Source organism: Arachis ipaensis, chromosome B5 (assembly GCF_059453495.1).
Source record: "Arachis ipaensis isolate K30076 ecotype BB chromosome B5, ASM5945349v1, whole genome shotgun sequence".
NCBI lineage: Eukaryota > Viridiplantae > Streptophyta > Magnoliopsida > Fabales > Fabaceae > Arachis > Arachis ipaensis.
Window position 1 is genome coordinate 5,830,663 of NC_142440.1, and position 144,179 is coordinate 5,974,841.

The following is a 144,179-nucleotide window of genomic DNA, read 5'->3' on the forward strand; positions in this document are numbered from 1 at the left end:
AGATTGCTAAACTTATTGGTGAATTAATTCCTTTCATATATGTAGATTTGATTAAGACTTGTATAGTACTAATATGAATCCATCCAATTTTAGATCTTTTTTGTTGATCCTTAATTTTCTCAATCTGTTTACTCAATTCTTCATTATTTATCAAAGCTATTTCAAGTTCTCCATTGGCAGATTTTATTTTTATAGGAGCTTCAAGTTGAATTTTTCCATAGTATATTATATTTTTTCTATTAAAAACTTCTTTTAAAAGATTTTGTTTATTGAAATTTTCATTCGATTTGAGGTTTAATTCTGTTTTTAGAACAGCCTGCTTTTCATTATCTAATAAAGCAGTTAATCTATAATAATCAGATTCTTCTGTTAATTCTAAACTTTCTAAATAATTCATAATTGAAAGACTAGAATGAAGATGTACCTTTCTGGAGAAAAACTTCCTTTATTTAGTATATTTTACATAAGGGGTTTTTATCTCCAGAGGGGAGATTGTAGATACTAACTCCAGAGGGGAGTTTAGAACTATTTTTCCCTTAAGGGAATTTTTCTTCAGACTATAGAATCGCCTCGGCTGCTTCCTCCTTGCTCTCCTAGCATATGAGTACTCTTAGCCTCCTGCTTTCTATTTTCTGATGCCTTCTACAATTGCTTAAGCAACCTATTTATAATGGTTGGGTCTGATGGACAATTCCCATCCTTACCCTTCTTATGACGTCATTGCTTACGTCATTGTTTATTATCTTGCACCAGCTACATTGTTGGTGCTCTATGACCTAAGCGCTTACGTCACTATGCAATAATGTTGAGAGATGCTTCAGATGTGCTGTCTTCCTCTTTCATTATGTGACCTTCAGATACGTTGTCTTCTTCCTTTATCATGTGGGTTGATTCCGTTTTATTATTGCTTTCTTCAGATAACTCTGAGACGCATAGCTGGCACTTGTGGTCTTCTCTGTCTTTTATCAAATAGCAGAGATTCCTCTTTATCCCTTCAGGGAGCTTTTCTAAGAGTCTAGATAAGTTGTAGAATGCTGATTCAAATTCCACTAAGAGTCTCATCTCTCTTTCTTCAATTTCATTCCTTTTACTAGACACAAGCAAAGTATTTCTGCTTTTATAATTAATTCTTGTGTGAGATTCCCTTGTTATCTTTTGAGTTCTTTCGAAGACCCTTGCTAGTGTGCTGGCTAGCCTTCCTTCATGACTGTAGATTGTTAAATCTTGAACTTGATCAATTGGTTGAAAATTTCCTGGGAAGACGGACATGAATATTACTTGGTGTGCTGGAACCAAGCATTCTTCTTCTTCATTAAAAATAGGTTGACTGTTCGTAAATTTTAGGGATATATCCCTTGGATTTACGTTGTCAATCATATTTTTAAATCTCTTCACTGCATCAACGAATCCTGCAGGAAACTCACTAATAATTTTTAGATCATTAAAAATTAAAATTGTATCAATTAATCCATACTGGAAAAACTGATAGGTGTCCGATGGGGATGCATCTGGAAATATAACCAGCTTTGTTAGCTGTTCTTTGGCAATAGGATAATATCCCAAAATTGCTCTTTTTTCTTCAGTCCAGTTCAGGACTATATTAAGGGTTTCTCTGAGATTTGATCTACAGACCCTTTTCTTTTCTTTGATTTCAGCCCTTGTAGGAATGTTTCTTATTATCCCTGTTCTCTAGGTTTGAATTGGAGCTTTATCTGCTCTTTTTAGGGTTTGCTCTGGATGAAGAGCTTCATATTCCCTGAAAGATTCCTTTGCTTCTTCCAGTGTTAAAAACCCTCCTTTATGAATTATCCTTGATTGATGTGTAAATGGTGCTGCTTTTTCCCAGGCATCATATACTCCTTTCATGGGGCCATTATAAATTACATAATATTTTTTATCTTGGGTGGATTTTTTGATAATTTCAGCAATTGTTTTATTTTCTGGAATTTTTTCTTCACCTGATTTGTCCACCACGCTTAGCTGGCTGAGCTCTGATGGTTTTGGTTGTTGTGTTGATTTCATTGCTTCGATGGCCTTCTTGAGGGATTGGATCTGTGTCCTTATTTGCTGACAATGCTTGCATTTTTCGAGTTCTTGTTCGTATTTCTGAATTTCTTGATCTAATGCGTTGTAGACGAACTCCATTCTCTTGTTAATGTATCTGCAATAACATTTTTGTCACCCTTAATATATTCAATTTTTATTGGATATTGTAACAAAAATAATTGCCATCTTACCAATCGTCCATGATTATAATCAACTTTTAAATTATATCGTATGAAACCTGTTAGGTAGCTTGAATCTGTCCTTAATGTAAATTCTCTGGGTAGTAAATCAATTTTCCATTTCTTAAGAGATTTAATTGCTGCTAGAGTTTCCTTTTCATGAGTGGTATATCTCTATTCTGTTGGAGTAAAAGTCCCTGAAATATACCTGCAAAGTAATTCCTTTGGGGAATTTTTAGAATCTAGTGATTCTTTTCCTTGCTCCAAACTTTTTATAGCTTTCTTAGCTTTTAGACATCCTGACCAGGTTATGTCTGAAGCATCTGTTTCTACTATTAAGTAGTCATTTTCTTCTGGAATATAAAGTTCTGGAAGTTTTTTACATAATTCTTTAATCTTTTAAATTTGCATACTATCTTTTTCATCCCATTTCCATTCTTTTTTAGTACTTATTTTTGGAAATAAGCTTTTAGTGTATTCTGTTATATTCTTTAAGAATCCTTGATCAGAAATATAATTTATACACCCTAAAAATCTTTGTAATTGTTTTCTATCTTCTATTTTATTAGGAAATAAATTTACCTTTTCTAGGACATTTGGCTGAAGTTTTAGCTTTCCTTGAGTGGATAGAATTAATCCAAGAAACTCTATTTCTTGTTTTGCCATTCTTGCTTTCTTTTTGCTAAGAACTAATCCTTTTTCTTTACATCTTTCTAAAACTATTAATAATTTTTGAAGATGATCTTCTCTATCCTGTTTTGTAAAAATTAGTATATCATCAATGTACACTAAAACAAATTCATTTAACTCTTTTAGATTTTCTTCCATAAATCTTTGATAAATACCTGGAGCTTGTTTTAATCCGAATGGCAATACATTCCATTCATAGAGCAACATACTTGTTGATTCTTTTGTTGGACAAGTAAAAGCAGTTAATTTCTTTGTTTCTTCGTCTAAGCGAAGTTGCCAATATCCTGATTTTGCATCAAGAGATGAAAACCAAGTTGCTCCTTTGATTTTTTCTAAAATAGAATCTTTTCTTGGAAGTTTATGAGCATCACCAATAGTTGCTTCATTCATCTTCTTATAGTTAATAACCATTCTTCGTTTTCCCCTTTTAATTTCATTATTGTTTTCGACATAAAAGGCTGGAGCCGCATGAGGACTTTTACTTAATCTTATAATTCCTTTTTCCAAAAGATCTCTACATTCTAATGAAAACTCTTCTCTATCTCTTGCGGAATAAGGGATTTTATTTGGAACATTTATCTCTTTTGTCGGATCTTTTAATTTAATGCTTACTAATTCGTTATTTGTATTTTTAATATCTAAAGGATTTTCAGCACAAATTTCATCCAAAAGTTCTTCTATCTTTATTTCAAGATTATTTTTTGGGATATTTATTTGAAAGTATAAATTTAAATAACATGTCTCTAATATAGAAAATATTTTAAATTTTAAGATCTTATCTATAGTAGTAGTCGGTATTTTTATACGTTTTGATTTTTGATTTATTGAAGAATCGTGTGGAGCTTTTAAAACTATATATGTTAGTTCTTGAATGAATGGATGATATAGTTTTAAAAAGTTATTTCCTATGATAAAATCCATTCCAGAATCTAACATGTATATAGATGGAACAATGAACCTATAATTTTGAATAAAAATTTCAACCATCTCTGCTTTTTGGTCAATTTTATGTATTGATTTGTCAGCTATTCTAACTCTTAATGGTTTCTTTAATTTTTTCCAATCAAGCTTTATATTTGAACTAGCAAAGCATTGTGTTGCTCCAGAATCTATGAAAGCATTTATAAATTTTTCTGTTATTTTTATAGTAATAAATGTAGTATTATTACTCAGTCTCTGAGTCTGTTTCCGAGACATATTCAAAAATATAGTCTAAGTTATCATCAGATTCTTCTAAAGGTTCCATGAAACAAGACTTAGCAATTTCTATTTGTTTAGTAAGATCCTTTTTATCCTTCTTTTTCGGACATTCATTTGCATAGTGTCCTTCTTCTTGGCAATACCAACACTTACAATTTTCTTTTTTATTTGGGCAATAATCACTTTTTTGTTTCTTATTTTTAGTGTTATTTCTTTTTCTAAAATACCTCTTTTTTCTCCAGTTTGGATAGTATTTTCTTTTTCTAAATTGATATTTTCTTTTTCTTTGAAAATTTTTATTAAGACCATATTTTTTAGGTATCTCTTCATTATCCTGACAGCAAATTCTAATTATATTTGCAAATCTTTTTTGAGTTGCTTCTTGCATACAATGTTCTCTTATTTCCTCTCTTATTGCAGAGGTTGCTCCACCAAAATTATTTTCAATTGTTCCTCTATTTATTTCTCTTATAAATCTTCCCATAATAAATTCGTTAGCAGGATATGGAAGTTTTGTTATATACATACTAAGATAATGATTTTTATCTTCTTCTTTTAATTTGTAATAATGTATTCTATATTCACATATATAAGACTCCACATTACATAGATCATATATGTGAATGTTAGCTAAATGGTTTTTTGCTTCTTGATATTCTTTATTATAGACTTCTTGTTTATGATCTATAATATTTTTTCCAAAAAATTCTTTATATAGAATCATCATTATATATAATATCTTATCATAAGCTGTTATTTTTGTTGCTAATTCTTCTATTATTTGGTTTTCTATTGATGTCATATAATCTCTTATAGCTCCTTTAGTATGAAACCCTATGTAGTTCCAAATGTCTCTTCCAGATAATTCATTAAGTTTTGGATTAGTAAAGGCTTCTAATAAGAAGGAATTCAACCAGTTTTCGAAAATTTCTTTTTCATTCGTTTTACAGTCTAAATCGAGCATTCTTTCTCCTTCCATTTCCTGGATTTTAGGAACGTATTTTGATGGTATTTTTGTATATTTTGAATCTTTATTTATAAACTCTTTTTTAAAAGCATAATTATCAAAACCTGTTTCCCATTTAAATTGAGATTGATTATCCCTAGATGTTCCAGCTTCATTTTTTACTTATATTGGAATTGCTGGTTCTTCGTCACTTGAATAATCTAGGATGTGTTCTTCATTTTCTATATTTTCAGAATTTACTATTTCTTCTTCTATCTGAAATCCCTGTTCCATAATATTATTTTCTTGAGCCATTTTTAATTGTTTAAAAAGCATTGTAACTTCTTCTAATTTTTCTTCAATATTCATAATTTTAGTGGTGGTTTTACTTTTAAATCTGTTATGTTGATTATATTTTGAAATTTTTCTTCTTTTGGATTTTCTTTTTCCTTATTTCTTTGAAATTTTATGGATACTAGTATTTCTTCAAGCATATCTACTATAGAATTTAATTGTGGGTTAAAAGTATGATAAAGATGTGGGGAATCATTTCCATGATAACATTTCTTAGAAATTCCGTGTGAAAAATAAGTTTTTTTAGGTTTTTGAAGTCCTTCAATAAAGCTTATAGTAAAATAAAGATTTTGAGAAAAATCATTTTGTATTGATTTTAAGAATTCGGTGTCATTACAGTTAACATTAGTTAAAATCATTAATTTTTTATCTATTAATTTTGATAACTTAATTATTTCTTCTCTTAAATCTTCTAATTTACTTTTTTCCATTAGGTAACGCTTTTCTTTGTGAAGAGCTACGGTTTTAAGTGAAAAGTGTGACTTTAAAAAGTGTGGTTTAAGTAAGCAAATCTTTAAATCTGTACAGATTTAGATCTGTACCATATAATTTTCTTTGCAAAAAATGTGTCAATTTTCTTATATTGTGCGAAAAACAAAGATTCTGCAAACATGTAAATCACTCCAAATTCTATTTTATCGAATTACACCAAAATTAATCCCATTTTAAAATTAATTTTACGTTCAACTAACATTAATTTTGTTTAAAATATGAACGCTTTAAAATATATAAATTCTGATGATCCAGGGACGGCTTGTGAGGAATCAGGCAAGGATAAAGCATGCAATAAGGGGATTTTACAAGGAACTGTACCGGCAGGAGTATGTACCAAGGATTGGGATTCGGGATGGGTTGGTGCCGCAAATTGATACAGTTGAGTCAGCAGCCTTGGAGGTTCTACCGTCTGCAGAGGAAATTAAGGAGGCAGTTTGGGATTGTGAATCATCGAAGGCCCCAGGTAGCGATTGCTACAATATGAATTTTATCAAGAAATGTTGGGAAGAGATTGGTCAGGAGTTCACGGCGGCAGTAATGGATTTCTTTCAAAGGGCAACGTTACCATCAGATGTGAATATCACATGGGTGACGCTGGCCCCAAAATTCTTGGGTGCTAAGGAAATTAAGGATTTTAGGCCGATTAGTTTGGTGGGATGCGTGTACAAGGTGATTTCGAAGGTGATGGTGAGAAGAATGAGGTCAGTTATGCCGGGTTTGGTGGGTGAGACTCAGACTGCATTTGTGAAAGGTAGAAAAATACATGATGGTGCTCTCATAGCTTGTGAGACAGTTCATTGGCTCAAGGCAAGGAGAAGAAAGGCGGTCATTATTAAGCTAGATTTCCATAAAGCGTATGATAGAGTCAGATGGAGCTTCGTGGATATAGTGCTACAGAAAATGGGTTTTGGACCGCGCTGGAGAAATTGGGTGAAGGAGTGTGTCAGTACGGCCACGATGTCTGTTCTGGTGAATGGGTCACCTTCTAAGCCGTTCAACATGGAAAGAGGTCTCAGACAAGGGGATCCCCTCTCGCCATTTCTGTTCGTATTGGTGGTCGACGTGTTGAATCGGATGGTAGGAGAAGCGGTAAGGAATGGGCGCATTGAACCGCTGCTAGTAGGAGGTGAGCATATTGAATTGTCGCACTTGCAATTTGCTGATGATACGATTCTGTTTTGCCCCCCAGTGACAGAGACAATAGTCAATTATAGGAGACTGTTGCGGTGTTTTGAGTTGATGTCGGGGTTGAGCATTAATTTTAAGAAGTCAAGTTTGATCTCGGTAAATTGTGAGCAGGAATGGGTAGATAGTGCCTGTGGTTTGTTGGGTTGTAAGCAAGCGGTCTTACCTGTAAGGTATCTCGGGATCTCATTGGGTGCGAATCCTCGGTTGGCAAAGACTTGGAAACCGGTAATTGACAAGGTGGAAGAAAAACTCAGCCTCTGGAAAGCGAAGGTCCTCACCAAAGCGGGTAAGCTTGTTCTTATTAGATCAGTATTGAATAGCCTTCCTATATACTACCTCAGTCTATACAAGATGCCAAAGGCCGTTGCAGATAAGCTGATTGCATTGCAAAGGAGATTCATGTGGTGTAAGGGGGATGGTACTGACGGTATTCCATTAGTTAAGTGGGAGTTGGTTCAGGCACCACGAAAGGCTGAGGGTCTGGGGGTTGGAGATGCGGTACTCAGGAACACAGCGCTTTTATTTAAGTGGTGGTGGAGATTTTCTAAAGAGGAGTGTCCCTTATGGAAAAGGATTGTCTGCTCGTGCAACAACCTGAAGCCTGATGTAATGCTAGTAAGCCAGAAGCTACCAGATAAAGGAGGGCCCTAGAAGGACATATGTAATCTTAATTTAAAAGATCAGAGGATAAAAGACAAAATACTTACTGGCCTGGCAATGGAGGTAGGAAATGGGAGGAATATCTTGTTTTGGGAAGATAACTGGCTGCAAGGGGGCCCCTTGAAGGTGGCTTTTCCAAGATTATTTTCTGTTTCGAATCAGCAGGATTCGATGATAGGGGATTGTGGTTTTTGGGATGGACTTGAGTGGATTTGGAATTTTCAGTGGCGGAGAGAGTTGTTCCAATGGGAGCTGGAGCTTGTCCATCAACTTCATGAGTGGCTGAGGCCAGTGAAGCTGTCAGATGGTAAAGAAGACACGTTGGTTTGGAAGTTTGATAGTAAAGGGATTTTTTCTACTAAGTCGGTGCTGCAGGTCCTACAATCGGAGACTCTGTCAGATGAGATAACGAGCTACAGTTTCACAAGCTCAGTGTGGCGAGGGATGGTACCGCCAAGAATTGAGTTGTTTGGGTGGTTTGTGCTCATTGGTAGAGTGAATACTAAAGAGAGATTGAGTAGATTAGGCGTTATTAGACTTAATGATACTCTCTGTGTACTATGCAAGAGGGAGATAGAGTCGGTGGAGCATTTGTTTCTTCTCTGTGAGTTCACATGGCAGGTGTGGTGCAGGTGGTTGAGGACTTTTGGGGAGGTTTGGTCTATGCCTGGAACCATAAGGGAACTGTTTGAGAGGTGGACTGGTCGGCATAAGCGGAAACAAGAGCAGAAGAAATGGTTGCCGGGGTTCTTTGCAGTTATTTGGAATATTTGGGTGGAACGCAATGCTAGGATTTTTCAGAATCAGGAAACAGTGGTGGACTGTGTACTAAGAAAGACTTTGCTGAGCTACAACGAATGGACTGAGAGTGTATCCTTGGGTGGTTGATGGAGTTGCCGGAAGATATAGGGATTTTATGTTTTTACGAAGTTCTTGTTGTTCTTTTGCTGCTCCACATTAGTGTGTTGAGCTTATTTTGATTCAAAAAAAATAAATTCAGGTTGGCTTATGATGATAGCCCAACATGAAAACGGCAAGACGAAAGAATTTATAATAAATAAAATCCAGAAAATTAAATTAAAGGAGAGATATTCTAAGCCACTATATTAATATGCAGTAAAAAATTATTTACTAATAAAATATAAAATATATATTAAAATTTTAAAATACATGAAAAATATTTAAAATAACACATGTAAAATATACATAAATACATAATTATAAATTTTGTGGTTAATTTTGTATATATATAATAATTTTATATTTAAATTAGTTTAAAGTTGAATAATTTAATTTTAAATAAAATAAGAAACAACATTTTAAATAATTTAATTTCTCATATATATTTTTAAAAATTAAAAATTAATATACTTTTGTTAAAAATATTGAAAATTTTTTATTTTATTAAAAATTTATTTGTGTATAATAAAAGTAACACTTAAACTAAATTGGATTGATCTAGTAGTTAGCTTACTAATAAGCTTAAGTAGGGCTGGCAATGGTTAGAGTAGAGTAGGATTTGGATCCTATCCTACCTCTACCAGCGGGTAGAGGGTAGTAGTGAGGCGGGTTTTTGTCCTACCCGACTCCGCCCCGCCCTCCTTGCACTCCACTACTACCCGCCCCACCTCTACCGCGGTAGTAGGCTACTCTACCATAACCCGTCCCCACGGATATCCGTTCCGTCCCTACCCGCCCTTATAAAAATTAAATGACATTTTAATTTTTATACATTCATATATAAATTAAGATAAAAACTTAAAATTCATAACTAAATTAAAATACAAACATAAGATTTATATAATGTCAAATAACTTGAAATTAAAAAAAGTTCATACAATATCGAATAACTAAATTAAAATACAAACATAAAGAAATTACATCATTAAAATATAAAAAAGTTTTCAATCCTTATTTTTTATCACTTTCCACATCTTCATCGTCGTTAAAGATTTGAAGGTCAAGATTCAAACCTAAAAATTAAAAGAAATAGCAATTAATAAATTAATTACTATTATGTAAAAAATTAACATAAATGAAATATTAAGTAATATATCACCTTTATTCCCTAAAGCTGCCTACAACCAATTTGGCCACAGATCAAAGTTTCAATTATTCTTTTTTTGAGCTTTTCGCGATGGGGAGAAATTACACGACCACTTGTACTAAAAGCAGATTCAGAAGCAACAGTGGATACCGGAATGGCATATATATCCTTGGCTATTTTTGCCAAAACTTTAAATTTCATTTGATTGTTCTTTCACCATTTTAAAACATTAAAGTTAGGATCATTTGGAGGATGAATTTTCTCCTCAAGATAATGATCAAATTCAACATTTACATATGAACTCCTTGTCATTTTTCTTCTTTTAAGATACACCATATATTCATCACCCCCAAATATGCTTATATTTTCACTTTCATAACTTCTTTTGTACCAACACGTGACACATCAGAACTCATTTTTTTTATTGTATTCATTAACCAACTCAGTACACAACTGATGAATTCTGTCAACTTGCTTGGAACATTCTATTGGATCTGGATACATTTTTTCAAATTAAAACTCGACCCCAACCATCTTGTACCTAAGATCTAAAACAGCAACAATACCCATAATGCCATGAATCTCATCCCAATACTTCTCAAATTTCTTCTTCATGCTAGAAGCCATATTAGCAATTAAATAATTACTAGAAAGTTGCCATTCATTCAATGAGACTTTTATTTTACATACCAAAGTAAAGTAAAGATTGGAAGTCAGAAATTTAGAACCAGAAAACAGTTGAGTAACATCATAAAATAACTTCAATCTATCACATATTTCCTTGGCAAGTTCCCACTCCTCATTACTTGGCACAGTTTTATATTGGAGTTCCTTCTGCCTTAACCTAGGAAAGACAGCTTTATACAACAATGCAGTTTCTAACATCAAATAAATTGAGTTCCACCTGGTCGGACAATCAAGAACCAATTTCTTAGTAAATGAAATCGCTGTTTTAGCACACCAACTCACAAAAATTTCGTTCATTTTCTACGTTACAGTCCAATACAATACACTACTACGAATCTTTTCAATACTTTCCTTAACTATACTCAAACCATTCTTCACAATCAAATTCAATATCTGAGCACAACAACGCATATGCAACAATTTACCCCCCAACATCAAAAATGAAGAATCTAAACGCCCCAACAGTTCATCTATTATAGCATTATTAGTAGAACAATTATCCAATATAACAGTAGACAGTTTTCTATCAACGTTCCATTCTAACAATATTTTCATCAATGTTTGAGTAAGAACTTCACTTGTATGGGGACAAAGAACATAACAAAAGTTGAAAAATAAAACAAACATGCATGCATTTTAGATTAACGAACCTCAACATACAAAAACAATGCAATGTATAAAAGTTTATGAAGTTTTTGAAGTACATCAATAGGCGCATTTGCAACTTCCACGAACTATTGATATAGTGAGCTGTGACAATCATGTAACCTTTTTTTTTATTGGAAGTCCACATGTCGCTAGTTATTGCAACTCTACTATCATTTTCATCCAGTTGAAGAGTTAACTTCAGCTTCTCATCCCAAACATCTTCAAGACGTCTTTCCTAACTGTGTTGCGACTAGACATTTTAAATGTTGGTTGCATTGATGCAAACACTCACCTCAGTCCATGGTAGTCCACACAACTCAAAGGATACTCATGCAGGATAATCATTTCGGCGACACACTTTCTTGTCTTTGAAGGGTCAAACACAAAGCCATCTTCATTTACTTTTTGCACTTGTGCTTGCTTTGGTAGTGATTCAACAATTGATGATTGCCTTGAGTTCGCCACTTTTATTCTCTTACAATATCGGTCCACATGGTTTCTCAATGACTTGGTACCATTTTTCAAATTTGCATTAAGCACACTCTTGCAAAATTTGCATTTTGCCTTCCATTCACCGTCAACTTTTAAACGATCAAAATACTCCCAATAAGCACTCTTAACATTAGCCTTATTGTCACCTTCAACAGGAGTTGATCCTTCTGAATTTGAGGCATTATTATCCGTTGCTTGTGGAGTTTCTGAAGTTAGATTAGCATTACTCTAAACTTCAATTTCATTATCGGTAGGTGCAATATTATTGCTTTGTGTGTCTTCTCTAGTATTACTAGCCATAAAATTATCTTAACAAACCTACATTGAAAACACAAAACATATAAACTAGAGATATATACTTGTGGAGGATAATAAAGAGATCAAATAACTAGAGAGCATAAATTAAATATAATGGTCCTCTTTTGTATTGATTAAAATAAAACTCATTTTATATATATATATATATATATATATATACTAGTACTCAATGACAGTTACAAATTCTTTTCCACAATTCAATAAACCAGAACAACAGTAAAGACAAAATCATAATAAAGGAAAAATCATATAAAGTAACAAATGCTAGTATCTATAAAGAAATTTATGTCTTGCACATAGAAAGCTTACAGGATCATATGATAATATTGTATAAAGAAGATCATCATATAAATTACTTAAGAAAGCTACTAATTGAAGCATGATGAGAGAAATGCAGTAGTTTCAGTCATGTAACAAAAGTCATACTTCTCAGTTTCTCAATCTTGTATAATTAGTTAATCAAATTTGTTGTATCGTTAAAATGAATAATCAGTTACTCAAATTTTAATAATATGGTCCACTAAATACAAACTCAAGAAAGAATATGATCCACTAAAATAAATAATCAGTTAATCAAATTTTAATAAAAAGTCAATCCAACACAACACAGTTTCTTCTACATGTATGCATTCATTTAGTGAAACGGAATAAGAACAGAAATCAAAGCTACTTTTCTTTTTCTTATTATCTCTCAAAAAGATCTAAAACAGAACAGAAATTACCTGACAAAACACAAAATTTCAATCACAACAAGAGGAAACAATAAAAAAAAAATACAAAACAAAATTTAATATAAAAAATTGTGATAAATGAACAATCTCCCATCAAACTCTAACAAAAACTATGATGATCATGATAAAAAAAATGGAAACCATATAATTGAAGCTACTTGATCAAGCAAAAATAAATAATCAAACTTAAAATTAAAAATAAATAAAAAATAACTAAAGATCGGTATATATGTGAATTGAAGAACAAATCGATCAAGAACTTCCAAGAAAAAATGGAGAGAGTATAATGTCAAAGAAAGGGGATATTCAGATTCAAATATTTAGTGGTCTTTTTATAGAGATGTCTTCCTTTGATTTAAATAAACTCTTTGTTTGTTTTTTCATTTGACAAGCATCATAAGTGATGTCTTTGTCAAATTTTATCAAAGGAAGACCTCTCACTAATCCTTTCTTGACAAGCTTATTTATTTGAAACATACTAGTATGGCCCAATATCTTGTGCCATAGCCACTTTTAAGATTTTTTAGAGTGAAAACAAGCAACATTTTGATCCTTTAGTTCATCAAGAGTAAGTCCATATACATTATCACAATGCTTAGCAATGAACAATACATCATTAGTCTTTTCATTCACAATACAGCACTCCAATCTTTTGAAAGTCACCAAATAACCCAAATCACACAAATGACTTATACTCAAAAGATTATGCCTTAAACCATTAACCAAAAAGACATCATCAATGAAAGTAGAGTGATCATTATCTACTTTTTCAACAGCAACAATTTTACATTTTCCATCATCTCCAAAGGTCACAAAATCTACATCATATTTGTTTAGTTTGATAAAGAAAGTTGACCTTCCAGTCATGTGCCTAGAACACCCACTATCCAAGTACCACATATCTTTCTTTTTTTTTTTGGATGCTAGGCAAATCTGCATATGATTTCAATCGACCTTAAGTATCCAAATTAATTTGGATCCTTTAAAGTTAATCCACCTTGATTGCCCAAGTGCATTAAGGTCACAAATAACATTGTAAATTTAATTTCCTACTTTTCTTTTTTCAATGAAGTATTGTAAGTAAGAGTGACCAGTTTTCTTACAATTAAAGTAATAATTTTCTGAAATATGTTGCTGAAATTGATTTTTATTTCGATGCTAGAAATGATTAAAATGTTGAGTTTTTCTGATTTTTGAAGGATAAGCATTTCTCTTGACAAAATAATTTTTGTGGTTGCTTTTCCTTTTTGTAAATGCATCTAAACTAGAATTTTTAAACTCATGTGGGCTTCTCAATTGTGAAGTTCTTTTGAAAAATTGTGCATTTTTTAAAGCAACTTCATTTTTTGAGATATAGCCTAGACCCGACTTGTTTGATGCAGGTCCAGTCCTTGAAGAAGATGATGCAGTTTCATCAAAATAATATTTTCTAAATTCCTCTTCATAGGAGGGAACATGTCCAGACCAGATTTATTCATGATGGATTTTGTTTTTGAAGAAGAGGCTATAAATTTTGTTGAAAGGTTATCAAAAACTGCATTATCTTTTGTCACATATCTTAACCTAGATTTTTCAAACAATGGTCATTAATTTGCAAGTAATTTATCCAAGTTGCTAGAACTTTGAGTAAATTTTGCTAAATCATTGTTCAATCTTTTAATTATTTCATTTAATCTTTCATTTTTAGCAATAAGCTCTTGAGAAGGATCCACAATGTGCTTTCCTTTTAGTTTCTCAAGTTCAGATTTCAAAAATCTATTTTCTTCAATAATGTCCAAAGCACATTCAGATTCCTTCACCTTCTCTTTCAAAAAATCATTTTCATCTTTCAACATTTCTTTTTCAGATTTACATTTATTGTATTTTTCCAGCAATTTTGCAAAATTTAGTGTGAGATCATCAATTATGACATGTAAATCATCTATGGGCAAATCATAGTAATGTACCTCATCAAGTTGATCTTCACCAACCATGAAGCAGATTTGAGCTTCGCATTCTGAGTCCTCTTCCTCATCCAAATCATTTTCAAGATCTTCCCAAGATGCCATGAGCACTCTCTTCTTTTTTTTCTTTCATTTGTCCTCCTTTTTGAGTTTTGGATAGTTGTACTTGAGATGCCTAGCCTCCTTGCAATAGTGACAAATCACTTTACTCATGTCCTTCATGTACTCCTTTGAGCTTGAACCTTTGTACTTGTCTTTGTTTCTCATTAGCCTTCTAAGTCTCCTAGTAAAAAACACAAGTTCATCATTTGAAAAATCGTCAGTAGACTCACTTTCTTTTGATTCAACTCTTGACTTAAGAGCTATTCCCTTTTTCTTTGAGTCTTGGTTTGTGTGTGTGGTTTCATATGCAATAAGTTTTCCTCTTAGCTCATCATAGGTTATGGGACTTAGGTTGTTACTCTTGGCTAGGACAGTGGTTTTTGTTTTCCATTCCTTTGTGAGGCTTCTAAGGACTTTTCTCACTAGGGTTTGTTCTGTGTGAGTTAAACCCATAGCATCAAGGCTATTTATTATGATTGAGAATCTCTCAAATATTTCATCAATATTTTCTCCATCCTTCATGTTGAACATCTCATACTCTTTTCGCAGCATATCAATCATTGTTTCTTTGACTTGCTTGGTACCTTCGTGTGTAACCTAGAGTTTCTCCCAGATTTCTTTGACTGTCTTGCATCTTGACACTTTTCAATACTCCTCAAAGCTGATAGCATAGTATAGAAGGTTGATAGCTTTAGCGTTCAGCTCCACTTTCTTCTTGTCATCTTCATTCCATTCAGTTTCTTCTTTTGGAGTCACCACTCCATCAGCACTTATTTTTGTTGGAATTTTGAGGTCGCTTACAACAATCTTTCATATGTTGTAATCAATGGATTGGATGAAGATTCGCATCCTCTCTTTCTAGTAGGTATAGTTCTTCCCGTTGAAGAAGGGAGGCCTGTTGTTTGACTAACCTTCTATTAGAGTGTAGGCAACTGTGGCTGTGCTCAAATTGTTCGTCATTGGACCTTTGCTCCAAGCAGTGAAGCTTGATTTTTGAGACCTTGGCTCTAGATACTAATTGAAGGTTGTAGACGGTTTAGAGAAGGGGGGTTTATTCTATGACATTCTTTTACTTTAATGAAATAAGCCTTTACTTATAAGTTTTCACTTTGATTCTGTTTGAACTGTGCATCGGAAACTTTATGAGACAATTTCGTTTTGTCTTATAAATATAAAAAAATAGAACCTAAAGAAAGAGAAGAAGAATGACACCAGCATGTATTCTAGTTCAGTTGCCTTGTGCAATGCAATCTATATCCAGTCTCCACCACAACAGTGGTGGAATTTTCACTATAGTTAAAGTATTGCATACACCAATTTCATCGGATTGACACAATCCTTTTCCTCTCAAGTTCTATCCTAACTTGACTTGGTTATACTAATACCTAACTCTCCACTCTAAGTGCTAACCCAACTTAAAAAGAGGTACATCACAGGTACAAGACACAAGACATAATAACCAACCTAAAGAAATCTAAAATCACTCTAGACTTTTCTCTCAAGTGTTTCACTCAGTCTTTTTATCACTCATAGGCTTTTTCTTGATTTCTCACATTCAGCCTTTTTCACTCAAGAAATTACAGAAATATATACATTAAAAATGATATTACAATCTATAAAATATGAAGGAGATTGATGCTTCAACAGCCTCTGTTGCTACGAGTTGAACCGGGTTGAGCAAACATTGATCAAGTTCTTCATCTTGGCAAAATGCTTCTTTCTCTAGATAGCACTGTCCAAAACGTTGAACCTTCTTAGGAAGCTCTCAAATTAAAACCTCACTCTCATTCTTTTTCTCTTTGCTTTCAGAAAGAAGCAGGTTTTTCTTTTGTATCTTTTTTCATGTTGCTGAGTTGTTCTCTTCCAAGTCAACTCCTCGAGTTGTGTGCTTCACCAACTTACCATTTCACTATTTTCAATTAATCCCTAAATTAGGAATTTTAAATCTGAACTTTTTTGCTTGACTGAAAGCCTCAGGTTAGCAGTGAAAAATTTGTTCAATGGTAAACCCAGATCTGAACCCTTGAGCTACAACTTTGTCCCTAAGTAACAATTTTGGCCTTTGATTCACAACAGTGATTATCAGAAATTATTTTATCTATTTATCCCAAATTGGAGTAGCAGAGAGTTGGAGAATGAGTGAAGAAAGTAAATTGCATGCAAATGGAAATAAATCACTTTTAGCTTCTGACTTAGCTTGAAATAGTTTGTTTTGAGTGATTAGACCTTTGCCTTTTGGATTAAGCTTTCTCTTTCTTTTCTCTGAGTTTGACCGAAGCATATGTGAAGAGTTTGGAAGGCATCAGTTTGAGTGAAGTACCTTGGCCTTGGATTTTGTTCACTTACCTTTCAGCTAATGAGATTCCTTTGTTATTTTTTATTTGGGCTTTGTTTGTAAATGTTACCCACAAGAATAGATTCAGTTTCTTTATTCCATTTTGGGCTGCTGCTTTGTTTACTAATTGTGGCCTGCATCACTTAGTCAAGTATGGTCAATACTAATTAGGTAGTTAACCCTAATAAAATAATGTTTGTCATCATCAATTAATTTAGTTAATTTCTTAACTCAACAGGGCGAGTTTGCCCTGACCCCGACCCCGCCCCGCCCTCGATCGAAACCCGCCCCGCTCCGGGTCGGGTTTAAACCCGCCTCCGGCCGGGTTGAGGTGGAGCGGGTACCCGTGGGTTTGGGTGCTCCTGCCATCCCTAACTGCGGGTTGAAATTTTTATTAAAACTCTACCCTATCCTACCCGCCGATTGAGAATCTCTCAACCTTAACTCTACCCGCACCTTAAAGTTCTAAACCCTACCCTACCCGCAGAAATATCAAATTTTTCAAAACAAATATAAAATTCAATCATTCTAAATTTCATACATATTAATAAAATAAAAAATAAAAAACTAAATTTAAATTAAAATTAAAAATAATAAAATTTTAAAAAAATCTAACATAAAACTATAAATATATATATTATAAATATACAAATAATTTAAATTACTAAATTAATTAATTAATTTAATAGTTATTTATTTATGGTAAATTATTATATGAAGGAGATTGTGAATTTAACCCTTATCTCTTTTATTATATATTTAATTTTTATAAAATGTGTATTATACTAAAGACATACTCCGATCGAATGGATTAGACGCCAGTCCTATGCTTAACTGCTTAAATAAATGTTGGGGAATAAAAAAAAAAATAGCGCTTATAATAAATTTGAGAGCAGAGGGGTGAGTAGAGTAGAGAAAGGAAATTAGCACCAGAAAAGGTCCCGACAAGGCTTACGTCAAAGTCGAAAACGGTGGACCTAAGTTTCAGCAACTCTGTCAAAGTCGTTGACCAACTGATCTATGTCGTGGGCCCCATACCCGCATAATCAATTTCTCTTATTTCATTTACTTTCTCTAATTTTATGTACAATTTTTATACAGTAAGAATGTCGTTCAACAGTAGTATTATGTTATCACAAGAAGACACTCAAAAAAAAGAAAATTTATGTTATCACAAGTCTCTCTCCAACTCTATCTCGTTTTCATAGTTGAATTAAATCTACTTAACTTAGTTTTTATCTAGACATATTTTATATTTAACTATATTATTTTTTAATAGATTTTATATATTCATTTATGAGCATGAAGGATGTGTTATCATAGTTTTTGGAATATTTATCAGTATGAAACATATTTTAACTCTTAAACTAATTTTTAAGTTGAGTTAGATTTATTAAATTTTAATATGCATTATTATTCCTACAAAATTTGTGCTCCAAATTAGTGAATTAAACATTCTTTTTTATTTATCTACACACCACGCCTTTTATAATGTAAATAATAAGAATAAAAATGATACTATAGGATTTTTTTTATTAAATTTTCTAAATACATTTAGTAAATAATAATTTAAAGTAATTCATTTTCTAATCTAAATATTACAATTAAAAAATTTAGCTAACTGTTCTTATAGTACTAATCATTGTTCTTTTTAAGAAATATATATTTATTAGTTGTTACTCGTTGTTTTGTTCTTGAATAAGGATAACCTTTTTACTGAATTAAATAACTGAGAATCATAATGAGTAGAATTAAATAATTTTGTAAAACATATTTAAACTAAGTATGTTATTTTATTGTTTTATATATTTAACTAATATGTATATTAAGGATAAAAATTAAGATTACTTCTAGTATTAAACTTTAAAATTCTTTTACTTCATTAAAATATAATAAAAATATTAAGAATTTATATGTTATTTATTTTTTTAATGGATAATTTTAATATGTATTTTTAAGATATGTAATTTTAGAATACATAGTAATTAATCGGTTATCTCTTAGAGCATCTTCAATGTATAATTTTAATTTTATTTTATTTTGAATTCTATAAAATGCTACATAAATATTTGTAGAATTATATATCATAAAACTTAATTATTTAAAATTTAATATAAAATTTATCACTCTAATACTTAATCTCATTTTAATAATAATATTACAATATACATAATAATGTTACAATATTTATTTAGTGAAAATTTAATAGATTATATAAATAATAATATTTTATTAATTTTTTTAAAATAATATAATATTTTTTTATTAATATTAATATTATTTTAAAAATAATATTTAATATAAATTGTAATTTTAAATTATTTTAATTATTATAAAAATAAAAAATATATCTAAAATTGATCCGATTGGAGTTGCTATTAGGTTCATGGAGTTTTGAAGTTGCGTAGAGGAGCTGGCATCATTGTCTGCGGGGAGACCACAGATAAAGAAGAAATGCAAGCAATAGTCCAAAAATTATCCAAATTTAAATATCTTTTCTAAAAATAGATTAGGTAAAGACAAGTAATAACTAATAAGCAAAATATGAATTGAAATTTGGTTTCCCTTGGGTCAATGTCACTGATGCCTTCAGACTTCAAGTCTTCAACCATGCGGGAGATTAGATATGGCCGTATTTGGTTCTCACAATTGGATAAAACATTGAGAATAATATATAAAAAATAATTATATAAAAATGAATTATAAAAATTTAATTTATTTTTTATTTAAAAATTAAAAAAAATGAATAATAAAAAATATAATTATAAAATATTAATACAAATAATAATAAAAAAATTGTACCTTTATTAATATTTTTAAATAAAATATTTTTATCTATTAAATATAATTTTATATTTTTATATTCTTATTTCAATATCCTAATTTCGTTAATAACTGCCCTTTTAATTTCTTTCGAGGGAAAAAAAAAGGAAAGAAAACTGGTTTACTGCTCAATTAAGCACAAATATGAATTAATTTATGAAAAAATTTAGTGGACTATCAACTTTATTAAATTTTGATCAATATGTAATTAGCAAAAAAAAAGTGAGTAATTTTACGCTATTGAATAAAATTTTACACCATTAAAAATATTATTGATGACGACTTGATGGCTACAAATCACAAAAATTGCTGGTTCGTAACACTCTTCTTAATTTATTATGGATGAAATATGTATTAATTATTTGAGAGTTTATATGAAAGGAACAAAAAGGATTGGGGTTCACAGCAGTCGCGTGACATTAGACACTGTTCGTCGTTTAGCATCTGCCTTTTTCTTCAACCAACAAACTCTTTGACTTGCAGAGAGACACGGGAACACACAGGTTTTGGTTTTAAAATTTCATGCTGCTTTCCGCTGTAACAATTCCTACTAACTAAGCTTTTGTTTAATTTAATCTAATTCTGCCTTAAAATAATTCGTTTTATATCGTATAAATAATATCATCAAAAGGAAAAATTAATTTGGGTGATGAGATCATATATTCTATATGACTGTAATCTTTACTAAGAAGAGTTAAGAATTTTCTAATAATAATATTGATAATAATAAATTTTTCATTCAAGTCATATGTATCCTTATGGTTCGAATGTTGCGTAGGACACGCCTAAAGAAAACATATGTTTTTAAATATTTGGGTGAAATATGTTTTTTGTTTTAAATATTTATAATTTTTTTTAAAAAAAATGCTTCTAACGTTTATATTATTTGCATTGTGATTTTCTGAGAATATGCAAGATTTAAATTCCTTTATTTCACGCATCGTTATTGTTTGGTTTTGGATTAAAGAACTCAATTATTTACTAGTAACTAGTTATTTATAAAATCTTAATATGTTAATATACTACATACACTTATCTTTTGAAAAATATTTTATGGGTGTAAAAAATATTCGTTATAAATAATTAAATAAGTTTTGACAAAAAAAAAAGAAATAATTATATTTGCTTAACAAAGTTGAGAAGTGTATTTACCATTTAAGTAAACAAAATTTTGAAGGAAATCTAAAACATTGAATGAATATGTGAAATAGGCTTTTATTGCAAATTGCAATTTTTTTTTGGTTGTCCACAATATCCCCCAATCCGACAGGTTAAGAACTAATCCGTTGCGGATTTGAGTTCTATTTAAGGGTCTATCACTGGCCTTATTTACTGTATATACAAGATGGAATTCAAACTTCCGACACTTGCTTAAACGGACGAGTGAATTAACCACTCGACGAACCAAGTTGATTAGTAGCGTATTCAAGTACTGTGCCAGTTAGTTATATTTTTCAAGTTCGCCAAGGGTCCCACTCGTTTGAAAAAACATGTTTAATCAATTTGATGGTTAGTAGCACTCAATTGTGCTATTGTTATTACATGTTTAATGATTCCTTAATTATAGAGTATGTACGATAAGTTTTGAAGTTCCACTTCAAGACAATTTAATTTGTCTTCATTCATGATCTAGCCTGGATGTGTAGCAACTTTTTTTTTTAAAGAACATATATTTTAATAAATATTTAATTTTGATACATCAAAATTTAAAATTTTTTATATAATTATTTAATTAGGTTCATTCGTTTAAATAAATTTTTAAAACAATGTGTTTAAAAATTTGTTATTTTTATTAATGTACCAATATATATCTAAATATATGTAAAAATATTTTATATTGTCCTAGCATAAAAATTAAATTCATTGCAATAAAACCAAATTACATGCAAAGTTGACTTCAACCTAAGGTTGAAATAAAATTAGATAAATGAGGTTTGTATTATTTTTATTATACACCTCTTTTTTTGTAGACTTTTTTGTTAATATATAAAAAATATTTTTTATTTTTTTTCTTTTTATTAATTACTTTCAATACAAAAAATGAAAAGCATACCAAAAAAAAAAAATGCATACACACATGGTGCATATAATATTCATTTAAGAACATCGTCCTTAGGTAGTTTATAGTTTGTTTTTAGCTATTAAAAGATATAAAAATAATTTAAGGATATCAAAGATAACATTATTTACAAAAGCTATAAAATATTAAAAGTTTAATAATATCAAATATATTAAAGATTATTTTGTTATGAATATTGATTAATTATTGAAGATTTGAAGACCTACTAAAAGATTATAAAAAATTAAACTCAACGTATCTTCTTAATTTATTACTTTTGTCAATATCTCAATAGACATTAAGTAAAACCTTTAATGCATGAAAAGATAGAATACATATATTTTAAAATTTTGTAGTGGTGTCTATTATTTTAAATGAATTTACAGTATGAAAAGAGATTAATTAGTATGTTCAATATACAAGAATGTTAAAAGAAAAGAACATGTTAAATTACTTAAATTTATTATCTTTTCAAAAATAAAATTTAGATTTCCAAATGAGAACAAAAAAGTCTCTATTGTTGATATCCCACGTTTCATAGTGAAATAAAACGATATGCCACTTAAAAAAAAGGTTTTTTTTTTTTTTTTTGTGACAAAAAAAATGGTTAAAACATCATGTGTATATTAATTTAGTTTTTGAAAGAATAAATTATTAAGAAATACAACAATGACAAATTGATCATTCATTTGATTAAATACAATGTGTTATAAAAATATTTATATCGTGTTATTATTAACTAATAGAAAGACTAATCTAACTTCTAATATAATTTTCATGGCGTGATTGGCCAAATATAATATAGTTAATTTTCTATTTTATAAAATATGTTATTTAAGGTTAGTTTGTTTTTGAGAACAGAATAGGATAAGACACTGAGAATAGGATATGATAAGATATCAATGTTTGGTGATAAATTAAAACAAATTATGAAAATCTATTTATTTTTATTTTTTTCATTCAAAAAATTTGAGATGAAAAATATAATAATAAAAAAATATAATTATGAAAAATTAACAAAAATAATGAAAAAAAGAATGAAAAATAAGTTGTGTCCCTTGTTAGTGTTCCTGTGTTCTTCCTCTCAGCTTGTTAGTGTTCCTGTGTTCTTCTTCTCAGGATGAACACAAAATATACTAATTCAGTGTCTCTGGACACACTGTTTCTGTCCATGTCTCTTATGTCAAACATGATTTTGTGTCTCAGTATCTATGTTTCAATGTTTTGTCTCTATAAACAAACACAGTCTAATTTTTTAATATATTTATTAAGAAAAGTCTAATTAATTATTGTTAGAGTATTCAAATTAAACCTAATTTATAAATACAAGAAAGGAAACAAAATAATTATTAATAGAATAAAGGAATTAAACAAAGTAAAAAATGCAGAAGAGAAATCATGATAAAGGCATAAATGAATGTCAAAATTTAATAGGATAAATTCAGGAAAAAGAAAAAGAAAAAAAAAAAAAAGAAGAAACAGAGTGGATTTTAGAAAGAGGCCAGCTCATGAGCTCATGTAACCGTCAACTCGGACCGTGACAAACAACTGCTCACAACAGACAACACAACAAATATATACTACTACTTTTTTTTTGTTTTTTCATTTCAAACCAACGCAAGAAAATTACCCCTCTCAACTAAATATTTTTATAACAATCCCGCTAGAAAAGGATCTAGCTAATAACAAGTGTTTTTGAACTCCATTTCATATTAATTAATTAAATTTTACTTTTAATAATATAAAATTATTAATTATTAATTAAAAATTATTTATCTGTATTTTTTCTTTTTATAAATACCAGCACCTGCATTATTATTTCAATTAATTAATAAATAAATAGAAGGGGGGAAATAAGAAAAAAAATTGAACAAGTCCTTTCTTTTGCTCCTCCTGCTTACTTTCTTTGGTTTCCTCTCTCTCTCTCTCTCTCTCTTTCTCTCTCTCTGTGACTAGTTTGTTTGTGTGGGTTGGGGAGGGATTTTCTGGGAAAATCGGTGGGTAGAATCTTCTGCGCCGCCAAACACTCCCTTCCCTCCCCCTCAACGCTTCAACTAAACTCAACTCAAATGTCATGGGAAGAACCTCCTCACTCTGCAACCTCTTCTCTTGCTTCGCACCACCCACCACCAACGACCACCACCAACAACCACCCGAGCTCGCATTCCAAGAAACCGAACCACTAGACGAAACCCTAGGTCACTCATTCTGCTACGTCAGATCCTCAAATCGCTTCGTCTCTTCTCCCACTCACTCACCCTCTCATTCCGATCGCTTCCTCTCTTCCCCTTCCGCCTCCCTCCGCTTCTCCCCAACCCACACCGAACCCGTATTCAAGTCCATTTCCGGTGCCTCCGTTAGCGCCAACAGCTCCGCTCCCAAAACCGTTCTCCAATTTGACGCTGATGCCGCAGCTGGTTTCCCTCCCAGGGGCAGTATCGTAAATGGATTCGAAGCCACGTCGTCGTTTAGCGCACTCCCGCTTCAGCCAGCTCCCAGAGGCAATGGTGAGCCTTCTGGAAGGGCTTTCTTCCTCTCCGGTCCAATCGAGAGCGGAGCTATGTCCGGTCCACTTGACGCCGGCGCCGCCGCGGAAGGGGGAGGACCCGCCTCCGGCGCCGGTGTTCCTTTTTCGGCGCCGCTGGGCGGGTTGTACGCCAAGAAGAAGCGGAAGAAGGGGATCCCCGGGCTTAGGAAGGCGTTCCACCGGAGAAGCCTCTCGGAGATGAAGCGGCCTTGGGTGGTGCCCGTGCTGAACTTCGTCGGGAGGAAGGAAGATCCGCCGGAGACTGAAGGAGGGAGCGGGGCTGCAGCGGCGGAGGTGGGGAAGGGCGAGAGCAATGTGCAGTGGGCGCTGGGGAAGGCAGGGGAGGATCGCGTGCACGTGGTGGTGTCGGAGGAGCAGGGTTGGTTGTTCGTGGGGATCTACGACGGCTTCAACGGCCCCGACGCGCCGGAGTTCTTAATGGGTCACCTCTACCGTGCTGTTCACAGTGAGCTTCAGGGGTTGTTTTGGGAAGTCGAAGAAGAAGAAAAAGCAGTGGAAACTAACCCCTCGAGTGAACCTGCATCTGCACCTGCAGCTGAATCGTCAATGGCTGCTGAAGAAGATTTCAAGGACGATGGAGGGTCAGCAAAGAGAGTGACATTTCAGGTGGAGGGAACGGAGAGCAGGCGGCGCAGGCTGTGGGAGCTTCTTGCGGAGGATGCTGCTGAAGATGGGCTTGATCTTTCGGGTTCGGACAGGTTTGCATTTTCTGTTGATGATGCACTCAGCGTGAGCAAGGAGGGCTCATCAGGTAGTAGAAGGTGGATGGTGTTGTCAAAATTGAAGCATGGATTGTCAAAGCACAAGGAGGGCCGTGGGGGGAAGTTGTTACCTTGGAACTTGGCTACGGAAGATAAGGAGAAGGTTGAGGTGGAAACCCGGGCAGAAGAGAAATCTCATGGTGGGGATGGCACTGGCAATGGCAATGGTGGTGGTAGAAGACGGAAAGTGGGTCCAGTGGATCATGATCTGGTTTTGAGGGCATTGTCTCGGGCACTTGAGATGACAGAACTTGCATATTTGGATATGACGGATAAGGTTATCGATACAAATCCGGAGCTTGCTCTAATGGGGTCTTGCCTTCTAGTTGCTTTGATGAGGGGCGAGGATGTGTATGTGATGAACGTGGGTGATAGCAGGGCCATTGTTGCTCAGTATGAGCCCATAGAAGTTGGTTGTAGCAAAGAATCCGGAAGTCATGGGGATGTTGGGTCAGGTGCAGAGAGCATTACAGAGGAGTCTTCATTAGGCCAAGGTGAACGTGCCATCAGGTCGGGGAAGGAGGGTCCTGCTCAGGAAATGAGGTTGGTGGCATTGCAATTGTCCACTGACCACAGCACGAGTGTTGAAGAGGCAAGTTGATTATTCAGCTTTTCATCTCCTTTTAGCTAATTGGATCAATTTCTTTTCAAATGATTGAGTTGTGATGTGGTGGAAACTGGAAACTTCTTTGTTATTTCCTTTTTGTTAGCTGCGTTCTTATGTTCCTATTTCCCTTTTCGGCACATGTTTAATGTCAAACAATTTTGTCTTAGAACTAGTGGAGATTTCATACTGTTGCTTTTTCTGAATTTCCCAATCTTCTTAGTTGACTTGCTATTGCCTTATATAATTTCCTCAGTTTTTAAGGTGTTAAATGCTTATTGACCTTGAAGAGTCTAAATTTTGAATTTTTCACATTCTTTCTTCATTTGTCTCCCTGTCCTAGTGTATTAATTTGTTTCTTTGATTAACAAAAATAGTTCTTTGACATCATTGATCGTTCCTTTGTTTTGTATACTATATATGCCCCATCTTTTGGATCTTTACAAGACAACTTTGGTATCATTGCTTTCTTCGTTAACTTCTGTCAAGTTTGTTTTTCTATGTGTCAGATTATGGACAAGTTTGATGAGTCACATTTATAAGTCCTATTAAGCTTGTTTTCTTTTTCTTCTGTTGTATTGCAATCTATTATATCAGTTGTCTAAAAGCTTCGCCTTATTGTTTTTGCAGGAAATCATTAGGATCAAGAATGAACATCCTGATGATAGCCACTGTATTGTAAATGATAGAGTGAAAGGCCGTCTTAAGGTCACCAGAGCATTCGGGGCAGGATTTTTGAAACAGGTGTCTTTAAAATTGCTTCATCGTAGTAATACTTCATTCTTACAATAAGCTTGTGAATAATGTTGCAGAGAAAATTAATGATAGGGTGGACTGATTAGTTAAAATGGAAATTGATACATAAATTATTAACAGAAACTATGATTTTAATACTCTGCTCTAAACTTTTATTTATATGCTGTACTTTGAGAACTTGTACATATAAAAATCTGTCATCGGCCTTCCAGATTTTAGATGTTAGTACTTCTTAGTGAAGATCAGTCCTTGGTTTTAGAGTATGCCAAACTTAAATTCTAGCCATGGAAAATAGTTTTACATATATTTTCACTTTGTTAGTGCTTATGTGCTGCTATACATGATCATGTTGAATATAATATTACTTTTTTTTTCACCACATCTCTGCTCTTGGCTTGGCTGCATAGACTTATTTAATAACTTTAGTAAATGGATTCTTACGCGATGGTATGATTTTACATGTTCCTGCAGCCAAAATTCAATGATGCAGTACTAGAAATGTTTCGAAATGAATATATTGGAACTGCTCCATATGTATCCTGCTGCCCTTCATTACGTCATCATAGATTATGCCCTAGAGATCAGTTCTTGATCCTCTCATCTGATGGGTTATATCAATATCTAAGCAATCAAGAAGTGGTTTCTCAAGTGGAGAGCTTCATGGAAAAGTTTCCTGATGGAGATCCTGCCCAACATTTGATTGAGGAGCTGCTTGTCCGTGCAGCCAAAAAGGCTGGTAAACAAGCCTTTTCGAATCTTTCTTTTACTTTTGCAGTCTTGTTGAACATGTCCAATATGTTGAATTACCAAATATGGTGAATCGATAATTTATCTGTTTACTTATTTATTTCAAAATAATTTTATCTGTTTACAATATATGGAGCAAGAAGGTTTATAATTAAAAGTTTCTGATTTTCTCTTCAACTTCTTTTGCTACTGTATCCTTTTCTTTTAGCTTACGCCGAAAAGCTTTGTGTCATTCTTTATTATGCTATCTTCGTTTCTTTCGTATACCAATTAGTTAACATACTGCCGAGCCATTTTTCACCAAACTTGTGTTGCAGCCCGTGGTATTAAATCCACAGCTCTATCTTTTGTGCCAACAATGAAAAATTGTTTCTCCTTGCTGCATCAATAACCAAATCATAAGTTTCTGATAAAAAGCGAGCAGTTCTTGTAAGATCTAGAATATGAATACCGTTACGTTTTTTTGGATATATAAGATGCCATTATGGGATTCCATTTTCTAGCCTATGTATTTCAACTTGCATCCTTGTGCTGCAGCAACTGCATATACTTTTGTAGATCCATAAACTGTTACTCATTTCCCCTGATATATATACCTTCTTTTGTCACAATGCTATCACTTGGGACTATTGTGGAGTTTCATAGCATCTATGTGCATTCTTTGAACTTGAATGGTTTGTTTGATTCTCTTATTTAGAGAAAACACTTTTTTGTTACACTTCTTTTATGCTAGTTGATCTGTTTGTATTCAAATGCCTGGCAGTGAGGAAAAGGTAATAGAACAAAAGGGATTGAAATGAGAATATTATGAGTTTAATGTGTATAATATATTTTTGGTGCTTCTCCACCGCCATTAACCTGCAACTTGCGTTCAGATTTGATAATGTATCTTCCTATTTGTTACAGGAATGGATTTTCATGAGTTGCTGGATATCCCTCAAGGAGATCGGAGGAAGTACCATGATGATGTTACTGTTATGGTGATATCACTCGAAGGAAGAATCTGGAAGTCATCAGGGAAGTACCCGTGAGGCCTTGCTCAAATTGCTGTTGGCTGTACATATGTGATTGGAGAGCATATCACCCAAGGGTGCGAAAGTGTCAGCAATGAAGCTTCACAACTGATCCACCTTTCGTGGGTCTTCGGTGTTCATATGGATGTTACTCCATATAGAGTTACAGACTGAGGAATTTCACTTATCAATGGCAAGAGGTTAGTCAGCACCCAAAAAGAAAGAATGGTCAAGAATTGGGAGATGCAAATGCAAATTGGTAAAAGCTCAAGAACAGGCATAGGAGATGGGTTTTTGTTAAGTTCCTTTAGGCGGAAGAGCAAAGTATAGCCTTTTTATAAATTGTTTCTCAAATCCAATCTGTAGTTTTTTTCTTTTCCCCGTTTGTAGATGAAAAGTGATAGAAGTTTTGGATACCGTAGGCTCGTTCCATTCATTTTTTGTTTTTGTTCTTGTCCTTTTTCGTTCTCTGGCAGAGAGCCAAGAGAATGTGGGTGTACATTGGTGGGGATACAAATGTACTGATTGAACTTTTAGTAGTCCCTAGTCGGAAAGGAACTTGTGTAATTGAGGGTGGATTTCCACCTTTGCGGATTAACATTCATCTGAATTAGAGATCTCAATCAAGTCATGTACAATATCATCTGCTCCTTGTGAAAACTAAACGTGGTATCAGATTTAAACATCAATATGATATATCCACATATGATTCCTCGTCATTTGTCTTTCAAAGTAGGTGGATAATGAAGGCATTTTGATTCAGACTTCAGACCAATTTTCAGATAATATTATATCTATCTATTCTTATTATATAAAAATTGTTGGTTGTGTTTTTTTACATTGTGTTTAAGCTATATTTCTCTTTTTAATGATGCCATGTCAACAATTTTTACATAATTAATACTATTCTACTACTCTTTCGAATAAGTTTAATTTTATCACTTTTTTTGTTAGATATATTTATGTATATCATGATTATAAAATTAATTCATCATACTAGTACAATGATGTGACTACATTTTTCATTATTGGTACCTTCGTTGATTAATAAATACTAGTTTGTAATTAGCTGGTAACTACGACGAATTCCAACTAATAAAGGTATCCTTAATGAAACCGATACATAACATGTCTTCACCAAGAAACGTTACTACAGACAAAACAGCTCACTGCCTCCAATCAATCCACCATCTTCTTCTTGTTTAAGTTGAATGTTCAAACTTCAAAGCATATTCAATATATCTATATCTATCTATCTGTTGCATAGTAGTAGTGGCAGTAGTATAATTGAGATAGTGGTTAAGGTGGTGGTGGTGGTGGCTTGGTTGGTGGGGAAGAATAAATGCCCGAGCAAGAGAAACTCAAACTGGTCCCTACTCAAAACAACTCAGGAACAGGACAACTTAGAGGTGCTGGTGGTAGTAACTGAGAAGTGAGAACTCAAGCTCAAACACACATATAGGACAGGATACAGAATAATAGTTGAGGTTTCCACTTTCCATTATAGAAAGGGCATCATTTGCATATGAATAAGGGTGAGTGAGTGCCACTCTAATGCACGTCGATGAGTCTTCACCCTTCAGTTGGTGGCTAGAAGAAGGTTCTCTCAATTTATATTTCACAACACAATCCAACACTATTTATTACTACTAAAAGAAACAAGAGAAGAGAGGAGTGAAGAGTGAAGACCCCTTATTTATTAATTCCCTCTCACCTGCTTCCCTTTCCAGCAAAGCTACAGCCACCATCCTCCATTTACTCCCTCTCCCATTCCTCCTTGCCTTCCATTCCCTCTCTCTCCACTTCAAGCTCACATTTTTTTCCCACCATTTCCACCCCACAAACATCAAATCATACAAATCGAACAAGGGATTAAAAGGGTTACTTTATTAGTCTACAGAACATTCCAAGTAATCATTTTTATTTTCTTCTTTTTTTCTCTTTCTTCTCCAAGCTCGGTCCCCTTTATTGAGGATGCTCCCGGTTGGTGATGATGATGCCGATGTTCATGTTCTTCGTTTCCCATTGGTTCAACAGTTGCAAAGACTCAAACTTTGCAGCTGAGAGGAAACAACAACCTCAACCTCCACCGCAATTTGGTTCCAACAGTGATAATAATGCCTAACGGGTAATAACATTCCCACCGACGACGCCTCTGTTTCGAGAGCATCAGAAAACACCGCCAAATTCACTTCTCTCATGCTCTGTTATGCTCCATTCGCTGCTTGGTTTCTTGTGTAACGGTATCACCAGCTACTGAGAAAGAGATTCTGCAACAATTCAAGGGCAACATCACAGAGGACCCTTTCAACAGCTTGAGTTCATGGATTTCCATCCCTTGCCAAGGATCATTCTTTGGAACACTAGCTTGGCTGGAGTGTTGTCTGGTTTGAAGAGGTTGACGACATTGACATTTTGGGAACCGCTTCAATGGAAGATCAATTTCAGCTCTAAGATGTGACTTGTGAGGGAGAGGAAAAAAATTGGGTTAGATCCATCTATACAGATGGTAAGCCTTAACCGAGTGTGTATAACAGGAAAGCCCGAAAGCTGTTCCCGTCCCTGTCAGGGGAGATGCCAACCATCTCTCCTTTTCACGAACACAACCATTTAAGTATGATCTACTTTATAAATGTGAAACGCTTTACTCTTCTATCCGAGGTAGGACTAAAAGACAGCAAAAGAGTTACTTGAAGTTTCCACTTCTTACCTATTTAATTGCTTGGACACTTCCACTCTAACTTCCAATTTGCAAAAAGGGAACCGGTTATGCATGGTGATCAACATTTTAATTTTGAATTTGGATGTTTTTTTTTGTTTTATTTTTTTAGTGTGCCATGAAAGTACAAATAACTATGCTAAGAAAATGTCAGCAATCTTTCTTTTTATTTATTATTTTTCTTGGTTATGTGTAACTTCATCCGCTTCTAAAATTTATTAGTAAAAACTGTTACCAAACTTTTTGCCTTTGAAGATTAATATGTTTATTAAGTCAGAGAAACTACTACAATTATGAAAAATCTCATAATCTTACATTATTTAACAAATGCATTTACCATTAAGAAAACAAATACAACTATAAATTAGTTATACATAATGATACAGGATGCACCAAATGTTATTGATTCAATACACAGTAAACTTTTCATTCTTTCTTAACCAATGGGAGTCCAGAACCATCACAAGTAATGGACCTTTGCTTTGGTTTCGATTCAGAATTTTATGATCATTTTGGCGATGGATCTAGTAAACTTTTAATCTGACTTCGTACTCTCTCTCTGATGGAAGGGTAAGGCAACTTCTCTATCACCTCTCCTCCAAAGGCAAATATTAGAACTCTTCTAGCTGACTTTGGGTCGATGCCACGTGCTCTGAAATACAGGAGTTGGCTTTCTTCTAGATCACTTATCGCAGCTCCATGGGAGCACTTGACATCATCAGCCACAATTTGGAGATTTGGTTTTACATTTATGCTAGCACGAGGCTCGAGGAGAAGGCTTCTTGTTAACTGTCCAGCATCTGTCTGCTGAGCATACCTACAATAGAACAGTATACCGTTGACACAGAGTGACTCATCTGATAAAGTACAAGACATTTGTAAAACAAATGCATCTATATTAGCTAAATTAATAATATAAGAAATGGCTTAATCTCATTAGACCGTACTGATGAAACACTCCACAATCCACAATTCCACTTTAGGGAAAAGAAAACTCATTAACATATTAGCATAAGACTGGAAATCAAAGATTGAATATTTATTGGTCAAGAGAATTACCTGTTAACCTTGATATTGCCATCAAAAACTGCTTGTCCCTTTGAATGTGCCACAATGCATTTATGAAGTTGACGGGAATAGCCCCGGGGGTGGTCCAAGACCAGACTACTATGCAGATCCTGTGTCTGATCACCAACAGACAAGTGCAAGGTTGATAACTCAGTCACCGTGTCTGGGCCAAGCTGTTGTATATGAAGATTGTGCCTCCCCAATTTTCCTCCCGTGCTTATCTCTGTAAGCTCATATGTACTAGATGATTCCTGCAAACAATCAACAAAAAATCACAAACTGTTCATCACATTTCTTCAATGTACCACTGTTATAACCTCTCAGGAGAAAAGAGCGTTCGTTGAAGTTGTTAGATTATAAAGGCAACAGAAATACTTTATAGGTAGCGCTTAAGTATCATGATCTTCACTAATATTTGTGACTGAAAACAAGGTTTCAACTACAAGAAATGCTCTTTTTGAACAGCAGGTCCTTTAAGATCGCGTCAATGCCCAGCATCCTAACTCTCTGCTTCCTAAACAAGTTCAACAGACACGTCAATTTTTGGGTTGCGCAGAAAACCCAGCTCATTTATGAGCTAGGCATCACATTAATTGGATTCAATCAAATCTAAACACCAATAAGTTCTTCCTCAATTCCTCACAGCATATCTGGCTTAAACAAGTTACTACCTATAGCTATACATGTATATCATGATGCTAGCAAAGTTGAACAACCCACATTAGGTTCCACATACTATGTACTGGTAAGTAGAATGGCGTGACCTATTGGAGAAACAGCACAAAGCCACACTTGCCACTACCATTTTCTATTTAATCTATCTATTGTCCTGCAATTTCGGTGATTAAAAGTCATAAGGCAGTTCCTTTTTGGTCAAGAAAAGAAAGGCTACTATTTGGTACAAGTGGCATGCTTCTACAAGAAGGAATTTTCCCAAATAATCAATCAATTAATGGTACATATTCCAATAGAAGCTATGCTATAGAATCAATCAACACAATGATAAGAGCGAGGATGTTGACCTGGCGAATAGAGGTCCACTTGATATGTGCAGAACTCGATGATTGGTTTTGAATATAAGAATGAGTAAGCTTAGCACCTTCTCCGACCACCGCCTCCAAAGCGGAGTTTGTCCAATAACAGTCATTGCCTTCTTCCGCAGCCGAAAATTCCTCGATGATACCCACTTCGGCGCCCTTCTCCACCACCACCACCACTCTCGGATTCGACATTCGCATCGTCTTCGAGCCCTCCGCACCTCCCTCGACGGCCAAGTACCTCAAATAGATGGGAGTATCCACGCGGCATCCTTCCGGCACGTACACCACCGTGGCGTCGGGAGCACCGACACCGTTGATTGACCAGAATAGATCGCCGGCGTCGAAAGCGCACATGAGCTCCGTTACGCGGTCAATTATGGGGGTGGATGCGAGAGCGGACAGAGTGCCTACGTAGACGCCTTGTGGAAGCTGGGAGGAGTTGGAGAGGGGCGTGACGGGGTGGCCGTCGGCGATGTTGAGTGAGAGGAAGGAGGTGGAGTCGGCGGCGGGGAGAGTGGTGGTGGGAGGGTGTTGAGAAACGGGGAGGATGTTGGAGTAGCGGAGGAAGGAGAGATCGGTGAACCTGAAAGGCTCGTCTCTGCGGGAAGGCCATGGTGTTGAGAGGAGTGATTCGGAGGAAGCTTCTCGAAGCTTCTGGAGAGGGGCTGTTGATGATGGTAGAGAGTCTTCGAGGGTTTCTGCGAGTTCTAAAACGAAGGGATCTGAGGTTACGATGGCTTTTGATTGGAGTGACAATCTGTTGGGTTTGGTTCTCACGAATTTGTGAGAATTGAAGGAAGGATTCAAAGGTGTTGGGGTGAAGGCTACAGTACTCATTATCTCTCTCTCTCTGCTTCCTTCAATCTCTTCACTCCTTTCTTCTCTCTCTGTGAGTGCCTGAGAGACACAACACAACTGAGCGAGTTCACTATTTTTGGCAATTGGGCTTTTCTTGGGCCTAACACAACTTGGGCTTTTCACACATCCCGACAAGATGTCTGCGCGCCAACTACGTCCTACGTTTCAACTTTCAACCACCTGCGTGCTGACGTCCCATGAATCTATGTCGGAATCATGTCCCCTCACTCCATATTCCATTCTCTTGCCACATTCAAATGTGTTTCACGCTCATATGCATCAACATCTCATCTACCCTTCAATTGCTTCATACTTCCTACCTACCGTATTAGTATTTTCGTTTGTCATGCCACTATTTCACATACCATATCAGCACTTAATAACATAAACTAATAATAAAAACTAAAATAAATCATTTTTAAATTTTATTTTACTGCCATTAAAATAAATAAGGATATTAAATATGTTCACTATTTATTTTTTTACTGTAAATTTACTTGGTAAGTATAGCACGCATGGTTATCTAAATTTGGCCGTCTATGATTCTTTTTCGGTATTTTAAAGTAACATTTTTAAAGTTGGACAGATGCAACATTTAGAAAGAAAGAGCTTAAGAAGTGATTAATATGTTTCTTTGCAGTAGCATAGAACATTATCCATGTACCAGTAAAAGATTCGGCAGCTACTGGGACACCTGCAGAAACTCCAAGTTGAGGAATTACTCGAAATACTATCAAGATATCAGTATCTTTCATTTTATATTTTGTGAAGGGAAGAGTTCCATTTATTATTTTAACCGATATATCGATACTGAAAAATCTTTTTTCCTTTTTTGTCTTAATTTGTGATCTGAACTAGTCGTATAGTCTGGTTGAAAACAATAAAAAGATTTTTTAGAATAAAAAAAAATGTGTAAAAAAAATCATCAACATGTCACTTTTTAGTTTCAAAAAGTGAAGATGTGAATATTCCTTTTGTTGTTGATGATAATGTTAAAAGAAACTAAAAATATCAGAAAATAATCAAAATAATAATGATTCTAATATATAATAGAAACTAAAAAATTTTGCAAGCCTTCTTATAATTAACCACCTACTTGTAATTGTTGTGGGCTTTCATGTCTCTATTGGGAAAACAGTTTTTTTCTAAAAGCACTAAAGCCAATGGCATCATAATGCAGACAAATTATGTATACATGCACCTCATTATTCCTCCCATAGTTCCATATCTTCCATCTTCCATTGATAGGGTTGATCATTCTCCCCTAAGGTATGGTGTCAACATGATTAAAGAGAGGACTTCAATCTATGCGTATTCTCCGCCGCCGCATACTTGTTACTTTACTAGTTGAGTCATTTTATCTTCGACATGCATTTTATTATAAATATGAACTTAATTTTGTGATATAGAGTATATATAACTGTACTTGGTTATCACTAACATCAATTATCGATCTAAAGTCTAATCCCCACTTAGCACAAGTTAAGTGACCAAATTGGAAGTTGACTTTTTTTTTTAATAACCTCTGAATGCTACTACTGTATAATGCACTTGAGTGTAGTATGAGAATGTTGAAGAATGGTTGTGCATTGCTGTGAACTTGCACCGAGAGTCAAGAGACAAAGAAACCGAAAGGAGCAGACAACCAACAACATCGGATAAGCTAATAAGGTTCATTGTCTTCATGTTTTTGTCCACTTCATTCCCCAATGGAAATCTTTTATTTTCTCCATTTTCCACCTCACAACCCAACAACCCAAATTCACCCTTGTCATGTGCATACCAAATAAGAAATAAAGAAAATATGTACATAAAATGCTATCCCTTTATTTTTTGATTTTTCACGGAATTCCCAATCTAACCTGCCAAAGATGAATTCGTCGCGAATTAGAGCTCTATTTAAAAGTTTGTCGTTGACCAATGAATTATTGTATGTGCAGTGAAATTCAAACTCTAACACTTATTTAAACAAATTAGTGAATTAACACCAGACCGACCCAAATTGGTTAATGTTGTTTCTTTATTGTATATATGATGATATATATTCTTTTTATTGCGAAGGAGAATTTCCGTTCCCACCTAGTGACTACAAATCCGAAAAATGAAGTCAATGAAATCTCTACAATGTTCATACGTAATCAATCAAAAGTTTAAATTTCTGTAATAAACACTAAAACAGATAATCTCAACTACTGCTAAGTTCTTTATTTCTTTAGCCATCTATTTGACACTATAGATATCTATAAATTTATTGGTTCGATAATATTCTACCCACATAATAATCTTTGCAGATTTATTAATATATGATATCATCTATATAAAAGTAAAAAGATAAGGATAAGAAAATAAGATATTATAAAAGAGAGGATTAACGTTGGAATAAATGGAGTGTGACACAAGGCAGAAAAAAATTGCTGATAAAGTTGTAGATGTGTGTATAACTGTATATATATATATATATAAGCCACTTGTGTTTAAATAGACCAAACTAGCAATACCGTTTCCTATGCACAATGTGAACCCAAAATTCAGTTGGATTAATTAAAATGTAAAAAAGAAAGAAAGGGAGAATAAGAATCACATCAAAACTCAAAACAGAAAAACAAAGGCTCACAGCATTGGCAAGAGGAACACACTTAATTATTTTACTCCTTTTGCCTTTTTTTCACATCTAAAAAAGGAATAGTCCCACTTGATTGCTGCTTTGTCTAATATAACTTGTTAGCCACATCAGCATAGAAAATAGACCAATGTATAAAATATAAATGAAACCAACAAGTTTTTAAATGGTCCAATAATGAGAAAATTAACTTTTATTCTGCCCCTAGATGGCTGGGTCGCTCTGCTTTTCTTTGTTTTTTTTTTTCCATGTCACAATGTTGAAAAAGCAAAAGCTTTTGTTCTTGTGTCTTTGATTTCTTTGCTAATAAATGTAAAGAGCAAAATGCTTAACCACTTAACCTACAATTTTGTAATGTGATTGTATATAGTTTAGTTTTTTCTTTTCTTTTCTTTGTTTTTAAAAAGAAAGTAGATATTACAGATATTAACCATGGACCATTATTCATGCAAGATTAATATAGAAAGAGCTCAAAAGAAAACTAAAAGGTCTTGCATATTTAAGAAAGAAAAATGTCACAAATATTCTCATTCTCAATCCCAAATTTGAAACTCTGCATAACCTCAAATGTTATAAAATCCAATGCAAATACCCATGATAGTATGATACCTTTTACAAAAATTTCACAAGGAGTAGGGTCAGATTTTATTTATTTAATTTATTTTAGTATTTTTTTTTAAATTAAAAAAAAAAGTTGATTGTGGAGTGGTAAGAATATGGCAGAAAGGACAAAGTTGAAAGCATAATAAAACTGACGTCAAAGCAAGCTTTAATTTTTAACTTTTCTTTGTGCTTTCTTGGTCATACACTCATATCTACGCAAGACAATTCCACTAATTACCGCGTATTTTGGTTCAGCATCCACTCCATAGTCCCTACAAGTTGGTCCCAGCAATGGCAGTTTAAAAAATGGAGCCAGATTGCTTTTAACAATCTACATGTGAATTTTGAAGTGAGAATATAAAAGAGCCTCTCTGAAAGTTTTTTATGAGACTTGGACCCTCACCCTCTTTGATGACACAATCACATGAATTAAAGTGTTCAATCCGACACAATATGATGTGGATTTAACTTGATGTTCAGGGTCTTGGTCGCATCATCCATCCATTTAGGTACCCTATTCCTGTTTTTTTACATGTTCACACAAAATTGAAAATTCTTTGCTTTCTCGCCAAAATTGTCTTGCAAAGTTTGTGCTGAGATTTGGGAATTGAAATGTAGTCAACAGTCACCAATAATTTGAACCGCCAAAAATATATGGACTTATATATATATATGAACAGAACTAGAAAACTAAAACTTTATAGGTGTGAACGGGGCTAATGAAGTGGTTGGTGGGGCCATTTGCTTTGGAATTTTGGGTGCACTTGAGACAAGCAATCTCAATTCTCAAACTTTCGGTGTGTTGTGTGCAATAATCTTTAACTGTTAATCCCTTCTCCCAACTGTTATATATAGCACACCATCTCTGGCTTCTTTTACTCTACTCTACTCTACTCTCTACTCTCTACTCTCCACTCTCTTCCTTATTTCTATCAATTTTTTTTCTGTTTCCAACTCAATTTCACATTCTCCATACAAAGTAACTACATTACTATTTAATTTAGTTCATCTTAACTTCTGGGGCTTTCAAAAGCTTCCAACTTTTTTGGAAAATCTTTCCTACTCAAATTTTGGACTTGTGCCCATTTTTCTTTTGTGAAAGTTGGTATTTGGGTTACACTGATTTGAACATCTGGTTACTTACACCTCAGTTTGGTTCATTTTTTCTTAACGGGGATTAATATCAAAGGGGTGTTGGTGGGGGAAGGGTGTGATAGCTTCATAAGAGACCTCAAATTTCTTTTTAAGACCATGATTCTGGCACACAACGGGTGCCTTCTGTTGAATTCTCGCCTTATTCTTCACAAAGAATATATCATAGACAAAAGTTTCTACTTTTGGATCTTTCAGATTTTTAATAGCTATAGTCTTGGTACCTAACAGGAAAATTCTATATCCTTCACCAACATTCTTGAAAATACTATCTTTTTTGTTGTGTTAAATTGAGACCGGAAGAGACTAGAAAACTGCATATACCTTTGGTTCCTTGTTTCTCAATTATACACTTTCCATTCTGTAAGTGAGAATGGGAGGGGCATCACTGCCTCCGGGTTTTCGTTTCCACCCTACTGATGAAGAACTGATAGGATACTACCTGAAAAGAAAAGTTGAGGAGCTTGAAATTGAACTTGAAGTTATCCCTGTGATTGATTTGTACAAGTTTGATCCTTGGGAGTTGCCGGGTAATCTTAATCATTTACTTAAACACAAGAAAGATTTTCATCTATGCTAGTGTGAACATACAGCTATAAAAATACTAGAAAGCAGTGTTTTGTATGTTTACTTTACTTCAGTGGTTAATAATTATTGCTGAAGCACTAACTTTTCAGCTTTACTTTAGTGTTAAAAATCAATGGAATCAAAAGAAAAAACAATGATTTCGTTTCTAAGAGGCCTAATTTGAATTGCAGAGAAGTCATTCTTACCCAAAAGAGACTTGGAATGGTTCTTCTTTTGTCCAAGGGATCGAAAGTATCCGAATGGATCAAGAACAAACAGAGCTACCAAAGCAGGATATTGGAAAGCCACTGGAAAAGACAAAAAGGTTGTGTGCCAATCTAGTCCATCAACATCAATCATGAAAGCCACCGGATATCGCAAGACCCTTGTTTTCTATCGGGGAAGAGCCCCTTTAGGCGACCGAACGGATTGGGTTATGCACGAGTATCGCCTCTGTGATGATCTTGGCCAAGACTCACCAAGTTTTCAGGTATATATTTGGTTCTAGTCTTTCATATGTTAATGCTTTGCTTTGGATTGGATTGGCCTTAAAGATTTAGTTCCTTTTGTAGGGTGCTTATGCTTTGTGCCGGGTTATTAAGAAGAATGACAAGGCCAGTGATTACAAGGGTAAAAGAGGTGTCAGCAGTTCCAAGAATGAGAATGAGACCTCAATGAGATTGTCATCCTCTAAGGAGCACTTGAGCATCTCTGCTGATGTTTCTTCTCAAGCAAGTCAGCTATGCAGCGAGAGTCGTTATTCGAGCCCTATAGCTTCTCCTTGTGCATACAATGTGGCTGCAACGGCTGTGTTTGAGCCACCTTCTGTGGACACTAATCCTTCAACCTTCTTGGTCTCCCCTGATATGATTCTTGATTCTTCAAAGGTAGTGTGTTTTGTAGCAAAAGAAGGAACACTTGATTGAATAGCTATGTATTAGGGAATAAGTTCATGACATTTTTGCTTAAATTGCAGGACTTTGCTCAAACACAAGATGCTATTTCAGAATTCCTTCCGCATCATGAATTGCTAAGTACAATGACACCATGGCAATCATTGGAACATACAGAAATTTCATCCAGTTCATCCTACTCAAATTTCAATGGGGAGATAGAATTCTCTGATGAACTTGGCCTAATTGGCCGAATGTCGCGTTACTCAGGACAAGTAGACATGTTAGACTTCTATGGAAATGAGGAAGTGCTGTATGAATATGAAGGATATGACCAGATCAATTCAATCAGAGATCCAAGACAATTCTGAAGTGAAAAGGAAATATATGGGAATGAAAGTAAGGGAGATCTTGATGATGGAGGGATCTCTGAGGCAACGCCTTTTAATGTGTGTCTTGGAGTGAAAAATAATGAGTACAAGCTCCTTCTTCTGCACAAATGCTCTTAGCTATGTTTATCATTTTATGCAGTTGTGTAAGATGCTCGGGTGACATCACATTTTTTAAATTGCACTCGGTGTTTGGTCTTAAATTCATTCACCTTATGTAATGAAGGAGAATTTCTTATGTTTCTTATATTCATTCACCTTTCTTTACATACTAACTTAGTAACTTACATGAATTGAAATGCATGCTTAACCATTTGCTTTTCCTCCAATGCTTGCCTAATTTGTTATGAGGCATGAATCATTCTTTTTATATTAAATCTTCATTAAGGTAAGTTAGAGTTGAACTGTATTCTCCACCCTACTCCAAAAGCAAAGAAATCAGAATGTTTGGCTTTGAAAAGTTCCAAATTATATGCAGACAAACTAAAATAGGTAGATTGAGCATATGAACAAAATCAAACTCCTGTTTCTCCTTTATGTCACAAGAGCCGTCATGTATGCTTATCACTGCATAGTTTTTATTTGAAAATAAAGCTTGGGGATGAGTTTTACTTTTAGAGTTGACAAGACATTCCAATCTTTAGTTGCTTTGAGAAGCATCCAACAAGCTTTCTAGTGGCCAACTCTTTTAACTCTTAGTGGGAAATGATCATTAAAATCTTGTTGAGTTTTCCAACAAATTTTTGTTATAAAAAACAAATTCATCCATAAAAAGTTTCACCTTATTTTCACCTTATCATTTATGAAGAGAAAAGGCAGTGCTACAGTGCAAGCAAACAAAAGACAAAAGATTGAATATCATTACTAAGATTTGACTAATCAGTTTAAGATGAGAAATTCTGTGATATTACTTTATCTTTAGATCAGTGCAGTCTCCTGTGGTGCTATCATTGTTTTCACTTTGGGTGCTATCTTAGTTTGAAATTTGATATAACCTTATGCTTTTACGCTTTGACCCTCTTGAACTTCCTGTTCAATCCCCCCATTGAATTCACTGCATCCTCACCAAGCAGAGAAAATGCAAATCTATAAATATTAGGGTGTCACATGGGAAGCAAAAAGGAAAAGAGGTTAAGCCTACACCGAATAAGCTAATTAGAAATAGTCAAATGTGAATCATGCATTCTTAGCTACACATTTTCTTACAACACTTGACTAGTTTAACATTACACATAGATCTAAAATCTGAAGCCAGATAGAGCATGGAGAACAAGAATCTAAACCTAGCATGATAAGAGATGAAAGACGGGTTGAATTTTCATGATCATTCTGGTTTCTGTTCACTACCAATATCAGGGACTAAATTGAGTATTAACTCGTGTCGAAATGGATTAATCCATTCTTTTGGTTAGCAATTTCCAAACACTAACCAAGATTTTAGGGTATGTATTCTTCTGATTCTGTTGGAAGAGTTTTGGCCAAACAAGAACAAAGAAGATTGAATCATGGACAAATAATGCATGACCTTTTGGATTGCTTTCCTAAAGCAGTAACAACTGTCAAACTATAAACTGTAACAAATTGAAAACAATCTCTTGTTACAATCTTTGGCATCTACCACCCTGTAATTCCCAACCAAAAAGTGTATTATATATGTGACATGTTCCTCACTAAGCAGACATCTTTGATAGAAAAACTTGTCTAACCGCTATGCTCCACTTGTAGAGTTGAAAACGAAATGAGTGAAAAGCAATCTCAATGGAAGTTATTTTATTGACACTGCTATTTGATATGTTGATCAATTTCTTGTTGAATGTGAGAGGGACTTTATTTGTATTGGTTGCTAATGAAAAATGAAGAAAAGATTATAGATACGGCCAAAACTTTCAACCATGAGAGAAAGTGGCCCTCTGATATATATAAAAAATCAGAAAAATTATTCCCTTGTTAGCTTGTTCTCTGATTTTGATATGCTTGCAGCACAATTTGGTGACTATTTGCAATTAAATCCTTAGATTGGTAATGTCTTATAATAATAACAGGTAAGATTCTCATTTTGGTGAGCAATCCAGGTTACAATGGAAGTCAAAAGCTTAGACAGAACACAAATACTAGTCTACTACCCTTTTGACATCATGCATCTTATAACCTGAATTATATTATGATTAAGGGAATGTTTATATTAATAAGTTTCTACTAAGAGTACATTAAAAATTGAAAACATACTCAAACATAATATATAAGAATTAAGATCATGCATCACCATGTGAAGGCAAATGGTTCTGCATCACATCGACTCGGGGTTCCTCACAAGTCACAACAATGTTATCATCAGGCCTGAAGTCTTTGAAGCATGCTAACCTGCCCAGTTCCTCAATTTCCTCAATGACAAGGTCTAGTTTGGCCACCATTTCCACAAGCAAAGATGCAAAAGCAGCAAAAGGGAGAGCCTCAGAGAACTCAAGGCTAGTGATAGCAATCTTACTCAACTGTGGTCTCAAGGACTTTCCTTCTGTTTCCTTTGAATGTTCATTGCAACCCCTTTTTGTTTTCCATTCCAACAATGCAGAAGAGTCCGTCTTAACGCTCGATAAGGAGAATCCAGATGTCTTTCCCTGTCTTTCTTGGCCAACTTGTGCTGCAGCTATCTTGAGCATGCTGTTACCATGGTTGTGCTTGTTCTTGGAGCCCAAGAAAAGGCGTGGCTGGGATTTTATGGCGGTGTTAAGGTCCTGCAGGGCTTCATGGAGATGATCAGAGAGTATTTCCGGAGAGATATGGCGCCGGTGCCTTATGCTGTTAGCAAGTTCTATCAGTGCTTTTGATACCTCTGCTGAAAGCCTTATGCAGGGGTCTTTGAACATGGCTCTAACAGATCTTGGAGTCTAAAACAAATAAAAAATCAAACTTAAACTATCAATATCACTCTATCAGTGAGATTTAAAGCTCAAACTTATGAAATTACTGATGCATTACCTGAATTTCTGTTCTCAAACAGCCATGTAAAGCAACCACAGTGTATCCGAATTGGCGAAGAACAGCTCCCACTTTAACATACTGCTGCCATGGAAATCTGTGACATGAATGCCTTGGCTCCCAACTTGCATGTAATGCCTATCCAAATTAAAATAGAATCATTGCATTACTAGAAGATCTTCTATCATCAATACTTCATTGGAATAATGAACCAAGGAATGATCAAATGGACTTACCAACATTTCATCAGAGGATTTTGAATCCAAAACAGCTTTATAGCCTTTGTATATTGGATCCTCAGATGATTTGTCCTCTCCAGAGGCTTCAATTTCTCCATAAAAGTATTCATTCACACAAGCTGCAACATATCTCAGCATGGTTAAGTGCTAACTATGGCAAATTATCAATTGATTGTATATATATATATATATTTATATCACCTTCTATTGATTTTGCTAGGCCTTCAAGCTTGTAAACTGTTGAATTATGGAGATCTTCCCCTGACCAATTTGGGAATATGAGCAAACTCATGAGGAGGCAAATGCCACAGCCTATAGCAATGGTGTAGATTCTGTCATGTGCAATCTTCAACACATTGTCAACCCTATAGCTTGACACAGTAATCAAGTTGAAGGTCAAGAGGAATATGATTATGCCATAGTCATAGTTCTTCTTTATATAGGGAAAGAACCTTGTATAAGTAGCTACAGCTCCTGGCTCAAGAATAACAAAATAAACCTCAAAATTATTAGTCATCACATACAACCTTCTTGCTACTCAATTGTCACAACCATTATTAAAGTATATACCTATAAGAAAAACTGCAGCCCCAATGAAAATAGCTTGAACGACCCTACTACATGCATTTGCAATATATCCAACAATAAATGCCAAAGACCCTGCTAACAGTGTCCCTAATCCTCTATTCAGCCCTTTGCATAAAGTTGCTCCTGCACCCCTCACAACACAACCAAGATATTAATATATACAAAAATGTTACGTGCGCATAAAAAATCAGCTACCAAAATCAGTCATTGTACCTGCGGTGAACTCGAGGACGACGACAACAGTCATGACGGCCCAGATGGCACTCTGGCCAATCCAATGGTATATGGGCTCCAAGAGATACATCAAAGAAACAAGAGTGAGAGAGAGACCAACTTTGAATGCATGGATCAACCTTCTAGGGTCTTCACGCCCCACACTCCACGTAGTATTCCATGCAACACTAGGAAACTTTCTCATCCTCTCACCAAACACATTTGCACGCTTCATCCACTTCCCATCAATAATGCTTCTGCTTCTTCCATTGTTCTCATTGTTATTATTCTCCCCAACTGCCATTTCCAACCCTGCATGAACTTTAGGAACCATTTTCTTTTTAACTAAGTTGTAATATATGATTAGTGTTATCACCTAGCTCGATGATCATGCATGTTTGAGCATGCAAGAAAATAATAAAATTGAAGTGGGGATTGTAAATGTATGACATGTGAACCCCAACTTTGTGACACGGAGCAGCTTCAAATTTATAGGGAGAAGCTACTGGTGATGCCATTTTCTACCCTTCATCACATGCATTCCATTAAAGTGAGTAGCTTTAATTTCTCTCTAGTGTTATTTAGAAGTCAACAAAGCGTGGAACCACATTTATACGATAACTATTTTTGTGGTCAATTGTTAGGAAGGACACATGTGTCTGTAAACCATTCAAAATTGACCAATATATTAATCAAAGAAAATGTTAATATATTGATATTAATAATAATCTTTTTACGAGACTATATTATTATACTCTTTTTATAAACAACAATACTAGAGAACCAAGAGGGTACAGTCAAAAATCAGCCAAATACTTTTTGGTGAATCTAAAATTTCTATATGGATGGTGTTTATGCTAGGCATTAAGATATTTTTTCTACTAAGTATTAAAATGTTTCTTTTTTATACTAAATGGATGTTCTTTTATATATTTTAAAAAAAAATTATATACTAAGAATCGGGATTGTTGAAAGTTCAGTGATCTCCGCCTCTATTTCTCCAACGTATCATTCAAAATTTTAATTTGGGGTGAGAAGCAATTAATATCAAATATTATAAATTAAAAACAAATAAAATTAATTAAATATAATTATAAATTAGTTAAATTATTTACTTTTTGTCTGATCACCTATTAGTTTAAATATAAATTGAGAGTTTAAATTACATCTTGTGTATACAGTAATTTATTAGCTAACAATAAATCTTTAAATGAAATTTGGATTTACATATTAGTTCTTAGTGTCTGGAAGTGAGAGATACCTTTAAACCAAAATAATAGAGAACATGCAAAGTTGCAAACGATTGTCTATGAATATATAAAAGATTTGTGTTATGTAAAGTGTAAACTTAAAAACATCCAGCAGTTCATTGAAGACACGACTAAAACTCCTCCAAAATGATCAATATTGAAATTTGAACATATTTTATCCATCCTGGGTAGAAAAATGATTAAATAATTAGGGTTTAGGCAGAAAAGAAAAGTTGGTTAAATATCTTGAATATTAAATAAATTAGGGCCACAAAATAAATAAAGTTGCACCGACCAAGCTAAGGCTACGAAGTACGTCCGTCCATGAAGGTACAATAATGCGGCAGCAGACACTTTTTTGTTTTTGATATTAGAATAGTAGTGGTGTTTTTTTTGAAATGTGGATAGTTGTATTTTTATTCTAAAATGTGGAATTGATTAATTAAAGAAGTAAAAATTGAATCGTTCGATTTGTTAGAAGTATAAAAATCAGACCGTTTAATTTGTATAAATATAAAAATTGGACTGTTCAATTTGTGAGAGGTACAAAAATCGGACCGTCTGATTTGTGTTAAAAAAATAAAAAAATTTAAGGTACAAAAATTGGACGGTCCAATTTGTGTACCTCCTACCGTTTTAAAAAACACAAAAAATTACCATGTTAAAGTATATCACCCTTACTACTTTCATATCTAAATTTTCTAGTGGCATTATTTTATTTTGTGTATATTAATTCCAGTTTTCAGTAACTCAAAATATTATTATATTGTTGGTGTGATTGAGTGAGAGTCTAGCTAGTTGGCATATTAAAGGGTCCAGCTGCCACCCACGAACATTTCACGGGAAAAATGTTTGATATGATAATGGCCATAACATAACATAATAATGCGAATGAATATATAAAAAGGAAAGAGGCGAGCCGTGCGTGTGAACTGTTTTGTTTGATGTGAACGTAACTGTCCTCAACAACCAGCTGGTGTTGATGATTGATCTCCTTTCCTTGGTTGTTGTGTTTTGTGAGCGGTTCTCTCGTGCACTTCTAATCCATTTGAAGCTCGCATTTCACCATCTGGTTCCACACACAACTTGCCATTTGTGTTGTTCTCTTCTATTCGTATCTTTCTTAGATACTACAATCTATATAAATAGATGCTGCAGCATTCTAGACTGAAAACAGGTATACATGCATTTTTGGCCTCTCACTTCTTGATTTTTTAATTTACCTTTTTCATTCCTTTATGTCTCAAGTTGACCATTGTTTTCAAGTACCTCTTGTTTTTCTCAATTTCATTCGTCATATAATTCAAATCATTTTTAACCGAAAATGTTCAACTCACACACATAAGTCTAATCAATGTATCTAGCTATGTAACATTAATCACAAATTACGGTAATGACACACTGGTAATTATATTGGTTAATCAGGAATTCGTGGAACTACCGTTAGGGCAAGGGTGACTATCTGTCTACATGAATATGCAAAGGGATGTTGGTACCCCTCAAGGTCTCTCTGTCTATAATAGAACATATTATTGGATTATAACTTAAATATTAACTAATATCACCTACTAAAATAAAAGATTTATATATTTCACTATTCGATTCCCTATTTAAGTAGGATAAGGAATGGATTTCAGTATCAGCATGAACTGCCATTGATACTTTGATATTTTGAATTATAACACAAGTAACATATCCCAACATAACATAACTATTCTGTTTATAAAATGATTTCGGTCACTTGCCAAAGACTAAAATGATATAGTTGCCTCTTGCTTGTTTGTTATTTACAAGCAAATGGCAGCAACCACCAAAAATGCAGCTATTCAAAAGAGAAGCTGACGCCAGAAATTAAGATTTTATTTATATGCAAATTGCTGATTAAGCTCTCGCCTCACAGCATACAGTAAACAGTATGGGGGGGGATAAAAGGGCAAGAAATGACTGCAAAGAAATGAGAAGTTCACTGCATAAACCAATGCAAGCTTAAGAACCTGCACCGAACACACGGATTCTCTGTTCAATTGGAACCCGGCAGCAGGGACAGGTAGCTTTGCCCTTCCTCCCATACTCCTGGCTGCAGCTACCACACATAATTTGGTGTGCACACGGTAAGAAAACAATTGAAACTTCGTCTCCCTTGCATATGATACATTCTCTAGCACCGTTGACTTCTTCAAAATTCTCAAGATTGTCTAATTCTTTAAGAAGCTTTGTGATTGTCTCCCTTTGGGGCTTTGCAACATCAGAATTGCCTGTCCGTGAAGCTTTTGATTTCCGATGCTTATCAGCAGATCGAGAAGATACTTTAAGGCATGAAAGCTCCTGCTCGAGCCTCAGGAGATCATCCTTGCGACGTTGGAAATCTATCTCTATCTTCAGGCGTAAAGCCTTGAGATTTCTCTTACTGTCAGCCTCGGATGCTTCCTTGCTACGGCGTTCCTCCTCAATTAGTACCAGGGCTTCCTCTTTAGCCTTCAACTCTTCCCTGACCTTGACCTGTCATAAGTTATTATTCAGATTCAACTATTCAGAAGAAGCAGGTGCTTGGCAATGAACATTTGTATTAAATAATTTCAGTAAAAAGCATGCATAAGCAGAAAATTTCAAATAGTTCAGACCAAAAAATGAAGTTCTCAATTCATAGCATGAGCATCAGACTTAGCAGAACGCTGCAAATTCATAGCTTTGTCATAGCAAGGACTTGAACATAATCAACAGACAGAAAACTCAGGTATAGCTAATTAGCAAATAGCAATGAGGAATAACCAAATAATCTACTTCCAGAATTACGAATCAGCGAATACCTGTGTTGCAAATAAATATAATTAGGAAAGCTAAGAACCGATATAAAAGTTATCATGTACCCTCCAACAATATCTGTACAAATACGTAAGATGCTATACCTTGTAGGAGCAATTCTCCACAAAAGTGATCAATTCAAGAACACTAGTACAATTAGTGAATTCAAATGGATTCTACTGCATAAACCTGTAATATACAAACACGATCCTACAAATGAAAGACATCATATACAATAAGGTTTCAAAATCACAATGTAGTTGTAGACAACAAATTCAAGTTAGATCCACATTCATTTGTTCAGGTTAAAGTCCAAAGTCCTTCATGCAGAAAATATAAATTTCAGTATCACAATAGCAAAAAACAAACAACACATCACAGGTAAATAAAATTCCTTTTAATGGGGCCTGAGTGTGAGCATTGTCTATAAATAAAATAATAAATAGATTAGAGGTGGGAAAAGAGCAACCTCAGCTTCTTTCTGACACTGTCTAATCCGAGCCAATTCTTCTTCAATCTCCACTATCTTCTGTTTTTCATCTGAAATCTCCTGTTGTAGCTTTGCTATCTGTTTTTCCCAAGCAAGAAGCCTCTTTAAACACTTTTTCTCCCTTTTCTCAACCTGTGTACAGTTTTTGACAGACTCTGATGCACTCAATTTAGAAGCCTCCAACTCTGCTCTAATTTCTGCATTCTCCGTCTCTAACTTTTTGACAGTTGAATTTGCCTGATCAACTTCACCACTAGTCTTCCTCAAGGCCTCCTCCATCTCTAATAGTTTCTTCATTGTCGCGTCGTCAAGCGCCTGCTTGCCTTTCTTTAACTTCTGAGCCTCCTCTCTTTGGCTTTCCATCCTCAACATTTTCAACTCAGCCATATCATTGCTCAGCTTTGTAGCTGCTTGCACTGCCCTCTCATGAGCCCAATCCTTTCGGACCTTGAGCTCTTTCTCGAGATCCTTAACCTGATTAAACAGAGCAAGTAACACCTCATCCTTCTGATCCTCTGCAAGAAGCTTCATACAATCATCGAGATTTAGCTCGCGAAATTTATTCATCATGGAGGTAACAGCATCCTCTGCCGGGCCAGTGCTACCAGCGGGAATGGCCACGGCTTGTGGCTGCGGCAACTGTTTTGAGTGAGCCTTAAAACCAGCAGCGCACAATGCAACATTTCTTTTCAACAAGGACTTCATCGAAGGAGAAAGATTAAACCTTTTTGGGAATTCAATATCTCTCTGCAACCGCAAACTCATCTCATGGCCGCAAGCGAAGACCAAATTAAAATCCGGAGGTCCCCCTCGAGACTCACAAGATGGAGACACAACACCAACTGCATTGTCACCAGTGTTGGTGGTAGTAGTAGTAGTAGTAGTAGTAGTAGTAGCAGTACGCGAAGAACAACAAGTACATTCATTGTTTGCAACCGGAACCTGAATTGTGCTAGCCTTTCCGACATGAAAATCAGTGACTAGCAAACACCACAATGCATCACCCTTAGTCAAATTGGGCCTCAACTGCTGCAAGAGACACACCATAGCAGCAAGAGAATACGCCTCCAACTGCATCAAATCGGTGAAAACAGGCATAGTGTCATCGCTACCCTCCAAATTGCCGTTGCTTTTGAGATAAGCCAAGGAATTGTTGAGTATGTTCTCCAGCGCATCGACGCCACCGAAACAATGGCCATTGTTGAGGACCGCCTTGAGAGCTTGGTCCTCGCTGTAGCCCATGGACACGATCTTGGAAACGACGTCGGCGTAGACGATCTCCATGTTCCTCAAGAGAAGCTCTTGGAGCTCGTCTTCGGTGCAGAAACCCCAGCTGTAGGGAGGTATGTTAGGGTTTCGGTTGGAATTGGGCGTGGCCACCGTTTTATTACGGCAAGAATCTGAATTGGAATTAGGATTGGGCGAGGATCGAGGTTTGCGATTGGTTCGGGTGTGCTTGTCTTTGGCCCTCATCTCTTTATATCGATTATTCGTACAATTTTTGGAGGAGGAGACTCTTGAAGATAGCAAGGAGAAGAAGAAGATGATGATGAGGAGGAGGAGGTGCAGCAGTAGAAGAAGTTGCAGTGATCAGTCAGTTATGAGCGAGTGAGAGAAATGAAGGGGGATTTTTGTGCGTTGTGTTCGTGCTTCGCTTCGCTTTTCCCTCCTCAAGAATGAAAAGTGGGCAATCCAAATTGTAATTGTGAGGTTTAGGGTTTGGGTTTCTACTTCTTTTTTTTTTTGTTTGGGCCTGGGGTTTTGAATTACTTGGGTCCCCATCTATAATCTTCATCAATTTCCAGCCCATCTTCTCATGCCCTACAATTTTTCTTATGTTCATGTGCAATTTTATTTAAGAGTCTAGTACCAGCAAATGAGTTGTTATATGTACGAGATGAGATTCAAATCCATAATATTTTGCTTATTTATTTATTTTTATTTATTTAGATAGATTGAATAACTCCTAATTCTTAACATTACAAACTCACACATACTACACGCTCACCCACACATTTAAGGATTTTACTATTATTTGGCCATTACCAAAGTTCAAGCTGGATATAACATATATTACGAGGCATCATATATTGCCACTTAATCAAAGCTCCAGCTAGATGTCATATTGAATGTGTGCAATGAATCCTAGCCTGATAAAGGTAGAAAGTACGTTCCATTTTCAAGCTGCTTGGCTATTATTACATCCTGACTTTTCCAATATAGTTAGGGCCATTTGAAAACTCTAGAAGTAGCTTTTTTTTTTAATATTGACTTATGAAAAGTAGTAGTATTAATGTCGGGTGTAATTTTCAAAATCAAATTGCAATTTTCTAAGAAGCTATTTTGGAGCTTATAGAGAAGTTAAAAAAAATGACTTCTCTCATAATACTTTTACTTTTCATTACATTTCTTTAAAATAAGCACTTTTAGAGTTAAAAATCCAAACATAAAATAACTTATTTATAAGTTACTTTTAACAGAGTCATTTATTGTTTAAGTTATTTTATCAAAAGGAGCTTAATTAAGTTAGTTACCCAAACTGAACCTTAGTATTGTTGTAAAAATATGATAAAAGTAGATAAATAAGAGTAAAAATTTAGATATAAAAATATAAAAAAGTTGTATCTTAATAAAATTCTTACAATATAATGAGTAAATAGTCATTTTTAACTATAAATAATTTAAGGGCAAATAAAATTGACCATTAAAAAAATTAAAATTATATCCATAAAAGATGAATTATATTTAACAAAAATCTTTAATTATTAATTTTTTATTAGTTTCGGTAAAGAATGAATTAAAATACCCAAACTACCTCTATTTTATTATCTTCCTCATTCCAACTCTTTCTTTATTTTTTTGACACCACCATTGTTAGCCACCTGAAGAAAAAAATTACATCATTCTAATTTTACTATTGTTTATGTCTTCTCCTTCACTACAACTATTTTCTGCATCTTCTTTTTGTTTTTTATTCTCAAAAGGAAAAGAAAAAAAAAAACAAATAAAAGATAAGTAAAACTTAAATTTAAAAAAAAAAGGGCAAGGTGAAGCTGACGACAATCTTCTCCTAGGTGGGTGGGTGGGTGTGTGTGTGTAAGAGAAATAATGGTGGAGCTTGAGGTGGCAAGAGCATGGATCCTGGTGGAACACCAAGTGTTGCTGTACCATTGGCTATAGATAAGGGATGTGGTTTGTTTGCCTTTGGTAGCTTAGATTGAAAATACAATTATAGCATGAACATTTTTAAATCTAGGTTCCAGTGTGAGAAAAATTTTAGTGTAGACTTATCAATCTTCATTCTAAGGACCTTGTAAGCAATGATTTCATATGGTTCAGCCGCAACCAAAAGATATTAATATCTTTTATCAAATGGTTGCACCCTCTGCTCATAAGAAGATATAAATTGATGATTTGGCTTTGTTAGGTCTTCAATCTTAGGATATTCAATCTGAGAAAAGTAGATATTTTGTTTTGTCTCTGGATCATATTGCTTTGTCACTCGATATCCAGGCCGACCAATCTTGACTGTTTTGCGAACGAAAACTCTGCGCTTGTGAGATTGGGTTTGAGTTGGAGCATCTTTAACTTCACGAGCAGCACGCTTCGCTAAATTGGTTTCATGTCGTTTTTCCTGTGTATGAGCTAAATTGGTTTGATGTGGTTCAATGTCGGCGGTAGTGGTGGCGGTTCGTGTGTGTGTATGTGAAGCCGCTGTTGTAATTCAATGTTGGCGGCAGTGGTAAGGGTTTGAGCTGCATTTTCGGCCTCTTCAATGTCAGTGGCGGTGTGTGTGTATGTGTACGGCTGTGGTTCCAGCCACCGCTACTGTGGTTCAATGTCGGTAGTCGTGGTGGTGGTTCGTCTGTATGTAAACTTGTTTTTGAGGGTGGTTAACAATGTAGGAATGGCAATAGGTATTCGACCCGCAGGTATTGACAAATATAAACTGGAAGATGTAGGACTCATGAATAGGAGTGACAATTTTTTTTCGAGGGAATAAATATCCGTAGAGATTAATCCATTGAGAGACAAATTTGGGGGCATTTTCTTTCCGTTCTCGCGGGGAATGAACATATGTTTAGAAAAAATGGACAAAAATATATATAAATTTTTATACGGTAGATAAATATATACTCTAATTTTTTAATAAATTAGCATAATAATATTAAGTTTTATTATTATTTTTATCTTTTCGTTGATTGTGTAACTTTTTCGACATTAGTGACTACTAGATAACTTTGTGCATTGTGTGACGTGACCATTTTAATGATACAGTGAAAACTAAATGATAAATTATTAAATTTGTTAAATTTAAATTGAAAAAAATTACAAGTAACTTAGAATCTTCATTTTCTTCTTTTTTTTTTTTTCCAAAATTTTACTTCAAACAGAGTCCTAGTAGCTATTTTTGAGTTGGAGCCCTTTATCCATATTCACTTTTTGAAAAGGAAAGGAAGAGAATGAAAATTTTAAAACTTAGTAAATTTTTTTTATTCAAATTTAATAAATTTAATAATTTATCATTTAGTTTCTATTGTGTCATCAAAAAAATTACTCATACAATGCACAAAGTCATTTGGTAATCACTATCTAAGGGCGGAAGGGTAGAAATGATAACAAAACTTAATATTAGTATGTATAAACGACTCATTAAAAAATTAAAATATATATCTATCCACCATATAAAAATTCATGTATAATTTTGTCCAATCTTTCATTGTTTAATAAACGAGACGGGAATAGAGGTATGGATACCCTTTTAATTGTTTTTAGTTTTTGCATCAAAGCTCCATTTATAAAATTGTGCGAAAGTAATTGTTTTTATTTTTTTATTTTTATATTTGCATTTAAATTAAGTTTGGTGTTGCCGTCTTGGACATACTCTAACACTATCATGCTGGTATTTAAATTTACTTAACCTCTTAAATTAAGACCAAGCCAACCTAACTATCAATATTTAACAAGAAAGTTAAAAACACAAAAGAAAAAAAATTTGATAAAAAGAATATTTTATTATAGAAGTGTTTGTTACAAATAACTCATACACACCAATTCAAAACTCTTATCCCTTATTTATAGTCATTTACTTTTTTAATAGACGGTTAGGATTAAATCTAATCAATAACCTAAATTAATTAAGTATTCAAAACTTTTATTACAAATATCTTACCTACTATATTTATCTAAATATTTTTAAATTATTTTAAACCACACTTTATACTTCTATATATATCCATACTCTTCTAAAATTCTCTATAACATTTTACAATCTTATAAAACTTTTTAGGATTTTTTAAAATCTTCCAAGACATTTTAAAATATTGTCGAATTATTCATAGTATTTTTAAAATTCTAAAATACCGTACAAATATCATTAAATATAATATTCTAAAATTTACTGTGAATTAAACTTAGAATCTTTTATTTTTTTGGATTGATACTATATTATTATAAAATTGTAAACAAAAACAAGTTAAAAGAAATGAATGATAAATAATATTATTTTAGAATTAATTTTAAAAAACTAAAATATCCTTTAAAATTAAGATTATTTTAATTTAAATTAGAAATTTAATTTAATTTTAAAAAGAGTAAAATAAGCTTGTAATTAATTTTAAAAAGATAAAAATATTTTTTTGAGATTAGAGTTGTTTGGTTGTTTTAAAAATTAAATATTTATATTTAAATTAAAACGATAAAATTATTATTTATGTATTATCTATTATATCTATTATATATTATTAAAATGAGTAAAGTATCATTTTTGTCCCCAACGTTTGGGGTAAATCCTATTTGTATCCTTAACGTTTAAATCGTCCTATTTGTATCCCTAACGTTTGTAAAAGTGATTCAATGTTATCCTGTCGTCAATTACACATCATGAACGCTTTAGTTTGAGTTTTAAAAATTTCTTTTTGAAGTTAGAATACAAATGTTTGGGATAGAATTGATGATCTACTCCGAAAAATAGCTCATCAAATGTTGAAACTAATTCCTACAACATTTAGACAATTCACTTTTCTAGGGACATAATTGAATCTAAACGCAAATAGTGGGTATAATATTAAAATCGAACACATCCAAGTGAGACCTAATTCAGAATGAATACATCCAAGTGAGAATAATTGAAAAATATAATCTGATTTGTTAGTATAATTGATAGTAGGATAATATTGAATCACTTTTATAAACGTTAAGGATACAAATAGGACGATTTAAACGTTAGGGACACAAATAAGACTTACCCCAAACGTTCACTACAAGAGAAGCGCTCCTTAGCAGCGGCCAATTTCTAGCGTCTCCCCAAACCGCTGCAGGTTGATGGAGGAGCTGCGGTTTTGTGCCTCAAACGCAGCAAATCACATAAAGATCAGAGTGACAAAACAACCAAGAATTGGAGGAAGCCAGATCCAATTTCCCACGTTTACGCGCGAACCCAAAAGGGGGCAAAGGCGCTAATCACCAGGTCCAAGACTCACTCCCGCGGTATACATTCCTTCCATCAGCTGCAGCCGTCACATCGTTCTGGGTCACAGATCTGCTGAAGCTGCTGCATATCTCCTGCATGCGAAAGGAGGGTGGATACGCACGTCCGTTGTTCGTTCCTCCGCCGTGCACGTCCCGGTGTCCTCGCGAGGCTTCCTGACCGCCCCGGTGTCGTCATCCTCAACCTTCCCCCCATACCCTGTTGTGCGCCGCTTGACCGCACCCTCTCCTCGCTTTCAGGTCCGCTCTCTCCCCCTTTTCTTGCTCTTCCAATTTCATGTGTTGGCCTGGTACCTTTGTTTGAATTGAATAATTTTTATTGTTGATCGGATCTGTCTGTACCAAATTTGTTTACCCATCAGTTCCCAATTTGGTCCCTAATCTGGTTCGAACCTTAGTCTCAATTCGGTCCCTAATCTATTCCCAATTTAATTGTTCCCAATTCTTTGCTGGAAATATATGGATGATAATGGCTGCAATGTGAGGATAGATGTTAGGCTAGCTGTATAGTTTGATTTGCTACTCAAAACCACCCAAAGCCATGTGATTAGTACCAATTATCCAAGAACACTCACAGGTTTTTCTTCTGTGGTATGTCAATGGAGCAGGAAACCAAGTAAAAAATTTTTACTAGGAAAGATACAAGCAAAAATAAAACAGAATAGAATAGTTATAAAATAGAGTTCGGTGTTCTCTTTTTTTCCCCTGCTGATTGTGTTTTCCGTCACATGAAACTGTTAGATACAACCATGATTGGGTTGAAAGAATTCTTAAAATGCATCAGATTTACAATGAGTTATATCTAAATATTATCTAATATCTAAGATCATGTGTGCTCTTTGTTAATATTTGTAGCAAAATTTCACCATGGCTAAGTTCATGTATGTAAGTGTGCTTTTATTTTAAATAGTGTGACTCTGAATTGTGTCCACATAAGTATAATTTTGGCTATGAATTGCGTATTTTTTGCTGCTATTTTTATCTTAACATATAACATTATTTAAATCACTATAATCTCTTTGGTTATGGAACAGATCATCAGCTATGTCCATAATTGATGATTATCTTGCACTTTTAAAAGCTTAGGATTGCTTGCATAATTGTCAAGGATGATGTGTGAATATAAGATCCTTTTTTCTTGTCCATTTCACTACTTACATTTCCCTTCCTCAGGTCTCAGTATATAAGAATGCTAAATGCTGTTTCATATAAATGAAAATGTAAGGAAATAAAACTTATGTATGTTTAGACGTTCTTGATAATAATAGGAAAGTTACATTTATGACAATTTTGTCAACTCCAAAGTACAAAATGAATGAAAATAATAACCAATGAACATTGAAAACTCATAAGGTACTGATTAACCTTTTATACTCTTCCAACCCTTTCCACATTTTAAAGTAACTGCATCATTCAGGGTGATTCCTTCCACTACCAGAGTAGCCTCTTTAGAATCCTTGTTAGCTACAAAATTCACCAAAATAATAATGATTTTTACCTTAAATAATAATAAAGATTAAATATCCTTAAAAATATAAAAGAAAAATGATAAACTTGCATGACTTATAATACCTGCATTATAAGCTTTTTAGCCAACTATCTAAATCCTCATCATCGGCATCCTCTGTTTTCATAGATACTAAGAACAAAATTAAATTTCATAGAGAATATAAAGGTTAAGATGCTTTGTTTCTCATAGAGCCATCGAATTAAACTTTTACAAAAACCTGTAACAAGAATAGTTATGTAATAAAAGAAAAACCTTCAAATAAAAATGCGTTAAGTCATTAACCATAACAGTGCAGGAATACTATTCAACTAAAAGAATACAATTTAACTTACACACATGTTTAGTTCTAAAAGCCTTGCTCATACCTTTGTAAGTAACAAACACTAACCAACTTTTCAACCATCAATTTTATTTATTTTTTATATAAAATAATAATTGGAATTTCATGTTTCCTGGAATACTTAAAAGAATATTATGTTTAATAATTAAGTTGTATGCATGTGTCTTGCAGTGTTATTTTATTGTTAATTGATTGATAAAATACGCTTTGGAAGTTTTGAACTATATGGTGATAAGATTCTATTGAGTTTGCATTCTTATAATGTCATGCCTTTTGTATCTTGTGTCTTTTTTTTGTTTTGATTAAAAGGAAATAGTTAACATAAAATGTGAAATTACAAGAAGTGTGGGATAAAAGGAGATTGAAAGAGGTAGATTACCCTGATTTTGTTATTGAAATGTATCCGTGGGCGGTGCATCCTTTAGTTTGTCACTTACACTGTATATATAATTCTTTTATCTTTGATAGAAATTGAAAATGGGACAGAAAACATTTGTTATCGTTTCTCTGAGCTATTAAAAAAGGACCCAACAACCATTTCGTATGCTGCTTGTTCTAATATTGTTTTGTTAAAGAATATGTTACATTGAGCTTCTGCTACATGTGTTTCAAAATTTACTTTTAGCAACTAAATGTTGTTTTCAAAAAGTATGATATTTTAACTAGTGTTTTCTATATATTAAAAAAGAGGCACTACCGAATCAGTTAGCTAAACGATGATTTTTTTTCTCGACCTTTTAAGAGAATTTTGGCCTGGGTTATTCAGTTGAAACTATTGGCTTACTTGTATATGCATATTGGCCATTTCTTTCATTTAAAAGGGGAATAGGGAATACATGTCAATAAACCTCATTAATTAATGATGCAGATTTTCTTGAGCAAAATATACCCAAAAAGAAAAAGTTATCAAGTTTGGTAATGCTTAATTTCTCTAAAACTTGGTAGATATTCCTGGTTTAGTGTGTCTTACTTCTAGCTTATTGTTGCTAGCGTGGGTGCATGTATTTGAGCGCCTAGCCGAGCAGCTGGGTCTGTAGCATGGGCATTCTACCATGTTGGCAGGGTCAATTTAACATCTATTAGTCATTTTTTATTTATTTAACTGTAAAATTATTAAAATTTCTTTTTCTTATAATTGATTGTTTAGTTCTTCGATGCTTTTGTCTCAAGTATGATTTTAACTCTAACTATAATGCATTTCTTCTTTTTCTTTTTTTTTATAAGGTTTCATTTTTCATTTCTATTTTTTGGCTTTGGGACCATCATTTCTTTATTCCAGTAATTTTTTACTAAAGTGCAGAATTTTCCAATGAGTAAGCAACTTTCAATAAATTATCTTGTGTGATGAGTATTGTTCTGAAGGATATTATCTGTGTTTTGTGTTTTTTATTTTAAGAGTTATTGTCAGCATCTATTTTATACTCTGGTTTTTTTTTTTTTTGAATTTTCGGTGTTCTATTATATCATTGAAGTAGACATTGATAAGAGTTGGATTTCAAAGCCACGAATTAGTCCAGAGTATAGGGACGGTTTGAACAGATTCTTAGATTTTGCATTTGCCAATGCATCATCCGATGGGATGATACATTGTCCATGTTCGAAATGTGGGTTCCGCCTTCTCCAAACTAGGGAGGATGCATATGATCATTTGATAATAAAACCTTTCCCCTCTACTTATACATTTTGGGTACATCACGGGGAGAGACGCATGGCAGAGAGCTCTATGGAAGGACAAAAAATGGAATCAGATAGAAACCTAAAAGACCCAATGCTTGACATGGTTCAGAAGGCGTTCAACTTCCCAGGACTTCATGGCGACGAAGACGATTCAATGAATGAACACGCTGGCGGGGATCGGGAGGAGTTGCCATACTTATCAAATGAAAGTAGTCGCGAGGTCCGCAACTTGCATGACCTGCTCGAAGATGGATCGCAGGAGCTATACCCAGGATGTTCAAGGTTCTCTAAGCTGTCTTTCTTGGTGAGGCTCTATCATATAAAATCCATGTGCGGAGTGAGCAACAAGGCCTTCGGAATGATACTGGAGTTGCTAGCGGATGCCTTTGAGCATGCAAGGATTCCGAGCAATATGCACGATGCCAAGAGGATCATAAGGAAGCTCAGTATCACATACAAAAAGATAGACGCATGTCCAAATGACTGCATGCTATACCAGCGCAGCGACGAAGACTTGTCTAAATGCAAGCGATGTGGGACATCAAGATGGAAGCAAAAGACTAATAAGAACTCCAGAGTGAGGATCAACAGGGTTGTTAAGAAGAACGGAAAATCGCAAGCGGCGAAGACTCTTCGCTACTTCCCCATTATTCCACGATTGCAGCGGCTCTACATGTCTAGTAAGACAGCCGCTGACATGTTGTAGCATAAGAGCGGGCATAGCTCTGACGGTATTTACCGGCATCCATGGGACGGCGACGCATGGAAGGCATTTGACAAAACTTATTCCGACTTCTCCAGCGATCCGCGTAGTGTTCTCCTAGCCTTGGCTAGCGATGGCTTTAACCCTTATGGAAATATGAGCTCGAAGTACTCAATTTGGCCAGTGGTTCTTATTCCGTACAACCTGCCCCCTTGGATTTGCATGAAAGCCACCTCTTTCATCCTCTCCATGATTATCCCTGGGCCTAAAATACCTGGAAATGATATATATGTCTACTTACAGCCCTTGATCGATGAGTTGAAGCTGTTGTGGGTTGGTGTTGAAACGTACGATGCTTACACAAAATAAACTTTCAGGATGTATGCTGCATTAATGTGGACAATCATTGATTTTCCTGGTTTAGACAACTTGTCCTGGTGGAACACGTACGGTGGGAGAGCTTGTCCTGCATGCAATTTGGATGCTGGACTAACCGGCTCACACACAGTCAGAAATGGTGTTTCATGGGCCATCGTCATTTTCTGAATCCTGTCCATAGATATAGAAAGGACTGGGATAGATTTGATGGAAAGATAGAGGTCCACCTGTCAAACTCTCTGGTGGAGGCATTGCGAGACAACTACAGGACGTGCATGTCCACCTTGGCAAGGTGCAATCGGTTACTGGAAAAAGGACATGCGGACAGCAAACCGCTGTACTTGATGAGTCCCCTTGGAAGAAGAGAAGTATATTCTTCGAGCGACCATACTGGGAAAACAATGGATTGCGTCATAATCTTGATGTGATGCACATAGAGAAGAATGTGTGCGACAACATAGTATTCACATCATGAACGAGAAAGGTAAATCTAAAGACCACCTTAAGGCAAGAAAAGACCTCCAATTGATGGGAATCAAGCATGATCTATGGCCACGGGAAGATGGAAAGTACCCATCCACCATCTTTACTATGACATTGCCACAGAAGGATGTCTTTTTAAGGACTATTAAGAATGTGGTCTTTCCAAATGGAAACTCTAGCAACATTTTCCGCTGTGTTGACTTACGACAGTGCAAGATGTCGGGCTTGAAAAGCCACGACTGTCACATTCTGATGGAGCATATCCTGCCAATTGCATTAAGAAATGCTTTGCCTACCCCAGTGTCCTCTTTCTTGGCGGATTTATTGTCCTTTTTTCGTAGAATATGCAGTAAATCCATTGATCCTCAACAACTTCCTCTCCTTCAGGATCATGTGGTCCATACTCTGTGCCGCATGGAGATGAATTTTCCCCCATCTTTCTTCACCGTCATGGTGCACTTGACGGTACATCTGGTCGAGGAAGTGCGACTCGGTGGCCCAGTTCAATATCGGTGGATGTACCCAATTGAAAGGTACCTATGTCGTCTCAAGCAGTTCGTACGTAATTGATCACAATTGGAGGGCTCTATCGCAGAGGGATACTTATCGGAGGAGATTCTCGTGTTCTGCTCAAATGAAGTTGCTTCATAGCCTCTCTCACACTTAAATGAAGTTGCTTGATTGTCCCATCAGACTCTGTTTATCATAGTTAGTCTGTGTGAGTAACCACTGTGGCCAAGATGCAATGAAATCATAAAGAAATTACTCATAAAAAAATACGTGGGATAAATTATTGTATACCAATTGTTTTAACATCCCAAAATTCGGTGGTCTTGCGTCTCTTGCGCTTCAGAGCCTCTGATGCAGCAAATATGTTGTCAACATGTTGCTCAAAAGAATCTACCTCATCTGCCTCTGGGTCTAAGTCTTCATCAGGCGGTTCCGAGTGTTGAGCACCATTCGTGGGAGGCTGTGGAGCAGGCGGTGGTTCGGTACGGGGTGGTCGAAAGGGGCGTAAAGATGAGGTCGGGGCGGCACCAGTACCACCAGAGGGGGGAATTAGGCCATCTACTTGGGACACGGATGAAGCCGCAGCAGATCCTGTTTGCATTTGCTGACATAACGAGTCTACCTTTGATTTCTTCGTGAAACGACCTATCCTAGGCATCTTAATAAACTTGGTACCACTAACAGTATCACTTAATACTATTATCAAAATGTAAACAATAAACAAAAATTCAAACAGCATTAAATATAACCAAATATTTAGACACGTATATCAATAATATATATATATATGTTATAGCTCGTAAAAGAAATAGCAATAGACTTAAAATGAGTTAATTGGAAGCAACGTGCCTTTTCAATATCTTTGTCATGCATATAATTTTCTCATAAACCAAACAGGTGCAATATAAATTAATAATAATGCATGCGGTTCAAATAAGGAATTTTATATACTCGGACATATGTAAAACATATAGAACAGCACATGATAAAATTATCATAAGCAACTTTATATTTCTTTTCACATTTGAATGTACATTCAAATGCATGAATTACTACTTGGTTGCATAAGCACTATAAACCCATTACCCGAAATCAAATCAAGTAAAAACAATTTTAAGTACTCTGTGTAAGTCATGAACGCTGACTTCTATAATTGACCAAGAAATCTTATTCTGAAATAAACTAAAAACATATCGTGCTTATTCTTTCAATTATTTAAAATACTCACTATTAATTTTTTATCCTTGTGCATTATTTCATAACCTGAGATACGAATGTATAAATAAACTCCTCTCCTTAACCTATATTCATATATCTTATCAGTTTATAATTATCTTTTTTCTACCTACATTAAAGTGAAAATTTAGATATGAATTGACTTTGTAAATATTTTGAGAAAAAGGAGAATGGTTTTTACTTTTTTTGCCCTTTTCATAGTTAAAGTCAACATAAAACCAACTAAAATAACGAGGATAAAGATTTGTAAATTCAAAATTCTGGATAATGGAAAGCCATAGACAAATTTCCTAGCTCAGTTACAGCCATCATAGTTAAAGCTATGAACTGACTAAAGAAGTAGGAGAGAAACAGGACAACGATAAACAACAATTCCCAGCAGAAATTATTATATAAATATACTGCTAAATTATAAATTACAGTTAATACAATTTTCATCAACATACAACAGTTGTGGATATTATAATAAGATAACCTTCTTGCTAATGATAATCAAATAGCTAGTAAGTTGCAAATCACAAAAAACACCACTAAATGCGGCAAAGCAAAGTTAATTCTCAAATTATTGGAATACCAGATATGTTAAACACGTGCAGTATGGCAACAATACTTTCTTGAAGAATATTTTTTTAATTATTATTTTCAAAATTAAATCATGAGAAAGAAAGGGAGGAACTTGATCATGGAGACACAATTTAAATTCCATAAATAAGGGTTAATAAACATGCAATTCTCAATGGGCAAATTAGCAACCACACAAGATCAAATATTAGTGCTTACCGGCAGCGGGAGAAAAGTTATCGACGTTGTTGCTTCTCAAGATGCAACTGCTTGATGGTGGACACGGCAGGAAGACGCTGATGGATTCTGGCTCTGCGACTTCGACGGCTACTCCAACTTGATGAAATCCAAAGACTGCTTGGAGGAAGAGAATCGTCCAGTAGCAACGAACGAAAGTGCGTCTCGTGGGAGGCTTTAGTGGTGAAAGAAATTAGGATTAGGTTAGTGGCGGGGTTATGTGTTTTGAACATAGAAAGACTGAGTTCCTTTCTCTCCTGAGGGTGGTAACAATAACGGGCTTCACTTAGCAGTGTAAAAAGGCCACAATTTATATGTATATATAATAAAAAATCATGATATATTTTATTATAACAATATTAATAGACATTGAAAAAATCATATATTTAATTGGGGCTAAAATAATGTGAATAATAATAATAATAATAATAATAATAATAATAAGTTTGTAATAAGAATAATAATAAATGATTTTTTTATTTTTTTAATTAAAAAATTTTGGCATTACCTCATGATAAAATTTAAAATTGAATCATTTTAATTCAGATAAACAAAAACTAACATCTGTGTAAAAAAATAATTTTAAAATTATGTATGTTAAGAGTACTACCAAAAAAAATACTAACTTTTATTATAGTCCTTGAATTTACTTATTATAGTACTTGAATTTTAATTATGTATCTATAACAATATATAACAATATCTCAAATATCACCAATTATGTACTAACATAATGGGCCCAGGCACAAACTTAGCAGCCTGATCTATGTGCAGGTGTGCAGAGAACACATTCAGCCATAATTGAATAGGCAACTTGTTGAACCATAAGTCCCTTGCAAATGATGTTGTGTGCTCCAGCGAAGAGAACGGAGATGCCTGAACCATTGCCTTGGAAAACCAGATGCTAGTGCTGCAAAGAAAGAAGTCTCTCTCTTCCAATTTCCCTGATAAGCCCCATCATGAAACAAGTGAGCAAAATAACCACGCATATTCCTGCCAATCAACATTTAACTCCGGCTGCTCTATATTAAAAAATACCACACTAAATATCTGAAATCCTTAATAATTCCTAGCAATTAGTCGGACAATCAAAAAATAAAATTATTATTAACACACCAGCAATTGTGACATTCCCTCCATGCAGCAGCAATTTCTAGTAGACTAGTGTACAAGTGCACCATATTCAGAAAATTACAAGATATGTACCAATACTAGTGTATAAATATAAAATAAACCTAATTTTGGAATAGCATACCTAGCAAAGAAACTGCTAAATTGGAGCATATGTACCACACCAGAATAAAGTTGCTAATAATAATAATAATAAGCAAATGTTCCGCACCAAAAACATTATAAACGTGCGGATTCTAGAGTCATAAATAATTCGCATAATCATAATAACACATAGTCAAATCAATTTCTAGTGTTCTTCATTGCCAAACACATCTAAGACTCAACAACCTCTTCGTGAGTATCAAAGGCATCATTGGTGGGTTCTTCTAAATCGCCCTCCCTTATTAGTGACAATCCTTCCACCTCACACTCAGCGCACTCAGATAAACTCAGTTGGGGGGAAAGTTCCACCTCACAGTATTCATGTATATCACCCATGTCAAACAAATCTCTTGGCTTTATGAAGACTACTACACTCCATTCCTTATCAACCTCATCTTCTACATAGTATACAAGGCGAGCCTCTGATGCAAGAATGTACGATTCATCATCCTCTCGATCACCAACATGTATCGGATTAGAGAAATTTACAAGTGTGTGGACCAAAACATCTTGTTTTATGCCTCTACCAGGTGTGGTGTTTGCCCAGATACATCTAAACAAAATGACTGTGAATTGACCACTATAATTCAGCTTAATGATGTCCATTAGTTTCCCATAATACGAGACACCACCAACCGCAACATTACTGTCGCACTTGCTTGCATAACTTCTAGTGTCGGAAGTGACGTGAATCCCGCTATTATGAGTTTTCAGCCCTTCTTCTCTTGACAGGGTCCTAAACCTAAATCCATTTACATTGGAGATGGTTCCTTCATTATTGCAACAGTGAAGAAACAAAGGTAATTTATTTTTATTTCATATTTTAAAAATTCTATTTATGTCACATTGAGTTAGTCAGAAATAGTGTCTAGTAGCTCTTATGTTTGATGGCATAATAAGAGAAGTGTAGGAAAATGCTGAGAATCGATCGAAGCAGTTATACACTCATACTGGCGGATCGAAAAGCTTGGCAAGGCTCGAAGAAGAAGAGGTAATTTAGGATTCACTTACTCTTTGAACCTTCTCTATGTAGACCTATTCACTATTTAAGCTATATTGTTGCAGTCGGAACGACAGGGGCGTCCAGTTAGTAGGGGGGAGTTGTTTGTCTTAACGCACAAACGATCTAATGGATCCTATCTCCATGATGCAGCTCGGGCTATTGGTGTAAGTAATGTGTTGAGAATTGCTATGTTGTTTCTCATAGGTTTTGTTTGTTAAAATTGTGTTCAGAGTTTGTTTGGTTAGCAATTAGCTAATAAATGCTTCTGTTCGCTTATCTAACTGTGTAGGAAAGAATTGCAGAGATTGAGCAACATGATGAATCATCTAGAAGAAGTTCATTGCTCCACGATGCCGGTGTGAGGCACATGCTATTTTGTTTCTCTCTTCAACAGAACTGAATCCTAACCGGTTAATTTTTGGATGTCCACACTTCAAGGTAATCTGAAATTTAATTTAAGTTTCGTTGATTTTAACTCAGATGTGACATCTTTTGAGCTGTGGGTATATTCTACAGAGCACAAAATCGCATTGTAAATTTTTTGCATGGTTGGATGATTATGTTGCATCGTTTGAAGATTTTCCCAGAAATTCTCCTGATATAGAGGGTTGGATGCGAGATCAAAGTCAGATTCCTGATGCTGCTGGTGTTGATGCTGGAAAACTGAGGGAACTAGATGCTAGAGTTAGTGGGTTAGAATTGGAAGCAAAAAATTGTAATGCCAATAGTGGCTCTAGCGACAGTAGTGTTAAAGCTTTGGTTATTGCTTTTGTATTTGGAATTGTGATCTCCAAATTTTTTTAAGGCATATGAGTAGCAGAAACCTTCTGTGATACTAAGTTCAAAGTGTGTCTTTTTTTTACCAGTGTATGTTGTTTACATTATAAGTTATATTACTTTAGAAGTATGTATGTTGTTTCAGATGAGATTATGATTTTATTCAAGAAAAAAGGTCTGTTACTACTTGGATGAATTCTGGAAGCATGTAGTCATACGGATTTCTAACTAAAAAATGTTGGATAAACAAACCCAAAAGATGTCTTATATAAAACATGTACACAAAATAACCAATCATGTCCTTGTTCAGCATGAGAAAGGGACAATTTATAGCCCTCTAACAACAAAAAGAAGGCCAACATGTAGCCTTGAACCAAAATGTTTCCTAAATTTGTCAAGTTTCAAACTGACTTAAACGTCTTCCACATCGGTCTAGTAGAGTTTCAAAATGACTTAAACATGCATACAAACACTTAAAAACTTCCAAAATATTTCCTAGATTTGTAAACACTGACACTTAAACTAATAACAAAAGGAGTCATTCTTATCATCTATGTCAACAGCAACATATCAGATATCAAGTCTTCCTCGGAGGTATAAACCCAGGAGTAGGAATGAACTTGAAAAGCCTTGCTGCAGTCCCGGAATTTGCTGCAGCCATGGTCTCAGCAGAAGGAGCACTTTGTTGAAAGGGAACATTAGCACTTGTTGTCCTCGGGTTCACAGCCTGACCGGTTGGAACACATGGTCTAAGACCTGATGCTGCTTGAACTGATGGTGGAGTAGGTTGTCCAAATGAAGGTGGAGCCGAGATAAGAGCATTTGGGGGCCTAACAACAGGGTGCTTTCTTCTCTGGGCATAACTGATGTTGGGGGTGGAGCAGGGTTGTGGGGGTGGTTGATTCAGGTTCATAGCCTCTCTTGCAACTTGTAACAAAAATGGAATGAGAATAAAATAAAGAAACAGCTTAAAACAACATTGACCAATCACTATACCTCATCTGCCTGGGGTGCATTTTGTGAAAGGGGAATTTCTTCTCCCTGTTTCTGTTGGTCAGAATTATCCTTCTTATGCATTGTCTTTGGAAGTTTCTTCTTGTTTTTCTTTGCCTTTGTCTATCACAGGAGTATAACCATGTTAGTGCAAGGAGAATGTAATATGTCATCTAACAATAATAGGGATAAGGAGCAGGTTAAAAGATATTACCAATGGATCCATAGGTGGGAAAGGTTGTACAGTATCACTGTTCAGATTGACATTAGGACCTACATCCTAATCATATAAACAACCAACAGTCAGACACATAAACCCCTCACAATTTTTAAATGAGACACTTAAACCCTTAACAACTAATATTGTGTTCCAAATCGAACCCTAATTACCTGGCCTCTGTTTTGGTTTGTGTCAAAGGGTACAATCTGCAACCCCTTTCCCTTACCAGCTCTTCTCTCCTTCTTTGTCAAAGGCTGCCAGTTTGGATCCTTTGGGTCATTCTTACAGGTTTTGTAGTAATGCCTAAGCTGTCCACACTTGCTGCACGTCACTTCAAAGGATTTCTTGGCTTTAGTGGCGTGCATCTCAGGTTCTACAGGATCTACCTTCCTCTTTATCTTGGGGCGATGAGCTGGTCTCTTGATGTTGGGTGGTTCCGTCCTTGGAGCATCACATGGGGTCCAGTACTCCTCTGAATTTACTGGTTTGATGCAATGCATATACGTTACTCTGATTGATTGCATGGTGAGTCATTTATGCACATGCTCCTCTGGCTTTAGACCAATTTTATACATTGCTGCAACAGCGTGACAGCAAGGCATGTCTAACAAGAAGCACAATCCAGACATGCAATCCACATGGTGTTATGATACAATAACTCAAATAATGATTTGATTCACAAACAACAAATAACTCAATATTCCAACACCAACATATTAGAAATTTATAAAATTCCATATGATTGAATAACTCAAATAATATTTTGATTCATTAGGCAACAAATAACTCAATATTCCAGCACCAACATATTAGAAATTTATAAAATTCCATATGATTGAATAACTCAAATAATGTTTTGATTCATTAGGCAACAAATAACTCAATATTCCAGCACCAACATATTAGAAATTTATAAAAATCCATAAGATACAATAACTCAAATAATGATTGAGTCATAAACAACTATACGAGTAAGTTGCCAAACATTACAAGTGCAGGTCCTTTGTTGAAGGTTAACTCCAACCTTGCTTGTTCCTCTGTGAACCTCAAAGAGCACCCTATCATTGTCTCCAGCCCAAATAGCTCTCCACTTGTTAGCTTTAAGTTTCACAAACTCGTCCAGTTTCTTCTGCTGTACTGGTGCCAAGTGACCACTGTACAACTCTCAAGCTTCTTCTTGTATGTTTCCATTTTTCTCATTAAATAGCATCTCAAGTATTCACACATCGTCAAGATTGGCTTCCCCCGATACTCTACGATCTTCGCGTTCCACACCTTGCACATGTTGTTGGTTATATTATCCACTTTCGGCCCATGACTGAAATATGCTTTACTCCACACTGCCGGATCAAACCGCTGTAGATACTCTCATGCACCATGATTGATTTTCTTCATTTTCTCCATGCATGCATTGAATTCCTGGAATGTTGTGCATCTTGCTGCTTCCCATACCATTTGCTTTGTTTGCTGGTCTTTGAAATACTTGATAAAATTTTTCCAAATATGTAGCACACAATTGCGGTGGTGTGCATTAGGCATTACTTCCTTGATAGCTAACTCTAGCCCCTGCAAGCGTTACACACACAGAAATAGTTTAACAGTTTACATATCAGTTGCATTTTTCATGAAAGATAACAAACGAACTAATTGAATTACCTTCTGCTGATCACTTATAAAATTCCATCCATGCTGCGTCACCATCCCCAAATCATCTTGCAACAGTGTTAGGAACCACTTCCAGGTGTCCTTACATTCATTAGGGATAACAGCGTATGCTATAACAAAAAAATGGTTGTTCACGTCTTGGCCCACCGCACTCAGCAATTGTCCGCCATAATACCCTTTCAAGAAATAGCCATCTAAACCAATTAACGGCCTACAACCCTGAATGAAACCCTTCTTGGAAGCGTCTAAGCTAATGTATAACCTATCAAACAATGGGAGGTAGGGGTGGCAAAACGGGTCGAGCCCGTCGGGCCGATCCGCTAAACCCGCTAAAAAAGGCGGGTCGGGCTAGGAATTGGAGCCCGCCAAACCCGCACCGCCAAATTGGCGGGGCGGGTGGGCCGGTCCGCCGGGCCGAAAATTTTTATTTTTCTTTTTTTTAATTAAATAAAAGAGTGATTACTATTATAAAATCAATAATTATAGAATTTTTAAACACTTCTTTTTCATTTTTTGTTTTTATTCTTTTTTGAGTTATTAACTTCATTTATTTTATTTTACAATTTCGTATATATGCTCAAATTATGTGACTTATTTTTTAAAATAAAGATGTTTCTATTGACAAATATTATTTTGAACAATTTTATTGAAGTTAAAAATTAAAAAAAAATAGTAAAAAAAATATATTATAATTTGACTATTTTTTATTTGTATTTGATTTTTTAATTATTATTTTTTGGTTAATTTTAATAAATTTTATTTTTCAAAAAAAAAAGAGTCAAACGGGCTAGCCCGCCGATCCGCCATAAAGCGGGGCGGGCTAACATTTTGAACCCATTTTAGTTGGCGGGGCGGGTCGGTCCGCCCTGTTTATGTGGCGGGCCTAGACGGGGTGGGGCGGGTTGGAGCGGGCCGGCCCGCTTTGCCACCCCTAATGGGAGGGCTTCAGGTTGTGGTATTGTCTCCATCAATGCTGTGGACCCGGGATTACTCCGATGAATTTCACTCAAGTAGTCTCTAACTTTTTCATACTGTGCCCGTGCATTACCAATGACCACCTCTCTAGCTACTTTCAAGGCCCTCGCAATTATTCTATGGTTAAGTTGCACATTGTACTCCTCAATCATGTGATCCATTGCCTGCCTTGGTTTCATATCAGGATGGATTAGTAGTCTCTTAATGAGCTTCGATGCCACCCAGCCCTATCTGCCATGTTGTTGCCATAGTCTCTGGCACAGGTGTGCTCATCTATCAGAGTTTTCACCTGGAAACACCTACTAGCACTATTCCAAGATGTGAAAATCAACCATGGACAATCCTCAGCAGCACATGCTGCCCTCAGCCTATGCTTTTCATTTTTAATATATAACACATCCTTTCCCTCAAATACAAAGTAGTCTTTTAAAGCCTTCTTGAACATTTTCATTGTAGGGAACATCTGACCAACCTTAAATACTACCTCTTCATACTCAGTATCCTCACTAAAGGAATCATATGCTGTCCTTCTCTCATCCTCAGAAGAAACTGGACTCTTAAAGGCCTCACTCTCATACTCATATGGTTTCTCATAATCACTATCCATCTCCACCTCAGTTGGGACTGAGCTTCGGTTACTAGGCCCATCACCCATACTTGGACCCTCACCTGATCCACCTACAGGCCCATCTCTCTGGTCTATTTGCCCAGGCCCAACACTTGGTCCAGCTTCTCTACTTTGGCCCTCCATCCCCTTCTTGCCTAGTCCATCTCTTAAGATATGTCTCCTTCTAACACCAGAATATTTTTTAGATGTTCTCTTCTTAGCAGTTCTTGGTGATTGTCTTGGGGTATTACTACTTAAACCACCCTTCTTACCTTCATTCTTTTTAGGTGACACTATTTTTTTAGGCACACTATTTTTTTTCTTAGTTCTTTTTTCCTCATCTGTACTTTTATCCTCAGTTTCATACCCAGTAGCCTCATTACTCGTCTTTTTCTTTGCTGAAACTCCCTTTTTTGGAACTTTTTTCTTCCTATTGTTTTCTTCTTCACTACCACTGTCATCTGTTTCAAATCCAGGGGAGGAGGCTTGTAAGGCTCATCCTCTGTTGTCTCATATCCATCATCAGTTGATGACGATGATGATGATGAATCCAACACAACAGTCTCCTCAGCCACATCTTCTTCAACTACATCAGGCATGTCCACATCGTGTTCAAAGTAGATGTATAGCTCATTAGTTTCCCTATACCTCAACTTACCCTCCCTCATCTGATTAATTTCTACATCTCCTTTAATTACATGGAGTCCAGCTTCCATATTCGGTTCTCCCATATCAAGCCAGAACATCTGCTTATACTCCTGGTAACCCAATTCTTTAAATAATTCAACCAAGTCAAAAAAATTTACGTAATCCAAGTCTAAGGGGGAAAATCTCTTCACTTTACCATCCAAGTAGCAGAGATCACCTTCAGAGTTTCTGACAAATCTTCTCCCATGGTGAAACACAGGAATGACCATATATTCAGACATCTACAATCAGTTTATTCAAGCTTTAATAAAATCTCCCTAACAATAAACATGTTTAAACAAGAATGACCACCACTATATTATTTAATTTTTTTCAAAATGCACATAGTTAAGGGTTATTTGAATTTTTCCATGACTAGGACCACAAAGGATTGCAGACAACAATGGTTCCTTGTCAGAAGCAGAATCAATTTGGGGGGACCACACAACGCACAAGGGACAAATGCTTCATATAAAATCACTAACCTGAACAGTCTGCAGCGTCCTGACACAATTCCGTCCAGCTTCGTCAACAGCACCACCAAACCGCCGTGAACTATGACGTCGTTAACACTGTAAGCAGCAAATTCAACGCTTCCCTCCACCAACACAGTGTCCACAATGGTCTCGAGAAGTGAAGAAGTTTTTGACCTAGGGTTTTCTTGTAAATGTCAAGGCTGGGGGAAAGGGTTTTATGGAAACCCACCTCTTCAAAAGCAACTGTAACGTTGCTTCCCACTGAAACGACGTCGTTTATATTGTGACTGGGTAGGACAAATTAGCCCCTATCCATCTCAATTTCTCCAACTCAGCACTGACTGAACACGTCATCCACCTCTTATGACAGGTCACGCACCGAACGAGCCAGCTCAGCATTTTCCGTCATGTCTCGCCGGAGTAAAACGCATGGGACCGTCTTGTGTGACGGAAATCGGGGACAGGGACCGAACTGGATCAATTTTATTTTGAGGGGTCGCGTTGTCATTCTTGGAAATGGACAGGGGCCGGGTTGGTACTTCACTCCAATAATGCATGAAAATTATGTTTAATTTGCTTGTGTTGAGGAATTGTTCTTATGAAATTGTTGTTGAATCGGTTTTAAATTTTTTGAAAATTTAGTCGTCAAGGGTTTATTTGATGCAAATCGAAAATTTTTGGGACAAAATTGAAATAAAATAAAATTTAGGAATATTTTTAAAATTTTTGTCAAACTTCAGAAACAAAAAATATACTTTACCCTTTTTATTAATATTTTCTTATAATTTATTGTCTAATAGTTATCTAACTACTATCAATTATATTATTGTAAATATTTTTTTAATTTATTAAAAAAATATAATTTTATTTATTTTTTTATTTTATCTATTTCTGTATTTTATAATTTATCTATTATCTATTTTTTATAATATATTATTAAAATAAAATTTTTTCAATTAATAGTATAGTTGACGTAACATGATGTTAAAAGTATTTTTTATTATTTTATTTGATTCATTAAATACGTTAATTAATTAACTATTTATTTAATTTAATTAAAATAAATATTAAATTATTTAATATTTTATTTGACCATATTAATTATTATTTAACTGGAATAAATGAATTGATATTATTTTAATTAGTTTTAATTTTTTGTCTTATGTGTTTTGACTAATAAATTTTAAATATGTTATAATTAATTATTTATTTGATTTAATTGAGATAAATATTAAATTATTTAATATTTAGTTAACGTATTTATTATAACTAATTAATTATATTAATTATTTGATTTGATCAAAATAAATAAATTAATTTTATTTTGATTTGTATTAATTCTTTTGTCTTATGTATTTTGATTAATAATTTTTAAAGGTATTATAATTTTTGCATAATATATTCATAAGATATTTTTATTTATTTAATTTATTTTATTGAGTCAACAATTATAATTAGTTTATTATATTAATTATTCAATTTGATTAATTCAAATAAATGTGATAAATATCAATTATAATTAATTTATTTACCTTTCCAAGATAATAGTACGTAAAATTAGTTCCTAAAAGATACTGCGTTCTTTAAATTCGTTCCTGAAAAATTTTATCAATTAAATTAATTTTTTAAAAATTATAAATTAATTATATTTATTTTTTAATAATTTTATTAATAATTTTCATCAACGATTGATGATGTAGAATATTAATTAATAACATATATGATACCTAATATGTCCAATTAAATACTGACCAAATATATAAATCAAAATCTATTAATTTAGTTTCTTTCCTCAAACATATAAACCCTAGTGTAAATATAAACTAACAATTAAATTGATAGATTTTTATAAATATATTTAGTTGGTGTCCGATTAGATATATTAGATGTCATGTAAGTTGTCAATTAACATTCTACATCATCAATCGTTGATGAAAATTGTTAATGTAATAACTAGAGGATAAATATGATTAATTTAATTTGTAATTTTTGAAGAACCGATTTAATTGATAAAATTTTTTAGAGACAAATTTAAAAAATTTCTATCTTTTAAAGACTAATTAATTGTTAACCCATTAACTTATTTAATATTTCAATTATGAAAAGTAAACAGAAAAACATACGATTAGGCCCTAAACCATTTGCTACATGCTAGAATCCAACTAAATTTTCTCTAAGATACTAGCAATCTTGGTTTTGTTTGGGAGCAAAAGAACAAATACATGGTTTTCAGCTTCTTCTGAGGAGGTAGCATTAGTCCATTAATGAGGGAGTGGAAGGTGCTCCTTCTCCAAATTGAAAGCTGAATTATTGATTGATATTTCTATCTAGAACAATATATTGAAGAGAAGGAATATGCACTTGGAATCATGCTTATTACAATGGACGGATCCAACACAAACAGCATAAAAACTTTGTGGTCCCCATCCTTCTTGCTGTCTTCCATGCTTATCTATGGACCACTTTAATTTGTAGTAGGATAAAGTACTAAATTGGTCTTCTATGTGTGAGTGTAATTCTGTTTTAGTCTTTAAGGTTTAAAGTGTTCTATTTGAATCCAAAAAAGTTTCATTTAGCATCAATTTAGTCCCACAGTGAGATTAAAGTTAAATAATTAATGGAATGTCCCACATAACAACAGTACAAGAACAAAATCGATAATTTGGAGAACAAGTACAAGCTCCAGAGACACAAAATTAACCATTGATGCATCAATACATTTATTTATCATTCTCTTTAATTTTATAGAAAATATTTTATTTATATTGTAAGAAAAATAATAAATAAATCTATTGATGTATCCATAGTTGATTTTGTGCCTCTGGAGTCTGTATTGTTCTCCAAATTATCGATTTTGTTCTTGTACTGTTGTTATGTAGAAAATTCCGTTAATTATTTAACTACTGTGAGACTAAATTGATGCTAAATGAAACTTTTTTGAATTTAAATAAAACACTTTAAATCTTAAGAATCAAAACAAAATTACGTCCAAACATAAAAGACTAATTTAGTAATTTAGCCTTTGTAGTATTAACATGATCACAAACAAGCTCCCAACTCACTGTGCTCCAAGTAAACGTTACATATGTTATAAAATGATTATTAAAGAGATTCTAAGTAATTTGAATAAAAATTCATTATTTTATTAAAGAGATTCTTATCTTATTACTTCTACTTAGGAATGAGTAGTATTTTTCAAATATTTTAAAAGTAACCAAACATTATATTCCAAATCTCTCTCAACTCTGATTATAGTGTTCATTTTGATAGCAGGACATATGTTCTATAAACATACATCAGACATTAAATATAAATATATATGCTGATGTGATGAGAGTATGTATATTGAATGAAGGACTAAAATCTTTTTTTCTATAAAAGCAAAAATATATAAGGATAATTTTTTTCTTTTGGCATGAATATGTTTATCAATTGAAACTGGAACTACATACAAATATTAGAGAATTTAATCAAACTATATATAAAAAAGTATATTAATCTAAAATAATTAAAATTTTTTAATTATTCTATCATTTAATTTCTTATCATTTTAAGAAATTTTTAGTTTTATCATGCTTACTATTTAAAAGTTTATAATTATACCTATACGTTAGATAAAACTTAAAAGAAATTCAATTAGGTCCTTGTTAATTTTTTTTTTTTGAAAAATATAAAATATTCTTGGAGTATTTATTTTTTATATTTGATGTAAGGTGAATTACGAATATTTTATAATTATTTTTTTTTAAATAACTACTAGTAAGAATTTAACTAACAATTTTTATCTAAGTAATATACTTATAATTTTTTTTATTAACTAAGTTTAATTAAATTAGTCTAATATCAATAAAATTTTTCTCATCATTCTCACTCACTTACTCACCCAAATTTTATTGTTCAATTTAATTAAACTTAGTTCACAAAAAATCTTACACGTGTAGTATATCTCTTTTTATCTAGTACATCTATCTAATTATAAACTTTTATATTACAAGAACTTGATTAAATAATTAGTTAAACTATGTGAACTAACAAAATAATCAAACTAAAAAATAATTTACAATTATTCATCTCTTTTTATTTCGAACATAATTAAATATCACTGTTTAATATATGTTCTAAAACAAGTATTCAACTATTCATTATCGATTATTCAATTACAAAAGCTAGTTTTATAATATTATGGCATAATTTTTAAAAAAAAATAGTTAATATAATTTATTATCTCAACTAACTATTGAAAAGAAGAAAAAAACTATTAATTTCTTTTATGTTTAAAAAACTAATTTTCTTTTATTACGGTCATAAAGTTGACTATCCTTGTTTATTGATTTTTTAATTGAATTGGTTTATTTATTTATTAAATCAAATTTTTAGTATGGTAATTATTATTATTATTATATCAAATTTAATAAAATAACTTTTTTAAACATAAACTTAAGAAAATAATTTATATTTTATTATGAAATAAACATAATACAACAATAGTGAAATATATATATATATATATATATATATATATATACAAGTAGCGAGATTATGTATTTTTTGGTACATACAAAAAAATTAATTATTTATATGAAATACATGTTAAAATATAAATTAAAAATAATTTAATTAATATATATAATATATCTATATATAAATATAATGATTAATTTAAAGTTTAATTATTCTCTCGATCTCTATAGTTTTACTAAATTTTTAATTAGGTCTTTATACTTTTTTTTTTTATTGAGTTTCTATATCATATCAGATTTTATAATTAAGTCCATGTCGTGACAAAAATGTTAGAATTGACAAAATATCATGTTAAACAAAACAAATATGCCTAACACTTGATTAAATATTCAGTATAGTTTAATAGAATATTTCGTTAATTCTAACGTTTTTATTACGGTAGGAACTTAGTTATAAAATTTGATATAGTATAAAAATCCAATTGAAAAAAAAAAAGAATATAAATCTAATTAAAAATTTGGTAAAATTATAGAAACCGCCAAAATAATTAAACCTTAATTTAACGAGCATTTTTTAGTACACCGTTAGTATCCATATAACATTTTTACAAATTTACTTATTGTCATGGATAAACTATTAAAAATGTATTCGAATAATTTTGTCGCTGACAAAAATTGCACTCAAATTTTGTTATCGACAAAAATATCCTTAAATAATTTTAAAATGCAACAAAAATATTCAATATTAAATATGTATTTCTCAAAAAATACTTAGAACTTGAATTTTGATGCGATTTTTTGCAAGTATTATTAGAAAGTTGAGATATTTTTATTCTTAAATTTTGGTTATTTTTCACTAACTATATATTTTTTGTGATTTTTTAAAAGTACTATTAGTTGTTGAAAAAAAATCACAAAAAATATATACTTACAAAATTTAAAAAATAAAAATATATCATTTTCTAATTATACTTGCAAAAAATCGCATTAAAATTTAATTTCTAAAGCATTTTTTGAGAATATATATTTAATATTGAGCATTTTAAAATTATTTAAGAATATTTTTGTCAATAATAAAAATGTATTTTTATCAACAATAAAATTATTAGAATATATTTTTTGTGGTTTACCCTATTATGAGTATTATCACTCGCTTGTCCAATAGAATAATAACAGAAGAAAGGATAATTAAGCAGAATCCTAAACCATGAGAGTTACTCATCAACTGTTCCCCCCACCCCCACAATACCTAATTCAGATATGAGAAGTTATAATCTTTAAAAATGTCCTACGAAATTAGTTGTGATATTACAAGTTTGCAGGTGAAGGGAAATGAGAGTCTTCAATGGCACTTGTGCAGGACCACAATTACAATTAGGGGCATTATCTCAGCACACAGAATTGGCCTAATAATATAATGCAAATCACTCTCATACAAACAATACTCATTTAACTTTAACTGTTCAGGCTACGTGGTTCAATGTGAACCATCAAATCTTAACCATGAGAAGAAAGAAACAATTACATTCCTGAACTCAAGTGCTTGCACTGTTATTCACTTATTCCACCAATGGCTGAGCTTCAAAGCTACAAAGTAGGACCATCCTTCCCATGTCAGAGTTGATCTCGAGAATACCTATTTTAATTTTAATTATTTACAAATTACAATAGACCATTAAATAGTGAAGAAGATGAAAAGAGTTCTTTCTTTTTCTTCTTCTTCTTTCACTTACCTATGGCCATTGCCCCATTAGTACTACCTTAACGTTTATTAAATAAATTTAATGATTGTTTTTCCCCAAGTGATATCCTTTCTTGGGCCCTTTTCATTTATAAGTGTATGTGTCTCTCTCTCCACCTTATCTAGAGCAAGCTGTGAAGGGCTAGTTTGCATATTCGCCCCCACTTTCACATTATTCAACCAAAAAAGTCTCATTTTTCTGGTGAGAGGGCCTAGCTTAGGTAGTGCTTCCTTCTCTTTAATTAGCTCCATGCATGGTTGAAGGAACCAACAAAGCCTCCACTCTTATTCTTCTTCTGCTTCTTTAATTGGTACTAATTAATGGCAAACTCTTAACTAATGAACTTTTCTTCATGCCTTTTTATTATTCCCCATCATCACTTGTTTTGATGCTTTGCTTTGCAATGTTTTCACATTTTGTAGGAGCTGTGAAAATGGGAGAAAGAGGGAGCTTTATGCTCTGATTAGAGTTCTAAAAAAGAAGAAGAAAAATACATATTGTTTGAGAGTTTTGTTATAATGCCACCAGTTCCACTTGCTCCCTACCCAACACCCTCGGTTCCATATACTACGCCTCCATCAAATGGTATCTTCCTCACTCTTTCTCTCTGTTTGGGAAATTCCAATATAATATTCTAATTTTTTGTGGATTTGATTTAATAAGTGGTTACATGTTGATATTATTATGAATAAATAGATAATGTGAAAACGTGAATGGTGTAAGTAGGTGGACAGAGTCAACTTGTGTGTTCCGGTTGCAGAAACCTACTGATGTATCCAGTTGGAGCCACGTCAGTATGTTGTGCAGTTTGCAATGCAGTCACAGCAGTGCCACCACCCGGTATGATCCAATTCAAAAATTTCTCTGTTTTTTGTTTGTTTCTGAAAAGAACCAAGCATTTATGAATGTATGCAGGCACAGAAATGGCCCAGTTAATTTGTGGAGGATGTCACACTTTACTGATGTACATCCGCGGAGCGACAAGTGTACAATGCTCTTGTTGCCACACCGTCAATCTAGCACTGGAAGGTACGATGATGTTATTATGTCTATCTATCTAAATCTTTTCTTAATGTAAGGTTGTGATTGTTGTAACAGCAAATCAAGTGGCGCATGTTAATTGTGGCAACTGTAGGATGTTGCTGATGTACCAATATGGAGCAAGATCCGTGAAATGTGCGGTCTGCAGTTTTGTAACCTCTGTTGGGGTCAGTACTACACTGCTTTTCTCTTCACTTTCAACTTCATAATCAACTTTGCTTCCCCACAAATCACACCTAATAATGGGAGTGGATCCTCTCCCGTGAAGAAAAAACTGGATAGTGTCAATTGTGATCTTTCACCCTTCATTGTTCTTTCTCTCATATTTAATTTTGGCCCCACTTATAAAGTTAACGGTGAGAGATCACACTGCATTTCTTCAAGTGTTAAAAAAACTGGAGAGGATCTATTTCCCCTAATAATCACTTCAACAAAATCATATTTTTCTATTAGTAATAGAGTAAATGGTTAAATTACTCAAGATCACTTATTTTTTAAATTGGTTTTTAAAAAATTTTTTCGTCACTTTTATTATTAATAGTGTCAAAGTTTGTTGGCGTGGTATATTAAGTAACATCAGGAATACATACTTAATAGTCTTAATTGACTATTAATATGATTAATTTAAGAAATTAGATTAAATCAATCCCAAATTGAGGAATTTCAATATCTCAAATTCTTCTCTCAATTAGGTTTTGATTTGATCTAATTTCATAAATTTATTATGTTAATAGTCAATTGAAATTCTTAGAAATGTGTTGTGGTGACATTTAACGTGCCATATTAATAAATTTTGACATTATTAGCAAAATTAAAAAAATCTTTTAAAGACTAAGTTAAAAACCAAATGATTTTTCATGGATTAATTTGATCATTTACTCATTACTAGTAGTAAGCTAATATGAATTGAAAATTAGTATTCTAAGAAATAAAATTTACCATCCAAAGTTAATAGTTGAGAGCAGTTTGATGATAATTTAGTTAAACTTGTTAAATTATTTGTTATAATGTATATATTGGTGTTATGGTTTAGTATGATGTAATTGAGAATGATGCATTGCAGGACTCATCAACAAGCACCACAGAGCAGAAATTCAGCACTTGATAACAAAGTACAAGCTCTAAAAGCCTTGGTTTTGCTATTGACATATATATATAAAGTATAAACACCATATTACATATGATATATTATAATATAAGATAATATATCACCCTTGAGAGAATAACAAGAGCATAAAAGACGAGTACGATGGAGGAGATTCTCTTCACATGTATAGAGCTATTTTTCCCTCGAGTGATTTGATTAAATAGTTTTGGTATTATTATTGGGGTGTAAGGATAAACTATTTATCATTATATGTCTTTCCTGCTTCTGGGTGCTTTTGAAGAAATTTAATTTTTTGTTGTATATTTTTTTTCCCCTGCCCCTTCAAACAACAAAGGGTCCAAGTACGGCCACCGAATCTTGGTTTTCATTACATAAAACGCCACAGCCCACATGGGTCCATAAATTCGACAGGATAACATCTGAGTGTGAAATCCAACATGCATACATATTCCTGTTCAAAATCCATAGTACTTACAATAATTTATGATCCAACTTAGTGACTTACAAGAGAAAATCACTAGATTTTGACATCATAAATACTAGAAATCTGTCTAGTAATATATTTTTTTATGAATTAAATATATAATAGTAACAAATTAGAAATTATTTTAGTAATATTTTTTATGAATTAAATATATAATAGTAACAAATTAGAAATTATTTTAGTAAATCTTTAATATTCTAATAAGTTTTTGGGTTTGAGTCTGCAAAATAGTAAAAATATATATTTTATAATTTATAAATAATAGAAAAATATTTAAAAGTATTAGTTCATTCTCTTAATTTGTTCTTCTAATTATAAAATAAGTTCTTTTATCATTTTGATATTAAAAAATAACATATATTTCAATTTTTATTTATTCAAATATTAGAATGATAATTAGAAGGATGAATTAAAATTCATAATCATTATTCTATATAATAAAGAGTATTTTAGAAAAAGAAATTTATGCATCAAACTCCTCCCATATCATTTTTATATAAGAGATATAAAATAAAATATATATCACAACGGTGATTCTCGTTTAAAATTTATTATTAAGACTAAAAAGTTCCACCTTGAGCTTGGTAAAATGAGAAAAATAACAGTTTAATCATCTATGAATCAAGATAGTAAAACTTACACATGATCAAAGTTTAAAATTTAATAGTGATTAAACCATCACTTTTTTACTTTCTAATTTTTTCATGAGAGGATCATTTTTCATGTAAGTGTTAGATTAAAAGCTTATATGCCATGGCTCATATCTAAGAAAAATTCATCTCAATTCAAAATTGTTTGGTATCTTTTTTAATATATACTATAAAATCGACCTAATATATTTATTCAAAATATACATAAATAAAGTGTTCTTGAATTACATTTTTATTGATGTCCGATTTGGTGAAATCTAGTAGAGATGATATTCATTGTATGTTATTTATGATTCAATAACTAGATAGATAAAATATTTATCATCTAAAATGCTATAAGCGACATAATTTTACATAAATTGACATAGGTTTCATTTGATCCTAACTCTAATTGTGTATATATATATTCACAGTTCGAAATAGATATATATCCAAATTTAACCCCCAAAGATAAAAGCCTAATAATATCTTATGTTTTGTTGCTAAAAGCAAACATGAAAAGATCCAAAATAACTCCAATGCATTAATTAATTTCACCTGTCCCAACTCCTGTAGTTGTCACTCCCAACTTCCAAGTTGATTATAGCCAATGGACCAATTCTGTGGAACAATGTGAGAGAAGATTGTGCCCCACAATCTAAGTTCCATGGTTACTAACAACTGATTTTGACTTGCATGACTGGTGCCACCAGTATTCTAGGAAGGCAAATTGATTAATCGATAGTCGCATTCCCATTCAAATTTTGAGGCTATTATTATCAAAATATGAATGTGACCATAGCGCAACTTTTCAATTAAATTTTTCTTGAGACAGAAAACTGTGGCGAAGAGAGCAAATTTAACAGAGTATTTACTTATTTTGATCTTTAAAGAATTTTGGACTAGACACTTTAGTTTTTAACTAAAATTAATTATTTGATTGGTCTCTAACAATTAATTTCGTCGGTCACTTAGGTCTTTTGCTTTGTCAACTCTAACGATGACAAAATAGTCCCTAGCAATTCTAACAGGGAACAAAATAGTCCCTGACCCCCTCTAGTTGGAAACGACACTGTTTTTTTCCCAAATTTCCATCATATCTCGCATAACTCTAACAGTTTAACATGACAACTTCAAGCTACACAATACATACTCTGCAACTTCAATATTTACAAGAAGAAAAATCCTCAATTTGTTCTTAACCAATTCATACTCAGAAAACTAATGACTATGTCTTTCAAGTACTTGTCGTCTTTGATGAATTCCATGAATTTAAACAGCAAATCCGATTTGTTAAAACCCGTCGTCGTTGTCACCATCTCCCTCCTCCTCCTCTGCCCTATTATCTACATGGCCACATTGTCTACCACTTCAATCGGTTTTTTCAACTTTTTCTCCAAACCAATATTTAGTAATCGCTTCAGTTTTGATATAAGCGGCAATGGCGACATTGCTCGCTGTACTCTTAGCTTGGATGCAAGGTCGAAGCTGTCTGCCAGCTTGGACTCGAAGAAATGAAGTACTTTGGGTCCATTCCAAATGAAAATTTGCATATGATGTCGAAGGAGAATCTTCTCATGATATCCTAATTTCCAATAATCTATATTGCTTGTTGGAGAATGGAAAAAGGCGTGTCTTTGGGATACTTGTGGAACTTGGTCTTGAGGATGTAGTGAATGTTATCGGGGTTGGAGGTGATGCTGTTATCAAGACGTGGAGGTGAATGCTTTTGGTGGGTGAAGTGCGGAGGAGATAGATGAACGAGTCACAGAGATTTAGGAAATGTGTGGTCCATGACATGTTGAGATAGATGTAACACGCGTGGCAGTTACACTATGGCTTGATTTTGGAGCTGAAGAGGAGGAAGGAAATATGGATAAGAAGACTGTGAAGGTGAAGAAGGAGAGTATAAATGTTGGAGTTATACGAGATATGATGAAAATTGGAGAAGAACGATATCGTTTCCGAACAGAGGGGTCAGGGATCATTTTGTCCCCTGTTAGAATTGTTAGGGACTATTTTGTCCTCCATTAGAGTTGATGGAGCAAAAGACCTAAATGACTGACGGAGTTAATTATTAGGGACCAATCAAGTAATTAATTTTAGTTAGGAACAAAAATTTCTGGTCCGAAAATTTTTAGAAACCAAAATAGATAAATACTCAATTTAGCATGTTGGAGACATGTTGAATAGACAATAGGCCAATGTATCTTTAAACCGAACAACAATCACAACAATATATGCAGCCTTTTGGTTATATAGATAGATCAAAAGCTCTTTTCAGAGTCTTCTGTGCCGATCTTCCCGTGTTCTGTCTTCAACTTGAACCATTAGGAGGTAGCAAAATCTATCTAACCCCACTATATATTTGGATTTAATCATTACAAGAATGTCAGGATCAATTGAAAATTACTATTTTGTGTTCATCAGGCGTGCGTCATTTTAACTTATAACTTTGCATAATTGCCTGTGAAAAATAAATATCGAATATCGAATATCAAAAGTAGTGGTCATGGGTGCAAAGTTGAGGAAGAAACCATGTTACTAACTAGGTCCTGAAAATCTCAAAATCCTATTCCTTAATCTGGTTAATTTGCTGTTACTGGCTCCAATTAAATGGGAGTAAAAAAATAGTTCCCAGTGGACCAAAGTGTCGCCATACCCACCAAAACTTCTTCAACACAAGAGATAAATTACATTCACCTTATCAATGTATGGTCCAAATTTTGGACCACCAAGTATCAATTTATAGCTGTATAAAATTGACACCCACAACCACAAGCAACACTAAATAAAGTGTCAAGAATTAATAATTGCATTTGCATTATGCAAAAGTGTGCTCTGGCAAACTCACAATAGCAAAACAACGACTAAGAAGTATGCCAAAAGATATGGTTCAATAATTGAACAAAAGCTTTCACTGTTAAATAAATGCGTTTCCCTACAATGGTTAATCTTATAATGGCCTTATCGGTAATTCAATTCAATACGCTAATGAATGCCTCTATTGGCAAACAAATCAAATGAAACATTTACGTTTAGTTTACATATTATGTAGAAGAAGAGAACAGAGACACAAGCCAGGCACATGTAATCAGATGGTAACAACCACCCTCCTTATCGATGGCCTGTTTTTATACCCTTAATTTTGACATTCACATAATATCAGACTATCTAGCATAACAAACTTAAAACAGTAGTTAGAAAGAGACAAAGAACAGATCGGCTTTTTGGTTAGCAGAATCAAACGTGCAACATTTCAATAATTACAGGACACTGCCATTTCTCGCAAGGAGCTTCATTGGAAAAAACCAAAAAGGTCTACTACTTGGAGCTTGGAAGTTAAGAGCTCCATAACTCTCCTCCAACATGGTCCTGCTCAATCAAATACCCTTCTACATTACATTATTCAATGTTTGTACCAAAAAATGCAGAAACTTGACACAAAAGCTGTGTATTATTACTAGAGAGAAGATTCAGAAGCTTAATTTGTAGGGTGACTCGCTCGGACTTTCTTAAATTTTACATTGAATCCCCACAAGCATTTCCCAGGCATATTCATAACTTAAGATATATCCAAAGAGCATAAAGGAACCATCAAGTAAAGCTCATTTAAAACACTAGTTTTTAGACCCTTTCTTGTGCAACTTCCCCCACCGTACAGAAAGTCCAAATAATCAATTTCTAGACCGGTTTCATGTAAGGATATTTTATACCAACAACAATCTGCCCTGGTGTTCCACACAATGCTGAAGTTTCCTCTCATCTGACATGATCTGTTTTCTCACTTTGACCGGTTTAGTATTGTACTTCAGCTTAAACCTTGGCTCCATTTGATAATGATCTACTGCAGCTGCTGATGACTCTAAAGAAATCTCCTCAATGAATTCGTCTGCTACATCTCCATCTTCATCTATCCTAAGACGCTTTGCATACCACTTTAGACCCTGATAAACAGAAACACGACAACTCAAAAAGATTAATGACCTGCTAGGTGCTCATCAGTGAATAACTGGACAAAGGAAGGGGGGGAAGTTTAAAAATGCAAAATGTCATCTAACTATGCAACTCCCCTAATGTATTTGAGAAAACAAAATAAATGCATCAATCAGATTTAGCAGAACCCGCAATAAATGAAGCACTGGAAACTGCATAAGCAAGAAGCAATGCAAAACCTTATCCAGATTTCAGGCCAGAAAAGTTACGATTCTTATCATGCAGGACAATGCTCATTGATATGCATTAACAGGCCAGTGAAATATTTTGGATACAAGGCATATGACAAAGCGAGCAGTCTAAAATTTCACCGTTAACAATTCAAGTGACATAAAAGTGAGCAGAATAGGCTTAATGCTTGATATAACATACATAGTTAAACTAAATCCAGCAGAAGATAGTAAAGCATGCACAAGCCTCATATGTTACCAATACTACCATAGTACCTAATTCCTCTATTTTCAGTCAATACATGTCATGCCAAACCCCATTAAAATGCATAAAAACAAAAAATTAGGTTAACGATATTGCAAAATTCCACATTCCACATTCCACAAGAATAAGATTTTCCTAGTTTAAGAATGATAGTAATAACATTCTCACAACAACAAAAAACACGATACAAAAATGTAGCAGTCAATAGCAGTTCTACTCTCTATATATAGATGCAGGAACTCCAAGTGAAAACAATGGAAGGGCCATATGATCTGCATTCTTCATGATCATGACCATGAAAACAAACACTACAACAGTTACCAATTTATACCCTGAAATTCAGATACTTAGCAGCGCAGAAGGTAAATAAAAAGCATAAATTGAGCATCCCGAATACACCAAGTTAAGCCCTTTTCTGGTCGCGCAAATTAGATTCAAGGTCTCAGGAAATTAGATTCGATTCAAAGCTAATCAAAACCAAAACTACCCTCAATTCAAGCAAGTAAAAGGGGAAAAATAAAATTGGCTAATTGAATTGACGATTGACGGACCTGAACTCCGCCGTTGCCGGAGGTACAAGGCGTGATAACGGGACCAGGTTGGGGGCGATCGACGACGACTTGGGCGGGAACGCTAAAGCCCCTTCTCGGAAGCCCAGTTTCCTGGACGCGAAACGGTGCAGCACGAGGTTGAGCATCGGGTTCGGCGTCGGCATCGTGCCTGGGATCGTGGTCATGGGGTTCGTCCCTCGAAAACCCTAACAATCCAGCTACCTTTTTGAAGAATCCCATTTAGTCAGATGGAATACAGAAAACGACGTCGTGGCAGCAGTAACAGCAGCGTTTGGTTTGATTGGTGTGTTTTCTGCACGCAAGCTTAGAAATTTTGAAGCAGCGAAACGAAGAGACTTAGCAACGACACCAATCTGCTTTGATGATGCACGCTCTCCTTTCGAGTTTCTATGCCAATTTAAAGGATAATAATAAATCAGGATAAAAAACGGATATATTCAACAGTAATGAATATTCCAATTCCAATATAATCAATTCGAAGTGATGTGGATTTTGGTCCTCAAATTGAATGGTTGACTCAATGTGATTTTAATTGAAAAATTAAAATTTGATGAGAAATCCCACTTATAATTATAATGGACAAAGTTAAAGGATGCCTTGTTTTGAAGGAAGTGGGGGAAAGATCAAAGATGAATGAGTTACAAACATCTTTTTTTTTATGATATTTTTTAAAAATATTTTTTATAAAAGTAAAAGTATTTTAGAGATTTTATATTTGAATATTTCATATAAAAATATTTTTTTATTTATTAATTATGTTTGGATAAAATAAGATAAAAGTATTTTTTTGTTTATTTATTATGTAAAAAATATTTAAAAAAAATATAAATTATAATTTTTTTAAAAAAATATTTATTTAATACTTTTATTTTTACTATTAAAAATTTATCAAACACACTAAAATTTTATTAAAATTTTTTTTATCGATTTAATAATACCTAATCAAATATAAAACGTTAGTGATTACTATTGCCATCAATCTGAAATCTCTATCTTTTTTATTTTGACCCTTCAAATTAGAGGTTAAAGAGGAAAACACACTCAAAATCCTTTGCATTGTCATTCTATTCATTCATAAAAACTATTAAATGTCCAAAACAGTAGAATGACATGTTCTTGCCTATTTTACTCGCGCTTTTCTCTTCTAATATATTTATTTTGAGACATGTCTTTTAATTGTTCATAAAACTTTTTACACATAGGGTAAAATTCTAGATAACTTTTCACTTATTAAGATGGTTATCGGCCAAAGAGGGGAACAATTTTAATATAGGACCAAATTTTAGATTTTCAAGTATATTATTTTTTCCCTCCCAAAATATGGAGATAGTTTAGCAGAAAATAAAATCAAATGATCTGATTTTAATTTTTAATTTTTTTAATTTTTTAAACAAAAATAAGAGTGTTTAGAAGTAAAAAAAAAAAAACCTTAGCGTCCAACTTTAAATAAATTTTAATACATATAATTTTAATCATATTCGTACTTGTCAATAGTAAACTAACTCATTTTTACATAGATTTACCAAGAGTTTTAGAGTCCGTTTGGTAAGTAGCAGAAGCTACTTTTTTTTTTTTTTTTTTTGGATTATGAGAAGTCAAAATCTGCATGTTGGCACTATTTTAGAAAAAGTTTTTAGCTTTTCAAAAAGTTAATTTATAGCTTTTCAAAGAAGTAGAAATATACGACTTCTCTACTTCTCGATAAGTCATTCTATCACTTCCTTAAAAAAATTAATTTTAAAACATAAAAAATCTACTTTTCTTCTTGACTTGTAAAAAATACTGACCCTTCATCACCACCATTTTCACGCAAGGTCTGCTAGAAGCACTGGTCTTCCACCATCATTCTCACGCAATGTTCCAAATTTTCCCTTTTTCACGTAATGATTCATCTGATAGAAGTATTGATCCTCCACCACCATTTTCAGACAATATTGCATCTGAACAACTTACTGCATATATTTTTTTATCATTTTATCACTCTATTTTTTATTATTAAATTTGTATTTAACTGTGGTATGAAATTTTAGTTTTAATTTTATTTTTTTCACATGTGATTTTATAACTTGCTATTATTTTCATAGTTAATTATAGCAAGTTATTGACCTCAATAAAGGAGAATGGAGTTCTAATAGGAGTAAAAAAAATAAAAAATAGCAACAAAATATACATTGACACACATTTTATATTTATTTTTTTCACCTACCATATCATACACAATATCAGTGATTAGGTTATGTAAAATCAACATTCAATATTGAAAAATATTTGTTATCATAGTTATTTTAATATTCATTCTCTTCTGTAAAAAAAAATTATTTTTGAGTTATTTATCCAAACGCTACAACTTTAAAATAAGCACTTTTATAACTAAAAATCCAAACACAAAATAACTTATTTATAAGCTGCTATTAATAAAAATTCTTATAATTTAAACTCTTTTTTCAGAAGAACTTATTTAAGTTATTTACTCAAACTGGACCTAGTCCTACTTCATCGTCATCGTCGCTTGCACTACTTTAGGAGAATGAGGGTCAATTTTTTTTTTCCTTAAATAAAATAGTGTCACATTTAAAATTAACACTCCTAAAAATTCATAATCTTAAAAAATACCATTTCCAGTATAATATATATATATAAAAATTTCTACCAAATAGGGAGTATGATTAGGGGTGGCACCCACCTGCGAAAAGCTCGCTCTTTGGCGGGTTGGCCCATCCTGTCCCGCCCAGCATAATGAGGCAATCCTGAAATTTCACCCCACTCTATCTAACAGTGAATTGGCAGGCCAAGTTCGCAATTTTTTTTTACTATTAAATATTAAATAATATATATAATTTCACAACTATTTTAATAAATTTATAATTTTTAAAGACATAAAAAAATTATTATTTTAAATTCACAAATATTGAAATCTTTATAATTATAAATATATAATAAATATAATCATAAATCAAATTTTTTGAAACAAAATAATAAAATCAATATTGGCAAAAGAAAAGCGCTAGGCTCGCCGGAAAGACCCGTTTCACCCTGCCAAAACCCACAGTTTAAGCGGTGCAGATTAAGCGGATTTTCAAAGTGTGACGATCTTAATTTTTCAGACCGACTCATCTTTTTTGACGAGTTACGCAGATTAGCTCAACGAATTTAAACTTATTTGTTACCCTTAAGTATGATACCACCAAAATCCCAATAAATTATATTGGATTATGTTAAATTTTGGGTTTAATTTTTAAAATCTGGCTAACAAATACTTTTATCTTTATTTACGTTTTGAAATACAACAAAAATAAAAAAAGTACGTTTTTTATAAGTCTTTTGTATTTACTAAACCACTTGTATATTTATCCTAAATTTGGTAGGAATGTTTAAATAACAATTTAAAAAATGTATACAAAAAATAAACCAAAATTCTATTTTTAAAAAAATTTTAGTCCATTTATAAAAAGATATAGAAACTGATAAAATTGTGAAAGAATAGAAAAAAAATAGATAAAGAAATTTTATTGATTGTTGATTGATTGAATTGTAGAAGTGTGTTGTAAACTATGAAGGTAAAACTAAATATATATAGAACATTGTCCTATGAAAGATAAAAGCAAATAAAGATAAGATAAAAACAACTAAAGATAAGATAAAGATAAGATAATAAAGACTAAAATTATACAACTAAAGATAAAATAAAGAGTATATACCCATTTTGGTCCTCAAATAATTTTAGACTGGACACTTTAGTCCCTAACTAAAATTAATTACTCGATTGGTCCCTAACAATTAACTCCGTCAGTCACTTAGGTCCTTTACTCCGTTAATTCTAACGGAGGACAAAATAGTCCTTGACAACTATAACAAGGGACAAAATGGTCCATGATCTCCTCTATTCGGAAACGACACTGTTCTCTCTCAATTTCTATCATATCTCACATAACACTAATAGTCTAACACTGTAACTTCAAACTACACAATACACACTCTATAAATTTAATGTTCACAAGAAAAAAAATCCTTCACGGTTGAGTTGCTGATGTGGTTTGTAATTTTTGAAAGATTGAATACTAGAGATAGATTATGTAAGTTTAAGATTGTACCAGAAGCGGAATCCTTTTGTGTCTTATGTAAGGATAGATTGGAGATGGTACATCACTTGTTTTTTTCATGTGATCGTATATGAAAGTTGTGGGGATCAATCTTGGTGGATTGGAATGTGATTTGGATTTGGCCAGGAACCACCAAAAAATGCTTTGAGGTATGGATGGATAGAAAGATAAGGAAAGATACGAAGGAAGTGTGGATGGTGTTATTTTTTTCTGTAATATGGTGCACATGGAGATGTAGAAATAACATTGTCTTTAATAATGGAGTGTTGGTATTAGAGAAGTTAAAGGAGGAATTGTAGAATGCACAAATAGATAGTATCAAGATCTGCAATATATGAGTAATTGATGTACTTATGAGTGCAAATATCAAGTCTAAGGTGAATAAGAAGACATATGAAATTGATCTTTGATGCATGATTTACTGATCTATGAAAAAGGCCAATAATTCTGCAGAGTAAAAGTTGGAAGGAGAATGATCATGATTTGATGTTGTATAACTGATCAGGTTCATCTTAAAGTGTCTTTGGAGGAGATAAAATCATTATATTCTTTTGCTCCCTGTTTGCTGTTTTATGCTAGTTTTTATGTTGTCTTTGTAGTTATTGCTCTATTTTTGTTACTGTTTTTTGGAACTACGCCCACTTTGCTTGAAATTGGGTGGAGATGTAATTATCTAAAAAAAAGAAAAAAAATTCTCAACTTGTTCTCAACTAATTCATACTCAGGAAACTAATGCCTATGTCTCTCAACTAATTGTCGTCTTCAATGGATCCTATGAATCCAGACAGCAAGTCATTTGTTAAGACTCCGGAAAAGAAGGAATGAAGCACTCGGTGTATATTTCAAATGAGAATTTACAAATAATGTCAAAGGAGAATCTTCTCATGATGTCCTAATGTCCAACAATCTATATTGCTTGCCGGAGAGTGGAGAAAGACGTGCCCTTGGAGTAGTTGTGGAACTTGGTCTTGAGGATGTCGTGGATGTTGTCGGGGTTGGAGGTGATGTTATCAAAGACGTGGAAGTGGATGTTTTTGGTGGGTGAAGTGTAGAGGAGGTGGATGTACTAGTCACAAAGATTCAAGAAGTGTGTGGTCCATGACATGTTAAGGTAGGTGCGACACGTGTGACAATTACACCATGGCTTAATCTTAGAGCTAAAGAGGAGGAACAAAAAGATGGAAAAGAAGACTATGAAGGTGAAGAAGGAGAGTATGAATGTTAGAGTTGTGCGAGATATGATAAAAATTGGGGAAGAACAGTGTCGTTTTCGAATAAAGGCGTCAGGGATCATTTTATCCCTTGTTAGAGTTGTCAGGGATCATTTTATCCCATGTTAAAATTTTCAGGGACCATTTTGTCTTCCGTTAGAGTTGACGGAGCCAAGGACCTAAGTGACTGACGGAATTAATTGTTAGGGACCAATCGAGTAATTAATTTTAGTTGGGGACTAAAATTTTTTGAGGACCAAAATGAGTATATACTCAAAAATAAAAATAAGATAATAAAGACTAAAATTATAATTGAATTTATGTATTCTGTTAGGTTGAATTTGTGGCCACAAGATTTCTTTATTGTTGTCATGGACTAAAATAGAAGAGTAGTTTAACAGAAAGAAATTTATTTATTATAAAATATCAAGTTTTAAGAATAAAAATATCTTATTTTTCTATACTTGTTAAAAGTAATATCAAAATTTAATTTTTAAAATTCTTTTGAGGATATATACTTAATGATTGGAAATTCTTATCGCATTTTAAAATATTTTGAGATTATTTTCGTCGTTAATAAGTTTAGAAAATATTTTTATGAGTAATGTAATAATAGAAGAGAAGTTATAATTAAAAAGTAGTAAAGAAGGGCATGTGATTAAATTGGTGAAGAGGCAAAGAGAAGTAAGTAGAGAAGTGAGAGAGGACGATGAATAGTAAATAAGGCGAAAAAGAGGAGGGGAATAAAATGGAAATCTAAGAGAGATTACAAAACCCTAAATTAATAAACCCAAAGAAAAGAAGGAAGGGAAGGTTTCCCAGGCAATGTGTGTATTTATGAATGAGAGTGAGAGAGAGAGAGAGAGAGAGAGTGTTGGGGTCCGCGTTCCCATTGTTCCAGTCAGCCGAGTCAGTGATATACTCACTCGTATTTTGTTTTGTTTATACAAATCCCACTCTCTCTTTCTCTCTCTTCAAATCTTGCCTTCAATTAGAGGCAGCACCGCAACCATCGCCAACAACCTCACTTCTCTCGTTTCCCGTAACCGCATTCTCCATGGATTCTCGGGAACCCCACCACCAACCTTCCCATCACCACCACCCTCACCACCACCACCACCAACAACAACCACCTCCTCCCAACATGATGGTCGGCATGGGACCCACCCAATACCCTCCCTCCATGATGGCTCCCACCACCGCCCGATTTCCCTTTACCTCCGTCGTCCACCACCAGCATCAGCAGCACCAGCAACAACAGCAGCAGCAACAGCAGCAGCACCACCAGCACCAGCACCAGCACCAGCAGCCGCCCGTTCCACCAACCAACAACAACGGCAACGCCGCTAACGATAACAACAACACCGTCGCGCTTTACGACGGTTCCTCTTCCGCCCTTAAGCCCTGCGGATTCCCCACCACCGACTCCGCCTCCGCCGCCAAGAAGAAGAGGGGCCGACCCCGGAAGTACTCCCCAGACGGCAACATTGCCTTGGGACTCTCTACCACCCACGCCTCTCCCTCTCCCGCAGCACCACCACGCGCCGATTCCTCTGCCGGAGGTTCTGGTGGCGGTGGCGCAACCCCCTCATCGGAGCCTCTGGCCAAGAAGCACAGAGGGAGGCCTCCTGGCTCCGGCAAGAAGCAGATGGATGCGCTTGGTACTATTATTTGTTTGAAGTAATTTTCTTTTTAAATGTCATTGGTTCGTTGGTTATCGATTAATGGCTTTCTTTATTGAAATGTGCAGGAGCTGGTGGGATAGGTTTTACTCCGCACGTGATCTTGGTGGAGTCTGGTGAGGTATGCAGTAGGATCACTGAGACATAGATGAAGCTAATGATTATGAGTTCTATATAGTCTACAAATCACTGATATTAAATAATTATCTATCTTCTTAGTTGCATTCTTTTGGGTTTTGATTTTGAGCAAGTAACTATTTGGTTCAATGGATGCTTGAAATAGAAGCAGAGTTAATACTTCCAATGAGTTTAGATTGTTTTGTGTACTGTAGTATCTCAATATATTTGGGAAATGGAAGTGGCATGAAGGATTCATGTATTCATTGAGTGTTGATGTTGGTACCGTGTTATTGGATTGCCTCTTTCCATTTTAGTGATGATCGATATAATGCTTGGCTTTCAGGATTTTGAAGGTTGGTTATGTTATAAATTGCATTGATAGTGTAGATCACCTGTATCTGTATTGCAATCTTATATTGTGAATTACTTTCTTTTTAGGTGGGTTTGTAAATCATCTTCTTCTTAAGTATCCATTGTCTTATATCCTTCTTCTCACTGGCATGTTTCTCTTGTTTGCAGGATGTTGCAGCTAAAATTATGGCCTTCTGCCAGCAAGGACCTCGGACTGTAGTCATTCTTTCGGCTAATGGTGCAATCTGTAATGTCACCCTTAAGCAGCCGACAACGTTGGGGGGTACTGTGACATACGAGGTACTTTTTTAGGTCCCTTTTACAATATATTAACTACTGTTTATCTGTGATATGAAAGATTTATTAATATTGTTTATATCAATGATATGGTATAATATATACTTGCTTGATAATTGATATGCATATTCCTAAAAGTATGGGTTGGCGAGGACATGAAACTACATGCATTTCTTGTTGTCTAGCATGTAATCAACATATTCCATATTCTCCACTATTTTGCTTTTAAATGTATAATCTATCACTATTATATATCATAGTGCTTCATTTACCTCATAATACAACATGAAAGCCTGTGTACCTTGTGGGATACCAGCTGAAATAATAGTTTTGTATCTTTAATTTAACATCCTTTCTTTATATTCCCGTCTTTTTGGTTGGTTAAATAATTTGCAAGCGTTATTTTCTGTGCCATTGAAGAGATGTGGAATCATAAAATCTTGAATTACTGGAACTACTTAGGGACATCTACTTTAAGAAAAGGTTTCAAAAGGTATACTGAATTCTGCATGTTCAGTTAGGATTAAAAACCTTAAAATTGATTTGAATGATATTGGATTAGAATCTGAGTTATGAGATGCATATGAAATGTTTTCATATTTTTCTTTTTTATCCATGAATGAGCTGGAAAATATGTTCTTTGGACATTTATTCCTGCTGGAGGGAGCTGGACCTTACATTGTATGGTGTAGCTCCACAAGGATTCTGTATCCATATGTAATTTGGCCAGTGAAGGAAAGATCTTTCATAATTTGAAGTGCCTTCCACACAATTTAATTTGTCAGGTTAAAAGTCATCCTTTCTACTCCCTTTCTTGTCTATCTCAGGTTTTTCTGTTGATCCAACAACTAAGAATGCTGTGAAGCTTTACGTGAAGTATTACTTATAAGAATGTCTTGATGAGAATTTTTCATGGTTGCTTAATTAAAAATGTTAAATAAACACATGGATCAGCACTCATTTTCTTGATGTATATTTAATCCTCTGATCAGCACTCATTTATTATATTTTTTGTTTTTAGGATTGTGAAGGGAATTATGAGACACAGGAAATTAAAAAAATGTTTTATTATTTATTCTTTTTCCATCACAAAATTTTGAAAAGAAAAAAAACACCAAAATTGAAAGTCAGAAAATGAAAATAGATACCAAATACTTCCCTTGTTTTTTTTCAAGTGTTGTTTTAACCTATTTTTCTTAGACCAGTAGTTGTTGGTCTGATAATAATTTGGGTAGTGGTGATGGGGGGTCAGTAGTTTGGTACATTTTGGAGTATGGTTTTTGTCCTAATTACTAATTCTGAGAATAACTACTATTTGTAGATGCTCCTTAATTTCATTCCTGGTTGGTGTTGTTGACCTTCACTGAACCAAGTTTTGGAACACATAATTGAGCATATTAAGGGTGATTTATGTTTCCTGTTTTTAAATTTTAACAAAGAAAAGAATAAAGAAAACAATGAAAAGGTGTTTTCATTTCTTATTTTCAATTTTTCTTCACATAATATTGAAAATGAAACAAGTTTGTTGGAATAATTTGATTCACATCACATTCAGGTTTACCCCTTAAAAATTATTTTCAAATTCACTGTTTGGACTTATGGCGGTTTGTTTTTTGAGAAGGAACCAGGTTTCTCAGAATCTTCCATTCCATATAGCTTCAAATTTATATAAAGATCTGAAGATGTCATTATTTGACATTGTTGGCTGATTACATTATTATGCATATAGGTTTAATAATTTTCTTCACTTGATGTTTTCATTACAGGGCCGATTTGAGATTATATCTCTGTCAGGTTCTTTACTACATTCTGAAAATAATAGTGATCGAAGCAGACCGGGCGGCTTGAATGTCTCCCTTGCAGGTTCCGATGGACGAGTTTTAGGGGGTGGAGTTGCTGGAACGCTAACTGCAGCATCACCAGTACAGGTAACGCTCTTAAGTGGTAGAAAATTTATATCTATTTTTCATAGGTTCTCGGCCTTAACCCTCTATAGATTATCTAAAATTGTTTATAGTTCATCACCTCATAGGCATTGAAGGGGTTTCCTCCCCTTTCGGCATGAATGATTAAACTGTGTGGCTTATTTAAAATGATTAACAGGTCATTGTGGGTAGCTTTATTGAAGATGGCAAAAAGTCAAATAGCTCAAGTAACAATAAATCAGGGCCTTCGTCAACGCCATCAACCCAAATGCTAAATTTTGGCGCTCCTATGACTCCAACCAGTCCTACCTCTCAGGGGGCTTCCTCGGAATCATCTGACGATAATGATCAGAGTCCTCCTAATAGGGGGCCTGGACTCTACAATAATGCTAGTCAGCCCATTCATAATATGTCGATGTACCATCATCAACTATGGGCTGGCCAAACTCAGCAGTGAGGACAGATTTTAGGTTTGAAGAGTTCAGTGCAGTGCAGTGCGGGGGCGGGGTATTTTTATGATGACTGTTGAATGTAGTGGCTAGAGGTCAAATTCTAAAATGCTAACATGCCTTATTGGGACTGATTTCGAAGAGCCTATCCTAAGGCTGGAGTTTGTTTCTCTCCATTTTTATGTTGATTAGGGTTTTAAAATCATAATTCAGGTGATGCTAACGTTGCCAGTGATGATAGCTTTTAGTCTTTTGAGCTTGTTGCGGAATTTGATCCGTTTGTGTTCATTAGGTGCTTGTATTGTGTTCTGCTCATCTGAGGTACGTGTCCATTTTTAGAAAATTGAGGTTTACTGCTGTGTGGTATATAACTCTTTGGCTTTGCTTAAGCAGTTAAGCTTACCAAAGCGCTCTGGCAATGGACATCAAATTGCTATCCTGCCTCATCCATAGATTGAGTAAAATTCTTTCTGGTTGCTTTGGCTTTGACAAAGATGTGGTTTGGTCAACCAAGACTAACTTTGCAGCCAAATTTGTCCAAATTCCTTTTGACATGCATTATTAAATTATGGGATGTCAGCTTTTTATTCTCTTCTAATATTTGTGATGGGTTATGGGTGCAAAAGTTGTTTTAAAGTAAGCCATAGGTTAGGTGGTGATCATCACACTAGGGACACACGTAGAAATACATATATTTTATATACAAATGGCTGAGTTTAATAACCCGAGCTTTATGTGTGATTTGATTGAATTGTAATTTAGGAATTGGAGCACTATATGTGGCCAAAATCACGATTTTGGTTGGTAGTTTGCACTATGGCCTATGGTATGAAATGGACGAAAAACCGTGTAAAGTGTAGAGTAACATGATAATGACCAAGTTTGATTAAGTCCACTTAGAATATGGCTTCGCATGACGACTTATGTTGATACCCAATCAGCTTCTGGACCGTGTATGGATGCGCCACAATATTTTCTCGCCGACGTACCAACACAATACCCAACCCCTATTCGGTTCTTCATTTTCGTTTTTCAACATTTCTTGGTCTTTTGACTCCCAATCTAGTAGGCAGATGTTTTCAAAATTTTAAATACTCGCTATATTTCTAGTTCAGCAAGGAATAACTTATTTCCATATTTAAATAAATACCTTTTGCAATTAATTGTTGTGTTAGTTTCATGAGGGATCATTAAAACGCAGTAGTATTAATTAATTTCTGATGTAAGGCGTCAATGTCATTCTCATCCAGCTAAATGGATACTGAGAGTCACGAAACGACAACTAGCTCCCTTTTTAAAAATATTCATGTGGATATCACTTGGGATTTTAAATGTTGAAAACCTAATCTTGAATTGATGCGTCACATGATTTATGATATTAGTATTACATATTTATGTCCACATTGAATATGAAATGGTAACTATAATTTAACATTAAAGACGCTGCTGGCTAACGAAGTTAAGAATGGGTTATCAATATAACTTGCGTGTCCAGGAGCCTAACACCACTGAAAGCGAGAGGCCACCTCATACACTCACACCACGCGCCTCCTCACACGCGTAAGCACTCTCCAACGGCTACTTACCATGCAAACATAAATAACCAAATTGCTAAGTTTGTTTTGTTCCCTTCTTGTTCCAATTTTCAATCTCTATTCTTCTAGCCTCTTCCATGGATTGCTTGGTGATGCCGGTTTCATTGATCCGGCGACGCTCCGTGAACTCTCGGATGGGGTATAGGCCAGTGGGCGATGATGGGCTGTTGGATGATCATGAGAGGCCGGTGACTGTTGTGGTTGGGAAAGAGAGGAGGGTGTTCATGGTGGAGCCTTTCATCTTGCGAGAGAATCCATTCAGGGTTTTGATGGAAATTTCGATGAAGAAGGCGGAGAAGGATCACTTCCACTTCACCAGCAACGAGAGGAGTGTGATATTTGTGGATGTGGATTCAATATTGTTCGAGCATATGCTGTGGCTAATGCAAAACGATGCCTCTTCTCTCTTCCAGCTCAATTTGAAGGAGATCATTGACTTCTATTCTCAGGATATTTAATGTAATAATATAACTCATAGATTTCAGTAATATAACTCATAATTAATATCTTATCCCCTGTTTCTTTTCTTTTGCTAAATTTTAATTTTACCTTACTATAAAGTATAAACTGCTTTAAACTCACTTTGTTATATAAGAATGTGGTTTAGTGCAGTTTCTAAACCAGAACTGCACCATAAACACCTCTAGATAAGATAGGATTTTTGTAACAATGTTCTCATACGCAATTAATAACAACCGAATTACGAGGGTTTAGTGTATGAATAGTGTTATTGATTTCCAAATTATCTTATGTTGACTAATTCAAGTTGTTGGGGCTGTGGATTTGTCCCTATTAAGTTTCTTACCTTGTAATGTAACCCTTCTTTATACGGCGGATTGGATAAATTTGTTTCTTCAAATGTATGCTTTGCTGGCCTCATCTCTTGATAACTTCCAAAAGGCTTTTTCATGCTCATCATCTAATGCAAAATATAGACATGTAGTTTCCTTTTTCTATCAATCAAATCTAAAAGCCTTAAATTTCTAACTATTTTTTTCTTGTGTCTAAAAGACACTTAGAAACCATATTAAATTGTAGGTCCCCTGTCAATTATCAGCTAATCTATACTTTATCGCCATGAAAGGAACCTTTGTTGCTTTTATCGTTTCATTTTTTCTACATTGCTTGTTTGCTACCATGAAAAGGAAACTACGTGCTTATTTTATTTAGCTTTCATTTTGCTTTTGGGCTTGCTTAAGGAAAATGGGAAATGTGTTGGGCTTAAAGTAGAAATCATGTGTACAAGTTATAGGCCCACTTTGATGATGGATAACTATTATGGAGTCATTTCTTTCTAAAAAAGGGTGCAAACAATTTTGGTCAACAGTCACAGTTTCATAATCCATATCCAGAATTGGGCTTCACCTTTTTCATCATTAGTTTTCTACAGATCTTACAATTAGGTTTGGCACAGTTTCTCAAATTTGGGCTAACTGGGATCAGCAAGTTGTTCACTGCCTCTAACCCCACACCAAAAAAAGTACAAAGGAAACAAAAAAAAAAAAAAGGTTGAAAATTTGTACGCAAAAACCATTGAAGGCAACCGAGGGTTTTGGTCGTTGCTTCTTAATATGTTGCATCCTGGTTCGAATTATGACGTGGCCAAATAGATCTCTAGAATTGAAAATTGTTCAATCTATATAACAAAAAAAAAAAAAATGAAAAATTCCCTTATATTAATCTGGATAATTTTGCCTGCACATATTTTTCTTTTTAAGTGGTGATGGGATTAAGGTTGAACTTATAGTTTAGTTGTTATGTTTACATGTCTCATTTGAAGTTTGAACATGTAAGATTTTTTTTTTTTTTTTTTTACTTTCATTATTCTTAAAGTCTCTTCTTTTTATTATGTCACATTTGGCATTACCTTCACTAAAATGATTGGAGCACATATTTCAATCAAGCAAGAAAGGAAAGACAGTTCAAATTTGACCCAACATTTAGAAGTTGGATTAATTCGGCCAAATCAGAACACAAGGGTAGAATCAAAGAAAGCGAAGTATAAAGTAAGCAAAAATCGTCTTTGACTTTATGGGAAACTTTTGATACAGTGTTCTCCCATAAGTTTAAACATTATTTCAGATTGTGACATCTTTAAGCGTATTTCACTCACCTACACCCAAAAGGTTATTATTATCTTCCTCTTAGCAGATTGAAGGGTCAAACAAAGCTCATCTTAGCTCTATTGGCGTAGTTGCCGTACATGACAGTTTAAAGTTTTTTTTTTTTTTTACAAGTTAATTCATAATGCATCTAATAGAAATGGTTGATGTGCAACTTCTTTTTTAGATACCTTTTTTTATATATAATTTTAATTTTTTTTCTCTTTCCAAAACTTAAATCTAAAACTTTTTAGATAAATTATAAATTAATTATTATCTCAACTAATTCTATTTTTATTATATTTATATATATTTAATAAATAAAAGAGTGCACGTTAATACTATTGATATACTAGTATTTATAATTAATTAAACTATATAAATACATGATAAGTTTGAATATTATCTTAAAATAATGCTTATAATTTATAAAAAATTAATAATATTTAACTAGTTTGCTGCTGAGGTTCCTGAAATGGGGTTACATTATTATTACTTCATATACTTGTGATGAAATGGAGCCATATTATATGGTTGATATGTAGCATCTTTTGGAGTTAGGACAGCATGTCCAGAATATATATTATACTAGACCTTCAAGTTTCATCCCATGTCCCATGGTGATAGAAGATATATATAACAATAATTAACATAAGTGTATGTTCATCATTACTTGAATTTTATATGTACTATGCCCTTTTATTGTTTAATGTTTAAAGCTTGATCAAATATAAGACCAAAGCAACTCCGTAGTACTTTGACATCATTGTAATTTTGGCCTCATCTCATAATGCTCACTATACGACAAACATCATAAAACAGCCCTCGATATAACGTGGTTATGCTTTGTCGCTCTTGATTTTCAACATATAATATTGAATTACAAAATTAATACTTGTACGCACAAAATCAACTATTAAAATTAATTATTATATATTTATATATAAATATATATAATTTAATTTATTTTTATTATATATTTTATATTTTATTATATATTTTATCTTAATAATTAATTATAATATACATCTAGTATGATTTATTTAATTAAATTGAACACAAAACTAAGTTTTCTGTTTGAAATTAAATATAAAATTCAACTGCTCTATATTGTGGTATATTATATTTGAAAAGTTGACATCTTAGAATCAAACGGGTGCAAGCATTCGGATAAAATGGTATTAAATTAATAAATTCCACACACGACTAAGTCTCAGTTTGATTCTTTTATTCAAGACTATTATTTTATCTTCTTCTTTTTCTATTTTTTTTTAAAAAAAAACTTAATTATTAATTAACCAAACTTGCGGTAATAATTTATGTTAGGGATGGAGTTGGAATCTTTCTTCCCAACAACCCCTCAGGTGTCGTATACCATGTTTCATATATGTTCTCATCAACTGTGTTAAAACCTTCACTAGTAAATAATTATGAAAACTTGAATAAGTTCCCTCAAGATAAATCTATATATAACTATTCTTTTTTTTTTTTTTTTGGTGGGGATTAGTTCTTGAATCAATAAATTTCTCACCAGTTTAATATAAATTAATACTAGAGGCGATTATTGTCTCACTTTTCAAATTTGGAAGAAATTTTATATTGGTGGTAAGAGAATGTCTCTCATTGTTATCGCTACGTTTAGAAAAAAGAGTAAGGTTTAGTTTGATAAAATTTTTATTTTATAAAAATAATTTATGAAAGTTAATTTTTAAAAATTAATTTTTTTAATTTGATAAATTAAATTAAAAATAATTTTTAATAGGTATAAACAACAACAAATGTATTTATTAAAATAATTTTTAAAATTTAAAAATATTATAATAACTTTTAAATTTAGATATTAATTAATATATGAAGTTATATTAGACTTTTTAATTTTGATAAGCACAAGCCAACTTTAAAAAATTCTTCTTTAGGTGCTTTCAAAATCACCCATAACTTTTAAAAGCTGTAAGTACAGCACGTGAACTTTTTGATTTACCAAATATAAAATGAGGTGTTTGTGCTTTTGAAAAGTACAAACACCTCTTCAAAAAACTTTACCAAAAAGTATAAGAATAAGAGATAGAGAGTAAATTAAGTTTTTGTAATGTATTGATGTAAAATATATTGAAATAAATTATATATTAGTATCATATTTGATTTAAGATAAATTTAAAATTTAAAAAATTAAATATTTTTTTTAAATATTACTAAAATTTCAATCTCTGTCTTTAAAAATTTCAGTTCGCTATATTTCTATTTTATAAAAATACTGAAAAAATTAAAATTTTATATCTTAAAATTTTAATTTTAGTTCCAAATTCTAATTACTAAACACAATACTCAATTTCAGTCTCAAAAACAAAAGCAACTTATATACTTTACTAATTGATTGTCAGAGAGAATCTATATATTTATGCTGGCTATACCTTATTAATTACATGATCGTCACTAGAGATTCTTAGTTTTGCTTAAATTAAAGTCAGAGATTTTCAAAACTCAATCATTCAATAATGCTCAGATCTAAACATTAAAAATGTAGCTAAAATAGCAACAAGATATATATAATTTAAAATATTCTACAAAACTACTAAAGTATTAATTAAGTGTCATATCCAAAGAAACTAGTATTAAAATTCTTCAAGCTTTTTCACTTGAACATACAGTTGAACTAGCTAGTACTCCATTTTCAAATATGTTGAGATCAGAAAACATCTTAGATGTTTATAACCATCTAATAAGGTACGTAATAGTAACCAAAGATCATTGGTTGGACGGGGGCAAACTAGTTTATTTTGGCAGCATATTCTCGAAGCTAAGTGCTTTATGGAATCAAATGCATTCAAGGGCCGGGGGAGGAATACGATATAAAGAAAGAAAGAAGCGCTTGTTTGATCAAAGTGTAGTACGGTTTCCCTAGCTACTATGGTTGCAAACCCAGCACTTTCTCCATTAGAGAAATATGCAACCCACTTAGCATATAAATATAAAATAATAATATAGTGGGGAATAACTAAAAGTTGACATTACATGTTTGCTATATTAAAATCCTTTGGGCGCCGGAAACCTAGCTGCCTAAGCGAACCTACAACTACTCGTATGTATATAATTATTTGCTTATCTAAAACATATATATAATTCATGAGTCGTTCAACTTCGAAATTAGACCCTCCATGCTTCTGAAAACTTAGTTGTAATAACATGAGTGCTATTCCGGCAAACAAAGGAGAACTTGGTATGTACGCAATCGATTTCACAATTTATAATTCAGAAAGTGTTAGGAGTAAGCATATTTTAGTAATTTTGGTCGACTATTAACTAACAAAAATACTTCATTTTACTGATTTATATATATATATGTGTGTAAATTATAGTAAATGTGGGTGTAAATTATGTTGATTTATTTATACAAATTTTAATAAATATAAATGTAAATTATATATTTTATGTGTAAAAATTTCTCTAAATATATTAATAAATTATTACTGATCACGTATTAATTTAAAATAATAATATTTATTAGTTATATAGTATTGCTGATTATAATTAATTATTTTGGTAGAGTTAGAAAGCGTTTCTAACAATATTTTTAATTTGAGATAATATTAATAATACTAATTAAGCAAGTGGATTAGCCAAATAGCCATGTTTTTTTTTTTTTTTTAATTAGAAGTGGGACTCAAATTCAAGATCTCTAAGTGAAAATTGAAAGATTATATCATTTGAGTTATAGCTCGTTGGTTAGCTATATTTGTTCCTTATTATTGTATTTTTTTTAGGTTTAATTTGATTTCATTCACACAAGAGTTTTAGTCCAAGCATTAGGTTAAGACGTATTATTATTGTGTTAATTTTTTTTATTAGTTTAAAATTTTTGAACAAACAATTTTATAAAATAGTATTAGTATTTTTAGAATAAATGTCTTTTATAATTTCTAACTATTTTGTCAAAAAGACAAAAATATTTTTTTATAATTCAAAAATTCTTAATCAGTCTCTAACTATACAATTAATTGGTCTAAGCAACTTTTGTTATTGGACTAAGCGATCCTTGATACTTCAAGCTTAGACTAATTACTTTAAGACTAATTAAAAATTTTTGAATTATAAAAAGATGTTTTGTTTTTCGAATAAATAATCATAAATTAAAGAGGATATTTACTCATATTTTTATGACAAAAAAAAAATTAGAGTTCGAAATTTATAAAAATTTACACAAATTTTAAAAAAATATTATAAAAATATGTGCTAAAAATATAATTATTCATTTATCTTATTTTATCGTTTTAAACTTTAAAGATAAGTAATTTTATGTCAAAAAGAAGGCACACATTTCGTTAATTTCTTTCTTTTACATAATTATGAAACGCTTAGCTCTCATAAAAATAAGCAAAATGCAGAAAATTTAATTCTTATTAGAACAAACTTCAATCAAAAGAATTCTAAAATAAACTATTATCAGATTTTCGGTTCACAAATTTTGACTTCCATGGATGCAGCAACAAATTAAACAAAAATGACAGGAAAGCTTAGCTTGATGATGCATGGCATATATATAAGTTAGCCTTTTGAGTTGGTAAAGGCTTATTTATTTATATATATCATTTCTCCCTATACATATATTATTGCAGTGGGGAAAGCTTATCAAGAATAGGCTTAATAATCCAAACTAAAATATAGAGTGTGGCAGTGAACATGCGGAAAATTAATAAAGATTTATTGACGAAAAATTGATAATGTGTTATATGTAATTAGAGTACATGATGATTATATTATATTCTTGTTTATCACCAACTTGAAGTTCCTATATTTGATCTTATGCTAAGCTATATGTATGTGCGGTTTATTAATATACATTATTCAACGCCGGAATTATATTAAGACCGCTAATGTATCTATAATATCGCTTGTTATATTTATATCAAATATGTATCCTCCTTAATTAGGGATATGTAGGTATATAAAATAGAAGGCACCAGTGGATATGATTATTATGAAATACAAAAGCTGATAGTAATTAATTAGAGACGAAATTTGAAGTTAAAAAAGAGAAAGATCAACATTACAGAACACTAACATACTATAAATATAGTTCAGTGGCAAGCTAAAGTTCTGAAAATTGAAATAAAAAAACATTTGAGACAAACACTAATTAATTCATATAACAAAGTAATTAAAACAAGTGATTAAAAAAAAGTACACATGACATGACTCACTGAATAAACCACACTACAAGAAGAAGAAGAAGAAGAACAAATATATATATGTAGTAGTCCACGATTTGACTTTGCTGACCTCAAATTCAAGAAAGGCATACTCATGATCATGATGAAGGGGCGCGCAGTTGCAAAAATTGCTGGATCAACACTTTGAATATCCACATTAATTAGATTAAGAGTGCAATAGTAATCAAATTAAAATGGTGGTGGTGGTGGTGGTGGTGGACGCGAAAACCCATCCACTGCTGATGGCAACTGAACATTATTCGGCATATTCACCGGCAAATTAAAGAAAGGAAGCCCTGAGGACGGGTCACCAAACGGACTATTACCACCACCACCGGAACCCTGACCGCCGCCGCCACCTGGAAGCTGCTGTTCATCTTCGTCCAAAGGCAACCTCTCATAAGCCACGTTTGTGAACGAAGAAGCGATCACAATCACCGGCCCCGCCGCGATCAACTCCCCAACCACACTCCCTCCGACCACCTGACCCTGACCTCCGGCGAGGTATATGCTTAAGCTGGTGGCGCCGGGGGGAGCCGGCGGCGGAAGGAACGAGCCGGAGAGGGACAATATCTCGAACCTGCCGTGGAGCGTGACTACTGCTCCGGCGGCCGCTGGCTGCCTGATGGTGACGTTATTGACGGTGCCGCTGCCGCTGAGGATGCAGATCCCGCGCTGGCGACGGCGGGCGTAGGTGGCGACGCTGTCAAAGACGTCGCAGCCGCTGGCTACCTCGAGGATGTGTGCTCTGAGCGTGTTGGCGCTCTCCCTGGTTATGATGACCGGCGGCTTGGGCTTGTTCTTGGATCCCGGCGGCCTACCCCTAGGACGGCGTGCGCCGACGTCCCCCGCGGAGGCCGATGCGAGGTCCAAACCCGTGTGGTTGTGGGGAGCATCATCCTCATAGTGATCTTGGTGGTTGTTGTTGGCGTCTTCTTCAGAATCTTGTTGGTGATGATGATGATGATGTTGATGATGATGATGGTTGTGATGCAGGTTAAATTCTGGTCTGTGCAGGTTTTGAACGAAGCGTGAAGCTGTTCCTAAATCCAAACCAGCCATAGACACATCAAACCCAAGAGAGAGAAAGAGAGATTTATTTTTATTATTATTAGAATGAATTATGAATTATATATTAACTCAAAACTAGTAAAAACATTTTAATATATATAGTTTTTGATTTGATGTATAGTTATTAATAATATAGGATGGAATTGAAGTAGGAGTGAATTGAATAAATTTCTTCCTTATAAAAACTGTTCTTTTCCCCCCCTTGGCTTTAAAATAAGGGAAGTAGTGTGTGTATGTAATATTGGATGAGATAAATGCTTTTAGTTTATGTATAGAAAGATGAGAGAAGAGAGAAATGGAGAAGACAGAAGAGAGAGAGATAGAGAGGGTTCAAAAACAAAGGAGAGAGGAGGGTGTGATGGATGGAGTGCAGAGAGAGAAAAAGGAATGAAGAAGAAGACGGAGGAGAAGAGAGTTGAAGGAGGAGACAAACACTAAGACGCAGTCATTTGTTTGGCCAAACAAAACTTTATTATTCAAATAATAATTGGTTGGGGAAATGAATGTTTTAATAAGCTTTCTTATTCGAAGGACACAAATTGAATAAAAATATAATAGGTTGAAACATTTGATCACTCATCATCCCGGAGCGTGCCTACTACGCGATCCTAAAATTTTAAATTTATTATAAAGGACAACTTACTTAAATAAAATTATTAAAATTCAATTTTATCATATTATAACTTTGTAAAATTTGATACGTATACTTTTCTTTATCTATATAAATCGCTACACCGTGTAGCACTATAGCAATTTTTAAAATGAACGTAATTTACTATAAATACCCACAATTTACATAGACAAACAAGCTAGACAGAAACTGCTAGAAGCTGTAACAATTTTTGAAAGAGATGCAGGTTACATAAATTACTATTAACTATAGCGATTTATGAAAAAAACAATGGCTGCCATAAATTATTAGAGAGTATTACGATTTACGTGAAAGTTGGTTATAAAACTGCGATAGCCACCGGCGGATCCTTCATTTGGGGTGGAGAGGGAATTTGGTTAGAGAGAGAAAATGTTTGAGAGAGAATGGAGGAGGCTGGGAGAGGATTTGAATCTTTTAGAGCGTGCATATTCAAGTGGGACTATGGTAGACAAAGACTGTTTGTATGGACTCAACAGCATTGTCCACGTTGCCGAAAACATCAATAAAGATGTTAGTTTGTTTTCTTTTTAGTATTAGAGTTTAGAATATAAAATCTAGTATTTAAGGTATAGGAATTAGAATATAGAATTTAAGATTTATAGTTTAGTATTTAAAATTTAAGATTTAAAATTTAAAATTTAAATTTAAAAATTTAAAAATGATGAATCTGTAACTTGTTCTAACATACATTAGTATTTGTTCTATTTTTGTATTTAGACAGTCATATATATTAAATATGTGATTAATGTATATATTAGAATTATCAATAATTTATTGATTATGTTTTAATATATTGGAATTTTTATGTTTGTTATTCTCACTTCTAAAGGATTAGATAGATAACAGTTACGTAGTTATTGTACTAGATTAGGACATTTGTAGTAATAATTTATAGTTTAAGCTTGTAAATATTAGAATTTAATTACGGTGTAGTTATTTTTATCACGTAATGCAGCCCAGTAGGTGTATACTATTTACAGCGTTTGGAGACAACAGAATCTGCCAATGCATGAAAGGATCATACCTTATTTAAAGAGGGTTGGTTTGTACCACTTGGCCAGACTGAATAATTGTTGGTTCTGGTTGGATGAGCCTATGGTCAGCGCATTCATTGAGAGGTGGCGTCCTGAGACGCACACTTTTCACATGCCGTTCAGAGAGTGCACCATCACGCTGCAAGATGTGGCGCATCAGCTGGGGTTGCCCATCGATGGGAAGGCTATTAGTAGGTGCCTCACTGACTTTGAAAATTTTATGGAGGATGACAGACCAGCTTGGGAGTGGTTTCTATTCGAAGAGCTGCCACCGCCAAATAAGGTCAAGCAGATGACAATCCACTTCATATGGTTCCACGAGAGGTTTAGGGTGCTACTAGCCGATGCAAGTGAGGATACTGTTCCAGGACTCTGCATTTTTTCCTTCCCCAAGTGCAAACGCAATTGGTAAAATATTCAAGTTTCCATCTTGCACGATAGCCAGGAACAAAGTACCTCCATACTTGCCATACAAGTGAGTAGTATCGATGCCGACCAGTGGCTTGCAATGTTGAAAAGACTTAATACAAGGAAGAAAAGTCAAGAAAAGACGATAAAGTATACAGTAGATTCATCAACCTGATCACCAACTCTAATTGGAGAAGTCTTCAACAAAGTAATGGTTCCCTCCATGGTGGATTGCACACCAAAGATTCAATGGGGCAACTCGCCATAAGATTCTTTCCAATCTCCGTAGATTTATGCTATTGCCTTTTACTTCGCTATCCAGACCTTCCTGTCGCTAGGCCTGAATCCATAGGTTGCTTCTGTAGCTTGCTGCAACACCTTTATCGTAACTGTAGCATCATCTCTAACCAACAAAAAGATCCTCGCACAAATGACATGATAACAAGTTGCAGGTGATCACATGAAGTCGAGGTAGCCAAGCAAGTGTGAGGTCCGTTGTACCTTCTGACCTCCTAAGTACACTTTCGTTGCCGGAGTGTGATACGAATCAACCACGTGCAATCTTTACCAAACTACTTGCATTTTCCATGGTATTTAAGATGATCTGACTCTATCACCCTGTACTCAACTCTATGATGGATGCTGTAATCCTTTAAACTCAATATAGCTTCCTCCTTACTTTGGAAACTCTGGCCAATTTGAAATTCTATAAGAGCAGTTCCATCATGCAGTCCTTGTCTCCCAAAAGAAGGATCTACGTCTAGCTGTTGGCCGGTGGCTTTCAAGTTCAAGATTGAGAAATGTGGAGGATGTTGCTGTGTGCCGAAACTCGATGGTTCATGATGTGAAGGTGGATTGCTCAGAGTATCCTTGTCACTGTCCCCAACAATGTCAATTAGCTCTTCGTCCGAATCATCCTCTCGCGTCGTATTTTCAACTCGATCCGGTCCACCCTCATCTGCAAAATTAGGAATCAGACGAAGTGAACTAGCCATCCCAACTACAATACATGGAGGATCAACCAATGGACAAGCAGATGCAAACACAGGCATCGAGGTTGAAGCACCCCCCCAACGTAACTGATTGAGGATTCGGCGCTGATGCCCAGAACTGTTGACACCATCTTCTAACTTGGCAAACAACTCGTGTATTCTAACTTTCGGAAAACTTTGCCTACAATGAAACAAGACGTACATATCTTCATCGGACCCTATGACAAATGTATCATACTTCACACCGGTTGACACAACAGTAATAGAGGTATTGTAAAACAACTCTTTCACCCACTTTGTCTCACACACCTTCCAACTTTTGCAATATACTTATCTTTAGTTTTGGCAAGATATTCGATAACCGGATAAAGACATTCAAAGGTTTCCTACTCGAAAACTTAACACCATATCTTTTACTTTTCTGAATTTTTCCAAAGCAATACACTAGAGTTAGGAAACTCTCCTCACCATTCATATGTAAAAAATGGCACTCTACTTTTTTCCAATTGCCTTTCACGGGTATATATAGAGAATTCACCTATACATAAACCGCTACAGTGTGCCACGAATTGAACAACACAATATTTCTTCATAAACCGCTATAGCAAGCAGCAGTTTATGTAGAATGTCATTTCCTTCAGAAATCACTACACCCTCTAGCGGTTTCTGCCCAGCTCACTTTTTCACGTAAACCATAGCTGACTGTAGTAGATTACGTTCAATTAAAAACTGCTACACGCTGTAGCAGTTTATATAAATATAAAAATGTTGCAAATTCGTCTGCTATTTTAGAAAATTGTAATATGGTAAATTTGGATTCTAATAATTTTATTTAAATAACTTACCCTATTATAATATTTAATTTTGATGCATGTATAATATTTTACTCCATCCTCTAATTATATCTATTTTTTAATAATTATTTAAGATGTTAAAATAAAAAGTAATTAATTTTTTTTGTGCAAATATACGTGCAAAATTATTTTACAATAACAGTACATTAAAATTATATATTTTTATTATACTATCATATCGCATGTATTATTATTATTATTATTATTATTACATAATAATTTCTGACTAAGAAAAATTTGAATACTAATAAAATTGACTATAAAAAAATTAAATTAATATTATACTCATAAAAGATTAATTCTGTTAGACAAAAATAATTGCATTGACTTCGTTAAGAAAACACATTACCCATGTCATAATCTTCAACCTCTTAACATATTCAACAACAATTAAAACCATCAACCCTCCGTTTTGAAAACTCTAAATTGTAAGACTAGAATTTTCGAAAAATCTTATTATGAGTCAATTTTAATTTATTTATTCAGTAAAGACTTTTCGTTTTTAAAATTAAAGATTCGGTTCATATTTGCGAATGTTCAATATTAAATAAATATAGTATCAAGTTAAAGGATTAGAGGTAAGTAACGCCTGAACTTTTAGTACGATCATGAGGTGTTAAAAGTAATGGTGCTACATTATGGTATCAAAGCAGTTCATCCTTATTAGAGCCTTGGGAATGGATTGACTATGCTTCATTGCATACTCTGAGTGTCTGTCATATTGTACGTCTTGTCCAGATAACAAGAATTAGAGCTTTATGCACATGATTCTCTATTAATTAACGCTGTTAGCTTACTGTCGCATATCTGCTGATGTTAAGTCTGGCCAACTTAATGTTAGTTGATGGTTTATGTGTACATGGAAGTTAATAGGATATTATAGACGAACTGGAATTGATAAGTAATGGGTAATGCGAGTCACGTGGTTCGGGAATGCTAGAGTTCCCTTTTCGTGCTTGATTTCGACTTTAAGTTGGCATATCATTCCTTCTTTATTACTCTCATTGAAGTTCCTTGACTTAGATTCCTTTCTTGAACCATAATTTGACAATTCTCTGACCATATTTTATTATTCGTCCATAACTTTGCTTGATTGTATTCTTGAGAGTGTGCTTGTGTTTTTCAAAAATATCCGTCTTTATCATTGATTGTACTCTTCTCCATGAATCCTGTGCTCATTAATCTTATCTTGAACCTGTCGCAATGCATGATCCTTAAATCTTGAGCGGTCTGAACTTTGAAAGTTATGATTCAAACTAAGCTAATCATGTAATTTGATTCTTTTACTTTATGTCTAATGTATATTGAGATCTGACCATATTATTGATTATCTCTTAAATTTTTGACATCATAGTTCTTGACCTTGAATTTCTTTACGTGATATGTGTAATTCCTTGATGTAAACTGAGCTTGTTATGGTGTGATGCATCATTTCTTACGGTCTATTTCTAGAGTTCTTGTTCTGGATTGAAATTTTTTTGAATTGACTCTTTTCTTGCCTAATTTTGTTCTCCAATCATCCTTTGAATTTTTTATGAGATCACTTTTAATTTAGCATATACTTCCCTACATAGATTTAAAAAAATTTCTTTATATGATTTATCCAGTATTTAAAAATTTATATAGGAAAAGTCTAGGGACCAGCAACTTTTGTGTTTTCTGGCCAGCACTTAACCATCAAAACAAAAGTGAGTGATCTTCCACCATTAGATGTAATCTCACACCATTAAAAACACTATTGATGACCAATTGATAGTTACAAAATACCAAAATTGCTTGCCTCCTAGCATTCCTCATTTATATATATGCCAAGATTTTTTACTTTTCTAAAGTATTCAAAAGTAAAGTATTAAAATTATGTATTATTTTAATTTTTGAGGATAAAAATCTTTATAAAGTGGGTATGATGTAAAATCCAGAATTTTTGAAAAGTCTTTTTATGAGTTAATTTTAATTTATTTATTCAATAAAGACCTTTTGCTTTCATAATTAAAGATTTGATTCATATTCGCTAATGTTCAATATTAAATAAATATAGTATCAAGTTAAAGTTAAAGGATTAGAAGTAAATAACACTTGAATTTTTAGTACGATTATGAAGTGTTAAAAGTAAGGGTGTTACATAAATCACCATGATCGTCTTCTATCACCACCTTTCCTACTAACATCACTAGCAACATCATCAAAATATCATAACACAGCAGAAAAATCACCTTTTATTGTGACCAAATAGTTGGGTATTGTTCTTTGTAGTTTTCTTAATTACTTTTTATTTTTATGGATTTGCAAAAGTTTGTTTTGCAGAAATTAACGGTATTTCCTCTCAAGCTTTAGAATTTGCGGCTTTTTAACAATTATATGTAAAATCGTTTGGACAAAATGATGAGAATGTTATGATAAATCAATAAGATTCTTTCTTGTTATGATCATTAAAAGTTAAATAGGTTGAAATTTTTCTCTTGTTCTTTAGAATATTCATTTTTCCTTCATTCTCAATCTTTAGCTTACCGTGACCTCCCACACATCCATCTGGCAATCCAATGGTCACGACGAGATGACATGCAAGCGAGAAGAAGTAGATATGAGGAGTTGGAGGTGATCGAAGATAGTGTTACTGAAAGATGAGCTTGTCACTATGATTGAGTGAGTGAGTGAGTGAGGTTGAATTGGGCGAGAATGGCGTATAGGGGAGGATGAGAGAGGTAATTTATTAGGTGAGGGATAATGAGGAAGATGAAAGTGAGGGGCTAAGGGTTATTAGAGTTGATTCTGATTTTAAAAGAGGTTAGATTGAAGGGGTTAGGATGGAGAAAATGATAAAAAGAGTTATTTAGAAAAGAGAAATGTTATTTGTACACCAAAATCAGTCACTAAAATTAGCTATTAATATATTTGTGTATAAATACATGTGTAGTTTAATTTATTTTTAATGTGTATTTATACTTTAACATGTATTTTATATTGATGTCTGATTTTAATGGCTGATTTTAATATATACATAACATAACCTTTTAATATTTGTTTAATTTTTTTTATGATTAATTTTATCAGCGTTTGAATTATTTATGGTTAGAAATAGTTATGCATTTATTATTATTTTTAAATAATAAATTCAATCAAACATTGATTTTGGATAGAAAAAATTATAAAAAATATTATTTGTATACTAAAATTAACCACTAAAATTAGTCATCGCATATTTATATATAAATATATATTGTTTAATTTATTTTTAATATGTACTTTATATTATAATATATATTTTATATTAACAGTTGAATTTAATGGCTGATTTTAGTATATATATAATATAGTTGAATAATTAATACCTACTTATTTATTATTGGAAAACGATCTAGGTATTATTTTTTGTGTGTATTTTTTTATATTTATAATAATATAAAAGGTAAATATTTTATTTTTTATCAATTATTTTAATATTACATAAAAGTATATAAAAATATATATAAAAAATAATGCATATATCATTTTTTTATTATCAACCAATAAATATTTAATTCCGAGGTTGATGTGTCGGCTCACATGGTGGTATTGTTTGAGCTTCTATAGAAAATAAATTAATAGTGAGTAGCTAGGATTTTATATTACTTGTAATTTTGTATTCAAGCCTTCTATATTTTACAAGTTAAGTGACATTTAGGTAGTGCTTGTTTTGAGGTACTGAGACAGAGACTGAGAGACTGAAACTCAGTATCGTGTTTGTTAGTTCAAAGACTAGTACTAAAATTTCTGTCTCTGTCTCTAAAATTTCAGTATTTCAGTACCTCCAAAAAATAGGGACACAGGGGACTGAAATTTTTAGAGATGGAGACTGAAACTTTAATAATATTTTATACCTAAAATACTTTCATTTCAATTAATTAATTTCAATTTTACCTTTTGTGCAAATTAAATTAGAGTTTCATTCTTGTTTCAATTCCTGTCTCCTATTTTGCACTAAACAGAATATTGAGATTTATTTCAACCCCTGTCTCTTAGTCTCTGTCTTTCAGTCTCGGTCTTTCCGTCTCTGTCTCTCCACCAAACGCTATCTTAGTTATGTGTTCTCTTAGATGACAACATTTCGGTTTTTAAAAAAAAATAATTAAGATTTAATAAATTTTATTATTTTTGTCTAATATTTTTAGTTATTAATTTAATTTTTTTAATTTAATAATTTAATAATATATTTTTATTTTTTATTTTTAAATATTATTAATTAATTACTGACTAAAAATAATAAATTTTATTAACCTTCTAACATTTTTTTCATATATAACAACAGTACTTAATGAATAATTAACAATGTTAGAGGACTGAATATTTAATTTGATATAATAGTGTGCATGTTAGCCTGCTTTGTATATATCTTTCGCATTCTGTGCAGCTTTAATTTGATCCAAAATCAACACCGAGAAGATATTTTTTATTTTAGAACTTTTAACACTAATAACACACTAGAGATATATTATGATTAAAAGATGGCATGTGTTATATAAACTATAATTCACTCTAGCCATAAATCGTAAAGGGGTTTCGTTTGTTTTTAATTTTTTATGATAACTAGAGTTTGAGGTACTCATCTATGCCAAGTGTCAAAGCCCCATAAATTGTTTATATTTCCTTTAATTTTGGCAAAGTCATAAATATTTTAGCCATGTCTCATTATTATGATTGTGGCACTCCTCACCTTTGTCATGCTCCTACCATTATATATTCTAGCCATTTCAGAGCTCACGAACAGAACAGAACAGAACTTGTTGGGGCTGTATATGTGCACATGTATCTCTTTCAAAATGTAATTAATTCATAGAATAGAGAATCACTTTTCACATTTGGTAACATGTCCTACCAATGCAAATGGAGAAATATTAAAAATAAATTTATAATATCATCAAATTAATAATAAATAAAAATTCAAATGGCTAACTCTCATTAATAAGATATGAATGAGAACATTATAGCATTACAGATTATCTCTTATATTCTGGTTGTACTAATTAACTTACTACTACTAAATTGGTGCATATGGTGCGTGGGATTTTATTTATAAAAATATTGTGCACATATATATAAAAAATTAGTCATTAAATTAATTATCATATAATTATATACAAATATATATTTTATTAAATTTATTTTTAATGTGTATTTTATATTTTAATATATATTTTGTATCAATAACTAATTTAGTAGTTAATTTTTTACATATAAGAGAAGTTATTATAGAAAGATAATAATCTAAAGTTATTTTATTTAAGTTAATATTTATAATTTTGTACATGTAGTATTTATAATTATATATTTATTATATTTAGTATTATTTAATTATTTTTACGATAATTAAAAAATAAGATAATTTTATAGTTTTTATTTTTTTAAACATTTTTGTTAATAAACGTGGATGGAGAGAAATACTTCCAAGAAACATATATGTTTAATGCATGCTTTATGAACAACATTTTTAATTATTTATTGTGATAAACATTTTTAAATATATATTTTTAATTACATTAATATTTGCTAATATTATAGATAATATTTTATTTTTATACTATTAAAATTAATAAATTTTGTTGGCCATATAATTTTACTTATTCATTAATAGTCGCATTTAATTATTGATAAGGTAGATGTTAGAAAAATTAAGTCTAACAACATGTATCCGGAAGGAAACTAGCCAAGGAATGTTTTGATTAGAAATGGATTCTTTTCATTTTTTTTAATAATTAAAAAAATAAAGTGTAATTTTTAATTTTTTAATATATTTTTTTATATATATTTTTAATTTTATTTATAAAATTAATAATAAAAAATTATATTTTATTTTTTTAATTATTAAAAAAAATTGAGAGTACCTATTATTTTCTGCATGTCATAATCACAAGTCCGACATAAAGTCTAAGAACGGATTTAATGCTTAATTATCCCCGTGGTGAACAGCTCCATTTATCGATTAAATAACCTCATTCATGTGCTAGTTAAGTAAAGATTTTAGACTTTAAATTACTAACAAACCAAATTCCTAACATAAATAACATTATCCCAGAAATTAAAGATTGAAGAGCGAGTCTTGGTGAAAAGAACCAGTGAAATTAAAATAAATGATACTATTTATGTAGAAATTTTTTTATTAGAATTATCATATTGCATCATATATAGTTTAATTCAATCTGTTGCGATCCCTAGCTATAGCTGATGGGGCTTAAACTATAGGGAGAAGCTAGCTTGACCTATAATTATGCCGATTACGTACTAATTAGATTTTTGCTTCAACATATGCTTTAATCATAATAAGTTTTAATTTGCATTGGTCAAAAAGATACTTGCTTGTTCTATATATCAATTTTCAAGTGTCGCACAAGTTTCTTGTTTATGTATCTCATTCACCCTACAATATGAAATTATTAATTAACGAAGTCCATAATTCCTCTTTAGTATTGTATTATGATCATGCTACTAATAAAGGTGACTTTCTCAATATTCTAATGCCCTGGATCTTTCTGTGTTTAGTAACAATTTAGTTTTGTAAAATTATTTAGATATATACTACAGTCAGGACTCGTAAGTCATCTATATATTAAATATAGGCCAGCAGTTCATGTCCGCCTTTTTTATTATAATAAGTTTTGGCTCCGATGATTATTAGGATTTTTTTATTAAATTAATTAAATATTTTATTTACAAATTAAAAAAGTATAAACAGTCAAATATTTATGGTTAGAAACAAGAGACTAAATTAAAAAAGGTATGGTGTATTATTGAGTGAATTGAAAATGATACAATATACAAGAGTATATATAAATGTTAGAAGAATTAAAGTAATAAAAACGTAATATACTATGATAAATATATAGATATGCTAAATAATGCTAATTATACTCTAACATCCCCTCTCAAATTTAAGTAGGAACTAAAGATATCATCTTGAGTTTGGACACTAGAGTTCGAAAACGAGTAGGATGATGAATCTTTGGGAAGATATCAGCAGTATGATCCAGAGTTACAACAGATACGAGACGAATAACATTACTAAGAAGGCGTTGTCGGACAAAATGACAATCGATCTCAATGTGTTGGTACATTCATAAAAAATATCACTATGAGCAATTTGAATAGCACTGTAGTTGTCACAATAAACATCAGTTGGGGACGATTGAGGGGCACCCAAGTCTTCAAGAAGCCAACGAATCGAGACAACCTCAGAAGTGGTGTTAGCGAGAGTACGGTATTCAGTTTCGGTACTTGATCGAGTAGTGAACGTTTGTTTCTTGGCTCGCTAGGAAATGAGAGAGTCACCAAGAAACAAACAATAACTAGTAGTAGAACGACGATCAGTGGGATCATTGTAAGGCCCACATCGGTTGGGGAGGGGAACGAAGCATGCCTTATAAGGGTGTGGATACCTCTCCCTAGCATGACGCGTTTTGACGAGTGAGTGTGGGGGGCTTCGGCTATCATCCCTATTGTCAAAGGCAAAACCGTGAGGCCTTGTGTGCCAAAGCGGACAATATCGTGCTAGCGGGTGGTCTGGGCTGTTACAATCATCAGCCCAATCAGCATCTGAGTACGCCTAAAGGGTTAAGGATGAATGGGCAGAAAAATGAAGACAATGAAACAGAGTGCCTTTGATGTAGCAAAGAATGCGAAGAACTGCATCATAGTGAGTAGTACAAGGAGCTAACAAGAACTAGCTAAGAATATGAACTGGATAGGCGATGTCTGGTCGTGTGACAGTCAACTAGACGAGACCTCCAACTAAATGTCGATAAAGAGTCGGGTTATCCAAAACAATGTCATCCATAGGAATAAACCGAACATTAAGCTGAAGAGGGGTAAACTCAATGCGACTATCTGTAATTCTGATTCGAGCAAGAAGATCAGAAGCATACTTAGCTTGAGAGAGAATAAAGAGATAGATGCCATCATCTGAGGATATGACTTCAAGGCCAAGAAAATAACTAAGAGAACTAAGATCTTTTATCTCAAAAGTGTGGTGAAGGGATGCTTTAAGATCAGAGATATCATCAACATCGTCTCCAGTAATGATTATGTCATCAACATACAAAAGTAGAAGAACAACCCCACGTTCACTTTGACAAATAAAGAGAGCATTCTCATGAGGGCTGCAAGTGAAATTAAGATTACATATAGTGGTGCTGAACTTTTCAAACCATTCACCAGGAGCATGCTTAAGACCATAAAATGCCTTACGAATGAGACAGATTTTTCTAGAATGACAAGGATATCTTGGGAGTAGTTTCATATAGACCTTCTTTTTCAAATCCCTATTAAGAAATGCATTCTTCACATTCATCTAATTGAGAGACCATTTTCTAACCGCAACAATGGTAATGAGAGCACGAATAGATGTGAGACGAGTAATAGGAGCAAAAGTCTCTTCATAATCAATATCATACTCTTGCGTACATCCTTGAGCGACCAAACGTGCTTTATAACGGTCAATAGAACCATCAGAGCGAGTCTTAATCTTGTATACCCATCTGCTATCCACAATTTTGTAATCAGAAGGACGATTAACCAAGTCCTAAGTGTGTACTTTTTCAAGTGCCTGAATTTTTTCTTGCATTATTTGCTACCAATTTGGATTTGTGGAGGTTTCTCAGAATGATTGAAGATCATGGTGATGAAAAATAGTAGAAAAACAATGATAATCAAGAAGATGAGGAAGTTGATTTCTTACCTTAGAAAAATGATTGGAGGGAGGGGGCATGACAGCAAGAGCAGGATCATCGTCCGGTCTGGAATCATCGAGAGATGAAAAAGGAGGAAGAGTAGAAGGCTCAAGAGGTTGACTAGAGATAGAACTTGTATAATCATCACTAGGAAAAAGATCAACATTAGGGTTAGTAAAAAACGGTGACTGAGTAGAAGGAATGGATTCAAATAAGGAGAACTTAGAAAATATGTGATGCTCCCAGAATACAGCATGACGAGATATACAAATATGTCTAGAAAGAGGATCCCATCAATGATAACCCTTGTGTTCAGTGCCATAACCAAGAAAACTACACATGCGAGCCTAACGTTAAAGTTTGTTATGTTCATGAGGCTAAAGGAGAACAAAATAGACACAATAAAAAATTCGAAGAGAACTGTAATCTGGAGAAGTATGATAAAGATGCTCAAAGGAAGTAATATTACCAAGGACAGAAGAAAGGGAGTCTATTGATAACATGGATAGCAGTAAGAACAGCTTCACTCCAAGTACACTCATGACACGAAGAAGAAATAAGCGTTGCACGAACAGAGTCAAGAATGTGACAGTGTTTGCGTTTAGCCCGTCCATTTTGTTGAGATGTACCAGGACAAGAAAACTCAGACAAAGTACCCTGTTCAGCAAGAAAAGTTAAAAGTTTGGAGTCACAGTATTTCATAGCATTATCGCGTTAAAAAACTTTAATCACCTTGAAAAATGGAGTTTTAATTATAGTAGCAAAGTTAATATCAATCTGAGGTAGCTTATGGTGATTAGTCAACAAATAAACCCAAGTAAAGCGTAAATAATCATCAATGAAAACTACAAATTATCGAGTCCTTCCCATAGAAGCAGTGGGAGCGGGCCTCAAACATCAGAGTGGATAAGATCAAAAGGAGACCAAGTAAGAGATAAATTATTGTGAAAAGAGAAAGTAGGTTGTTTGGCAGTTTGACAAGAAATGCAATGAAAAGACTCATTATTAACTTGACCCAAAACACCCTTAGACATAAGAGGACGCAATTTTTCTAAAGAGCTGTGGGCAAGACGGTGATGCCACAAGTGAAGGGTAGATGGAGAAAAAATAGCACAAAGATTTGACATAGGAATATAAAGATTCTCGAGCTCAAACAACCTTTCGACCTTACGTCCAATTCCAATTATCTGTCCCATCCGACGATCCTGCATACGACAACCAGAAATAGAAAAATTAACATCAAAACCGAGTTCAACAAGTTGGCCAATAGAGATAAGATTAAAGTTTAATTTTAGAATAATATAAATATCAGGGAGATTAAGATTGGACTATGAAATAAAACCCTTATATGTCACATGCAAGAGGGAACCATCAATAGTGTTGACAAGAGGTGCATTTGTGGCGGTAGACAAAGATAAAAAAGGATGATGTAAAGAAGACACGTGATTAAAGTAACTAGAATTAAAATACCATTTAGAATTACCTACAGGAGTAGAAAGAGCAGCAGAGGTATTACTAGAAAATGAGAGAAGTAGCTTAATAAGAGACTCAATGTTGGACGGAGAGAGAGAAGGTAGATTGAGGGAAGCAGAGTTTGTGGTTTCAGTAGTAGTAGCAGTAGAAGCAAGCACATTCTGATTAGTGTAGATGGAACGAGAATGATACTTGTTCTAATCTGAACATTGTAGGCTAGTAGGATAGGTAGTAATCAAGTGTCTCAAGAACTTGCAATAATGACAGAACAATGTTAGACAATTGAAGCCAATGTAACCTTTCTGTTTGCATTTTTCGGGTTGGGATGACGTGCGGGTTGACTGAGGCAATGCGTCCTTGACATGTGGACGGTTCTAGAGCGTTGATATTGGATGCAGATCAACGGTCCTGGATGCGTCTAGAAGGGAGAAGAGGTGATACGAGCAAGGAGCTTGCGATGGTGCGTGGTGGTGCGGTAGGGCATTTCCGACAATGTGGTTGGACTCGTTGGACTCAGGACGACAAGACGAAGAGAATGGTGTGGTCACTGACAAAGGAAAACATCGGAAAAGATATCGAAAACATATACAAAGAGGCTGCCGGAAGAAGAAAACATGAAAGGCAAGGAACAATTTTTTTTTGGAAAAAAAAATATATGCTCTTAATACCATGTTAGAAATAAGAGACTAAACTGGAGAAAGTATGGTGTATTGTTGAGTGAGTTGAGAATGATACAATGTATAAGAGTATATATAGTTGCTAAAAGAATCAAAGCAATAGAAGCGTAATATCCTATGATAAATATACATATATGCTAAATAATGCTAATTGATCTAATTGATTCTAATTATACTCTAACATTTATCATGTAACATGATACATATTGAATACTGTGAGTCTAACCTGTTAGAAGATTGAATCAAATCAGGGAGATATTTTAGGATCACGAGAAATATTAGGAAAAATCAATATTATCAATTTAGAATATTTCCATAAATAGATCCCTAGCTATCTATAAATTAGAAGAATTATTGTAAATCAAATGAATCAGAAAGAAAACAACATTTTTCCAATCTCCTCTTATTCTTTCTACCTCCTAATTATTCTTTCTTTTTCCCTTAAACCCTCGATATCATCGTAAGATGGTATCAGAGCGGTGTTAGGTCCTGGAAACTCAGAATTGGATCATCGTTTCTATACTCTCTCAGCCAAATTAGCCAAAACAAAATGACAACATCTGATGAAGATACCAGTGTTAATACTGGAAATAATTCAAACAAACCCAATGAGCTGACGCTGCAGATCGCAAAGCTGCTGCAGAGCAGCCTTGGAATGCAATCTTCACAAACCAACTCTGACAATCTATCAATTGGTTTCCAATTGAATGGGAATAATTATCCTCTGTGGGCAACCCTAATGAGAAAAGCAATCAGTGGGAGAGGAAAGAAGGTTCACCGACAGGGATACCCCCAGTACCAGCAAAAACAAAATCGACATATGAACAATGGGAGCAAGGAGACCAGATCGTCTTTACTTGGATCATCCAGAACATCGAAGCAAGCCTAATGAATAATGTCTCTCAATTTCCAACGGCAAAAGCTTTGTGGGATGGATCCGATACAAATCTACGACCTGCATCGACAAGCAAACACATGAAAACAAGGACAAGGTACCCTAGAGGATTTCTAGAACAAACTACAAGCCATTTGGATGGAAATAGACAGAAAACAACCAAATCCCATGAAATGCCCAGAAGATATTACGACTTTCAATCGGTTAAAACAGGAACAGAGACTATATCAATTTCTAACTGGTGTAGATGACAAATTTGACACTGTTAGAAGAGATCTATTAAAACGAGAACCTGCTCCTTCAGTAGAATCTGCCTACGTCACTATCCGGAGGGAGGCGGCCCGACTTCAGATTCTGAAGCCTACCACCGATGGCATAGGAGAGGCATCACAAGGAGAGATCGGGACAGCCTCTCTGCGAAAAATAGAACCGATCAAGGCGGTCAAGGGCGTGGTCGCTCAGACACTGTTGGACGGTGGTCATCATCGCGGGGGAAAGAGAGAGAAGACAAAAGCCATCTTTATTGTACCCACTGCGGAATGAACAAACACACCAAGGAAACATGCTTCAGAATCGTAGGATATCCAGAATGATGGGAGGATAATCACAAGAAATCAAAGAACAAATCCGGTCAAGGGAGAGGCGCCACCGCCGTGGGCATCCCGGAGGTTACTAACAGCGGTGTCACTGGAGAAGAAGAAGGAGAAAACCGCAGGACACAGCACAATAAGGCTTCGGTGGCCGCAACGCAACAAGGTAAGAGAGAAAAAGAGGGCGGTAACGGGCTCTACCAAGATGGTCATATAATGGCCTTGGTTTAATTGCTGGGAATGGGGCCCATAACCAAGGTCCTATAAAAAAATAAAAAGAGTGGATCTTCGATTGTGGGGCCACTGACACCATGACCTATGAACTCGAGGATTTTGACAGCTTGACCAGGCCCTCAAAGGCCCACATTGAGACTGCTAGTGGCGATTTAATTGAAGTTAAAGGGGGAGGCTCTATTATTTTTTCAAATAATTTAAAATTGAAAAAATGCCTCTATGTTCCTGATTTGTCTTCTAAACTGTTATCTATTAGTCAAGTAACCAAGGAGTTAAATTGTATGGTACTCATGTATTTCAATTTTTGCCTTTTGCAGGACATTCTTACGAAGGAGATCATTGGGCGTGGTACTGAGCAAGATGGGCTTTACTACGTTGATGAGGTAGCACACCAGGGACATGCCATACTTGCTCACGGAACAGTTACCAGGCAACTTTGGTTATGACACAGACGTTTGGGACACCCCTAAGCGAGATGGACTTTACTACGTTGATGAGGTAGCACACCAAGGACATGCTATGCTTGCTCATGGAACAGTTACCGGGCAAATTTGGTTATGGCATAGACGTTTGGGACACCCCTCATTTGAATACCTTAAGATTTTATTTCCTAGTTTTTTTTAAAAAAACACTTAAACTATTAAATGTGAGACTTGTATTCGTGCAAAAAATCATAGAGTTACTTTTTCTCCAAGAAATACAAGAGTCAATTCTATTTTTTCTCTTATCCATTCTGATGTGTGGGGTCCCGCATTGAAGTCCCAAAATAATCTCTTTCAACATTTTGTGTTATTTGTGGATGATTTTTTTTGCATGACTTGGATATATTTTCTGAAACATAAATCTGAAGTTCCTGATCGGTTCTTTGATTTTTACCAAATGATTCATACCCAATTCAATAAAAAATTTCAAATACTCGAGTCAGATAATGGTGAAAAATTCATAAATCAATCAATGAAAGACTTCTTCCAAAAGAATGGGCTTATCCACCAAACATCCTGTCCAAACATCCCCCAACAAAATGGTGTCGCCTAAAGAAAAAATCGTAAAATTCTTGAGATGACTCGAGCCATGCTTTTTTATGCACAAATGTCAAGCTCTTTTTGGCCTGAAGCTGTTGCAACCTCAGCCTACCTTCTCAATCGCCTACCCACTCAGGCCCTTGGCAACAAAACATCCCTCCAAATCTTGGCCACTCAGACTGAGATTCCTCCCATTCTTACCTTGCCACCTCGAGTTTTTGAGTGCTCTGTGTTCGTCCATATCCCGAAAACAAATAGGAATAAACTCGAACCTTGTGCAGAAAAGTGTGTCTTTATTGGGTATGCTACACACTAAAAGGGGTATCAATGCTACAATCCTGTCACTTGTCGCATTCATGTAACAATGGATTGTGATTTCTTAGAGTATGAATTTTATTACCATCGCCAACATGGCGTTCAGGGGGAAGAATTTAGTGGATCGCCAAGTTGGCTACATAACCTTTGTTGCCTTGAAACTGTTCAAACAAAGCGAGTAGATGAAGCCACCGAGCATACCTTACTCAACGAAGAAAACCACTCAGTACACACAACCGGTGAAACTCCTTCTGAGAATGTTATACAAGAGGTAAGTGAATCCCACTCTGATAATTTACTCTATACTTTTAATGAAGCTGCTAACAATGACAGTATAGCTCTGGAACTTGAAGAATCAGAATGAGAACCTTTTACACTTCCTCCAAGAAGAAACAGAGGTGTTCCACCCAACCCATACTCTCCAGAACATGTCTCCTGCAACTCAAAGTACCCGATAAAGACAACCAGAGAAGGAGTGACAGAGGTTGCAAAGGCCTTTTCTAGCATCCTCCTAACTGAAGACATCCCCAAAATGGTCCAAGAAGCAAGTAAAAGGGCTGAATGGCAAGAAGCTATGAAGACAGAAATGGAAGCCCTGGAGAAGAACAAAACCTGGGAAAAATGTATTCTACCGGCCGGGAAGAAACCAGTTGGGTGTCGATGGGTATTCACCATTAAATACAAGACAGATGGCACTGTAGAACGTTACAAGGCATGGCTGGTCGCCAAAGGGTACACACAAACTTATGGCATTGATTATTCAGAAACCTTCTCACCAGTAGCAAAAATTGATACCATCGGAGTCCTCTTCTCAGTAGCCGCAAATGAAGATTGGCCTCTCCACCAATTTGATGTAAAAAATGCTTTCCTTCATGGAGAGTTGAAAGAAAAGGTATATATGGAAGCTCCACCAGGATTCTCTGAAGGATTTGAGAAGAATGAAGTATGTAGATTGAAGAAGGCTCTCTATAGCTTGAAACAATCACCACGGGCTTGGTTTGGAAGGTTCACGGTTGCCATGAAGAAATACGGGTACAAGCAGAGTAACTCAGATCACACCTTATTCCTGAAAAGGAGAGGGGATTTAATAACATGCCTAATAATTTATGTGGATGATATGATCATAACAAGGAATGAAAATGAAGAAATTGCAAGGCTAAGAAGGAATCTCTTCACAGAATTTGAAATGAAGGACTCGGATGGATTAAAGTACGTCTTGGGAATATAGGTTCTACGCTCCAATAAGGGAATCTTTATCTCTCAGAGGAAATACATCCTAGACCTCCTTACAGAGACAGGAATGGATGACTGTAAACCTGCAGACACTCCTATGCAAGTTAATCATGGCTTGAGATTGGAGGAAGACTCTAAACTGGCAGATAAGGAGCAGTACCAACGCTTGGTTGGCAAACTAATCTACTTGTCACACACCCGACCAGACATAGCCTATGCAGTAGGGGTAGTTAGCCAATTTATGCACCAACCACAGGAGAATCATATGGAAGCTGTCATGAGAATAGTCAGGTACTTGAAAGGAACTCCAGGAAGTGGGATCTGGTTCAAAAGAAATGGGCACCTTAACATTGAAGCATACACAGATGCTGATTGGGTCGGTAACCCAAATGATAGAAGATCTACATCAGGCTACTTTACATTGGTGGGAGGTAACTTAGTCACCTAGAGAAGTAAGAAACAGAAGGTTGTTGCCCTCTCAAGTGCTGAAGCAGAATTCCAAGGAATTGTTAAGGGCATAACTGAAAATCTTTGGATTAAGAAACTCATATCTGAAATTGGGTTTCCACCTCAATTGCCAAGCAAATTAAAATGTGACAATAAAGCAGCAATAAGCATCTCAGAGAATCCTGTATAACATGACAGAACTAAACATGTTGAGGTAGACCGGCACTTTATCAAAGAAAAAATTAAAGAAGGTATTGTGGAACTCCCTTTTGTTAGATCAGAAGACCAATTGGCAGATGTCCTTATGAAAGCAGTCTCAGGCAGAATTTTGGCCGAAGTTCTCAGCAAGTTGAACATTGGTGACCCCACTACTCATCTTGAGGGGGAGTGTTAGAAGATTGAATCAAATCAGGGAGATATTTTAGGATCACGAGAAATATTAGGAAAAATCAATGTTATCAATTTAGAACATTTTCATAAATAGATCCCTAACTATCTATAAATTAGAAGAATTGTTGTAAATCAAATGAATCAAAAAGAAAATAACATTTTTCAATCTCCTCTTATTCTTTCTACCTCCTAATTATTTTTTCTTTTTCCCTTAAACCCTCGATACCATCGTAAGATAATCTTTTTATAATTATATCTCAAGTGGTGTGTATTCGGAATAAATAACAAGGTTGAGCACATTTCGATTGCATTTAGGATATTCGCAAGATAGTATTTTCGGATGTTGTAACACTTTTTTTAAATTTTCTTTCGACTCTTGAAAGTATATGGCAATCCGACAACCGGTGTATACTACCCTATCACATGTTGCAGCATTAGATCTCAAACATTATCCTCACATGATCATCAGCTCGAACTTTAAATGTTCTATATATTTTGAAATTCTCTATTTAACAGCGTTGATAAGAATCTATAGCCGACTCTCCCAACCTCCTTATATCTAACTGTCCCCATGTTAATCAAGATGACATTTTTTAGTGCATCAAGAGAATTTAGACGATAAATATTCAACATCACAGAAAAACTACACTCAAATAACACTTCTTTATCACTATTTTTTATTACCCTATTTGCATAAACATCCACAAAAAAAATAATTCATTATTAGTCTTATATATGAATATAGCTAGAGAAAAGAGAATGTAGTGTATGAATAAATTTAATGATTTATGAAACTTTAAACTCTTTATATATGTATTTTTTTGTAACTATCTATGATGTAAAGTAATTGAATTATGTTTGCACAAATTTCGGATACACTACATCTAAAAAATTTATGAACATATCTCGATATTTTTGTATCTGAGATATACACAAATCACTCAAAAGTAATTAATTTCGGATGCATTCCATTTTTTTTTTAAATATGTTATACATCTCAAATGTATAATACTCGAATTATTAGTAAAGTTGTTTTTTATCTTTTGTCATCGAGATATATAATAACTATTTAAATCGATAAATATTTTATAAATAATATATATTAATAAATAAAATATTTTACATATCACGATAAATGGTAAGTTTTTTTCCTCTTTCTTATTAACTATAATTGGGAATACCCAAATTATACTACAGTTGTTATTCTACATCAGGTAATATCCGTTTTATCAAAAACAGAAGTTGAAAAAAGATTAGATAAAGAAGGATTAAATCTAACTAAATTATGAAGACACCAAAAAAAAAATCTAACTAAATTATCAAACACATATTCACTCATGGTTAGTTTGGTATAGTAACTTTTAAATTAGAATTTAATTGCAAAAGTGCAACCACGTGTTAGGCTGGGAACTGCAATCGATCGATCAGTTTTTGCGATATTATATTGTTAAAAATTGAGACGTCTCTGAATTTTTATAGTTAGTGTGTATAAATATTTAATTTCAATTAGTCTGGAATGAACTCTAGGGTTTTGGCTGTGTTTAAATGCTTAATTAACTGAATATATTTCCACCACTTGATAATCATTGCTCGGCATATATATAAATATAATGAATAAACAACTATAAAAAGACTTTTAAAAATTAAATTTCTTATGAGTTATGAGCAAGCGATCCCAATTTTTTAAGTCTATCCTGTAAGTGTGGAAATCTATCATTAACGAATAATTTGATGTCGTTTTATGTATACAGTAATTTATTGGTTAATAATAAATTTTTAAATAAAATTTATAATAAATTAATTATTAATCTATTGAATTGAAAGATAAAAAAAATTAAATAACTAATTTAAAAAGAACTATACAATTAAAAAAATATTCACATGATAATATTTTTACGTAAAAATAACATTGTGAATAAATTAAATAGTTCAATCAAATATATTCAATTAAACATATCAAACTATCTAACCATTTATAATATTATTTTTATATAAAAATATCAGATGTCATAATAAAAATATCTACCTACAATAATTAAAGGTCTTTACTAAAAGTATTTCAACAATGCATTTCCACTACTAATGTATTTCTAACTTGTTTAGCTTAGGGTGACTCTATTAATTAGGTTAGTATTATCAAGATTTAGTTATATTTATTCTATGGATACACTTTAAAAATAATAATAATAAAAGTTTTTTAAGTCTTGATTTATTTAATATATTAATTAAAAATATAGAAAATGTATTTCTTTAATAACTTCTAATAAAATATTTTTTTAATATTCTAGCTAAAATGTGTTTTTAAAATAAATGTTAGCAAAATTCATATTATTATTCTGCTCACTGATTTGAGAAGGATATGATCAATTCACCACTTCACACTAGAAACTAATGTTTATTTTCTAATACAACGTTTCACTTGACCGTACCATTTACCCTAACTGATCATTAGCAAGCTAAGCCAACAATAATTTATTTAATTAAATAAAGAAACAATGGCAGGAAAGTAACCACCCTATACATCCCCACGGGAAAAAATCTGTGTGTAATTTCGACAAAATTTGATGTTCTTCCGTGAAACGACAAATTACCAATTAAATTAAATGACAACCAACCAATACGAATCCTTGGGAAAATAAAAGAAAGAGGTTAAAATAATAATAAAAAAAAAACTTTTTGCAAGACATAGCTAGCATATACTTTAATAGTGGAGCACTTAAGATAAGATATGTTATTTTAATTAATAAAATGCAATTTAATATGCTTGATGAAAGTGATTTATGTAAAGCCTTTCTATTGTTGGATCTGACATATGTTAGTGCTACTTGGTAATAATTAGTGGAATACTAAATGCTATATATAAATATATTACTTAGATCAGTGCTGAAACGTTGGATAGTTTTTATCTAAACGTAACCATCAACAATATATAGCCTAATTAAGGAAACGTTCATGCAAGTTTTGAAGGTTCAAAGAGTGCATCACGGTTCCTAAATCCTAACCGTATTTAGTTGTAAAAACAAGCGTAAATTTGTACCAGGATGTTTAATTTATCCTTTCTGTTTTAGAAGCTGAACAACGATTAGGAGTGTCCGCAGATCGGATCGGATCGGATATGGCCGAAAATTCGATCCGATTCGCACAATTTTCATCGGATCGGATGGGATATGATATCCGCACTTTTTAGTGCCGGATCGGATCGGATATCGGATATCGGTTATATTCGCATAATTAAACTTTCTCTTTTTAATCATATTTCAATGTAAAAAAATTTAATAAAAATATTTCTTTCATACTTTTCAACTTATTTATTCCTAAAATATTTTTAATCAAACTCTTTCTAAATAACAAAAATAAAATAATACAATATATGAATAATAATTACTAACTAAAACATACAAACAAATAAATATAATACCAAACATATATATTTATTTATTTTTAATTATTATTGTGCGGATCTGCGGATCGGATACGCGGATGTAGAGTAGATATCCGCGATCCAATCCGCAAAGAGTGCGGATGCAGATATTTACCATGGATCTGCGAATACGATCCGATCTATGAACACCGCTAACAACGATCATGATTATATACATTTCTATTATCTAAAGAACTGTCACAATGAATTGAGATTAAAATACAAAAATCGATAGTAAAATAGTATAAAAAATTATAACATTCTGATTTATTATTTTTTTTAATATCAAAATCGTTACATTCTTGTTTAACCTCGATCTAAATAAATAACTAAAGTCATTTCACTTTAATTTATTATACTATTCTTACCAAATAACAACTTTTAATCTAGAAAAATAAGCGAAAACCTCATGAAGTATCAAGCAAATAAAAAATTAAAATAATAATCTGCTGAAAGCCTTCACCAGCAGCATCATTATTCAAGCTTTTTTATGAAATTTGTTTTAAAAAAATCTAGTATACAAACATTCTACCTAAACGTAGATCAAAATCCAAAACAAAAATTATATCTAAATAATATAATATAAATCGTCTAACTTAATAATTACATCAGTACTAATTTTACTACTTAAATTCGTATTTTTGAGGTCAGCCAGTTAAAAATAATCCAACCATTATTCTAAGATTTATATATATATAATCCATTAATAAAAAAAAAACATTAATAGTAGAACTATAGAAACTTAAGAAAACATTTCCGATACAAGAATGGACTCAATTTAATATTAGAAAATGTTTCTATAACTGAGATTTTTTCTTTTAAAGTATAATTTTGTGAACCTTCGTAATTTAAGCTGGCCATTGTTGCCGACTTGCTTCACTTAGAGAAACAGTTTAACTGTTAGTCTAATTGTGTTATATATTTTGTTGGTCAGAAATGGTGAAAAACAAATCACCAATGTGGGTTTCCTTGGTTAATTAATTAGCACGTTGGTCTATTATATATTGGGGTCCAAGAGATTCTCCCGAGTATGCTTTTGGCCCGGGCTTATTGGAGGGCTTACCCTGATTAATCTAACGTACCATGTTAATATTTGTCCCTATAATAATGTTTGGAAAAGTCTAGGGGCCAGCAATTTTGTTAAATTCTGGCCAGCATGTAACCAGCAAAGAAAAGTGAGCCATTGGATGAAATCTCACACCATTAAAACCATCATTGATGGTTATTTGATGGCTACAAATCACAAAAGTTGCTGGCCCTTAGCATTCCTCGTAATGTTATGGATAATGTTAGGTAGACAAAAAAAAAACAGTCAAAACTTACTTTATTTAACATTAATTAATTGAAAAAATGCTTAAAAGATGATTGATACGTACAGATTTATAGTCTAAAAAAAATTATGTAAACCGATAAATTTGATATTTTATTTTTTTAATTTGCTTAGATATTGTATCTTGAAACTATAGAAGTTCAAGTGTTCTTTTAATGTAATTTGATAATTTTAAGATAAATATTTTTTATATTGTTCTTTTATATTAATTTTTCACTAACATTTTGTATAACTCTTGAGTTCTTGATTGGCTCTAACATAATTTTCTTTAATATTGTTTGGATTCCTGTTTAATTTTACGATTGATATTTCACTAATTTGCAAAGTTAAAAATTAAGTTACTAATCTTTCATACCATGAATACATTAACTCTTTTTAATATTTGAACTTATTTATAAAATTTTTAAATTTTATTAGTCTAAAAATTATTAAATTTAAAATTTAAAATTTTTTAATAATTTTATTTTATATTTAATTAAATCAATTCAACTACAGTTTAATTATTGAATCAGTCACTTGGATTGATTTATTGACCAATTCATTGTTGCAACTTTGCTATATATTAAGGAAAGTGATGACCTAAGTAGTTGGTAGTCCCTGCAAGACACAGACTCAATTGCTGCGGTTAACCAGTCAGTAGGAACCGCAACCCTTTTTTTCTCTTCCTCGATTCACAACCAAGCAATTATATTAGATAAAAACTCAGATGAAGTCGACTTTACGTGAAGTTGATATCTGAGAGTTGTTAGATAAAAATTTAGTCAAATCATCTAACAGCTCTTAGATATCAATTTCATGTGAAATCGATTGCATCTGAATTTTCACCATTATCATTAAATTATATATTATATCTCTGGCTTGGCTTGCACTGCCGCTGGTAAATTAAAATTGCATGAAATAGAAAGCTTAATAGCTATCTTACTGTCCCAATCTAGGAGGAACAGGGTCACACTTTCAATTCATTTATGTATGCCACTTTTCTCTACCTATTTTATATTACAATTCAACGCAAGTTTGAAATCATTAATGGCAGATGTTTCTTGATCTGCATTTTAATTATTATTCATCTAAACATGACGCACTCCGATCCCTGGTAAAAGTATTTTACTTTCAACATCAATGTATTAATTAAAACTAACACAATAACACTAAGATCTTATCTCACTAATTATAATCAATTACATAAAAATTCAGACAACACTATTATATCCACACATAAATTTTATTTGAGGTTTCTTTTTGTGGAGATCCTCTAATCTATTTCATCGCCTATATCCTCCATATATTTCAACTGATTATATTCTCGTATGTCCAAATTATCTTAGATAAAATTCTATCATCTTTTTTATTATAGTTGCTACTCTATTTTTTTTTTTGGTTATATCTCCGTTTTTTATTCTATCCGCTGGTGTTTGATTATTCATATAGGCATTCTTGTCTTTTGTTGTTAAATATTCTGTATAATATCCTTAAATTTAAAAAAGAAAAGTATAGAGAGCCAATGAAATATTTGTACAATGTGTACAATGAAGGTTTAGGAAATATTAGAAATATAATCATTAGTATTACTTTTTTCCATCAGCGTAAGCTTCTGGGATGAGTGGTATCATGATATGGTATTAGAGTTTTAGATCCGAAAGGTCCCAAAATCAGCTTAAGCTTTTGGGATGTGTGATTTTATGATATGAAATGTTTATTATCCTTAGTACTCGGATGGTTATTCTGAATATTATAGGTGATGTTCATTTTGTAACTCATATAATTAATTGTACACATTGTACAAATATTTCATTGGTTCCCTAGCAGGACTCATTTAAAAAATAATTTTAATCAAGTATAAACGAGAGTGAATGAGAAGAATGAATGTTGAAAAAGCATTGGTGACGTATGTTATTTAATTGGAGACAGATGAGGAGATTGATGATCCCTTGAATTCCGGGGGGGTTAAAAATCGTTGAGCAGATGTGTTTCGTCCTCACATATACCTAATCTGCCACTCTCCCATTCAGCACTGGCCCCATAAAAGTATCCTACTCCACCTGGTGGCGCGTTCTATCCACGAGGCATTGGGAAAAGGTCCCTAGCAGCTTTTTCAACGGTCAACGAGCAGAGATGGAAGAGGAAGAATGCAACCACCACAGTCATTGACATGATTATATGATAGGACTCACTGCACCCGATCAGATCCAACTCCACCAACCCTAACCCTCTTCTCTGCATCCCATTCACGGGTTTCAACTAACCTACCTTCAATCAATTCAATGCTCCTTCCTCCTCTCATCTCATCATCTATCCACCACCTTCCGCTCCTTAATTTCCAACGTGCAAACCCTGGACTGTGTATTCTATTATTTGGAAAACAAAGTTGCATGATTCATAATTATTATTGTAATTAAAGTCGGGCAAAAATGGATTCCTTATTCAGCGTCACATTCTTTAGGGTTTTCACTTTTCAACCAACCTCTGTTTAGAAAGATAATGAAGATGAATCCTTTTGTATAATTGATCGCTATTTTTCGCCCGCAATTTAGTTATATCCATGCACAATAATATACAGTTTCAAAAACAATAATGCTAAGAAGATGATTCCAACAAAAAACCAAAAAAATGTTTCTGGGTGAATCTAAAATATCTACGTAGATGGTGTTTATGCTATATATTAGGATGTTTTTTTTCTTTATAAATTGGATGGTTCTGATTTATCATATTTTAGGCTGTTGGAGAGAGAAGGAGGGTGAAGACACGAAAGCTAATTGAATCAGTTTCCGTGATTCACGTTGCAATAATAATGAACGAATCTCCTCCTAATTTAAATGTGGTAAAATATTTAATAACCAATATTTTAAATCATAAATAAATAAAATTAATTACTATATTTATAATTAATTAAATTGTTCCATTCTTTTGAAATTGGTTGAATATACTTTTTCCTTTCAAAAATCTCAACTTATTACAAATAATGGACGAATTCTTGGCTGAAAAGATGAAGACTCAAATATTTAATTACAACTTTATACATTCATACATCTGCCCAATATAATTGACTCTCTTGTTTACTATTTAAATGCTAATACAAATAACGAGAAAAGTTCAAAGTTAGTAAAATTTATTATTTTTTGTTTATATTTTTAGTTATTAATTTAATATTTTTTATTTAGTTAGAAGCTCAATAATATATTTTTTATTTTTAAATAATGTTGGTCAATTATTGATCAAAAATAATAAATTTTATTAGTCTTCTAATATTTCTCACAAATAAAAATCTATTTTGATACATTCGAAAAATAAAAATTTTATCAAATTGGCCATAAATATTTGTTTCATAAATCATTTTGCTTCGTCTTAGAATTGTATTTTCACATAAAAAATAAGACAATAAAGATTAAATTCTAGTCATGTTAATAATAACGACATATGAATTATAATCAAGGTTCAGAAAACCGGACCGGTCATCAAACCGCTCTAGTTACTGGTTCATTGGTTTACTGGTCTAACCGGTCCAACCAATGGTTCAACCGGAAAAACCGTTTTAGAATAGAAATAAAATAAATTACAAATACACATCCTAAAATATAATTATAGTCTAATATAAATCTTAAAATATCTTCGAAATTTAAAACACTACATAAAATATCATCAACCAAATACATATGATCTTATCAAAATCCAAACTCAAAAGTTAAATAGTAATAAAAGTATATCTAAATATTAAATCCCAACATCATGGTTTATCAATCATCAAAATCCGCAAGAACTTGTTGCAAATCTGCTTCGGTGGATGATCTTCACCTTCATTCCCACTACTACCACCGTAGTGACTCATCAACATGTGTCAATGCATTTACTAGCCACTGAACAAGGATCTTAACATGTATACCCTTTATGCAAACAAAAGCATGTTTTTCTACTCCCATCTGTTCCTTTTCGTCAGGATTCTCACACTAATCAATATCTCCTTCAACTAAAGCAAGAGACCTAGATACCTTGAGTAATGAAACTAGAATTGCAATTCTCTGTTCAAGATTCAATCCATATTTCCATAAACATGCTCGGGACATTGCAGTCCACTTTCATCCCCACTTGGCCCAACTGAGATGAATGAAAGCATAGGAAATATACTATCCACATCCACTTCTAGTAAAACTGGAAGTGCATAAGTATTTAGATTGGATCGAAGTTTTGAGAATCCAGAAGCTAGTCCATAAAGAATTGGGTGAAGGCAAAGACCTCTATAGGTAGCATACCCACCTTCAATGCCATCAGTCTCCCAACATTCATCACGCAAATATTCAAGGAAACACTTGAGAAATGATGTGGCAGCACAGCAGACATCATCATCTACATATGCCTGTACGGTAACAAAACAGAGTAACAAATTAACAATTTGCTATAACATTCAGCCAGTCAACAATATTGCAAAACAGAGTAGGTGTAAAATTGCAAAAGTGCAAAACAGCATTCAGCCAGTTAACAATTTGCTACAGCATTCAGCCAATCAACAATTACAAAACAGCAAAAGTGCAAAACACTAAAACACCAGTAGCCCTCTTCATAGTCTTCATGTTTCTGTATCAGAGGGTGAATTTTGAATACAATAAAAAAACTTACTAACCAACAAACAGAAATTGCAATTGGAATACAATAAAATAGAAGACCAGAATTAATTTAATTTTCAGATTATTTATTTCTTATACTAACCAACAAACAGAGAAAGATGAGCAGAGGAAGTTCACAGAGGAAGTTCACAGAAATTGAACAGAAATCAAAGTTCACAGAGAAAGTTCACAGAAAAAAGAACAGAAATCTAAGTTCACAGAGGATCAAGTTCATGTTTCTTCATGTTTCTTATAAAACGCAATAGGTAGCAAATAAAGCAAAGGAAGCTATAGCACTCCAGATAGCTAACTAGGAAAAAGGATAAATACATATTTAACCAATTTTTTTAGACACATAGATGGCTAATTAAAAATAATTTTTTATAACATTTTGAACATTATAAAAATGAAACAGTGTTTCTTATACTAAAGAAGATGAGCAGAGGCGAAGAACAAAGAAGATGAGCAGAGGACGAGTCACTCACCTAGGGTCGATGGAGGGCTACTGGTGTTGAGGACCACGCGACGATGAAGACGATGAAAGGGCTACTGGTGTTGAGAAGATGAAGACGATGGAGATGGAGGGCTACTGGGCAGGGAACCAGGCGACGATGGAGGGCTATTGGGGCTGAGGACCAGGCGACGGCAGTGGCGCTAACAACCTGAGACCGCGGCGACGATGGAGGGCGGCTGGGCGGCTAGGGTTCAGACTTCAGAGGGCGGCTAGGGTTCACTGATTCACTCACTGAGAGACTGAGAGAGTGAGATGAATGGGGTCGGGGGAAGAAGGGGGGGTTGGGGTGCTCCACTGGCGGGTCGGGTCGGGTGACATTTTTTATTTTTTTAAAAACCAATAAAAATAGCGTGGTTTAGCAGAACCGGCCGGTTACCGGTCCGGCCTAACCGGCCGATTTTTGACCGGTTTACCGGTTTTCGAACGGTTTTTCTTATTACGGTTTTTAAAGGAGGACCGGACCATTTGTATCGCCGGTTCGCGGTTAAACCGGTCGAACCGACCGGTCCGGTCCGGTTTTCAGAACCTTGATTATAATAGATTGGAATAAGGATGTATGGATTATATATGAATTATCTTTCTTGAAAATTTGAAACAATGCATATGGATGATGCTATATCTAATAGATTTCATTAAGGATGTATTTGGTAAAGTTTCCCCTTTTTGTAAAAGTTATGTTTAGTAAAATAAAAGTTTCTTTTTAATAAATAACCAATGATTGTAATTGGTTTTTTTAGTTTCAAAAGATTTTATTAGATCCATACATTTTAAAAGTTTGTGATTAAAATTTATATTACATAATTTTTTAAATTAGATTCATTCTAATATTTTTATTAAAAAATATAAAATATTATTAAAATATTTATTTTTGTATTTAATATAATATGATTTGTAAATTTTTGAAGTAAATATGCTCTAATATTATTTTTTTTTTTGAAAAAATATATTTACTAAAGGCTTAATTAATTATAAATTTGTATCTAGTACAAGGACTAAATTTGCAAGTAGATAATTATGTTATTTTGAGTTTGGTCTAATACTTACATTATTCGTGATCATGATTCATATCAAATTCTTTTCTAAGACATTGCTAGAAATGGCATTTATGAGTTTTCTGATTTGATTGTACCTAAAACTTTTATTTCTATGTTATTTCCTTTCAATTGTAATGATGAAAACTATTATCAATCTGCTGTAACTCCTAAAACTGCTTTGACAATGACATCTAATAAAAATTTGCTAATTGATGTGTGGCACAAGAAATTAGAACACATAGCTATACCTATTGTATGTTATACAAGTTTTAAATAAGGCAAATTTTAAAATATAGATTCAAAAAATTGTCTATACGTAATTATGTATAGATTTTTCGAATCTCATTTAGATAGGAACACGTATTGTTCTGCTATTTCTGTATTTATTAGGTGAAGCAGTTGTCATTATGATGAGTATTAAAAATAGTATAAATTTATTTTTACTAATTAAAAATAATGTAATGTGATGTGATGTTAATTACCTTATTAAATTTTGTTGAGATTATTGTTTTTTGGACAAAAAAAAATGTATGTCCGTTAATGTTAATTATATGTTTTTTCCTAAGATTTTTTTATTTAGCTTTTTTTTAAGATAAAAAAACGGTTATTATAAATAAATCATGAAAAAATGTTTTATGATTAAATAATAAAAAAATGACATATAATATTTTTTATTATTGGTCAAACTTCGTTTGTCTAACTTTTTTAAACAAAAAGTTACAAACTTAATTATTTTTATTTTATTTTTAAAAAACTAATTGATTCAATATGCTTAATTTTTTTTATTTGACCATTTCAATGTTAAAAAGAAAGTTGAATTTGAATTACTATGTTAGTTACTATTATTTAAATCAACAAATTTTAATTATTATATGTCAATTACTAATATTTAATTTTATTTTGTCAAAAAAATTAATTATGATGTAATTTTTTTTAAATTTATCAAACTAATTCTGTTGTTATTTAATAAAATTATGAATTTCTATATAAATAAATAATTTAAAATAAGGATTAATTTTTCTAACAAAATAAAAATTTAAAGAATAATTTAATAATAAAAATTTATTGAAAACTAAAATATTTAAAAAAAATTCTTAAATATTGATGTGGGTAATTCTCATGAATTAATTAATTTTTAATAGTAATTTTATTCAGATAATCTTAAATTCAAAATTAAATTACTACAGTCAACTGATATTAAACTATGGCCATAAAAATGAACAATGTTACATTATCAATTAAAAATAGATTTAAATCCTTATTTCAATTCATACGCTAATCAAAATTTAGTCCCGATCAAGTAGAATTTTAGATTAGACCAAACCTCTTCATTTATGACTCGAAAAAACAAGATCTATCAACTAGAGACGAACCTAGATTAGGAAGAGAGGGGCACTTGCCTCCTGAGTAATGAAAAATTAATAATAATTATATATAAATGAATATATTTGATTTTATTATTATATTATTTTTATTTTTATATTAAATTATAAATTATTTTTCTGAGAATTATGTTAAAAAAAATATTTTGTTAAATTTAATATGCAATTATATATATCGCATTAAATTTAATTTAATATCAAAACTAAAAAAAATAAAAAAATAGTGATAATATTCTTTTTAAAATAGTTAATTAATTAATTACTAAATTGATGTGCTTAGTTTTTTAAATATAAATAAAATTTTTAGTTTTATCTTTAAAAATTGGTTGAGATAAAATAATATTATTTATATATTAAATAATAAAAATTTATAAAAAGTTGATTTTTAGTTATCCAACATTAATTTTTTTAATTATAAAATTTTCAATTTTTTAGAGACTTAAGGGTTTAACTTTTAAGATAAATAATATAATTTTAAAAAAATTGACTGATATTAATTGAAATTAATTGAAAAAAATTAACTTTTTAATTGAATTCTAATTCATATTCTTTATTTTAACTTTTATACATAATTATTATAAATATAAGTAAAATTATTAGTTTATATATATATATATATATATATAATATTTTAATTTTAAATTATAAATATTTTTTTTGGATTTTTCAAATTATAAATATATTGATGTTTAACAAAATTTATTTTAGTGTTTTTTTGCCAAACTCCATTAGACACTGCTAGAATTCTTTTTGGTCAAGGTTCTTCTTCTTCGCATTAATCCTAGATAAGGCTGACAATGAGTAGGTTAAACAAGGGTTTAGACTCTATATCTTAATTCTATCTGCAAGTTGAAAATTTTTTTAAAATTCTACTCTACCTTATTTGTGGATCGAGAATCTCTCAACCCTAACTCTAACCGCACTCTAAAGTTCTAAATCCTATTTTATCCTATCTGCAAAAAAATTAAATTTTTTCAAACAAATATAAATTTTAATCTTTCCAAATCTTATACATATTAATAAAATAAAAAATAAAAAATTAAGTTTAAATTAAAATTAATAATAATAAAATCTTAAAAAAATCCAACATAAAATTACAAATACCATAATCATCAGCTTCTTAAGAAACGACACTTAGGTCTTAGGATTTTTGAACGATATATGAATTTTATTTTTGTTTTATTTTTATTTTATGTTAATTTTATAAATATACAAATAGTTTAAATTACTAATTTAACTAACTAATTTAGTGGTTACTCACTTACTCTAAGCTATTATATGAGGGAGGTTATGGATTCAACTCTTACCTCCTTTACTGGTGCAGATAGAGTAAGGTAGGGTACACCCGACCTTACCCGCAAGCAAATCCGAACCTATCTCTACTCTATTCGCAACAAGTCAAGTAGCCTACCTTATTCGATCAGGTCAAGTCGAATTGTCAAATAAAAAAATAATTAAACATATTAAATTAATTATTTTTTTAAAAATAAAATAAAAATAGTTAAGTTGGTAACTTTTTGTTTAAATATTTAAAGTTAGACAAACGAAGTTTGACCAACAATAAAAAATATTATATGTCATTTTTTTATTATTTGATCATAAAACTTTTTCATAATATTATATGTTATTTTTTTATTAGTTGATCATAAAACTTTTTCATAATTTATTTATAATAACCGTTTTTTAATCTTAAAAGAAAACCAAATAAAAAAAATCTAACAAACAAAATAATTAACATTAAAAGATATAATTTTTTTGTCAAAAAAGACAACAATCTCAACGAAATTTAATAAGATAATTAACATTACATCACATTACATTATTTTTAATGAGTGGAAATAAATTTATGCTATTTTTGATACTCATCATATATAATGACAACTGTTTCACCTTACAAATACAGAAATAACAGAATAATACGTGTTCCTATTTAAATGAGACACAAAAAATTTATACATGTAGACAATTTTTTGAATCTATACCTTAGAACTTGCCTTTAAATAAATATGTTATTAGTAATTATGATTGTAACTCTTCACTTTTGTGTGAATTTTGTGTTAGAGCTAAAATATATAGGCTTTATTTTGCAACCTCAAATATTGTCTATTTAAAACTTTTAGAACTTGTGTTTACTAATATATGGGGACCAGCCCCAACTTCTTCTAGAAATGATTTTTGTTATTATATCATTTTTGCTGATGCATGCACTAAATTTACTTGTTTGTATTTATTAATCAATAATCTCAAGACTTTACAGTTTTTATAAATTATAAGTTATTCATGGAAAAACAAACTAGATGCATTTTGAAGTCTTTACAAACTGATCAAGGCATGATGAAATTCCTTTCCAAACAGGTTACTGACTTTTTTGCTAGCCAAGAAACTCACCAACAAGAAGTTGCATAACAGAAGTTGAATTATCTCTTTTGATCACAGCATCTTTTCTGATGTCTTTTTGGAAAGATGCATTTTCTAGTGGTGCCTTCATCATTAATTGGCTTCCAATAAAAATTCTGCATACCAAAAGTCCCTTTAAAGCTTTTTTTGGAAGAATTCCATATTATCATTTAATGGAAGTATTTGGGTGTATTTGTTTTCATTTTCTGTGACCATATAATAGAGTAAAGTTGGATTGCAAATATGAAAAGTCCATTTTATTAGGATATGATAATAAAAATAGAGGTTACAAATGCATGAACAAAAAACTGGTAAAATATATCTCCCTAGCTAGACATGTAATTTTTTATGAAAAAAAGTTTTCTTGTGCTACTTTGTTTCATGATAATAATGATAACCAACATGTTAATTCTCTTACTACTAACAATTTTGTTTCTATTAATCCCGCGTTTTCACTTTTCCACAATCAAAACAGCATCCTGGCTGGCCTCCATCAAATTCAACTCATGATACTAATGATACTTCTACTTCTCCATCATCTATACCAAGTAACTCTATGAGATTGCTTGTTTGGAAATCATTTAATACGAAAAAATAATTTTATTCTCTTTAAAAAAAATTATTTTTATTTAATACTTAATTTCATGGTTTGGAATGAAATAGAATGAAATTTATCAATTCTTTGATTTGGAATAATTTTTTATGTATAAATTAATTTTTTTTGTTTTATAATTTTATCTTTGACAAAGTTAACAAGCTATAACTCAAATGACATAGTCTCTTTATTCTCACTTAAAAGTCTCGGATTCAAATCTCACTCCTAATTTAAAAAAAAAAATTATCCTTGACAAAATTATTTTATTAATTATAAATAGAGATATTTTTTATATTTGACATATTAAATTTGAAGGGTAATTTTGTCTAATTTATAAATGAAAAAAAATTAAAATTCTCAAAATAATTTAAATAATTTATTTTTAGTTATTCCAAAACAACAAATATGATTCAACTCTCGAATAAATTTTACTTTTTAGCATTCTAAACAAACTCTATATCTCCACCAGTTCCTCAAGCTGATTTTGTACCTCGAGGATCTCCAATTCTCATTTCTGAAACTGAGATTTTTTAATTCTGATAACACTCATTTCACCTAACACTAATCAAGATTTTACTACTTCTTCAAATACTCATACTATGATTACAAGGTTTAAGGCCAAAAACATTGCTCTTATTGCTAATACTCACATTTACTCTCTTAATTTAATTAATAATGTACCAAAAAATGCACAACAGGCTCTAACATGCATTCATTAAAAAAATACTATGAATATAGAGATGAATGCTCTTAAGAAATGTTAAATTTGGGAATTAGTTTAGCCACCACCCAATACAACAATAATTGGTCGTAAATAGGTGTTTCCCATGAAAAGAGATCCACAAGGTAACATCTTACGACATAATGTCCGGTTGGTAGCTCAAGACTTCTACCAACAAGACGGCATTGATTATAGTGAGGTTTATAGTCCTGTAATTCGATCATCCACAATGAGAATTTTCATTACTATACTTTTATTTTGGAAACTAATAGTTATCAGTGGCTAAGAGAAGGGAGTTGAATCTTAGCTTCTTTTTTTACTGAATATTAAAATTTAGGTAATATTTTTATTTTTGTCTCATGACGATATGAGAGACATTTTCATTTTGTCTCTTGAGTAACAGAAACAGAAGTGAAGTAGAGAAGAAGGAGTAACACCCAGATGTATCCGGGTTCAGCTACTTAGTGCAATGTAGCCTACATCCAATCTCCATCACAATCATAATGGAATTTTACTATCTCTTTTACAAGATTACATACACCAATGCGTCCCTAGGATCTACCCAATCCTATCTGGGACAAATCCAGATTCTAACCCAATCTAAATTTGACTAGGATTCAACCTTACTTTTAACAATAAAGTGCTAACCCAACTTGTAAGGGAATCTTCTCAAGATCATGACACAAAATAGAAAGATGTACAAAGAAAATCTGAGACATTTTATGACTTTTTCTCCAAGTTTAATTCACTGCCTTTTATCTCTCATTGAATTTTTCTTACAAATCTCACAATGTTTGTCTTTTACAATGAGACTCAGACAGACTAAACTGAATAAAAGAAATATTACATGAAAATCATGATGGAGAAGAACTTAGAACAGCTTAAGTAGCTATGAGAACTGAACTCAGTGCTCTTTTTTTCTCTCTTGCCTTCAACCCTTGACCGTTCATCCTTATTACAGAAGAGTGAAGTTTCCAAGGTTGAAGCTAGTTCAAGGTCCATTCTGTATTCTTCTCCTTCCTCTGAATTCGCAGCTGCTTCATCAGTGATGAGAGAGAATGCCAAATTTGTTGCATGTAACATACTCACTCTCTCTCATCCTTTTTCTTCAAACTTCTTTAATCTTGACCATAGAAGATGTTAGATACATTAGTGATCCAATCATACCTCTATACCAGGTTTCATCAACATCTTTCCCATTTTCATCCTTATCAAGTTTCATATTTGGATGCATAGGAGTACTCATTGGTTTGGAGTTTTCTAAACCAAATTTCTTTATTAACTCTTTGGCATATTTTTCTTGGTGAACAAAAATACCACTAGGAGTTTGTTTGATTTGAAACCCAAGGAAGAATGTTAGTTCTCTCATCAACCTCATTTCAAACTCACTAATCATTAGATTTCCAAACTCTTCACACAAGGATTCATTTGCCGATCCAAACACAATATCATCCACATACACTTGGACAAGCAAAAAATCATCATTAGATTCTTTAATGAATAAAGTAGTATTAGTAGTACCCCTTAGAAAATTATTTTGTAACAAGAAGGCACTAAATCTTTCATACCAAACTCTTGGAGCTTGCCTAAAGCCATAAAAATCCTTGGTTAATTTAAAAACATGATTGAAAAAATCTTTGTTTTTAAAATCGAGGGGTTGAGCTACAAATACTTCGCTATCAATAAATCCATTCAAAAAGGCACATTTGACATCCATTTGAAATATTTTGAAACCCTTGTGGGTAGCATAGGCAAGTAGCAATCGAATTGCTTCCATTCTTGCCACCAAAGCAAGTGACTCATCAAAGTTCATGCCCTCTTCTTGATCGTAACCTTGAGCCACTAGTCTAGCCTTGTTACGAACCACATTACCATCCTCACCCAATTTATTTTATGAAAATCCACTTGGTACCGGTTACCTTCTTACCATTTGGGTAAGGTACAAGAGACCAAACCTCATTCTTTTCAAATTGGCTTAGTTTCCCTTCCATGGCTTTCACCCAAGAGAGATCTTCAAGAGTTTGTTTCACACTTTGAGGTTCTAATTAGGATAAGAAAGC

At 33.1% G+C, this 144,179-nt stretch overlaps 12 protein-coding genes, 1 non-coding gene and 2 pseudogenes across 14 annotated transcripts; 6 read left to right on the forward strand and 9 right to left on the reverse strand.

Annotated features, from left to right (window-relative positions):
• Positions 1 to 670: 670 nt before the first annotated feature.
• On the reverse strand, positions 671 to 2,178 carry LOC148563267 (uncharacterized; annotated as a pseudogene).
• A 21,587-nt stretch (positions 2,179 to 23,765) lies between these two features.
• On the forward strand, positions 23,766 to 29,089 carry LOC107642643 (protein phosphatase 2C 29). Its single transcript, XM_016346055.3, has 4 exons — positions 23,766 to 25,844; positions 26,487 to 26,600; positions 27,084 to 27,348; positions 28,266 to 29,089. Exons 1-4 carry the CDS (start codon positions 24,018 to 24,020, stop codon positions 28,388 to 28,390), a joined length of 2,331 nt encoding a protein of 776 aa, XP_016201541.1. The 5' UTR covers positions 23,766 to 24,017; the 3' UTR covers positions 28,391 to 29,089.
• A 1,759-nt stretch (positions 29,090 to 30,848) lies between these two features.
• On the reverse strand, positions 30,849 to 30,976 carry LOC148563268 (U6atac minor spliceosomal RNA). The gene has a single exon (XR_015885273.1). It is a non-coding gene; the product is annotated as a U6atac minor spliceosomal RNA (small nuclear RNA).
• A 434-nt stretch (positions 30,977 to 31,410) lies between these two features.
• On the reverse strand, positions 31,411 to 34,204 carry ABCI7 (non-intrinsic ABC protein 6). Its single transcript, XM_016346057.3, has 3 exons — positions 33,182 to 34,204; positions 32,151 to 32,410; positions 31,411 to 31,908 (listed from the first exon to the last, which is right to left on the reverse strand). The coding sequence occupies exons 1-3, from the start codon at positions 34,034 to 34,036 to the stop codon at positions 31,599 to 31,601; spliced, it is 1,425 nt and encodes a 474-aa protein (XP_016201543.1). The 5' UTR covers positions 34,037 to 34,204; the 3' UTR covers positions 31,411 to 31,598.
• Positions 34,205 to 38,157: 3,953 nt separating this feature from the next.
• Positions 38,158 to 40,607, forward strand: LOC107642646 (NAC domain-containing protein 71). Its single transcript, XM_016346058.3, has 4 exons — positions 38,158 to 38,962; positions 39,191 to 39,489; positions 39,572 to 39,886; positions 39,976 to 40,607. The coding sequence occupies exons 1-4, from the start codon at positions 38,806 to 38,808 to the stop codon at positions 40,261 to 40,263; spliced, it is 1,059 nt and encodes a 352-aa protein (XP_016201544.1). The 5' UTR covers positions 38,158 to 38,805; the 3' UTR covers positions 40,264 to 40,607.
• Positions 40,608 to 42,311: 1,704 nt separating this feature from the next.
• On the reverse strand, positions 42,312 to 44,880 carry LOC107642647 (aluminum-activated malate transporter 12-like). Its single transcript, XM_088486108.1, has 6 exons — positions 44,298 to 44,880; positions 44,067 to 44,207; positions 43,698 to 43,970; positions 43,494 to 43,615; positions 43,258 to 43,395; positions 42,312 to 43,166 (listed from the first exon to the last, which is right to left on the reverse strand). The coding sequence occupies exons 1-6, from the start codon at positions 44,629 to 44,631 to the stop codon at positions 42,534 to 42,536; spliced, it is 1,641 nt and encodes a 546-aa protein (XP_088342234.1). The 5' UTR covers positions 44,632 to 44,880; the 3' UTR covers positions 42,312 to 42,533.
• Positions 44,881 to 47,386: 2,506 nt separating this feature from the next.
• Positions 47,387 to 50,526, reverse strand: LOC107642648 (MND1-interacting protein 1). The gene is made up of 2 exons (XM_016346060.3): positions 48,819 to 50,526; positions 47,387 to 48,046 (listed from the first exon to the last, which is right to left on the reverse strand). Exons 1-2 carry the CDS (start codon positions 50,310 to 50,312, stop codon positions 47,534 to 47,536), a joined length of 2,007 nt encoding a protein of 668 aa, XP_016201546.1. The 5' UTR covers positions 50,313 to 50,526; the 3' UTR covers positions 47,387 to 47,533.
• Positions 50,527 to 51,909: 1,383 nt separating this feature from the next.
• Positions 51,910 to 55,409, reverse strand: LOC148563269 (uncharacterized; annotated as a pseudogene).
• Positions 55,410 to 58,487: 3,078 nt separating this feature from the next.
• On the forward strand, positions 58,488 to 59,561 carry LOC148563270 (uncharacterized). The gene is made up of 2 exons (XM_088486700.1): positions 58,488 to 58,491; positions 58,654 to 59,561. The coding sequence occupies exons 1-2, from the start codon at positions 58,488 to 58,490 to the stop codon at positions 59,559 to 59,561; spliced, it is 912 nt and encodes a 303-aa protein (XP_088342826.1).
• A 9,038-nt stretch (positions 59,562 to 68,599) lies between these two features.
• Positions 68,600 to 70,032, reverse strand: LOC148563271 (uncharacterized). Its single transcript, XM_088486701.1, has 3 exons — positions 69,780 to 70,032; positions 68,888 to 69,072; positions 68,600 to 68,797 (listed from the first exon to the last, which is right to left on the reverse strand). Exons 1-3 carry the CDS (start codon positions 70,030 to 70,032, stop codon positions 68,600 to 68,602), a joined length of 636 nt encoding a protein of 211 aa, XP_088342827.1.
• A 7,756-nt stretch (positions 70,033 to 77,788) lies between these two features.
• Positions 77,789 to 80,292, forward strand: LOL1 (lsd one like 1). 2 transcript variants are annotated; one of them, XM_088486072.1, is made up of 6 exons: positions 77,789 to 78,153; positions 78,266 to 78,428; positions 78,570 to 78,683; positions 78,759 to 78,872; positions 78,942 to 79,051; positions 79,948 to 80,292. In XM_088486072.1, the coding sequence occupies exons 2-6, from the start codon at positions 78,362 to 78,364 to the stop codon at positions 79,987 to 79,989; spliced, it is 447 nt and encodes a 148-aa protein (XP_088342198.1). In that variant the 5' UTR covers positions 77,789 to 78,153; positions 78,266 to 78,361; the 3' UTR covers positions 79,990 to 80,292. The 2 variants fall into 2 exon arrangements, with proteins under 2 accessions (XP_088342198.1, XP_088342199.1); XM_088486073.1 differs by having other exon boundaries at positions 77,957 to 78,063.
• A 4,022-nt stretch (positions 80,293 to 84,314) lies between these two features.
• Positions 84,315 to 86,649, reverse strand: LOC107642650 (phospholipid hydroperoxide glutathione peroxidase). The gene is made up of 2 exons (XM_016346062.3): positions 86,088 to 86,649; positions 84,315 to 85,052 (listed from the first exon to the last, which is right to left on the reverse strand). The coding sequence occupies exons 1-2, from the start codon at positions 86,325 to 86,327 to the stop codon at positions 84,816 to 84,818; spliced, it is 477 nt and encodes a 158-aa protein (XP_016201548.1). The 5' UTR covers positions 86,328 to 86,649; the 3' UTR covers positions 84,315 to 84,815.
• Positions 86,650 to 92,128: 5,479 nt separating this feature from the next.
• Positions 92,129 to 96,784, forward strand: LOC107642651 (AT-hook motif nuclear-localized protein 8). The gene is made up of 5 exons (XM_016346063.3): positions 92,129 to 93,080; positions 93,170 to 93,222; positions 93,741 to 93,872; positions 95,636 to 95,797; positions 95,973 to 96,784. The coding sequence occupies exons 1-5, from the start codon at positions 92,261 to 92,263 to the stop codon at positions 96,249 to 96,251; spliced, it is 1,446 nt and encodes a 481-aa protein (XP_016201549.2). The 5' UTR covers positions 92,129 to 92,260; the 3' UTR covers positions 96,252 to 96,784.
• A 1,069-nt stretch (positions 96,785 to 97,853) lies between these two features.
• On the forward strand, positions 97,854 to 98,556 carry LOC107641651 (auxin-responsive protein SAUR77). Its single transcript, XM_016345132.3, has one exon. It carries the CDS (start codon positions 97,916 to 97,918, stop codon positions 98,294 to 98,296), a length of 381 nt encoding a protein of 126 aa, XP_016200618.1. The 5' UTR covers positions 97,854 to 97,915; the 3' UTR covers positions 98,297 to 98,556.
• Positions 98,557 to 104,936: 6,380 nt separating this feature from the next.
• LOC107642652 (AT-hook motif nuclear-localized protein 23) lies at positions 104,937 to 106,690 on the reverse strand. The gene has a single exon (XM_016346064.3). The coding sequence runs from the start codon at positions 106,207 to 106,209 to the stop codon at positions 105,337 to 105,339; it is 873 nt and encodes a 290-aa protein (XP_016201550.1). The 5' UTR covers positions 106,210 to 106,690; the 3' UTR covers positions 104,937 to 105,336.
• Between the last annotated feature and the right edge of the window lie 37,489 nt (positions 106,691 to 144,179).

Coding starts and splice junctions, on each gene's coding strand:
- LOC107642643 (XM_016346055.3), top strand. CDS start 24,018: ATGGGAAGAACCTCCTCACTCTGCAACCTCTTCTCTTGCTTCGCACCA. Junction 25,845..26,486: donor ACAGCACGAGTGTTGAAGAG/GCAAGTTGATTA, acceptor TTGTTTTTGCAG/GAAATCATTAGGATCAAGAA. Junction 27,349..28,265: donor CCGTGCAGCCAAAAAGGCTG/GTAAACAAGCCT, acceptor TATTTGTTACAG/GAATGGATTTTCATGAGTTG.
- ABCI7 (XM_016346057.3), bottom strand. CDS start 34,036: ATGAGTACTGTAGCCTTCACCCCAACACCTTTGAATCCTTCCTTCAAT. Junction 32,411..33,181: donor AGTGGACCTCTATTCGCCAG/GTCAACATCCTC, acceptor GATTGTTTGCAG/GAATCATCTAGTACATATGA. Junction 31,909..32,150: donor GGCAATATCAAGGTTAACAG/GTAATTCTCTTG, acceptor GTTCTATTGTAG/GTATGCTCAGCAGACAGATG.
- LOC107642646 (XM_016346058.3), top strand. CDS start 38,806: ATGGGAGGGGCATCACTGCCTCCGGGTTTTCGTTTCCACCCTACTGAT. Junction 39,490..39,571: donor AAGACTCACCAAGTTTTCAG/GTATATATTTGG, acceptor TTCCTTTTGTAG/GGTGCTTATGCTTTGTGCCG. Junction 39,887..39,975: donor TGATTCTTGATTCTTCAAAG/GTAGTGTGTTTT, acceptor CTTAAATTGCAG/GACTTTGCTCAAACACAAGA.
- LOC107642647 (XM_088486108.1), bottom strand. CDS start 44,631: ATGGTTCCTAAAGTTCATGCAGGGTTGGAAATGGCAGTTGGGGAGAAT. Junction 44,208..44,297: donor CGTCCTCGAGTTCACCGCAG/GTACAATGACTG, acceptor TGAGGGGTGCAG/GAGCAACTTTATGCAAAGGG. Junction 43,971..44,066: donor GGCTGCAGTTTTTCTTATAG/GTATATACTTTA, acceptor TTCTTGAGCCAG/GAGCTGTAGCTACTTATACA.
- LOC107642648 (XM_016346060.3), bottom strand. CDS start 50,312: ATGAGGGCCAAAGACAAGCACACCCGAACCAATCGCAAACCTCGATCC. Junction 48,047..48,818: donor AGTGTCAGAAAGAAGCTGAG/GTTGCTCTTTTC, acceptor AACTTATGACAG/GTCAAGGTCAGGGAAGAGTT.
- LOC148563271 (XM_088486701.1), bottom strand. CDS start 70,032: ATGGATCACATGATTGAGGAGTACAATGTGCAACTTAACCATAGAATA. Junction 69,073..69,779: donor ACCCGCCCCACCCCGTCTAG/GCCCGCCACATA, acceptor ATTTCTTGAAAG/GGTATTATGGCGGACAATTG. Junction 68,798..68,887: donor TTATAAGTGATCAGCAGAAG/GTAATTCAATTA, acceptor TAACGCTTGCAG/GGGCTAGAGTTAGCTATCAA.
- LOL1 (XM_088486072.1), top strand. CDS start 78,362: ATGCCACCAGTTCCACTTGCTCCCTACCCAACACCCTCGGTTCCATAT. Junction 78,873..78,941: donor CGTCAATCTAGCACTGGAAG/GTACGATGATGT, acceptor TTGTTGTAACAG/CAAATCAAGTGGCGCATGTT. Junction 79,052..79,947: donor GTTTTGTAACCTCTGTTGGG/GTCAGTACTACA, acceptor GATGCATTGCAG/GACTCATCAACAAGCACCAC.
- LOC107642650 (XM_016346062.3), bottom strand. CDS start 86,327: ATGGGATTCTTCAAAAAGGTAGCTGGATTGTTAGGGTTTTCGAGGGAC. Junction 85,053..86,087: donor CCGGCAACGGCGGAGTTCAG/GTCCGTCAATCG, acceptor TCTGTTTATCAG/GGTCTAAAGTGGTATGCAAA.
- LOC107642651 (XM_016346063.3), top strand. CDS start 92,261: ATGAGAGTGAGAGAGAGAGAGAGAGAGAGAGTGTTGGGGTCCGCGTTC. Junction 93,081..93,169: donor GAAGCAGATGGATGCGCTTG/GTACTATTATTT, acceptor TGAAATGTGCAG/GAGCTGGTGGGATAGGTTTT. Junction 93,873..95,635: donor GGGGTACTGTGACATACGAG/GTACTTTTTTAG, acceptor TTTTCATTACAG/GGCCGATTTGAGATTATATC.
- LOC107641651 (XM_016345132.3), top strand. CDS start 97,916: ATGGATTGCTTGGTGATGCCGGTTTCATTGATCCGGCGACGCTCCGTG.
- LOC107642652 (XM_016346064.3), bottom strand. CDS start 106,209: ATGGCTGGTTTGGATTTAGGAACAGCTTCACGCTTCGTTCAAAACCTG.